This window comes from Melopsittacus undulatus, chromosome 1 (assembly GCF_012275295.1).
Source record: "Melopsittacus undulatus isolate bMelUnd1 chromosome 1, bMelUnd1.mat.Z, whole genome shotgun sequence".
In the NCBI taxonomy this organism is placed as follows: domain Eukaryota; kingdom Metazoa; phylum Chordata; class Aves; order Psittaciformes; family Psittaculidae; genus Melopsittacus; species Melopsittacus undulatus.
Genome location: NC_047527.1, coordinates 109,435,483 through 109,579,661, shown reverse-complemented (window position 1 = coordinate 109,579,661; position 144,179 = coordinate 109,435,483). Strand labels below are relative to the sequence as shown.

At 37.4% G+C, this 144,179-nt stretch overlaps 2 protein-coding genes across 7 annotated transcripts; one reads left to right on the top strand and one right to left on the bottom strand.

Moving 5' to 3' along the window:
* Positions 1-43,163: 43,163 nt before the first annotated feature.
* On the top strand, positions 43,164-72,635 carry PITRM1 (pitrilysin metallopeptidase 1). The gene is made up of 27 exons (XM_005153025.3): positions 43,164-43,286; positions 43,675-43,777; positions 44,615-44,721; positions 45,673-45,824; positions 46,246-46,360; positions 46,447-46,543; positions 46,942-47,102; positions 48,426-48,552; positions 49,253-49,341; positions 49,896-50,024; positions 51,811-51,924; positions 52,325-52,421; positions 57,197-57,331; positions 59,401-59,539; positions 60,661-60,777; positions 61,736-61,868; positions 62,561-62,681; positions 63,520-63,596; positions 63,905-64,070; positions 64,191-64,291; positions 65,276-65,396; positions 66,185-66,256; positions 67,550-67,662; positions 68,195-68,320; positions 69,519-69,664; positions 71,498-71,600; positions 72,154-72,635. Exons 1-27 carry the CDS (start codon positions 43,240-43,242, stop codon positions 72,245-72,247), a joined length of 3,102 nt encoding a protein of 1,033 aa, XP_005153082.2. The 5' UTR covers positions 43,164-43,239; the 3' UTR covers positions 72,248-72,635.
* Positions 72,636-73,304: 669 nt separating this feature from the next.
* On the bottom strand, positions 73,305-118,302 carry PFKP (phosphofructokinase, platelet). 6 transcript variants are annotated; one of them, XM_034074557.1, is made up of 24 exons: positions 118,172-118,302; positions 117,804-118,008; positions 108,725-108,798; positions 102,000-102,077; positions 100,411-100,600; positions 97,725-97,890; positions 96,916-96,960; positions 96,707-96,815; positions 96,179-96,274; positions 94,917-95,009; positions 94,421-94,546; positions 93,736-93,800; positions 92,968-93,037; positions 90,361-90,507; positions 89,653-89,723; positions 89,152-89,239; positions 87,873-88,025; positions 78,263-78,427; positions 77,113-77,174; positions 76,004-76,115; positions 75,157-75,256; positions 74,842-74,847; positions 74,419-74,524; positions 73,305-73,846 (listed from the first exon to the last, which is right to left on the bottom strand). In XM_034074557.1, the coding sequence occupies exons 2-24, from the start codon at positions 117,886-117,888 to the stop codon at positions 73,693-73,695; spliced, it is 2,361 nt and encodes a 786-aa protein (XP_033930448.1). In that variant the 5' UTR covers positions 117,889-118,008; positions 118,172-118,302; the 3' UTR covers positions 73,305-73,692. The 6 variants fall into 6 exon arrangements, with proteins under 6 accessions (XP_033930448.1, XP_033930453.1, XP_005153080.1 ...); XM_034074562.1 differs by lacking the exon at positions 118,172-118,302 and adding an exon at positions 118,137-118,155; XM_005153023.3 differs by lacking the exon at positions 118,172-118,302 and having other exon boundaries at positions 117,804-118,130.
* Between the last annotated feature and the right edge of the window lie 25,877 nt (positions 118,303-144,179).

The following is a 144,179-nucleotide window of genomic DNA, read 5'->3' as shown; positions in this document are numbered from 1 at the left end:
CAAACTCTTTCTTGGTGCTTCAGTACATGTCAGAAACTGAATGAGTATATAATAACTGTCCTTCCACCTATATGAGAAAGGTCCCAGTGTCCCAAATCAGGAATTTTCCGGATTTTAAGAAATCATAATCTTGCTTTTAAACATCTGTGCTCTGTTTTCACAACAGGGGTGTTGTTATCATTCTGTACTTCAATTTCAAATTTTTTGTTGTTTTTACTTATGGCTATCCCCTTATGCTGTAAATCTCCTTAGCTGAAAGACACATACATAGCTACCACCTTCAGTCTAAAATGTTGTAATTCATTTATAACCCATTGCTTTGTTTGGATTACACAAGGAATAGGTTTTTTTTACAAAGAAGCTGGCAGAAGATTCTGGATAAAATTTAATTCCTTTGAGGAAATCAAAGGCAACCAATCTTCTGTAGCAAAGCCTTATGGAGAGACACGTTAAGAACTTCTCAGCCAAGCACAGCTCTGCAGAGCTTCCAGTTCAGAATTTGCTTTATGGGCTCAAATATTTTTCATATTTGCTTCCAAAAAATCACATGGATTTGCTCTAGATTACCTGTCCCATGTTGTGCCTTTTTCAAGCAAGCAGTTCTTTTTGGCCTTTGAAACATCAAAGTCAACAGAATTACATACATGAGAAATAGGACTGCATACAGGGTTTCTGAGGCACAGTAATGTAATCTGAGCTGCACTTCCCTCTTAACAGGATTTATATGTTTTATCTAAAGAGAAAAATCAGCACAGGATAGTCTCAGAGCTGAAGAACTGCCTTGGCCCTCAGGAACAAAAAGTCCAAAAATTGCTATTTTATAGGAGCTCTCTGTGAAGTTGTACACAGGGTGAGTATTTTAAGAGGTATTAGTCAGCTAATGCCAAATTAGGCATTTCGTGAATTTTAAAAAGCTCTCTCCTGTTAACTTTCCATGTAAGTACCTGCTCTGCTGGATTAGGCCTTTTATGTCTCATAATTAAAACAAGGACAATAAAATTTATGGTAAAAAAAGCTTATTAACAATACTATTAACTGAAAGAGACTTTCAAAGTTCACAGACTAAAAGAGTTAAGGGGAATTTATATAGGCTCTCACTGCTCTCAATTGTTTGTGGAATTTTCATAATACTTCTCCCCAAAAGCCAGTCTTTGGTAATGGGGGTGGGTGGTGGTGTTACCTCACACACATATTTCTCACTGTGATATACACTGTAAAATTCAGTCAACCCTTGTCACATGATTTGGCAAATGCATTAACTGACACGACAGCAGATTAAGATCATTAATAAAATCCACTGCACAACCAGCCTTCCAATGAGGATGTGCCCTATGGTAATGGGGAAACTGTCAGCAGTAACTGAAAAGGAACAGCAAATCTACAAAAGGAAACTCATAACCATCTACCCTACATAGCCTGAAGTAATGACCTAACTAAAATGATTTAACTAAATAATGCAATGTTTAACTTTCCTTAGTAAAAAGAGGAAAGCAGAAAGGATAAGGATTTAAATTTAGAAAGCTTGCTCAAGGGAAAATGATTGTTTGCTATTGCTATTTATTCTTTATTCTTAGTATTACCTATGGGATTGGTAATTTGCCCTTAACACTTTTATCAAATCACACATCAAACTCTTTTATTTGGAGGAAGAAACAAGTAAAGTTGGGACAGGAATACAGAACTCTTTATTTTTCTATTTGTTTTACTAAGAGCATGGTCCTTTCATGCTATGTACACAGTGAGAATAGATATTTCATTTTCTATCAGACAAATGGAAATGGAAAGATGGAACCAATGTGACAACATTAGTTTCTGTCAGGGGCATTTAATGGATATCAGGCTAAGAAAAGTTTTAAAGAGAGTTTTGAAAGAAGAAAGGAGGTTGAAATAGAGAGAAGGAAACACAGAGTTTTATTGGCCACACAGCCCTTATTACATTAGCATGAGAAAGCCTGGACTGCAAAAGTTTGAGCAACCAAAATAACATCATTGGGACCCTTCATAAAAATTAAGCTTATATTATGTAGCAGATACTGCACACAGATGTCTTCGTGTATGTAATCACCTTCCTTGGTATAAATTAATGTTTGATGAATAAGGGATACTCGATCAACAGTAAAATGGACATAATCTCAGTGGTTGTTATCATGGAATACCAGAGAATGTGGTAGTATGAAATAAGGAAGGAGAAAGGACGAAAAGGAGCTGGGACAAAAAATTTTTCAGATCCCGGTTTTCAGACATAAGTCAACAGTGCTTTGCCATTGACCTTAGCAAATATCAAATCAGGATGAAGAGTGAGGAGGGGTGGGGGAGGAGTCAGCTGGCCTCTTGCTCAGAATAATATCGATTTCTATGGGGGGAGGTTTGGGGCTTTTTTACAACCATTATAGTACCAGAGTCAGGCAGGGTGAAGGGACATAAGTAAAACAAGCAGTTATTCACACTGATACTTTATTAAATCTTCTGTCTTCATTGATCTCCAGTTTCCTGCAATGAAGGACAGCTCTGTGATATGCAGAAAGCTCCGTGTGCTGAGGTTGTTAACCTTCTGCAGTCACCCAAAATGGGGAAATGACTAAGCAAGGCAACTGGTCTTCTCAGAAATTATAAATGTCACTCTTTAATGTGCATAAAGAATTTATTTCTTTACCTTATTTTGCCTTTCATGATCCATTTTTGCAGTGAGTGATACTGATTTTTTTTGGAAAGCAAAAGACTCCAGGGAGAGAGATGTAACAGTAAGAAAAACTGCAGATAAGCCTGTGAGTCACATTTTCTGTTGATCTAAATCACTGTCATTCCAGCTGCTTTTATCAGAGATACCATGATTTACACAGGGTGAGGAACTTGCCCTGTATTTCCAGGAATTAACAAACAATGGATGATTCAGATTTTTTCATTATAGTTCTTATGTTATAGCTCTATTCTATTTTCTTAGGAGGAGGAGTATGGATTTATGTATAGTCTGTATATTGCTACATGGTTATCATTAATTGTCTTCTGGTACATGATGTATCTCTCATTAATAGATGAACTTCCAAGCTGTAAATGTCAAGTTAAATTGATTGGCCAGCTGGTACTTTGGAGATACAGTATTTCTCTAAAGTATCCAAAGCTTGAAGTGGGGGAGGGGAATAATTTTGTTTTAACCAGAATTCAGTATTACTTAGTGCAAAGAGGACTGATAACAGAATGAATCTGATTTACACATCCAGGTTATGCAAAAGAAAAAGAAGCAGTTTTCCTTTAATTGTAGATTCTGACTTGCAAAGCATTTCCTCTCCTTCTCCCTCCCAGTACACACACAGCAGTAGATGCACCTCTGGTTTACTTTCCCCTCTTCTATAAAAAATGCATGATCTGAAGGAGTAGCAGGCAGGCTGCCATCTGCCGGCTGCTGCTGCTCCACAGAATAATCTCATTAGCCAAGGCAATTGCATTAACCTGAGAGAAGTGTGCTGTGCGGTGACATTGATTCAGGCATTTCAGAGGTTACTACTGCAAATCAAAGTACGTTCGGAAAAACAGAACAATAAATCAAAATGATCAAAATCTAATCTGATACAGTCTTTAGGATATGCCACTCTTCACACTGCAATTCCTTGTCAGACTTACAGCAGTCTCAGTGATCCCGATCAAAGAACTTTGGTTTACGTGCAGGAAAACAGAGGTCTAAACCTGATACCTTGTGCCCCTAGCAGGAATCCTAAAAACTGTTTCTTCTTTTTATTTAGAAGCTGGGAGGAGAAGTGATGGGGGCAGGAGAGAGGCTGGATTTCTGAAATTCTTTCTTTGTGAATCAGCAGATAATGCTTCTGGGGCTGGGAATGTTTCCTCTTGGACTGACTCCATCTCCTTTTTTGGTCCGCAAACCCTTGAGGTTAATGGTTGGGGTTGAAGAAGTTGAAGCACATGGTAGTGCTTTGAATATGAAAAGAGGAATTTGCACAATATGGGTGCATTAGTCATTTGCAGTTCACTAATTATCTGTTTTATGTTAATGCTAATGCTCCATGTAAGTAAAGTAAATTAACACGATAACATAAGAGAAGCAATTAATGGAATATTTAACATTTGTAGCTATAATAAAAGTGATTCAATTCTACACACAGAGAAAGAGTCTATTTAGGTCTCTGAAATAAATGAGGAGCCTGGTGAAACCTTGCTGCTCTAAGTAACACCAAGGACAGACTCACATGACATAATATTGTTGCCATAGTAACAGGGATGTGCACCAGCGGAATCATGCCCATATATCATTAATTTAGTGCTCTGCTAAACACAAAATAATACCTCTCCTAATTATATTGTGCCTTTGATTCTTAAGAATGTAATACTACTATTACCTATAGTCAACAGTATGAAATTTGAGGTGCGATGGCTATCGGAACATATAACTTTACCAGAACACAGGGTTTGTTGTACACTGTCTTGAATACAAAAGAAAGAAAAAAGGAAGAAGAAGGAATTTAAAAAAAAAAAAAATAATATTTCACATCCACAAGTCCCCTATTCCACAAGTCTCCCCTAATTCTCCTAAATATGCCACTGAGGAAGCTTATTGGCTGTGTGCCATTTGGCAACATTCTTCTCTACAGTCTTCATGAGGCTCTGTGATATCAGCCACTTCCCAAATCTTGGAAGCTCAGCTTGATTTAGAACCGCATCTGGTGCTTTTGGGGAGCACCGTTGATATCAGCAATCACACTTGCACATGCACAACTTCCCAAATATCACATCCATACCCAGAATACTCATAGTAGCAGCCAAAAAAAAGGGAAGGGAAAAAACCCACCACAGCACAAAAAGCTGTAACTAAATTTATTGATGAGAAAATGCTGATGTTGGTGAATCCACAGCATGATTTGAAATGCTAGTAAAGTTATTAAGTCACCTTAGAAGAAATCACCCTGCAGACCAATGTTAAAGAAAGGCTATTTTTATGACAATGAGTGTTTCATTCAGGTAATGAATAGTTTCCAGAAGATCCACGAGTTCCAGGAGCTTGCAGGATCTCTAGCTGCTTTCAGTACTGTAACCTTACCTCTGTCACTCACTCTCATTCAGTCAGGTATTTCAGTGCATGCAGTGGAAACACACCATGTGGTCTTGCTGAAAGCAAAAGCACAATTCATCTCCATCAACACGTCAGTGTGAAAATGCCTTCCTGATCTGGAGTCACATTGGTTTATTTTCCTATACTTTGATTCCTCAAGCACATCATACTGCTTCTTTCTAAGTGGGTTTGCATGATCAGCTCATTTTCAATCTTAGCTTCCTTCTGGTTTGCAGAAGAAGGCTGGAGAACTGTGCTGAATGACAGGGTAATTTCACAACTTGTTTCTTTGGGTGGAAGGGAAACCTCTGAGAACCTTCAGCTATCTTTTCTTACTCTCCAATCTGGCTGACCCATTCTGCAAGAGAGCAGTTGGATGCATGTTTCCCTGCGGCCATCTCCTGATTTTCCCCAAGATAAATGTATTTACATTATTTTTTATTTTCTGCTTCTTCCACTAGGAAAGGAGGAAGGATTTCCCACACACACACTCTTAATTTCAAGATCGTAATCTTGGAAAAAAAAAAAAAACAAAAAAAAAACCAAAAAAAACCCCTAGATTTTATTTCAATATTCTTTTCTAATCTGAATTCAGTTTTTAGCCTCAGTTAAATGCATGGATCTCCTGAGGTGAGGACATAATAACCAGCATATTCCTTATATGTATTCAAGTTCTATTTTTAGAGCATTTTAAACTTGTAGGGGATTTTTTTTTCTTTTTTCCTGAAAAGACATTGTAATTTGTATGCAGTTTTTGCTAGTTATTATTCTGGGGGACATTTTTCTTCAAACGATGATTACAGTCCTAACAAGGTTCAACGCTTCCCATCACTTTGCAGGCGGAGCGCAGATTCCGAGGAGCACACTGCCACCAAGCGGAACGGTTCTGTAGGTCCCGCACCCTCTATTAACGGTGCTGCCCGGGTGCTTTAGTCCCTGCTGCTATGCTGTGCGGGCTTTTGTATATGCAAAACAACAGAAAAAGGTCGCATAAAGGCTGAAGAAAGCCAGCAGGCAAGCCCGGGGACTATCTGTTCCTGTTGTTATCTCTAGGCAACATAAAGCATCACCTCTATCTGTTTGGAAAATACGTTCTTTTATAAGGGAACTCATGTCATTCACTGCACTGCAAATAAACTCTATATGCATGAATGGATAGGAGACTATCTCTAGATCTCTAAATGAAAGTCCACTGCAGGCAAATGTTAAATAGAATTTAATGTACTGTAATTCCCACTTTCAATGTCTACTTCTATTGTGTATAGAAACAGCATGTGACAAAGTAACACCTTTTGCTTTCATCCTATTTTAAATTTGATTAGTCCAGCTTTTATATTATTGAGGCATAGCAGGCACCTGATTTTTAATATGATAGTTAAAGGGAAATTACTCCTACCAGCAGCCTTAAGTAGCACTTACTTCTAGCTCTGCTTCTTTCAAACAGAAGCCTTCCTACAGATGTGGGATTACAAGATGGATTTGCCTAAAATAACTTCTGATTTAATAAATCATCCAGAAGAATCATCATCATCAAGATTAGGACACTGTACTTTGAGCTACACTTTCCAATAATTGTCTAGTTTCAATGTTGTCAATAGATACACTTGGTTCTTTTGTCTAAGTATCTGGTTGCCTATTTCTTGAGTTGGATCTCTGCTATTCTGGGCAAGGGGAGAGGGCAGGGACAGGCTGTCCAAATTTATAGGTTGTGCGAGCCTCTGCCCAGCTCTTAGCAGAAGACAGATTTGCTTTCTTTGATCCCCAAAGAGTACAGAGCTGCAATGCTCAGTGTTCAACAGTGCTCCCCAAACACTCTAAAATCTCCTTAAAGTGCTCAGCCAGACTATAAGAATCTTTGTGTCCAACCCCTCATAAAGTATCCTCTGGGGACCACTTTTTCCTTCTTTGAAGCCCATTCATACTTTAAGGATGGAAAAGAGAAACATTGGTATGACGGATTATCTGTCCTTTGTTGGCCTATGCTGTGGTCCTTTGGATATAACCTGAACAACAGAGCACAGGGTCGCTCTGTATCTTCTGGAGTCTGTTAGGTGCAATACCTGCAGAGCAAGTAAGAAATTCAGGCACTACTTATATATAGGGCAATATATTGCAAATAGAACAGAACAGAATGCTACAGACTGTTTTTCATGTTTTAGAAGTGCTTTATAAAATAGTGGTTAATAATGGTGTTTATTGTGATTGTTTAGGCAAATGTGACAGCACTAAGCTCTTACCAACAGCTCAGCCATAACATGGAGAAGCTGAACATATTATTTCCTGGAAGAACAAGGCTAGACAAAATTAAGAGAGACAAACGGACAAGTAACATAAATTTGAAAAATCTCCAAATTATGCCATCTTGCATAAGTTTTACCTTGTTGTGTGCCACAGTCAAAGTTCTTTCAATACACAGCAAGATCCCAATGATCACTAGGTAAAGATACGCTTTACCCTGAAGTCAGAAGTAGCTCCTGCATCTTATGTACCAAAACACTAAACTCAAAAGACATGAGGAGTTAACAGTGGCTTTCCACCATCTCTTTGAAACATCACAGTCATCTGGGAGTGGGGGTTGTGCTAGGTTAATGGAGAAAGTATGTGTCCCTGAGCATTTTGTTGCTGGACAGAAGCAAATTTATCATCTGTGCTGCTGCTAACTAGGCAACATTTCCATACAGAGAATCCCCAGGTGGAGCCTGGAAGTGCCTGGAAGAGAGATTCACCAAACGAACTTCAGAGCAGACACTGGAGGACATCGTCATTCTCTTGCAAATATTTCTGTCAACAGAAAGAAAAGCTTTATTTTTCAAACTGCATACCCTCTACAAATTACTCCCTCAACTGTAATTAGGAACATGCCCCCAAGTATAAATAAAACACTGTAAAAAGCAAAATTTCACCCTGAAGTTTGACAGGGGCACTTTGTGAGAGCCCGATAAAGTTTCTCTGTACTTAAACTGAAAAATGAATCAGATCCACGCGAATTCTGACTTACTGTAACAAATTAGCCATTGGGACCTGAAGGTTTCCTATCTTAACCAACTGAATCATGCCACCATATCCATTCCATACAAAAATTACCTGTGCATCTCTATTCAAAACATAAGGTAGATAATTTTCTTTTATTTCACTCCACCTTCTGTGACACTTTTGCATCCTTCTATACATAACACCTCTCAACTGTATTAAAAACAGTATCACTGACTCAGGACAGACTATGTATTTCTGTTCTGTTGTGAAACACGATGGCACTACATGAATGCCTCTTGATGGCTGTGGTTCCCAGATATTCTTTCTAGGCCAGTTCCAGCATTCTGTAAAGTTGGAGGAAGTCCTTCCTTTGATTTCAGTGGGAGTTGCATGAGGTCCTGAATTTAAAAATTACGAAAGCAGCTGGAATTTGAGACAAGCCCTTAGATTGAAATCTACAGACGTCTGGGATAACTTACAACTACGGTGTCTGAGAAAGGGTAACATGGGCTTTTATTGAATAGAATTTCCCCTAGGAACTTATAGTGAATTACTGAAATAAGACATATGGGTTTGAACAGCTTTACATCCAGCATTTCATATTCTGAATGTTTCCGGCTTTCAAATAAAACAATGTGACATTAAACAGACATGATGTCTTTTACTGAAGGGTCTTACAGTGCTTTAGAAGCAGCAATTAAGCTTGCAAGGTATTTAAGTGGTGCTGCAGATGGTCACTAAGGCACAAAGACATTTCCAAGGTCACTCAATAAATCAGTGACAGCAACAGAGCTAAATCCCAGGCATCCCACTTGCCCCACTGCTCAAAACACTACAGCCAAATGCCAGGCCAGCCTGTGCCTCTGCTCTGTGCTCTCACTGTTCCATGCATTTCTTTTCCTTTTTCTTTCTTGGAGGTTTTTGTGAGCTTTGGGTGCTTGAAGCAGGCAAGCTAATCTGCTGATGTAAATTGGCCGGGTTTGATTGACTTCCGTGCACTGTATCATGTGCAAGAGCGGCATTTGCATTTAGCTTTGATATCAAATGATGTGAAGTATGACAGCTTGATGTATTTGGCTGTCATCATCCTTGGGCCCTGCAGGTCTAATTTAAAAGACATTGTCACTGACTTCATTGGAGCTATGACAGTTAAAACCAGCTGAGGATCCAACCCAGAAATCTCCTAAAACCTACAAAAATACAGAAGAATCTAGAATTTGATACAAGAATGACTGATTTATCACAAATCATATTTGGGCACTTTACACATTCAACAGGTTGTTTATTTAACTTCAGTTAAAGATTTGGTATGCAAATAATAAACAAGTGGATTGCTTCCTTTAGTATGATACAAATACACAAACAAACAGAAATTGAGACTCACTGACTTCAAAGAAGCCAGGAGTCAATAACTATTCAGTACTACATATTTCATTTTGCACAGTGGAAAAACCCTGAAACACATCTCATAATGCCCTGCTATAAAACAATTTTCCTTATCCATAATAAATGTTTAGTTAAGACCATGAGAGAATCTTTGTAAGGGGGAAACTGAGGCTGAGAGCTGATGACCTTACCTCTGGCCTCAAAACAGGTCAGTAGCAGAGCAGGGTTTAGACTTTTAACATTCCTCAAATCCCCATCCTGTACTCACTCCTCCAGAGCTCAGGCTCCTAATTTAGGAGGCATGTATTTAGTGACACACTGTCACAACAAGTCATCATTTTTCAGAGAGAGATAATGTGATTGGAATTTACGAGTACCAAAGCCTTTGCCATGTTTGATCATCAGCATAAAACTCTGTCTGCCTCCTACTGCCAGATTTCTTTAAACTTGGAACTTTTCCACTAAGTATAATTGCACAGACTAGTAAGTCACCATTTCCTAGGTCAGCTCATCTGAGGCACTGACTAAACCCTCATCCACCTTCGACTTACAAAGAAGAAAGGGAACGCCTGAATTTATTACAATCATTACTCAGACATACATGTTTGCCTTTAAAATGAAACCTAAACCATTTAAAGATTTCTGGAAAAAAAAATAAAATCGGAAAAATTATTGCCTTTCATATGCATTTAAAAGCTATAAAAATATCTTTTTATTTCTGACTCATGACCGATATACAACATTTGGCCATATTCTGAAGTGCAAGAGAGATTGTCTGGATGGTAACCAAATGTTATCTCATTCTTTGACTATTTTAAAATATTCATTAAGGTGAACCTGAGCTTGTAAAATGGAATAATTATTTTAGTACTACTATCATAATTTATAACATGGCCACTGCATGCTGATGAGTAAGAAATAGTCTCATTGCTATAAAATACCTGAAGAAAACCACAGTAACTTGGAATTGGCTCATTTCAATGAGAACTTATAGGACAGTCTGGAATAAACCAGAAGGCATATGTGACAGTTATATAAAAAACATTCCCCTGTTGAAGATTTATACTCTATTAAAGGCACAGTTATGTTGTTAGCTCCTCATTCAGGGAAAAAAAGGGTGAGTTCTTCCACTCCAAAGCCCCTTGACCTCATTGTGATAAAAAAAATGTTTCATGTTAAAAGCCATAAACATCTTTTAACTAGTTTGCTGCTAAGTACATCTGAGCCTCCAGCATCTATAGCTGTAAGGCAGCAGACTGCTGTTAAATCTGAGGGTACATGTATGGTTAAAAACTGAAAGATTTTTTCACTAGACCAGCATTATCTTTATGCTTATTATCATTTTACTTGAAATGCATTATCACATTTGTAGACATGGTAAGTTTTCCCAGAACAGGCATGTTTTCTGAAACTGAACACCCCCTTTAATTCTCCCTTTTCATTCAGGTTGTTGATTCTAGATGCTGTGGGAAAGGAATCTGTGCAATGATTTGAGCAAGCACCCAGCACCCATGTAAACATTTATCCTCCTACAAAGGCCGATGCTATTTTTTTTACAAACATTTCCATCTCTTTTATGTTTCTTGGTGCTAGGTTATTCAGTCCCATTTGCTTTTTTCCCATTTTCTCTTAGGCTGCAGTCACTTCTTTTTTGTAGTCAGCAGTTTCATTTGATTTGTAGGACTAACACTCTTAGTGCTTGGGGTATCATGCTTGGATTTAGATTTCACAAAATATATTCTGCGTTAGGCTTATTTTATTGTCTCTGGTACAGAATTTCACCCAGCCTTACAGGACATTATCTGCTGAAGCACCACAGCTCCACATGTGAACTCTATCTGGAGAGTTTATCTCCAACAATTTTGGTTAAACAAGGAGTTAATTTATTTGAATGATGAAGGGAAGCTCTCTGGTTAAATCTCAGGAACTGAACTGAGAGGCTTAGCAAGGATTCTGCTTATGTTTAGGAATACATTAGTGTGGGAGGAATGAAAGGTTTGAAAACTAATTTTGTTATTTGTAAGAAATATGTCCCTCTGTAGCACAACCATCCTTTTAGAAGTCAATGAGGCTTTTGCTAGATTCTCAAGTTGAATTGTTGAATTGGGTCTATTTGGTACGTACCAATGACTTTTCAAAATCAAAAAAAGCAAGAAAAATCATGAACACAGAGTACTGATGAAAGGTTTTAAATAGTAATTAGTCTATGTATAATGACAAACCTGCACTTGTTTGTTTGCAGGTTAGTCAAACAGGGGAGTAATAAATGACAACTAATCCATACCTATATTGTGAATCATGACCAGCTGTGTGTTTGAAGAACCTTACTATGTACTAGTTGATAATGGAGATTTTTCACCATGTCATGATAAATGTGGTGCTTGTTTACCATCCCTGCTGCCTTTCACTCTATATTGACTTCACTCTACTGGAAGCAAATTTGCATCTGGCACATGGATAACAATGAATGGTCATTAAACCTTAATTATCATCTGAATCTTAATTATCATCTGTTTGTAATAAACACTCAGGGACAAGGCAGTGCCTGTAGACCAGGACATGCCAATATTTCAAGTCTGAAGACATTGCTTAAATTAACAAGTGGTGAAAGTAGGAAAGACAAGACAAGGCAAGGGAAGGGAAAGCAAGGCAAGGCAAGGCAATTGGTAATTCAGTATTTGCTAAAAAGGGGTGGACAAAGAGGAAGAGACCAGTGTGGAGAAGAGGCAAATTTAGAAGTGATTCGTGAGCTTCTGAAAGTATCTTCATCTCTTGTTCAAAAGCTTAAAGAAAATTCTGGACAATAAAGCAAGAAAATGCTTAGAAATGTTGTACTGCTTTAGGCAAAAGTTACGAATTACTGTTTTGGAAATGGTGCTTGCTCCTGGTGAAGAATAGCTGACAGTAAGCACTTCCCAAAGATGTGTGTCAAAAAGGGCAGTGAGTACAGGAGTAGACTCAGACTGAAAAGCTAGGCCTTATGTCCTCTACTTGTCAGTACCCATCCTATTTGTGTCCAAGGTAGATGCTTACATCTAGTCAGATGAATCCTATCCAAAGTGCTCACTGTATGCAAGCCAAGTGTGTGAGGCACAAGCACAGCAGTCAGTCAAACATCCAGAGGAAACAGGAATACTGCCAGAGCTTGTATAGTATAGACTGTCCATTTAAAATGTCATCTAAGTCTTAATGCTGATAAGAGAAGGAAATAATTCATCTGTTAATTAAAATGAATAGGATCTGACTAATCCCTCTGCACTTCTTTGCAAATCCAAACCTCCATTTTCTCCCACTGTTAAATGTTTATCATTTTATAAATCTATAAGCCATTTTTCTTGATTTTATTTTTTTAACCCACAGAGGCTAAATTTTTTTTTACTTGCTTATGTCCTTGAAAATGCATGATTCGTGATCTGTGATCTGTGATCAGAATATTTCTGTGAGTTGCTCCAGTTTAAGCTCTACATTTCACTCGTCCTCCTTCAAGGTGCCTAAGAAAACCTATCCTTCTGCTGCCCACAAGTCCTCATGATTTCAGCTGCACCACAAGACTCATGATTATGAATCAGTTTATATCAGCTAGAATCACCTCCCTGGCAACAGAGATGAGTGGGGGCTCAGCTCCTAATTCACTACCTACCCAGGTCCTCTGTGGTGAGTAACAATAATTAGGTGTAGAGGTATGTCTCTCAGATTCTGTACCTGCCTGTAGTCTCAGCCCATAAATTATATAAAACTTTAAAATTCTATACTAAGATCCTCCGAGGAACACAAGGAAGCACTTTGAATATCAATACTATAAGGAAAGCACATTTCTTTTTGTAGGAACATCAGCCTTATTGGCAGCCCTTTCCCAGGGAATCACCAAAAGTAGGTGGCCATGTAACATAACAAGAAACATCATAATACCCGCCAGACAGAGTTCAGAGACATGACAAATAAAGATTTTTTTTAAACTCCTGGAATGAAGCTTATTACATTTTTCAGAATTTATATTATCATTCACTATTGTAAATGGGAATATTCTTGGAAACTATATAAACATTCAGCTACTTTTTAATCTTCCTCAGTCTTCAGCCTTAGCAGCGTTCTTTGCAAGATGTTTTAATATTTATTGCTCTGTACAGCAATATATTAATCTATTTTGAGTTTACCACCTTTTAATTTCATAAAAGTCCCCATATTCTTGTGTTATGAGACAGGGAGAACTGATGCTCCTGATCTACCTCTTCTATACTGTTTATTATTTAGCATATTTTTATCACATTCCCTTATTTGTCTTTTTTATCCCAGTGTTTTCAGTTTCTGTTATGAGTTTCTCCACAGCTCTATTCATTGTATACATGAAAATGAAAAATGGAATAATTTAAAAATACTTAAATCAGATAAAATTGTTGAAGCTTACAAAAAAAATAAAATAAAATAAAATCACATCACAAACTTTTGTGTTTGTGAGTTTGATTTTTAAAAAAAATCAAAACACACCTAAACTCTTCTGTGAGACCAAAGACATAAAATATTAGTAACAAAATATATCCTTTGGACAAAGGCCCCAGTAAAGAAAATTAATAAGTTAATACAGAAATACTATTGATGTTATCTACATAAATATAGTTAAGAATACAAAACTACTTACATGCACAGATCTAAATATATACATGTACACATGTGCATACTTTTGACTTACCTGCGAGCACTATGAGTCCTATGGACATAGGTCAATGAAATAGTTGAGTTAGAATTATGGCTACAAAGATTTGCCAGTTCATGCTATGCCTCAGCATGTTCAGACACTGAAACTGATTTGTCAGATTGTTTTAACAGAATATACATTAATATGGCAGAATTCTAGATAAAATAAAATGTTCATGATACCGTATACAAAGCAATATGGTTCCTATAAACCTGTTATGTTAGCAGAGAAATTAAGGATGGGTCTTACACCAGCTTCTGAACCTCGTCTTGCAAATATCACAAATAAATAACTTTAATCAAATTCATTTATCTTGGCTATGTTAGCTTTCTCTTCTTTAATATAGACCCCTGCTTCATTTGATTTATTGCAATCATTTCCCTCTAAATCACAACTCAAGACACCTTTTCCAGCTGAAATACATAAATATTCTAGTTTCCTGCAAGTAACACCTTATATATTTATTCGTTTTTTTACTCTGTAGTTGTCCTTTTACTTTATAAATGACAGTGAATGCATTGTATTTGAACAGTAAAACTGTAATTCAGTCTAGAATCTCAGCTTCTGTACAAAACATGGATTATAATATTGTTTACAGTGACAGCACAATCCTTGGCTGCATTAATGTCTTAAATCACCAGTAGCTTCCATCTGTCTGTATTTGATCAACACACACACACACAAAATGAAAGCCAAGATACAACAAGCATTTGCTGAAACTTTTTATGAACATGTCCAGTTTATTTTACACTTCAAATAGATAGAAGCAAAATGGGGCAAAACGTAATCTCACAGGAGTTAATCTCAGTTTCAATTACCATTTAGCAGCACACTCCATGTCAGACCATCCACTGTGCTGCACCAACTTCTTATTTGCTGAAGAAGAAATGAGCTCAGGAACCACCATGAGTACACAGCCTGGCATTGATTGTGGTGTTTCCACACTACCCTAGGAGAGTTCAGGAGGAACAAAGCTCCCTTAAAGAAGACAAGTGAAGACTGTATTTGCATTTATTCACCATCTTGTCCAAACCAAAGGACAGATCAATGGCTTCTGTCTGTCCCTGCTGACTTCTGAGTCATTTGGGCATCCCCTCTTTGACCGGCGTGAACACTCCTGTAAACTACTGAAGTCAGGGCATCACTTCCCAGAGAAGTAAAAATATTTTCTCTTCTGCCCTGTTCACCTGCACTACAGTAAGCACAGTCAGATTAGTTAGCAGTATCTATTTAGCATCTCTTCAGGCAGTAAATCAGTACAATAGCTTTGACTGGGAAAAAAGACATACATGATTTTTTCATGCTCAATGGCAGTGGAAATAGAGCCAATTTCTTAAAACTGCTAGCAAAGAATAGTGGAAAACCAGTACCCTTCTGCATTCCAGTGGAACTTCCTTGACATATATAGCTCATTTTCCAAAGTGTGATGTAATGTATACTGAGTTTTGCTCCATAATTACAGGAGAGCTAAAAAGCAAGAGTGCTGACAGAAAAAAAAAAAAAAACCAAAAAGTTAGTACTATATGAATTCTGAAGATTTCCAATTAAGTCTTGAAATTTTTCCTTTCCATTACAGAACAGAAACTCACAATTCTGGCATTTTTTTTTTGGCAGCTGTGCAAATTTCATTCTCCATTTAAACAACTGAATAGGGTTTAAGTTTGTTTTAAAATATTACTGTAGGAAATTCTTGTTTTTGAAAGTTCTTTAAAATGGAAAACACCCTAAAAGTGATGACTTCTGTAGTTTCAGGTTGGGTTTTTTTAAAAAAAAAAAAAACAAAAATGTCAAGTCTAGCTCTGGAGATAGGAAGACTTATTTACCCCTTACAGACAGCAGTGGTCGTATTATCAAAATGAAATGCAATTTTTCAAGTATGCTTTTGCATCATGTCAACTTTGATGGACATGAATTCTTGAAACTACAGGTCTAGCCTGTATTTATCTCATCTGTTGTTCTTATAAGGCCAAATACTTCTGCTTGTGCAAGAAAGTAAGTTGTTTGTGTACAAAGAAACAGTTTATGCACATCCTACAAATATCAGTTTTCTCTCAAAGCCAGGTTGTGTCAGTATAATTCAGTATGAGAGAAGCTGAAGATAGTCAGACATATCACTGCTTACAGATTTGGGGATGGCAAATTCAAGCTATGTTTGGATCCAGTGCCAGCTGCAACAGTGTAGTGGAAAGCCTATTGTTTTTTATATGACATAATGGAGAAAGCTTGACTAAAAAGCAGGACTTGTGTAGCCATTTCAAGTACATTTTTTCACATGAATGATCTGCATTAGAATTGCTTTGTAGCAAGGAGTTAACTCTAATTTAACTCACCCACTCCCTTCCATAGACACTCAGCAGAACAATTGTCTGAAGGTCTGCTGGAAGCTCAGGGTCTGATCCAAAGCCCATTGAAGTCAGGAGGCTGTTGGATCCCAGAACAGAATGAATCATCCATCCTGCAGCATTTTCACACTTACAAGTTTCCTCAGTTGGTATCAACTGATCAAGACAAGTAACCAAATATTTATCACACATAACTCCACCCAGCCTGACCTCCCAGTTGCATAACATGTCTGTGATGTGTAAAGGAAATGCTAAAGCTGAGAAGATATTCAAATTCAGGTTTCCACTAACTCCGAGCTAAAACTGCTGGCAACAGTTATAATAAAATCTGATGAGATGTCACTCTGCCTACAATGAGGAAAGAAAAGCTGTGGTTCTACGCAATGATCTGTCTGAAAGAAAGTAAACAAACATTGAAACCACACATTTAGGAGGCTGCACCAAAGACTGACTTGGTAATTAAAAGAAATCTCTCAGTTCAACAAATTATATCACTTTGAGCTTTGTTGTCAGCTGTTAAAACTCCTAAGAGGGACATTTTTAACCATGAATTTTAGTGCCTTCTGCAAGTAGCATGGCTGGGTGCACAGGAGAGCAAAGTACAAGGGCACACAAGCAGTATCAGAGCTGCCTACCTCTGATGCCCTGCTCTCTCTTGACCAGGGCAGACAGATGACCATTAAAGATGAGAGCCTCCATGCCTGTCCTACTCCTGGTCTGTCTGTCTGCTGACATTGCCAGAGGGTCGTTTTTAGATAGAGACAAAAGTGCATCACAAATGCATAAACATGTCAAAATGAGACTGTTTAAAACTCTGTTTTATTACACTGGAGCTTGCAGCAGTGATTAGGAATGAATGATGAGTCTGGGTTTCAGGTTTGAGGATGGCCAAGTTTTCATTAATTTACATCATTTTTGGCCTTGGCTATTCATTCATTGTTATGTTTTTAAACTTTTTTGCTGGCACAGGCCTTATTGATCCCCATCCAACTACCCATCTCAAAATAGGTTTACCTCATGCTTTTCAAGAGAGGTTTTATTAGCATTGTCTAGTGGTGAGAGGAAAGTTGAAAGAGCCACATTTCGCTTTTAGTCAGAAAATGCCATGCCGCTGATGTATTAAAAACCACTGCAGTGAGTCAATGGAACAAAAAGGGAGGGAAATAAGAAATAATAGCGATAAAAATAAGAAATTAAAGAGGAGATTCTTCCATAATTAATAGATTATAGAACTTTTCACTGTTAATATAAATTCAGTTCAGATGGTACCTTTGTGTTCTTGACCTTCTTATTCTGCGCATGAAATAATTTTTTATTATTAGCTCTTCCATCATATCTTTATAGAAATGCTTTCTGTCACAGACCCATCTTACTCTGTGTCCTGTGTGAAACACTTGTTCTAGGTTTTGAATGGATTATGACATTATCCATTCCAGGCTTTTGGTCTAACCTGTCGTAGAGTTACTCAGGGTATTTAGCAGAAAAGTGGCTTATGGACATAGATGTGACATTCTTGCAGCCCTTCCAGTAGGAAACACAGTCATAGCTGACTATATTTTCAACAGTAAACTGCACAAGCCATGTTCCTGTGGTGCCTCTACACACTGCCTGCCAGTTGCCCTTCCTATCTGCTAGCTCAGGTAAAGAATTATGCAGGCACTCTATTATATAGTCCCCAGTGAAGCAACCTGTTTATTTACCCAGGCTGGGTGGCAGTGCCCTCCAGGTGGTTAGGAGTTATGGGTCCTATTCTGCCAGTCTTCCTGGAAGGTATTTTCCCAGAGTGCTATGCCTCTGAAGTTTTCCCCTGCTCCTTGCCTGGATTCTATTTAAGGTAATAGCTGGAAATCTTGTTTTGTCACAGAGGAGAGCCAGTTATTCTCCAGAGTCCATAAAAATGACATATTCTGTGTTACAAAATACAGACAGGGAGTCCAGCTATGGAGGAAAATGGGAAAAAGAGATTCCAGAAACCCTGTTAAATACTCTCTCTTCATTGGCAGATGAAGTTTAATGCCTAACATCCAAACAAAACCAAACAGACATATTTTCACTTGGGAATGTCAAGAATTTCTGTTTAGAAACTTATTATTCTGAGGAAAATTTCTACTATAATAATTGCCAAAAATCAGAAAAGAGGAAAAAAAGCTGAACTGCAGGAACTTCCCAGAAGAAGAAAGATCTAATTTTCATTTTGTTCTAATTTCAAAGTTCACAATTAAATCTCAAGAGATTCCTATCTGACATAAAAGTCTCCACAAAGTCTTGCTGCAGGATGATGTATCATTGGATTTTAACTGGTTACAATAAGCAAAAATAGCTGACAAACTCGAAGAGCTTTGTAACAGAAACAGATTTTTTTTTCATTGTAGGTTGAGAACATTATTGAAGAAAGCAAGTAAATGCATTTAGCATTTCAATTCATATTCAGAAAAACACTTAAGTAGTGCTTAGCTTTCATCAGGGCCAAGCACAAGTGTTAAGTTAAATTTGGTTAATATGCTTTCCTGAATAGAGATAATTTTCTGCATCAGGTTGTTAATGAACAAATGGTAAGCAAGGCTTTTTTTTTTCCATCCACATACAAATGCATCATGGTAATTCCAGACTAGCAAGTAATAAAACTATACTGTGAGAAATACCTTACTACAAAAAACTACTATGAAATGTTATATAAAAATAACAGATTGTTCCACATTTTATTTCTCCAAATGATCTCATTTAAATGTAAATTTTAACTAAGTTATGCTTCCCTTGGTGGTATTACTGTTTAAACTAATTGCTGGCTGTTGAAACTCAAAATCGTGTGCATGCAGCTGTGAATAATGAATTTCTATCATCTCACTAAAAAGCACAGGTTTTTCTTTCCTGATATCACTTCATGGTATTATCAGAGCTAGCTTTTATATCAAATGAAGTTCAAGACAGGTAACATAAGAAATCTTAAAACTAGATTTTGTAAGAGATTAGGTAGATTTCTATTGAGGGAAACATCAATAAGCTTGCACAATTTACCAAAAAGGCATTGTAAGATCATTTACTTCTCTCGGCATGAAAATTACCTGTTGCATACCTTTGCTGCTTTGCTTTTGATTTCTGTATACATTTTTATCTCTTATTGTAGCAGTTTATTTTTGGTAAAATTTACAATATGCAGACTAGAATGAGCTCTACAGATAATGGATAAATGGTATTATTTTCCCATACCTCATGACTGTAATTTTTTTTCTTACAGACACCCTTCAATTTGTATTTGGGAATGCTGCATGCTCATTGCCTTGTTCAGATCCCCAGGTCTGTTTGTGTCTTACAGGCATGCCCATGTGCAAAGACCAAGATTTGCCCAAGACGAATACACATGTAAACACACTCTTTTTTGTAGTGTCCTCGGTTCAGCAGTAGCAGTCATGTTTTCTCCTTCTTGGTAGCTGGTACAGTGCTGTGTTTTGACTTTCGGGCTGGGAACGGTTGCTGATAGCAAGTATGTTTTGAGTTACTGCTCAAATGTTTGGTTTGTCCAAGGATTTTCTGAGTCGCATGCTCTGCCAGGGAGGAGGGGAGGCCAGGAGGAAGAAGAGACAGGACACCTGACCCAGGCTAGCCAAAGAGGTATTCCATACCATAGCACGCCATGCACAGGATGTAACCAGGAGTTACCTGGAAGGGCTGGGTCTCTGGGGGTTGGAGGAGGTATCGGTCAGTGCTCAGTCGGGCAGGGTGGGGTGTGTTATGGGTCAGTGGCTGGTGAGATGTATTCTCTTCACTTGTTATTGGCTTTATCATTATTACTATTATTAGTGGTAGCAGCAGTGATTTGTGTTATACCTTAGTTATTAAACTGTTCTTATCTCAACCCGTAGGGGATAAATACTTTGGATTCTCCTTCCTAACTCTCCGGGATTTGGGGGACCAAGGTGGGGAGTGAGTGAATGAGCTGTTCTTGGTTTTAAACCACAACATGTAGTTATGCAGAACTGTGTATGTTCTACCCATCCCCAGGGCTTAGTTTTTTTCTCCCAGGGAGCTACTCAGCCATTCAGCAGCTATAGTTTATGCCTCCTCTTCTCTCTTCCTCCTTAGTCACCTATATCATCAAATAAGCATGGCCTCAACCCAATATCAGATACAGCTTTACCTGTTCACTACACACCAGTGCATGAGATTAACTGATGCCTAGTGTGCTACTACAGGGGAAAGCATAAATACACATGGTGCAAAATATTTCCCCCAGGCAGTCTGAATGGATCAGGCAGAGATGGGGCTAAGCACACTGGAGAATATGGGGTATAGCACAGTGATTTTTTCCCAAAAGAGAATGGCATCTATTACCCGTATGTAGAGTTGCCTGGACAGGCTGTATAGTTGTAGCAGTTTGGCTCCACTCTTGAGATCCAAAGTATAGGTTTTCAGCCCATAATTACCTCTCTGTATACCAAAAGCACACTGCCATCTAGGATGACCTTGGAAGCTCTGCTGAACATCTGTACAGGAAGCTGATTACCCCTTTTCTGCCTTCCTGTCCTTTCCTTTTTACGGTGTATCTGAAACCTGCCATGATCTTCCACTCCTCTAAGCTTAGAAAATTTGCCAGCAGTCTTCTTGGTTCTGGTATTTGGCTCTTCTGCCCTCTTCTCTCCTTTGCTTATAAGTCAATAGAGCAGGAAAGAAGCTGTAGGTCCAGCACTAATTCTTGAAGTGTTTTAATATTGCACATTAGAAAGAAAAAAAGAATCACAATCAATAAATTATTTGATGTAGGTATGATGCAGGCAGGGACTGGCAGGCGACATAATCTCTTTGAAATTTATGGTTTCACAACACGGGTAACGTTAGAAAATTTTTATTCTGTATCGAGATAACATATTCGCAAAATTTGGGGAAAAAAACCTAATAGGAGTGCTGTGAGCATAAAATTTAATCTTGTGAAATGTTTAGATAGCATGTTCACAAAAAAATACCCATAAATGCTGATATGGAAACTTAAGACAGATAAAGGTTCAACAACAGTGCCATAAGAATAACTTTGGCTAGTTCCAAGAAATAGGAGATTTTGCTAAAAAACCTTGTTTCTTGAAAAAAAAAAACCAGGTGAACTGACTGGAACCCAAGGTACACTTTATCTGCATTATTTAAACGCAAGACTACTTAAAAACACAGTATTCCCTTATGAATCTCTTGCTAGTAAAGCTGAAATGTTTAACTTTGTCCAGTTTCAATTTTTCTGCCAATGCTACAAAATAAATTCATTCATTTGTTCTGCTGCCACTTTGCTTTAAATTAAGTTTCCAAATATTCATTTAACTTAAAATAGCAGCTGATGATGATCAGCCCAGAGGTGGGAACTTTAATGATTTAGGAAACCAGCAACCAGGCAGAATGTTTCAACTTTGATTACCAGTTAAAACCTAATCAAAGCATAACCTCTCATGGGGTGGTTATGAAATTCACTGACAGCTAGCACTTCATTCCTTGAACAGGAAACCATTTTTAACTGGTAGTTACTAGCTGACTTGTTGGCAATCTAAGGAGAACAAGTTAAGATTTAAGAGGTTTAAAAATTGAATCTGTTCCAAGTGTCAAAGAGTGCAGGAAGTCCTTCTGCTGCTGTAGATGGCAGGTTCAGCTCCCTAGCTGGAATCGCTGGGAGTCCTACAACTTCTCATATGGGCTTCAGTTCACAAGTTAAGCCTAACTAACTTTTCTCTGTAGTGGCTCTGGAACTGTTCATAGAATCATAGAATAGTTCATGTTGGAAAGGATCTTAAAGATCACCTGGTAGCAAAGTCCTATCACATGCAGGGATGCCTTCCACTAGACAGGGTGCTCAAAGCCCCATCCAACCTGGCCTTGAACACTTCCAGGGATGGGACAGCCACAGCTTCTCTGGGTAGTCTGTGCCAGCACCTCACCACCCTCATAACAAAAATGTTTTTCCTAATCTCTAATGCAAATCTCCCCTCTGTCAATTTAAAGCAATTCCACCTTGTCCTATCACTACACGCCCTTGTAAAAAGTCCCTCTCCAGATCTCCTGTAGGTCCCTTTAGGCACTGGAAGCTGCTCTAAGATCTCCCTGGAACCTTCTCTTCAACTCTTATCCTGTCTTCACAGGAAAGGTGCTCCAGCCCTGTAGTCATCTCCATGGCCCTCCTCTGGACTCAGTCCAACAGGTCTGCACCTTTCTTGTGTTTGGGACCTGAGAGCTGAAAGCTGAGACCTGAAAGCAGTACTGCAAGTGAGCTCTCACAAGAGCAGAGTAGAGGGGCAAGACTGTCACCTCCTTCAGCCTGCTGGCCACATTTCTTTTGATACAAAATGTGCAGGTGCACATTCCTGGGTCATGCTGAGCTTCTTGTGAACCAACACCCCTGAGTCCTTCTCCTCAGGGCTACTCTCAATCTGTTCTCTGCTCACCCTGTAGTTGTGCTTGGGGTTGTCCTCATCCAGGTGTGGCACCTTGTGTCTGGCCCTTTGCTGAACTTCATGAGGTTCACACAGGTCCACCTCTCCAGCATGTCAAGGTCCTTCTGGATGTCATTCCTTCCCTCCATCATATCAAATGCAACACACAGCTTGGTGTTGGTGAATTTTCTGAAGGGGCACTCAATGCCTGCACCCTCCCAACACTCCAATCGCAGAAGCCACCCCACTACATCTCTAATCACAGTGCTGCAAGCATGTGCGTATCTCTTAACTCCTCTTGTTCACTCCCCATGCTACCTGCATTGTCAAAGAGGCAAGTTGAGCCCCAGTGAAGCCAACTTACTTTCTGGAGTAGCTGGATTTACTTTGTGCTGCACTTCAGGTGCTCTCCTGCTGACCTGTGATCCCTCTTCAGGCTCTCAGCACCTATTGCTGGCACTGGCATCAAAGTGGTAATAGTGGGACGGATTGAAGTTCCCCTCCCCTGGGTACCTTTAGTTTGAAGCCCTTTTCGCCAGCTTGTCAAGCCTATCACTATTAATGACAATAGTGTCATTACTTTATCGCTGAAATTCATTAGCTGGCTGTAGGTATGTTTTAAGGCTTCTGCACATAGTGCAGGAAATAATAAAGGAAAGCACTAACACATAGTAAAGAAATTGATCCTCCTTCAAATGGTATAAGCTTTACGGCTGCCAGACTTAACACACTTAATACACTCGGAGATAGCCAAATTATTCTGCAGTAGTTACCAGGTCACCATGTAGCATGAGCAAACTTCAAGTACTGCATGCTTCCTTGTGTAAGTTCATGATCCCCCCACATTTAGAGAAAAAAAAGGATAGTGTTCTGCAATAACATTTGGAAAATGCTGATTTCTCATAGTTACCACTGGAACATAAAATGCGATCATTGTAATCAATAAAGTTACATTTAATTTAAAGAATGATCCTCTGCTCAAAACAAATGGGAGCACTTCAATAACCATGTGTTTTTCTCTGTTTTCTAGTCTCCTAAAACAAATGGAAATTACATGAAAGTATATCACAAGATATAATAACAGCTCAGAAATGAAAAGATAACATAAAACTATGGTTGACCACAGCCATTATATTTTCCAGATTGCATAACGCGGTTGCAGCATAACTTATTTTACTTACCTTAAATCAGGGTTAAGGCAGTTTACACTGAAATTCTGTTAATGCTAACTGAGAAGATACCCTTGAATCTTGGGTAGCTCGGGACAAATCTAAATGAGATTTTTCTTTTATTTATTCTCATTCTTTGGAACTGAAATCATAGAATTCTGACAGAAAACATGGTCCATCTCTTTGTCAGAGGAGAATGAAAGCATTTGTCACTTTGCAATATTGTCCCCATCGAATCAGATTTATCAGGAGGGTCAGTAATTGTTATATTATAAAATTAGAAAAAGAATGTAGAAAATCTCTTGAACAACATAAAGCAGGATCTGTACTGGGGAAACTGTAAACCTCACCCCTCCTTTTGAAGAGTTGCTTGAAAGCTTTCCATAAATTCTAGCTGAGTATCTTTTTATTTGCTTTCACGGATTGCCTATGCAGCTATGGAACATTAGTTAAATTGAACCAATATAGATATATCATTTTGTATTATTGAAGGCAATTTTCTTTAATTAGCATAATAAGAGGAAAATTACATATCTTAGTAAGGGCCACTTGTGTCATTTCCCTGTGTATGCAGGTCTTTCCAGCTGATTGTTTTCAATCAACCTAGAAAGCACTATGAACAAAGCTGCTGGAGTGTAGCAGCCTTACTTCCAACATTATTCATTTTATACATGACATTTTCGAACATGGTTTCTGAGATCTAGACCACATGAAAGGATTTCCTTTGACTGTTTCAAAAAGTTTGCGGTCTATCTGTTCACTTACAGTCATCATGGAAAGCCTTATGCGAGGACTGTGTTTTTAGTGGTTTGGATTTTTTTCCCTTTTCTGTCTTGTGAGTGAAGATGAAAGAACCTAATTACTTTAGGATTAAACTTCTTTATATGAAGGACATTTCACTCTGACTTTGAACATTAATATCGCTAGAAAACACAGAGACAATAATTCTCATTTACCATGCAGGTTTAGATGACGCAACGCACTGAATGAATGGATGTAAAGCTATAATTATATACATACAGCTTGTCAGAAAGTAAAAGGAATGTTATAATAGCCACTAATTAAGTTTTACAGCGTGAGTAAAGTTGGTTAGGTATTTCGAATTATGAGAAGGTAAAGAACCATACTTCCGAACTGTGAAAAACAGTGATATGAGCACTCTTCCCCCCCAGAGAGATCACTCTAAAAGCAGATAAACTTGTATTTGAAACTTGGCCTGTCACTAATGACTAGTGAACATGTTCTTTGAAGCACTGCAGAAGATTTGGTTTCCAAATAATACAGACAAGTAGCATCTATGGAGACATAGCTCTGAACTTTTAAAAATGTGTCATCATATATGCATGTTAAAAGTAAACCTAAGGATCTGTCATTGAAAGTGTCTTTTAGCAGCACTGCTTTCCATTTATTATGGAGGCTTTTTTTCACTTTTAAGATAAAACTTAATTTTTGTAAAGAATGAGGAGGGAACAATTCAAAGAATTTTTTTTTAAATATTCCAGAAATTGCCAAATGTAAGGTTTTTCATAAGACTTTATAAAAAACAGTGATACTTTTTTATTTTTGTTTTTCCTTTCTTTTGTGTAGATGAAAATGTTACATTCCCCAAACAATTACAGTAGAAAATAAAGGAAGTTTTGACTGATACATTTTTTATGTATATCCACTATTCAGCTGCCATGATTCACAAGCTTACAATAGCAGAAAACTAGGGCATGCACACTAAGACAAGTAGCTAAACTCTATCTTTGGCTAAATGTTCTCATGTAGCTAAATCACAATTACTCACCTAGAAGCCAGCATGGTAATTACCTCCAGTGAGCAGCACCCAGCTTCACCAGAAATCTTATGAAGACACTGGAGGAATGCTGACTGAAAAGAAAAATATTAAAATCTGGCTTGCAGTATGCAATGTATGTACCACAGTCTGCATTCATTTTGAGGCATCTAAATTAGACAAAATCTAAAAGGAAGTTCTATTTATGCCACAAAGTATTGCCCAGTGCTACTGAGAAAAACACTCATCTGCATTTTAAAATTACCTTCATACAAAAAGCCAGACTGTAATTTTAAAAACAAAACCAAAAAATCCCACCCAAATCCTATTGACAGATAGTTTTTACAGTTGAAGTTTTATTCTGTTCAAGTCAAATTTTCTAATCTCCCAATCCTTTTTAGATTTTGTGATCCTTTTTGCTTTCACATGAAGGACATCACTCATTGGGAGTGGGATCATCAATTTTCCACATTTCAAATAATCCATTTTCTTCTTGGTGTAAAAATATGCAGGATTATTACTGCTTTGCCTTGTACCAAAGCAGTCACAACATAAAGCCCAGTATACCATGTATCAACCATACCTCTTACGTGCCTGTAATTCTGAGGTATAATGTTTACATTGCAGCTCACAAGCCTTTGAGTCAAATCTTCCTGTTATTCATTACCTGGCTTTCCATTCTTTCCAGTACATGTGCAAGATTGTAGCATTTGAGGAGACAAGTTATTTGCTTTCTGTAATAACCAATACCAACATCCCCTCCAGGATGCATCCCTCTCGAGTAAGAGACTTACAAGCAACACATAAATATCACTTTATGCTCCATTAATTAGCATTTCTTTTGCAATGACCAAAGGCAAGGTCACAGGGAGCTGGAAAGAAGCAGTTTTTGTGTACTTGTGCAAATTCAGCACCCATGCCTCTCTGAATTTTGCTTTTTGCCTAGAATTTTTAAAAGGGAATTATCCACAAAAAGCTTCTCTGGCTTTGATTCTCCATTTGGATTACCTGCAATTGCTTGCAAGCACTTAGATGCAAATAAGCACCATTTCCTTTCAAGATCAAAGATTTATTGGTTGTCAGATTTTATCTCTGACAATCACAACTCTATATGCACAAGCCTAACGCTGTATGCTCATACATTCAGAGTCCCCCGTTCACTGTGTTAAACAGAAAGTAGGTCATTGCCACATAGTAAGTGAATGAGCATAACAGTATAAGAAATCTATAATTCTCTCTTGAGGGTTGAACAGGGAAGCAGGGAAAGAGATTGGATTAATTCTACTGAAACAGTGTGGTTGGTCATTATTCTTTATGTGGATCAATATGAATTGAGTCTGAGCAATTCCAAAACATACTGTTACTTTCCAGAATGCAGAGAGCTATTTTGGTGCTGTGCTTAAACTGTAATAGTTACATTTGTCAGATTATCCATTATACCTCATATCTCCATAAAAATTCTCAGTGCTGTGACATACTTGTGGAATCATTTTGGATACATTTACTTTGAGGTGAGATAATATAGCTGGACCTATTTGGGGTAATTTTTTAATGATCAACCATTCCTTAAAAAAATTACTGAGGATAATTTGGTTGTAATTATCCCTAACCATCTTGGTTAGCTTGAAAATTAATTTACTAATCTGAGAACATCAGAATATAACAGGATTAGAGCTTCAAATATCGGATGCTACCTTATTACTACTAACAAAATAGTTACTACTCCGGTTTTTCTCCCTCTTCAAATTATGCAGCCTGCTGTTTTAGCAGCAAAATTCTTACAGATGCTTAAGATGTACAAAATCCCAGCTGCCCCTTGGGAATATGTTTTGTGGTGCTGCTAAGGTCTCCTGATCTGATCCTGTAAAGTGCTGAACTTCTAGAATCATTCTTTCTTCTAAGAACTAGGAATTTTGCTGGTGTAAACTTACTGGAATGAGGAGAAAGACTTAAATGGATCTATAATTTGAATCAGCTAAATTTTTGCCACCACTTTCATGATTTCAGGAGCTGCAGTCTTTCAACACCACATTGCAGGATGGAGCCCTGAGGAATAAAAGTTTAAAATCCCCTTACAGCCTCTATCATAAGGACTATGTGCTCAGAATGTATATTCACAAAAGTGTTTAGAGCGGCATAATATATGCTGTGCAAATGTCCTTCGTCCTTTTGACATTGACACAGATTGCCTCAACTCGTTACAGAATTCTTCCTGCTTATAGCCAAATTCTTTTTCATTATCTTCACTGTATCTAATGATAGTGGGTGCAATGTGCAGTTGTTTGGACCAAAGAAGTGTGCTTATATGCATCCCCAGTAAATGGGAATGAAAAAAGGATGTCCAGAAGCAAAGGACTCCAAAAAAGATAAGTAGGGCACTGAAAAGTCATCTTTTTGAAGGGTGTGTGTAAGGAGATTATTGTAATAAACTTTATATGAAGATAAAGCACTTGACCTTTATCTTCACTGCAGCATTTAAAGGATGGGGGAAGTGTTTTGGTTTTTAATTCAAAAGACTCTTGTACTTATAATGTGTAAAAAAGCATCTATTTTTAGTGTTAGCTGTATCAAGAAAGCAGACCCTATTTTCTCATGTAATGTTTAGTAGACACTGCTGCTCAGTAGATGTCAGTCAAAATGAGTGAAAAGAGTTATGAACAGTGGCTAAAAATCCTTTCTTCTCTCATTTCTTCAGATTTTAGCCTCTTTTGTCTTGAGATGTCATAATTTCATTGTATCACCAGTTGCCATAGAGTTTTCAGGATGGACAAGAGCTGAATGCACATAAAGGAAGAACAAATGACTAAACGAATGAAATAAAAAACCACTTTTTTCCTTTTTCAAGATTACTATTAAATGAGATTTTTGTTCCTGAGAAAATAAATGCACTGGATTAAGTTAATGCAATGATGACATTGTGACACAAAAATGCAAGGTCATTATTCATTTATTACACCCCACTGAGTCACAGAATTCAGAGAACATCCACTATCTCACAGTGTATTACCTAAGGTCCTTGATCCTGTTAACATGCATTTAGAACGTGGAAGTAATTTCATGTGACTGTAATGGAAAAACTGGCATGCTTAAAGTTAAGAAGCTGTACTAGCCTTTGTGCAATGGAAAGCCCTATACACAAGGGTGATACAAATCATAGAATCAACTAGGTTGGAAAAGACCTGTAAGATCCTCAAGTCCAGCCATTACCCAGGACTGCAAAGTCCACCACTGAACCATGTCACTGAGGGCCTCATCCACACAGTTTTTGAACATTTCCAGGGACTGTGATTCCATCACTGCCCTGAGCAGCCTGTTCCAATGCCTGAACACCCTCTTGGTGAATAGATTTTTCCTACTATCCAGTCTAAACCTCCCCTGGCACATCTTAAGGCCATTTCCTTTAGTCCTATCACTTGTTACCTGGGAGAAAAGACCAGCCACCTTCTCGCTCCATCCTCCTTTCAGGTAGTCATAGAGAGCAATAAAGTCTCCCCCAAGCCTCCTTTTCTCCTGAGTAAACAACCCCAGTTTCCTCAGCTGCACAGAAATTAACCCAGATTTCTGTATGCTAGCTATTGAGAAATAAATATTAAGTTTACTTCTGCTGGAAATGATACCTTAATTTGACCTTGTGGATATCATTATGTAACAGGAACATAAAACAATATGTTAAATTTGTAAGCTGAAACCCTTTATAGTCTTATACACTTCCTCAATGTGTTTGCAGGGAGTGCAAACATGCAAAACCCCTATGCACCAGGGTTAGGTAAGTGACTAAACATGGATTTGGGATTAGGATTTTCCAGACAAGTTAGATCACTTCTCTGCAGCACTGTCTTCAAACCTAAGTGACTAAATGATTTAAATGCCTGAATCTTACTGTCTTTTCCTTCGATCTCCTAAAAATCCTAGCAGAGCACTGAAACTTGGTTCCCATTAAAATCAATAACAAACAACTCATTTGATTCCAACAATCAATATTTCACCTGGGATGTCTAACTTTACACACTCCAGAATAAGCATTCCCTAGCAGCTTGTTTCTTCACCCACTAATGATTTAATTTAGAGCTAAACCAAGCCACTAGAGGTGAAATTGACTTCAATCCAGTATAAGGTGAGTGACCTTTAAAGAAAATGATCATATGGTGACAATAAGATGTGAAGAAAATAACCCAAATAAACCCCACACATCTGTGCAAGGAGGGTGCAGTGGGTTTATTATCCTTTCAATGGGCAGAAGCCAGTATTGCTGATCTGTGCTGCCACCCTGTGTCATTTAGCACTCTGCCTTGTGCTTTCAGTATTTTCTGTGCAGCTCAAACTCCCTTATAATATTTGCCCTTTTTCCATGTCCTTTGTATTGGACTTTGTCCACAAGAAACACCCCATACTAGATTTCCATTCAGTGAGTGGGATGTATATTCCAATTGGACACCTTTTGCATCAGCTTGTGTCCAAATACCAGTGTACCTCAACAGCTAAAAAACAAAAGCTCTCATTATACCGAAGTCAAACTGATATTTATTTACCACTAGGACAGACATCGTTGCATGCTAATTGTCAAATAGGTTATGTCCTGATTTAATTGGAAAACCACAATTGAAAATGATGGATAATGTTTTCATTACATTTAGTTCAAGGCATTGCTTAATCATACTTACAGTTCATGATGGGGAAATATTTTAATTGGATTTCACTTGGCCAGTCTGGGGACAAAGACTGTCCTTTCATTTTCACGGGAAGTTCTTCAGGCAAGAAGATTTTGATCTTTAACCTGGCACTTAAACACAACTACAATTAATAAATACATATTTTGCATATATATATGTATATGTTTAGGTGTAAATTACAGCTTTCAGTTCTGTGCAGATGTGCAAAAGCCTGAATTGGCATGGGAAAACTTAGCTGGCTGTTGCCTCACAGGGCAATTAGTGTTTCCCTCTGTTGAAGGTGCAAAGGGCAGAAACATTCATTCCCTTCAACCACAATGTTCTGATTCTTTAAGAAAATGTAGAGAATCCTACAATCTATTTGCTACAGTTATCTGTCAGCTCAATCACATGGTGTTCTCTCCCTTGCCAGGCAGGAAGAGTTTTAATTAAAGAATTACTTTTTTTGCACTGGGCAGTATTCACCAATCAGCAAGTGCCCAAACTTTTTTGCTTACAGGTGAAGTTGAGAGGCCTCCTCTGTCTTCTGGTTTATTCTCCCCTTCAGTTCTGTAACATCCAGAAAGGTTTACAGAGCCTCCACAGTCTGGGCTTTGGCTCTTCAGGCTGTTTCTCATAATTCAGTCATCATCCTTCTGAATTAGCTCTTTCCCACACTGCTGAGTAGGGCATTTCCCATAGGTCCTGTCTCCTTTAGAGAAATATTCACTAGATACCCATCTTTGCATCACATTTCACAAAACTAAATTAAGAGATTTTTAGCTGGTACACAAAACCAAGCTCACAGACTGAAGACTACTAGCTAATTGTTAATTAATGAATGTTGTCTTTGGTCACACACTGTTTTTTTTCTGCAGTGCTGTTTAGTGTAGAGAATGGATACTACACCGTAAACTGGTATCCTAGTAATCTTCAGCACACCCAGCATTGTGATTTTGCTGACTGTGTGCTATTTAAAGCCATAAGGGTACATAGATGTTTCATCTCTTCACAGGCCTTTGCATGCTATCCTTCATGGTCATAGTTCAGTTTTTCACAAATGCTCATTAACTCTAGGCATGTCTGTACCAAGCAGTGCAGTGCTGGACAGGCTAGTCACAAAACTAGAAGCACTAGAAATGCATCAGTGTCACACTGCATCTTGCCTCAGGGAGATGTTTTTTCCATGGTATGAGGATCACACTATTTCTGTAAATCAAACTAGTATCTCTGCATAGGAATGTTGTTCATCCATGCCAAACCATTGGAAGATAACAGAGGAATCTGGAACACAGTATTGTCTTGTATCACAAAAACACAGCCTTATCTTTGCTAAATGTGAAAAAGAAAATATTGTTCTTCCTATTTTAGGAAAAAGACTATCCACTTTTGTTCCTACTTTGAAATATCTTCAACTTGATTCTTCAGAGCAACCAGCTTTTTTTATGGAACTTTATAGTTCCTTTTGGCTCTGTTTGCAAACCCAATAGATTTTGCTTTCAGTTTCAAGTTAAAATAATATCGTTTCAAAGTTCTGCCATGGCATGGCCAGTTTTGTAGAACGGTAAACAATAAAAACCCAGCCTAGACCACATATTCTGAATTTCACATGATTTTGGTGAATACACACACCTCAGCTCAGATCATTAAAAAGCAATTTTTAACTGCACTCAGTTTCCAGAGAAGATGTGGCATTGTAGAAGTGAGTAGCACTAGAGGTGTTTTATCTTTTGCTGCAGTGTCAGATTTTAGCTGTAGATTATAACCCCATCTACCTAAGGAGCTCCATGTGTTTGGCTTGTCTCACTGCTGTGTCAACAGAAAGCTCCTTTTGGCCAATCACAATAATGTGATCTGAGTGGCAGAAGAAAGGAAGCTAAAACCAGCGGTGTGACCAGCAAGAAAGCAAGGGTTAAGATGAAGCTTTGCCGTAAGAAAGGGAGGTAATTTCAGTTTTCAATGAGACAAACGTAAAAGAAATACCGTAACACGGGACAAAAGGCTTCCAGGAGGTTTTAAGATACAACAGGGAGCACTCGCCCTCTAGAGGATTAGTGACCAGCAGCCAGCTCCTCTCCTTCAACCCCGCAGATCCTTTACTGCGCTTGGTAGTACCCTGGCATCGGCCCCGCTGTGCTCCACGGGCTGTGCAGGAGCCAGAGAGGAGGAGGCTACACACCACGCGCTTTCCCAGAAGCTGTCACGGGAAAGACTACTACCGGTCTAAACACTGAAGCTGTCTGGAAGATGATTCAGAGTTTCTGGAGCTATAAACCTGCAGACTGTGACTTTCCTGGAACAAATCAGAGCAGGTGTCATTTCCCAATACCATTTCTTGAGGAACAACTCTGCCATACTCAATTAAACTGATGTTATCACCCTTTCCATTCCACAGCCTCAGCTTCTCACTTCTTCTCTTGCCCTTTCTCTGCCCAGATTTAACTTCCCCACAGGCTGCACAAGTCTCCGCCAGCTGTCTGATGCACTCTGTAGTCTTCCTTCTACCTTCTCTACAGTGTCAAAAGGCATGGAAGATGTGGGAGATTTTTAACTTTCCACTAATTCAACACCCACCATCATGCACAGCTAAAATTCTCCACTGCCAATATCAGTTCTATAAAAACTGAGCCATTAATAGGTATGAAGAATGCAAAACTTGCCATCTGAAGAATGCATTGGGTATAATAAAACCTATATTTGGTCATGGAGGACAAAATATTTTTTGGTAGTTCCAAAGTCAGTAGTCTAAAACTGTATTCCTGATATCCTTTAAGCAAGGCTAAGTAGACCATTTAAGAGAAAACTCTAAAATATGCATGGTATGTAACAGCACTTTGGAAGCAGTTTGTACGTTTATTTTTGAAATATGTGTAAAGACAACCAGGGTTCTCAGTGTGAATTTTAAGGCTCAGTTGAATTTTAATTGCTTACTAACAACATTATGTAATTCTCCAATTAATCTTCTCCCAAAACAAGCTTACCAATGAGATATTATTCCAAAGCCCATTTGTGTAAAAGTGTTATTTTTGAAAATGAGAATGTATTTGATTTCCTACCTGGAGCTCATATCTTCTATTTTGAACATTTTAAGCAGGGTCAGAAAATGTACCTGCCCAGTTTTGTAAATAAATGCAGCCCTCCTTGTGATTTAATTATATCAAGCCTCCTTCTGAGAATTGTCAATGTACCAGAAGAAGGTGTAAGGCCAACATTAAAAAGTATAATCTGTCATTGCAAACTGGATGTATTCTTTGCATGTTTAGTATTATATTTAAATTGCTTGAACATTTATGATAAATACATGGGTACTTGGTATATTGCATAGCACACAGGTAAATATTCTATCTTAGCCAAACACAGTTATCTGAAGGCAAAATATGTGTTGGGTAAGTTCTATTATCAATAAATAAATTATTGAAAGAAATGTACCTGTAAGCAGGGGCATGTGCATTCAATGATTTGTGCATGTACAGTGATTTTTCTAATGAGTGATGTTGTATCTAACATTCAGGGTATACATTATTCCGTTTATTGAAAGCTTTGTTGGTTCTGTTTTGAATGGCAAACTGCATGTGCTTGAGTTATCACAATAGGAAAGCTTATCATAACAATGGCACACAAACTGCAAGAGGACAAAAGCTTTGGCTCATAGCAGAGCTTATGTATGGCAGGGTTAGACATTGTCTCATCCAAATATAATTGAACCCTAAGTTATGTTTAAGAGTTGAATAAGTCAAAATTAATATCATGTTCACTTTTATGCTCAGTTGTTGCTCTGGGCATACAGTCTACTGACACCACTTACATGCTGCCTGGTCTTAATTTTTTATTAAGTATTCATTTTACAGGTCAAATTGGAAAATGGTATTTGATGCTCCAGAAACAGTGTCTCTAAGATTTGCCAGGTACAGAAATGTCAGCTATATAGTATAGGTAAAATGAAAAATGCTATACATATTTTATTGTCTGTAAGTGTCGGAGATTCTAAGGATTCAATAGTCATAGCTACACATTTTGAATTAAAGTTTTCCAATTTCTCTTTCATTCCCTTTTGTCCTCGCCTCACAACAACGTGCTGGGATCTTTCTATTTGTGACTATGTACCTCATAGTCATAGCACAGTTCTGTTCTGGGTATGATTTCCCTAGATAAAATGAAAGAACAAGCCTACATGCGAAACCTGGTTGTACTGATCCTGTTTGCAGAGTGGTCCTTGATTTGATCAGTGATTTTCACATCCTCTTCATTCTCCATTTGTTTGTGAAAGATGTGAAATGACCTTTCAAACAGATAAAACAGCTGAGTGACATATTCATTACACACAACTATAGGTGAAAGACATATTATTTCAGTTTGGGTTTTTGGTTTGTTTTTTAACAATGCAGGAGACAGAAGCTACAATGCTAATTTCATAAGTTCTTTTTACACTGTTTTTGTGATTATTTTGGTAAAAATAAAAGCAATCTTCTGAGAATTTGCTGGTCTTGTGACCCCTCAATTAGCTTGCCAAGAAAGCTAATTTATTTTCCTTTTTTAAAGTCAAAATGTATAAAACCACCACAGGGGACTAAGAGGTCTTTGCTCAAACAAGATCCATTTGTTCAGAAAATGCATTTAATCAAAATAAATATTTCTGAAAATTACCTTGTTTTGAAATTTATAATGAAGGATTAAGATAAATAGATATTTGATTTTTAAATACATACAAATAAATTTGCATAGCTGTGAAAAGTGTGCCAGTCTTACAGGAACACTGGAAATTTCACCCATATATGCCAACACATAGGTGCTATGTGATTCTGACAAAGCAATAAATATTATTCCTGAGTCCTAATGATTCATTAATCTAATTCCATTAACTTAGCTCTAAATTAGATAATGATAGCAATCTTAAACAGTGATTTCTTTAAGAAACTGTGAAACTAAGAGACTTGGTGATCTGATGACTGAAGTAGAGATTATAGTGATGCAGAAGTCACTATTAACCTCAGCAATGCCAGGGTTTCTTTTTTAAGTCAGTGGCAGAATTAAAAGATTCCTGGAGTCATGACATACAGTATTCAGTTTTAATAACTACTAAAGCCATCAAAAATAATAACTTGATTCTTTTTCATATTATTGGTACAGGCAGACATTCAACATTCAGCTTCTGCAGTAGGTTGCCTTCAATTATTAAGCAGTAAAAGGTGGCAGCTCTTTATCAGGAAGAGAGATGAAAGAGAATACTTTCCTTTAATACAAGAAGAAGAGACATGTTGCTGAACATAATGAACTGTATACTATGTGGAGTAAATCATAATGGGCTTTTTATTTGGGTTACATGTGGAAGATGAAACAAACATGTTCATACATTCCAGAGACATCTTTTCAAAACTTCAAACCATCTCATTTCATTCACTTCAGATAATATTTTACATCTGACAAGGCATGAGATCATTCAGCAGATTAGGTCACATTGCCTATTTGAAGACTTTATGGATTATTCAAAGGAGAGAGACTTACATGTCCTGAAAACTGTAAGTGAAATGTGCATGATAAAAACCCTGGGTCAAGTCTGTAGCCTTTCTTAGGTAAATCTCCCAGTGACACATAGCAGAAAACCACTGCTGCAGGAGTAAGAGCTGCATGTACCCTGGCTGAAATGCTGCCCAAGCTGCATTTCAGCCATCAGCAGGCATGCTTTTCTGCTTTTCTGGGAATGCAGAGAGGTGGCAATGGTAGTTGTGTGCCTCCCCTTTCAGGTGGCTATCATTATAGCTACTGACAAGAAGAAAGCACCATAAAGAAGAGTTGGGGCAACACTTCACTGGTGTTTGCTTCATTAAATGCTATTTACTTCAGTATGACTGACTACACCATATGTAATTAAACAGAAATTGTCTGACCCATGAGATTTAAAGATTAACTGAAAACACAGTTGCTCAGAAAATTAAAAAAAATATGCACTGTCTTCAACATTTCTGAACTGTTTTGACTCTGAATTTTCAGAACAATGACCTGTATTTTAAAGTTCAACTTCAGTGGTACCAAATGATGGTATGAAATACAGACATTTAACATTCATGTCTAGAATGTGATTATAAGAGTTGGCCATCTGCAGCACCATGTAGACATTAAAAGTGGAAGATACAGATGGTTTCTGCTTAGCATTTTTTTGCAATAATAAAGTGTAAGTCAAGTGCTGCATTTTAAACAGCTGTCTAAGAGCCAGTACACAATCTGAAACCAAGTACAACTTAAAATATAGCACTTCTTTGCTTTTCACAGAATCAGTCAGCAAAACGGAGAATGTTTTGATTACTTTAACTTGATATCATTTAATACATCTTGGTTTTCTAAGAAAATTGGACTTGCAGCTCATGCTTTTTCTGTCTATCATTTAGTTCCCCTCTCCTCCACCAACTGACTAATTGCAATGGAGCCTGACGAGAGCAGAAGTCCCAGGGATATTAAATTCCATGTTTTGTTAAAAGAGACAGATGAGCAGTAGAAAAACTTAAGTGCTCAGATGAGGGAAAAGCAGAAGAGCCCATCCATTATATGTTCAGTTTGCTGAGCAATCTATCCACACATCACTCCAAATCAGCTACAGCATATGATTGCCCAGGTGGCCCATATGGTGCCCAGGTGGCAAAGAAGGCCAAGAGCATCCTGGCTTGTATCAGAAATAGTGTGGCCAGCAGGACTAGGGAAGTGTTTGTGTCCCTGTATTGGGCACTGGTGAGGCTGCACCTCTAGTATTGGTGTTCAGTATTGGGCCCCTCACTACAAGAAAGACATTGAGGTGCTGGAAGGTATCCAAAGAAGGGCAACAAAGCTGGTGAAGGCTCTTATGCACAAATCTCACGAGGAATGGCTAAAGGAACTGGGATTGTTTAGTCAGGAGAAAAGAAGGCTTGGAGGAAATATTATTGCTCTCTACAACTACCTGAAAGGAGGATGGAGCAAGGTGAGGGTTGGTCTATTCTCAAAGTAAAAAGTGATAGAACAAGATGAAATGGACTCAAGCCACACCATGGGAGGTTTAGATTTGGATATTAGGAAAAAATCCTTCACCAAAAGGGTTGTCAGGCATTGGAACAGGCTTCCCATGGAAGCTGGTGGTGTCACCATCCCTGAAGGTATTTGAAAGATGTGTATATGTGTCCCTTAGGTATATGATTTAGTGGTGGACTTGGCAGAGGTGGGTTAATGGTTACTCAGGGATCTTAAACGTCTTTTCCAACCTAGATGATTCTATGATTTTACACTACTAGCACAAGCAATGCACAATCATAGTAGGGATGAGAAGGTCATGAGGGCATTGCAATATGGGGACAGACAATGGGGAATTGCTTAACTTCAAGGATTCAGATAAAGAAGGCTGAAGATTAGTAAGGAATTGCTCCTCTAGCTATTGAAGTACAGACCCTGGCTACACCAATCTCTGATGGTTTAGATCACATAAATATTAATTCACTCTCAGGCTCTCTTTTCTAAGGCTCTCTTTTGGAGTGAATAACATAGTCCTGAAAAAAAAATCTATTGAAATTATGGAGATAGTTTGCTTAAAGGCCTCTTCTAAAAGGCAACGGGAACAAGACTTCACTGGGTTAGGCTACCACCACCTGACCAACCCTGGGACTTAATCCTGGGGCTTTACAACTCAGATTTCTTTAAGAACCTTTCCCCACACATGGAGGGATGCTGCCCAGTTTCACATTATAAAATCACTACCCTGGTAAGCTGTGTTGGAGCTCTCTCACTACTTCACGTAATTTAAACTGAAATTCTGCTCAGCTGTATCACAGGACCACACAGGGACCAGAGGAGATCAAAGGTCTCTGAAGTGCAGACCAAAGGTCCTCCAACATGTAGACATTAATTTTCATGAACCTTCTCTGGCTTTGCAGTTAGAAGATGCTTTTTATCATGGGGATGCCTGCTACCCTGACACTTAAGTATGCTAAAAAATGCAAGAAATCTGAGGGTTAAATATTTTTTCTCTCCCTTCCCTCTTTCCCCTAAGTGGAAGGTAAGAGATAAAAAGAAAAAATTCTTTCCAGTATGTGGCAGCTGAAATGTAAACAGATGCAGAGCAATTTTCCAGCTACTCCAGGCAGCATCATACATGGAAAAAAACCACTTCTTCTCAAAATGCATTTCACTTGTACTAAACTAAGGCATACATTTCATGTTTTTTCCATTACTGCAGCTTCATAGGATCTAGCATGAGGTTTTTTTCAGATACAGGCAGTGAGCTCAGTTAAATGAAATCTTTAACTCTACATAAACTCCACAACTACTTTATGCAAATGTTGTTCTTCCCACACACAAAGTATGTATAGGCCTATATCTATGCTATACGTGTGTCTTCACTGTTAAGGACTTAATAAAGGCTCTCTGTCAACAGGGTGACAGAAGCAAGACTGTTGTTAAGAGCTATATGAGAGACCACATCTGTACAGCATTAATCTCTATTCTGGCTTGTCTCACTTTGGTGCAACAAAGAAGTTAAGAAATGAAATATAATCCAACTAAGGCTAGAAGAAAATTCACAAAATGTGGATCACTCTGCAGTATCAATAACTTGTTTATCTTCTTGATGTTGTGGGCTGTAGTTTATTAATGGGTCTGAGCCAACAACAGTGGAATTTCTCACGAGTGAGGTTTTTGTTTTCCTTCTGTTGGAAAAAAATGGACTCTGATGCAAGTAACATCACTAAGCAGGTAACATCACTAATGGTTTAAGTGGAGATATTCCCAAACTGTTTGTAAAAGGATGAATTAAAAGACTGATAAGAATATGTAAGGATGCAGCTGAGAATTTCTGGGTATTATAAACAAGCAGCAAAGGCAGATCTTTCCAAACTTAATCACCTTAAAAGAGAGTTATAAACTTTTAAGCCATACTCTATGGAATAAAATGCTTCCACTTTGTTAATTCACTGTTTTTGTTATTCCTGAGATTCATACTCCTTCAGCTGTCATTGTTAACAGAAACTTGCGAAAGTAGGAAGGAAGCAGAAAAACAGCAGTACAGCCTTCTGTCTCTGCCTCTTACTCACAATCTTCTCTGGAAGAAAACATGGACAGAGTAAATTAGGGTATGTGCTGAGACCTATGAAAACTTTCTCTCCATGTGGCTTTGTAAAATACCTATTCCAGTGCCTCACTGCATGTCGGCTGATACCCTTGGTGCACACCTTTGGCTTGCTAATATTTTGTTATTGATAAGAATACATTTAAAAATACAAATGAACATGAATAATTCTGGAAACAAAGCTGTTACACAAGAAAAAGAAATAGTAGTGTTTAGTGATGTGATGATACAGCTGAAGCTGGGGTTGGGTTCTCATCCTCTCAATGACCTTACTTCTTACCAGATCCTCTCTCAGGAAGATGATGGGTGGCAGTTGCAGGGACAAGAGAAGGGGTGGCATCAGGGATGTGGAAGTTCATTCTTCTCAACTCACAGGCTGCCCCACCACTGTCATCAACTCCCTTTAGAGTCTTTACTCATGGCCTTCAAAAAATTGGTTGACAGGCCCTATTTTGTCCACTGACAGCATGATTTCTGATATACCAACTGTACTCCCTTTAAATTTCTATCTTTCAGTAGAGCTTGAGCACAGCATTTTTCTTTTATCTTTTGCTGACTTTCAGAAGGAGGTTTATGTTGTTTGTGACAACACATAGCACAGGGCTGTGCAGAAAATCACTGGTCTCTCCCCTCTCAGGGTAAAACAATCACAGAGGAAATAATTTTTATTAACATTAGCTCTGGGAAAACCCTAGCAGAAAGGTGTAGGCACAGCCTATGCTCCATGCAGGGAAAATAATCGAGATCATGCTTGGTACGGGGCACCACAGAAAACACAATTTTCCAGCTGTAACATCTACTAAGCATGTTTCAGAGATTTTACCTTGGAAAAATTTGGGCCTTTTCCATGAAGATAAGACACACTTGACGAGTGGGAGGGACCAGCCTCTGTGGCAGATGATAAAGACTGAAGCTTCTTAGCTAAACACAAAATATCATTTTCATCCCTGAAGAGTGTTAGCTTATTTTTTTTTAAGGAAACAGCTTGTGCAGGCATGGGACTCCTTAGCTCAAATATTTAATTTAGATAAACTTGTGATTGAAAACAAAATCTTTTAAAGGAAAGTAACACTAAGCAAAGACATATCCCTAGTCAAACACTGAGCATTAAACTGTCATCTCATTTGCACCAGTGGAAAAGCTCTTTGGAGTAACTGCAGTTATGTGGAATTTGTCACTATATTACCGCAAGCAAAATCTGGTTATGGTAATACAAACAGTTTTATGTGATTTATCAAGACAAGTTGACCTAGATGACCTTATGCCTGTTATGCTTCTACATGGCAGTGAGTTTTTTTCTGAATTATATTTTTCTTCAGATGCAAAAGACATGTTTATAAAATCTATAGATATGCACACATGTGTGGGCCTGTACATTCACGAAGAATATGGTGTACTAATCTTACTTTACCAGTGCAGCAGTAATCCTATACAGCAAGAAAACAAAGAAAAAATAATACAACAGATCATTGTCTGTTCCATTTCCTAGAAGAAAAGCTCTGATGTACAAAATACATCAAAGACAATAGCAAGAGGAAGAAAGAAAAAAAGAAAATAAAGTTGTCTGAGGGGCAGTATAAAAGACTTACATTTAAGTTTCAGAATGATGTTTGACGTATTTTGAACCCCTGTCTGCTCAGATTGGTTAAGTTTGTGAAAGGTTGCCCGTCAAATGCTATGTCAGCAATATGAAAACAGACAGCTAGTAAATCATCCTTCCAATATAAACATCAACTAAAAATAAATAAATGTCTGCAGCAGAATGCCAGCCTGATGTTCCATTAAGATGAATGTTATAAACCATGAAGAAAACTAAATATTGATGACAAGAAATCTGTAAAAAGAGATGGAAGATTATGGTCAAATAAAGAAAATGTTAGTAAAACTAGGGAACTGAACAGTCAACAGAAAAAACTGTACAGCCTTTTAACATAAAAATTGCTGCATGCTAACTCTGTTGTGACTAATAATAAACTGTAAGTATATGAAATATTTAGAAATATTAAAAAAAATAATTGTACAGTGTAAACTCATGTTTCTATATGAGACGTGATTCTTTTCATGTGTTTATTCTTTTGAGAACATTGTTGATCATTTTGCTTATGTCACTGTCTTTGGCTTGAAAATATGTAGAAGCTTCCATCAGGACTGGTTCTTCCTGGTGTTAGAAACATACACTTTCTGGAAAAATGCCTAAACCTATACTAAAAAGAAACATATACCAGAAGCAGCTCCTATCAAAGTGGTGTAACTTGGATCTAACCTGAAACAAATGCAGAAAAAAGGGACAAATCCCACAAAAGGTGAAATGGTAGAAGGCATGCAGAAAATCAGGTATAATGAAAATAAAGAGTAAATTGCATTTGCCAATACACAGCATCTAAGCTTTACATGAGAGCTCCTGGATTTCTTCACTACCCTTAAAAAGAATGAGAAAGGTATGTAATTAAGATGGATGTCAGGTTCTGTAGGTTAATGCACAACATCCAGACTTTAACAACAGCAAGTTATCGGCTTTTTTATTTAATTTAAAAATTAATGAAATAGGGAAATTACACGGAAAACACAAACGAGAAAAACAGAGGACATGAATGGTGCTGGAGAGACCAGAGTCACGCAGCTACTGGGGCGATAGATGAGGATGTGCTTTAGGAGAGTGTGCCTGGCAGGCAGGGCAGGGAGGGCAGAGGTCATAGAGGAGGCCAAGTTAGGCAAAGATGATAAAATCCATTACGTGACAGATGACAGCAGCAGTGGGAGGCAAACAACTGCATGCCAGACAGTGAAGAGAGGGAAGAGGTCAGATGGTAGAGACAAAAATTCCTGGGATACTTTAAATTCCTATTTTTTTTTTTCAGTTAACATCATAGCCATAGAACTGGAGACAAGCTGCATAGGATGTGCTGATCACCTGCTGCTCAACCTGGTTTTGTTTAAAATCCTACCTAGCCTCTTCTTTTGGCATCAAGCTTCTTAAATCTAAATAGATAAGCAGGCTCTCATATTCAGGAATGAGGGACTGGTAGTTTGGTGGCTGCACTTCACAGATGCTGGGAAACCTCATGGATGTGCAATATAAAATCAGTTATCAAGTTACTACCTAAAAATCGTATGAGTTTGCAAAATGGAAGGAATAAAAGCCTAGGCATGTACCAGCACGTTCCTGGTAGGTACAAGGACATCCTGTGAATCTTCACTGAGGTCCTTGTCATGACACTGACTGGGAGAAGTACATCTGTGCCTCTGCTAGTTTATCTAACCCGTGCTGTGCCTGCACCTCCCTGGCCTTGTGCAGCTGATAAAGGCTCTGCATACACAGACACAATTGCAGGATTAAAGCCTGGTTTATCTTCCCACTTACTCCAGTTTACTTTACTTATTTCCCTCACAAAATCTTTGTATAAACATACTAAGATGCAGTAGCAAGAGACAGACACGGAGAGATACAGCCCTTGAAACGTGTATCTGAATTGTCACGTTCGGGTTGAGCACCGCAAGCCACCATCGGCTCACAGCAGAGTCCCCAACTGCGGCCCACCCGGGGTGACCCTGCCTCGGGCCTTCTCCTGCGACGGCTGCCGCAGCACGGGGCGGACCGCGGCCGGCCGGGCGGGCGGAGCCTCTCTCCGCCGCCAATGCAGGCAGGGGCCGCGGCGCCTGCGCTGGTCCGGCTGTGCGGCCCGTCCAGTCCCAGTGAGGCGCCGAGCCATGTGGAGCCGCTACCGGGCGGCCGGGGTGCTGCTGAGCCGCGGCCGGTAAGGACGGGGAGGGAGATGGGGAGAGCGGGTGGAGTCTCCGTGAGCCGTTTCTGGGCCTGGCCCTGCCGACCCCCTCGCCGCCGCCCTGGGCTCGCCGCGGCCCTGGGCGCGCTTCGCGCTGCAGCCGGCTCCTTCGCCCTCAGCCCAAGGACGGGGAGCGACCGTGTCCCTGGCAGGGAGCAGAGGCGCCGTGTGGGTGCTGGGCGCCCCGGCTCCCCAGGGCGGCTCCTCGCTGCGGGCCGGTGGGACTCCGGGCCGGGAGGCAGCGTGTTCCTAGCTGGTGCTGCTTCTGTCCCCCTGCGCCGCGGTTAGGGCCGGTGTCTCGTTCGGTGTCGTAGCACCGGTGGTGGGAGCGTGTTTGTCTGAAAGGGAAGTGTTCCTTCAGGTCTTCGAATCGGAAGTCGTGGAGATGGAGGAGCGTTTCCGCTAATGAACGAGCGCTTCAGTACCGGGTGGGCGAGCAAATCCATGGATTCACTGTAGAGCAGGTGAGCATCGACTTCCGCTTGTGCCTCTGAAGTGTTTGTACATAGGTGAATGTTCCCGTGTTTGAAAAGTGCCTAAATGAGGCTAGGAGCTACACACTAAATATTGGCATAGATGCTTTGGGTGGTCAGTTGAAAAAACATAGTCATTACTTGTAGTTGTCTCTGCAACCACATCCTTTAGGTAACATTAACGCATGCTCCTGTACAGATTTAGCTCTGTTCTAAAGTGAATAACACACTCCAGGAGCTTGTGTGTCAGCCACAGATGCTGAGCATTTGGTGTGGTCTTCCAAAAGCCCTAACAGGTGACAGGACTCCACTGTGTGCTGCTTGGTGAAATATATTCAACTAATATTTTATCTCCTAAGATGCTTTTAATACCTCTGTTAAGAACCTGCAGTGGGAATAATATGTCAGATTACTTTCTGAAAGTAACAAGCAGAAGCAGAGTAGAGGTAATTTGCAAAAAGTGGTTGCTAGTGACAGAGCTAGTGGTAGCACTGGGTTCATTGATACTTCTTTGGTTGCCCTAGCCACTGGCATTTGAATATATGCCTTTTATTGTTTTTTTGATTGAATTGTTCTTGTCTACATATCTATACCAGAAGAATATAGTTCTGTGGTTATAGGCTTACTTTTGTCAGTTCTTAAAATTGTATTTTTTTCATTTACATACTTATTTTTTTCTCCCACATACCACAGAAACAAAGAATTTATGTAACACTGTACATGGCAGTACTGTATACAGGAGATGAAACTGATCATTGCTTTATCATGCATGATTTATTTGACCTAGTTGCAGTCACACTGTAATGCAGATGTTTTCTTCCAATGCAGGTGACGGCTGTTCCTGAGCTGTTTCTCACTGCAGTGAAGCTTAGTCATGACAGAACAGGAGCCAGGTATTTACATGTGGCCCGGGAGGACTCCAATAATCTGTTCAGGTAAAACATTAATACATGTTTAGCAAATTTCATCTTGTTATCACCTTATAATTTCTAAATTGGAATCCAGCCTCGTATCTGGATTTTTCTGTGATAACAGAAGATAGTTCTTCCTTTGTGGGACTTGCTTAGAGTTTTTCACATTGAACAGGTGTCATGAGATCTGTTGTTTAGTCTGCTGCTCAAAACAGGGTCAGTACTTAATTCAGATGTGGTTCCTCAGACATTTATCCAGGTGGACCTTGAAGACTTCCAAAAACTGAGATAATGCAAACTTTCTGGTCAATCCATTCCCAATGTTTGACTGTCGATATGGTGGGATGTTTTTGTCTGTACTGTGGAGTTGGAACCTCCCTTTCTTCAATTTATGAACGTTGTCTCTTGCCCCTTCCATCAAGCATACCAGTGCAAAGAACCTGACTTCATCATCACCCTGTAGGCATTGGGAGGCAGCTATGCAGTCCCTTGATGCCTTTCCTTCTCCAGGTTAAATGAGCCCAATGTCCTCAGCCTCTTCTTGCAGGGCATGTCTCCAGCTCTACACTAAACTACTTCAAATTTCTTATAATTTCTTCTGCATGTGAGCAGAAGAAATTGATGAGCAGAAAACTGGACTTTCTGATAAACTGACTAATAGGTACAAGATGTAGACCAGTTCTTTTTTCCCTAACCTTCCATGAAGTCATTTTTCTGAGCCGTTTGGGTAAAAGCAATGTGTTTAGTTAGTTGCTGAAAACTTTTGTATTACCACCATAAAAAGAAGTGCATAGGTTGTACACCCTCTGGAAGTGGTGGCTGAGTACTCAAGAATCTTAAGAACTCTGCATCCTCCTTGATGTCATGTTAGCTGCTAGAAGGTGACAATGTTCCTATAAGTCACAGCTGCAGATAGGTGGGTTGACTTCCCATCAGAAATAACTACATTCTCTTCTGTGCTCTCTTGTCTTGCAGTGTACAGTTCAGAACCACTCCAATGGACAGCACTGGGGTCCCGCATATTCTCGAGCACACTGTGTTATGTGGTTCTCAGAAGTATCCTTGCAGAGATCCGTTCTTTAAAATGTTAAACAGGTCACTGTCCACTTTTATGAATGCATTCACAGGTGAGCCAAGAGTAAATAATGCCACTTAAAGTGCAAGAGGTTTTATTGCACTAGAACTGTCTGTTGGCTCTCTTCAATTGAAGAGCCATTATTATTAAGTGTAAATGTTGTGAGATATTACAAAACTAACAAAGGAAGGCAGCGAAATAGTTCTTGCTAATTTGGCACGTACAAGGTCCTAGTAGAGCTGGATCTGTATAGTATACAACAATGCATTTAATTATATATGGTGAAAGCGAAGCTTTCATGGCAAAATAATTGCAGTGTTAAACTTCTGTGTATTTCTCAGCAAAAATGTTTTATTTAGTCAGATTTTTCTCTTCCAGTTACTCATATGACTGAGAAATAAAAAAATAAATGAGGGCAAAATGCATCTTAGGCTTTCTGAAATTCTGATCTTTTTACATTTATTTCTATGCAGCTAGTGATTACACACTCTATCCGTTTTCAACACAAAATCCTAAGGATTTTCAGAATCTCCTGTCAGTGTACTTGGATGCAGCTTTCTTTCCGTGTTTGCGGCAACTAGATTTCTGGTAAGATGTGGGCAACTTGAGGTGTATGCAAGCTTTATATTTAAAAAGAAGAAGAATTCCCAACACTTCCTGTTATTTTTTTTTAGGCAAGAAGGGTGGAGATTAGAGCATGAGAACCCAGCTGATCCTCAGACACCTCTAGTCTTCAAAGGAGTTGTTTTTAATGAAATGAAAGGGGCATTTGTAAGTTTTGTGAATGTTTGATTTGAGATCTTGTACATGGTGAAGTGGTTTAAGCTGCAGGTTATCAATGGCGTTATTTCACTGGAGAGTTACATTCCTCCTTTATGAAATTTAAGTCCTCAGTAAAGTTAATAATCTGTTACATGGTCATTCTTAACGTTAGACTGTCAGAAGTTTGTTTACGTAGAAAAGAGCACCTCGTTAATGGATTTCATTGTAGAATTTTCTTTTAAATTGAAAACATAGCTAGTTTTATTCAAGTATGTGGAAACACAGAACAAAATACTCATAGGGGGGTTCTTGTCTTAAGTTACAGCTCTGAGGTCTTATTATTGAGCACTTTTTATTTTTAAAATGTTTTGATGACTTTTACTAAAATGTGGTATTTTTGTCTTAAGACAGATAATGAGAGGATATTTGCACAGCACCTGCAGAATAAAATCCTTCCTGATCACACATATGGTGTAATATCTGGTGGAGATCCATTATGTATTCCCGATCTTACATGGGAGCAGCTTAAACAGTTCCATGCCACACATTATCATCCAAGCAATTCCAGGTATCTGAAATTTGTGACTAATATTTTAGGTAATGTACTGTGTTAGCACTCTGTATGTTTATGAGGGGAAAACCAGCAATACAAACCAGGGGAAAACCAGCAATACAAAACCAGCAATCCATTCACTTGGCCAGCTACTTAAGTGGCCTATGCCCTACAGCAGCTAGGACAGCACTGAAGCAAAGAATTGCTCTAAGAAGAGCAATAAGGGGTGGATTGGGGGCATGCAGCAGAGAGGGCTTTCTAGAGTGCATTTTCCTGCTTGATTATGAAGATCTGTCTGGGAGATTTTTGTATGCAGATGTTTTACCTTGAACTCATGGGTTGTGGGGGAAATGGAGTGAGCATTCTAAAAAATATTTGGCAATAATGTTAGGGAATTATGATACACTTAGTATAGATGAGTCTAGGGATTCCTGCCCTCCTTGAAGTCAACACAGATTAAGTTATAAAAAGGTGATCCAAATGAATGTCTTCTCATTTGCTTCTGAATCACTTATTACTGTACCAGGTTCTAAATAGTGGATATTCATTTAAGTCAGATATTAATTCTGTTTGTACTAATAAGATATTTAAGCTAAAAGTCAATTTGAAAGTGATATGCAGGAAAATCTGTAGTACTGTTGTTTCTTCTCTGCCAAATTGGTGGTTGGTCTTAGTCTGATGAATTCACTTATGGAACATCAACTTGTGTCATGATGATGAATTTCCACCCTTTCTTTTTCTCATCCCAAGTATTCTACTTTACCTGTGTTTAGATTTTAATGGGGAAGTAAGATTCACCTGGGACATAGAGTCGTAGAATAGTTAGGGTTGGAAAGGACCTTAAGATCATCTAGTTCCAACCCCCCTCCCATGGGCATGGACACCTCACACTAAACCATACCTCATAGTCACATTTAATCCAGTGGAAATCGTCAGTGTTTCTTGCAGGCATGGGAATATGCGTAGTAGACTGACCCACAGAGCCCAGGCATGTTTTATAGATCAGTCAAGATGCAGATCATCATGTAATTTATACATGATGTATGAGGACTACAGTAATTTTGTCTTCTAAAACTTAAGAAAAAAACCCCAAAACTGGGATTCTGGCTTCAATTATTAATATTTTTTTTCTTGGAAGATTATATATTGCTGCAACTAAACAAATTCTAGCTTTTTTGTGGATCTAGCTCGTAAAACAGAAGCTGGAAAATGTGTTATTTACTGGGAGATCTGTGATAAACTGGTAGATCTTTAATGTAGGAGAATATAAGAAAAACTGTTACTGTAAATTTCATGAAAAATCAATTACTTAATGCCAATTTTTCATCTGAAATGCAGATTTTTCACTTACGGTAATTTTCCACTGGAGCAACATTTGAAACAAATACACGAGGAAGCATTGATAAAATTTGATAGAATTGAGTCAAATACTGACATCCCGAAACAGAAACTCTGGGAAAAGCCGGTAAGTAAAGATAAAAAAGAAATAAAAGAAAGTGATACACATTCAATCTTGAAGTTGCACAACATGGATATAACAGGTTAATATTTTAGCTGAGGCTACTGGTGTTACTTCTTTGTTTAGAAGTGTGTTTGTGTGTAAATGAACCAAGGCATTTTTAGGTTTGATTATAACAGCGGAAAATTGCACTTTACCTTCGGGTTTCAGTAATGTAATGATTGTGTGCAGTTGTTTATTTTTCTTACTTACAGTTTTCAAGTCCCTCATCATTTGAAGCTCTGAAGCTTTTATTAATGGAAAGCGTTTAGTGCTGCTGATACTGATAGAAATATTGGCACTTAATGTCAGAAAATATGCCTTCTAGTGGTACCTAAGCTCTCAAACATTGGTATAAAAAACACTTTTTTCCATTCTTTTCCTCCCCCCCCCCGCCACTTTCCTCCATGGCTTGTCCAGAAGTGTAATAATTTCTTTGAAACCCAGCTCAGAGTGTTAGTTACAGCCAGATTTTCTTGAGCCTCTCATCTATTCTCCATCTGTAAAATTGAGATACCAGTCATCTTTTTTAGGATATTCTGTTAGTGCATTTAATCATGAATATTGAACTTAGTCATGAATATCTGTATGCGAGCAGTCTTTTTTTTTTTTTGTAACTTCTGCTCTGAATTCAGTCTGTGTCAAATGTATTTATTATACTTTACAGAGAGAACACAGTGTAACATGTGGCTTAGATTCATTTGCTGCAGATCCTTCCAAACAAACAACTGTCAGTGTGAGCTACTTGTTGACAGAGTAAGTGTATCAAAATGAAATTCTGAATCAAAGGCTCATTTTAGAACTTTAGGGAAGATGCACCTTGTTTCATGTTCTCCAGCCCCCTTCATAAATGTCATCTTTAAGGTAAATAATGCCATGGGAAAGCCAGACACATCCTGCTTTAGTAAATGAAAGTTTAATTGGTAAGCAGAAATTTTCCTGTCTTTTTCTTTGGCAGATGAATATAAGGAAAGTCAGCTGTAAATTGCAGAATTGTTCTGTGGATTAGGCTATTGGGAGCAATGGCTTCCTGTCTTTCAGTTTCCTGCCATGTGCAAGCTTTTCCATATGACCCAACTGCTATCTTTACCCTTGCAGCCTAATTCGACTTGCTTTACTTCTAGTTACAAGTGAAAGATGCAGAACTTACTTCCCCAAGGTTTGGTGCAGTGTTTATAACTGACAGTTACTTCTGCCTTGCACTCTCTGCCTTGTTTTGTAGAAATAACTCTTTTGAAATGAACTCAGTGATGCTGGGTGTCACATATTCATAGTTTGATGCTTTTTAAGAGCTATTAATTTTTCTTCAGTATTACAGACACTTTTGAAACATTCACGCTAAGCCTTTTGTCTTCACTGTTGGTTGATGGGCCGAATTCTCCTTTTTACAAAGCCTTAATTGAGTCTGGTGTTGGTACAGATTTTTCTCCTGATGTTGGGTAAGTGTCACCATTTCTATTTCATCACTATAAGCAGTATTAGGAAAGTAAAAAACTAGTATTACAGTGTGAGAAGTCATCTCTCGTACAGTCAATTTATGCTGGAATAATATTTAAATGTTAAAACATCCTGAGAGTTTCTATTGCTGATATATAAAGCATTCTCAAGTGTAATTTTTGGCTTGTCAAAATAATTTGATAGAAGCTAAGTTAGTTTAAACGAAGTTGTACTGTTTAAAGCTTATGAACAAGAAAAATGTGTAGATAAGAACATGGTATACATTCAGTGCCCTAATTTGCTTGGGGTTTTTGTCTTGGCCATTTGGTACTACTTAGAAGAGTTTGCTAGCTCTTCTCTGTACTGTGTTACCTTTGCTTTTTTTGCTTTAATTCTGTGATTTTATAGTAGGGTTGGCACAAATGTGCTTTTGTGCAATTAGGTGCCATTCATTTGCCATCACCTTGGTGCAAAAGGGTATTTCTGCCAGCACTTATTCAAGCTGTAGCTCTTGCAGCCAGTCTTCTAAGCAAGCTTTGGACTGCAGACTAAGAATGGGTAGATTGTCTTCACCTAACTACACACTCAGCTGCTCATTGTAGCTTGCTTTTACCATCAGCATAAAGCAAGCAGTGCTTTCAGGGTGTGATTCATCTGATTTTTTACTTCATGGTGACAAAAATAATGCCTTTGTCTCCACTGTCTTATGTGTTTGGTTGAGAAACCTTAATGTACTCATCTATGGTTTTAATGTCATACTCTGCCTGGCTTGAACTGTCTCTGCGTGAAGTCATGGGCTTCTTGCAAGTCCTGTGTCATGCATGACTGTGCCATTCAGGCATCTTGTCTACTGCCATACTCTGTAAAGTTATCTGTCCTTAGACAGTGAAGTAGTGGTTTGGTTGTGTTTTGTCAGCTGAGCCTCTTCCAGGTTGACTACAATGATATGGGGTTGAACTGTATAGTGAGTTGGCTTTAATTTGCCTTAGTGACTGTGCTGATGGATCAGTGTAGAAGAATAAGTGTGAGTCCAGAGGTCAGTGTTCAAGAATCCAACACCTGAGTCTGCGATTGAATTCTTTCTGTGTTTTAAGACATGGAATAGTGGGTGTTTAGAGTTTAGATAAAATTAGCTGTCCCAGCCAAAACCAGGACAGTGCTTTTTGTTTGTTGGCTTTGGTTCAAACTACTAGGTGTTTTGTATTTGCGCAAGTGTCCATTTGTCTCTGTAAAGATGAGCTCTTAGGATTAACTATGCTGACAGCTTAGACAAAATTATATTTACTTCTGTGGGTTTAAGTACTACTGAAAAATAATTGCAAATAACATAGAACACTTAATCCACCTTTACCACTTACTTTACAAGCACTGCTTTAAAAGTACCATTCCACTCAGCTGCTTAAGTAATATGTATGTATGGCATCACAGGCAGCTAAAATTTTCACCTTTAAAACAGAGATGTTTTTTATCTGAAAGTACTTACGTATGGATGGCAAGATGAACAGAAAAGACCAGCTTTTCTTCCATAACTGTTTTTCTTTCTCTAATATCATATGCTGTATGTTTTCTTAACAGTGGCTGCTACTACTGAAACTGAATAAAAACAAAAATGCTTTTAAGTTCCATTTCTTGCCTCTTTGGTAATTATTTTTCATTCTGTCTAGCTTTTAAAATGCTGCGTGTGTGTATGTGAAAATGATGGGTGTTTTCCCTTTCTGTTGCCTTTGTTAGCAGGTTTAATGCTTAAGTTGTAGTACTTCTCTCTGAGTTGAATATGCTTTATTCTAGGTTTAATGGCTCAACAAGAGAAGCTTATTTCAGTGTGGGTCTACAGGGTATTGCTGAAAGAGACATTGATACTGTGAAGCAGATAATTGCCAGAACAGTTGATGATGTTATTGTGTGAGTAATATTAAAGTTTTGAGAATAGAATTAGTTCTTTCCTACAGTTTTTTACAACTGGATAGTTATAATGATATACAGGCATATATATAATAGCATACCTTAAAAATTTAGTTATATTAAAATAAATGCACCACCGTTCAATACTCTCAAAACTTGCATCTGCCACTTCCTCTATTGTAGCATATTCATCAGTATAACCTTCAGTTTAATGATGTTAGTGCAGTTTCACTAAATGACACAGCATAATAAGATTATTTCATATCAATTCTAATTCAGTGTGGAAGGCATTATGTTGTAATGCTTTCTTTATTGATGTTATAATTTATTTTCATAACTTCACTTAAATTGATTAGTGTGAATGTATATGATTTCCTTCTCTCATCACCCCTTCCCAAAGGAAAGGATTTGAGGAAGATAGGATTGAAGCTCTACTTCACAAAATTGAAATCCAGCTGAAGCATCAGTCTACAAGTTTTGGACTTGCCCTGACATCTGTAAGTCCATATGTGTGCCTGTGTGAAGTGTTTTTTTAGGAATGGATAAGAAATCTACTGTCTATGTCTTTAAAAAATAGGGGGTTATTTTGTACCTTTATACTTAAGGGCTTTTTCTTTGTCATCTCAGGTATATCTTTCTTTCTTCTATTCAGTAGCCTTTAAGCTATCACTGGATTCCACACTATATGACTTAAGCAGGCAGTGAACCTGTTTTGTTTGCCTGAATAGTAGCTTTAATTGCAGAAGTACTGATTACTTCTGCAGGAGGCATGCCATACTGGCTCTTGTAACTATGTGCTTTGGCTAGATGTCTGTGTATTTTTAAAAATCAAATAGAAGGCCTGTATTTTTCTATGGAATTTAGGGTTGTATTGTTGTAATTTAATTTCATGATTCACAAGTGAAAATACACTAATTCAGTTCTTGGCCTCAAATTTTTAGACCAAAGCTCTACCAAAATTTGAGACAAAGCTGTTACAGAAAACATGTTCCACAGCAGAATGGGGTGTCTTTGTAAGTCTGCAAGTCATTGGTAAATTTGGGAGTGAGTTAACTGCAGTATTTGCAGTCAGTTTGGAAATGGGGGCTTCCTGCTGCCACTTGTTCTCCAGCCTCCTCTGTTTTTTTTTCTGCTCTACAGCAACTTCAGTTGCTTAGCAGCTCATTTGCTTTCTGTCTCTCAAGTGCTCAGCATCTTCAGCATAAACAGGAGTTCATTCCTTTGCTTCTTTACCTAATTTTGTATGCTGGAGTCCTGGATTAATGTGAGATTTACAAATGAGAGAGCACAACCAAGAGTTGTTTCAAATCAGATTGCCATACAGTGAAACAGACAGATTGTGGATATTTAATTGCCTGTCATGTTTCATAGTAGGATCTGGTAAAATGTGTCTCACTTTGGTAGCCAGCACTTCCTAGCATGTTTTCAGATTGTGCGAGTTACTGTGACTGATGAAATATTTACACATATATTTTACCTTTCAACATTTTTAAGTTCTGGAGTTGTTTCAATTATTAGGACTTAATTCTGCAATGGAAAGCTCTTAAACCATTGTTGCTTTTAAAGACCAGTCATGCAGCATTTGGTGATAATGTTCCCATAGAGGAGGGTTATACTTCAGTTTGCTTCCTTGAAGTCATGTTTTAGAAGCTGACCTTGAAAAGGGCCTGAAAGGTACCTAATTATAACTAATAATGGAATCACAGCATATTTTGGGTTTGAAGGAACCTTTAAAGATCTTCTGGTTCCAACCTCCCTACCATGCGCATGGCCATCTTCCACTAGATGCCATCCAACCTGGCCTTGAATGTTTTCAGTGATGGGGCATTCACAGCTTCTCAGAGCAACCTTTTCCAGTGTCTTACCACCCTCATTATGAAGAATTTTTTCCTTATGTCTAATCCAAATCTACCCTCTTTCAGTTTAAAACTGTTGCAGCTTGTCTTGTGACTACAGGCCGTGGTTAAAAGTTTGTCTTTCTTAAAAGCCCCCTTCATATATTGAAAGGCTGCAATAAGGTCTCCCCTGAGCCTTTTTCTTCTTCAGGCTCAACAACTCCAATTGTTTCAGCCTGTCTTCACAGGAGAGGTTCTTCAGCCCTCTGATCATTTTAGTGGCCCTCCTCTGGATCTGCTCTAACAGGTCAATGTCTGTCTTGTACTGTGGGCCCCAGAGCAGGATGCAGTATTTCAGGTGGGGTCTCATAAGAGTGGAGTAAAGGAGAATCTCTTCTCTCAGTTTGCAGACCACGCTTCTGCTGCAGCCCAGGATAAGATTAGCTTTCTGGGCTGCAAACACACACGGGGGCCTCATATCCGGTTTTTCATCTACCAATATCCCCAAGCCCTTCTCTGCAGGGCTACTTTCAAACCATCCATCACCCAGCTTGTACTGATTACTGGTCATTGCCCCAGCCCAGGTGTAGAGATGCTACCAGATTAGTGGGGCACTGTTTGCCTTTTATGAAGCCATATTGGGTATCACAGATGACAGCCTGTGTAATTTTAAATGTCATGTGGTAAAAATTCTCTTCCATGCTGTATTCCAGTTCTGTGCAAGCTTTAAAATTACGACTTTTCTGTGTGTGATTTATTGATTTAAGACACAACACCATAGGTGAACCATTGGCTGAAAGGTGGGGCTGAGAATCTTAGTAAATGTGATGATATCTGACTAGTGGTAAGTTGCTAGGGGTGTTCTCCAGGGCTCAATTTTAAGGTCAGCTCTTTTCAGTGTTTTTATCAATGACCTGGACACAGGAGTTGCATATACACTAAATACATTTGCTGTTGATACTAAATTAGGAGGAACTGTTGATTCCCTCAAGAGTAAAGAGGCCTTACAGAGAGATCTTGATAGATCACAATGCTGGGCAATCACAAATTGTATGAAATTCAGTAAGGACAAATGTGGATTCTGCACCTGGGATGGTGTAATCTTGGACATACATATAGACTGGGGGGTTAAGGTGGAGTGCAGACTTTCAGAAAGGGCCTGGAAGCATTCAAAATCAGGTTGGAAGGGGCTCTGAACAACCTGATCTAGTTGAAGGTGGCCCTGCTCATTGTAGGTGGACTGGACTAAGTGACCTTTAAAGTTCCATTCCAACCCAGACTACTCTATCATTCTATGATCAAAGGGATCTGGCTTTTTTGTTGATGGTAAGTTCAGTATGAGTCACATGAAGGCGGAAAGGACCAGCCATATGCTGGGGTGCGTTAATGGCAGTATAGTTAACTGGTAGAAATAAGTGATTGTCCCACACTCAGCATTGGTGTGTTATCACCTTGAGTACTGTGTGCAATATTGGGCTCCACAATACAAGCATGTAACAGTATCAGAACACGACCAAAAGAGGGCAGCAAAGATGCCGAAATGACTAGAGGGAATGTCTTACATGGAGCTGCTGAGGATACTAGGTTTGTTCAGCTTAGAAAAGAGGAAACTGAGGGATGACCTCGTTACTGTCTATAACTCCCTCATGATGGGAAGTGGAGCAAGGCATATTGTAGTATTCTGTCTGGTGTCCAGTAATAATAGGACAGGAGGAAATGGCTTCAAGCTGCATCAGGGAAGTACAGAGTGGATATTAGAAGAGTTCTTCATAGAGAGGGTGGGGAAGGACTGGAACAAGCTCCTCAGGGGTACTGGTTTGGGCTGGGATAGAGCTAAATCTCTTCATAATAGCTTGTATGAGGGTATGTTTAGGATTTGTGTTAAAAACACTGCTGATTACACAGGGTGACTGCTGCTGAGCAGCAATTAAACAGAGCCAAGGCCTTTTCGGCCACTCACCCCACCAGTGAGGAGGCTGAGGGTGCACAAGGAGTTGTGAGGGGACACAACAAGGACAACTGACTCAAGGTATATCGCATTCTATTTGACATAGTGCTCAGCAGTAAAGGTGGGGGGAAGGAGGAGGAAAGGGGAGGATGTTCATGGTGATGGTGTTTGTCTTCCCAAGTAAATGTTACACTTGATGGAGCCCTGCTCCACTGGAGATACCTGAACACAGAAAATGGTGATTGCATTCCTTTCTTTGCTTTGCTTGTATTTGTGACTTTGCTTTACCTATTAAACTGTCTTTATCTCAACCCACAAGTTTTCTCACTTTTACCCTTTTGCTTCTTCCCTGTGTCCTGTGGTGAGTGGAGGGAGTAAGCAGCTGTGTGGGGCTGAGCTGTTGGCTGGGGTTAAGCCATGACACCAAGAAAGTGGTCATTGCCCTAAGCCTGTCAGCATTCAATTAAAATTTGAGCAGTGCTCTTATATACATGGTTAAGCTTTTAGGTTACTGAGAGCAAGAGCTGGGTTGTTATAATGACCCCATGGAAGCCTCAAATGAGGTGACTTTTATTTTAAAAGGATTAACTTGAGTGTATTCTAAAATTTAACTATTCTTTCAAACACATTAGGGAATCTCCACAGAATAGATAATAATAGATATTACTTTAAAAGTCTGGAAGGCTTGTGATACCAGCTTGTAACTAAAGCAGTAAGGTGGTTTTGACAGTGCAGATGCATTTGTTTTCTATATGCTTTTAAGGGCTTTTCTCTTTCATATGTCTTGGAACTTTTTATTTTGCCTTCATTCATTTTTACTGCATTCATATGGGATAGAAATGGAGAAGGTTTTGATAACTTGCCCTGTGATGTGTTTGAATAACTTTCAACAGCAACTTGAGCAAACGTAATGGTCTCAAACTAAAGAATAAAACTAGAATAAAAATCCTTCCGAAAGAAATATCCTGGGGATATTTCTGGTTATTTAGTGTCTTCTTTCTCCAAAGTCCCAGGTATTACATTTTTGAGTTACCTTATTATAAATCATTTCGTCTGATACAATTAATGGATAGACTGTAAAATTTATGTACTGCTTTGTCTCCACCACCTGTTTCTTTTCTTCTTTTTTCTTGGGCTGAAAAATGAATTCATTATAAATGGGAAGGAGGAAAGAATATTATGATCGATTTCCAGAATACAGATATACACATGCAAGCATAGGGAAGAAGGAAAAGAAAAAAAGAAGGTGGTTTGGTATGATAAAATTAGAGGATTGAATAGGGGACAGATGATGATGAAGTATAGTCCTTTAATCTGAACAAAGATTTCAGTTGCTTTTTCTTTTTTTTTCTCTCCAGATATACAGAACTACTCATTATATGTCTGCTAGTCAAATATAAATGATAAGGTGATTTTGGAACACAGATTTTGTCAGTTATAGAAATGCAGATGGATTGTCCTACTTGCCTAATTAAACTTTCCTATTCAGTATATAGCCTCCTGCTGGAATCAAGATGGGGATCCAGTGGAGCTTCTGAGGATTGCAGATAAAGTCTCTCGGTTCAGGCAGTGCCTTAAAAAAAATCCCACATTTCTTCAGGAAAAAGTTAAAGCATATTTTAAGGTAGGCAAACTTATAGGTAAGTGTCTTTGCTATTAATTTTTAAATCACTGTTTAACTTTAAAAATTAAACTCAAGGATAATTCTTATAACCATATTGCATATTTTGAGATGTAGATGAAGAGCAATACTTTTAATGAGATATGTTAACTTTAAATGGTTGAAGTGGAAAAAATTGTCTGGTTGGACATTTGAAAATATACATGTTAGAACACTGATAAAACACCAGTGTTTTACTGAAATGGGAAGCCAGATGCTACATGACTGTTTCCTAATGAGAAGCTCAGATGTGAACAGAGAGTTACAGACCTAGTTATGTTTCTTGGTATTGGCAAGGCAAGGTGTATCTCTTTTTCATCATTCTAGTGCTTGTCATGTTCACTGAGCTGCTGTCTGAACTGTGTTGTCAGTGCCAGTTGCTTTCTGCTCGTTCTCCTTTTTTTCCCTCCTACATACGTTCTTGAGGAAATAGAAATGGTGAAGGCATTATAACATTGAATAGTCCTGAAGACCTGAAATAGCTAATGTCGGAAAGAAAAAATCTAATGATAACAATGCAAAAGTGATGGGTTTTTTTTGGTGGTGGTTTGGTTTTGGGTTTTACCCCCTCCCCCCCCCTTTTTTTTTCCCCTGGTGGTTGAGATGTTTTTTGGTACTTTTTGTTGATTTATTTTGTGTTTGCCTTTCCTTTTATGGTTTTGTTGGGGTTTTTTTCCCCTTTTTTTGGTTTGTTTTTTGTTGGTGTTTGTTGTCTTTTTTTTTTCCCTTTGGCCATTACCCCCCCTCAGTCAAATGGAAGCTGTTCTGAAGGGCAGATCTGTTATAAGTGACTGCCAACCTGATTTAATAGTGAGTGGGTACTAGTTCTCCTATACTCAGACAAGAGGCAATGGCATCAATTTAAATCTGTTTTCATAGAGGCATTATTAGTGTCTGAAAGTAGTAGAGAGCTGTTAAGGTTTGGGATTTTGTAGGGAAGAAACACAGGTGCAGTATTTTTGAGAATGTCCTTTACTGTGCAATTCTGACAAGGGAGCTAATGCAAAAACCTGACTGGGTAGTAAGCAGTGAGAATAGTTGGATGTTGTTACATCAGAAGATTACACTCTGTGTACATTGTACCTGGAGATAAATAAAGCAGGAAGGCTGAGAGTGAGGGAGAGAATGCTGTTCATGCTGTCCATGCTGTCCATTTTATTATGCTTGGATATTTTTGAATTTCCCTCTTCAACTCCATAGTCAATCAGGTTTCCATAGTGTTTGCACATAAGCATAGGAGAGATATTCATAAACAGAGTCTGGATACATTGTACCGAAGTAATATCAGTGTCTGTCACTGACAGATGTTGCTGTTTGACTCCTATTTCAAAATGGGCAGTTTCCAAGGTCACTGTCATTTGACTGGCCTCCCAGTATTATATAAAATGGAAACTGCTTAAATTGTTATTAAAGTTAATAAATATAAAAGTTAAATGTTATTAAAATTCCACAGTCCGGTATAAACAAAGAGAAATTCAACAGCAGTCGGGACACTTTCATAATGCAGGGAGTTCTCTGGCAGTAAGACTGATGTAAAGCATTTCTGAGCAGGATGAGGCATGCACATTTTGCATCATATGGAATCTCTGCTCACTCAAGCTTGGGCAGGTTTAAAGAGGTGTTTAATGCAACCCTCCTGCATTTAACCAGATTCCCCATCTTAGAACATTCTCCAGATAAAACTTGGGGCATGCTTCTCTGTTGTGTTATGTACGGTTGTTCAACTTTGATTTAATTAAACTAATGAGTACTGTGTGCTGTTGAGGGATTCTGACTCTATACTAAAACTTCACAGAAGGGTGTTCATGCTTGTTCTTGTGGTGAGCTGTCTCTCTTCCCCACCCTTGCAGCAGCTGTTCTGTATGAAATGAAGAGTTCAGGTTGCCTGTTTGTGATACTTTTGATAATATGCAAGCCAAATGATGCACAAGACTGCTTTTTATCTGTTGCTGCTGAAGCAACAGTCTGAGGCAAAACAGGAGGCAGTTGCCCGCAACATTAATAATGCTTTGTCTTGTGATACATTTCTGCAGGATAATCCACATAGATTGACTCTGACAATGAGTCCAGAGGAAAATTACCATGATAAACAAGCAAAAATGGAAGCAGAAAAGCTGGAAAAAAAGGTCAATGCTCTTTCTGAAGAAGAAAAAACACAAGTCTTTGAAAAAGGTTAATGTGCTTTTTCATATTTTAATTTGGGTAACTGCTTAAAATCACAGCCAGTTCTTTTAGCTGTTCTGTAGAATATCTCCAGTTTTCAGGCACAGTCCAGGATTTGCTTTGAAAGGGGTGGTATTTTTTCTTGGAAGTTTGTGTATATGTGTTATGGGGCTATGCAGTCAGTATTTACACTGCAGTGTGTGATTGGTATGTTTCGTTTAAATATGCAAAACCAGAATGATCGATGTCTCCACTAGTGTAGAAGAAAGGAAATTCTTTCAAAATATTGATCTGCTTATTCTTTCCCATTTTAACTTGCACTAAACACAAGATTATTTCCACCATTTACCTTGAAACTGTTATTTGTTTTTGAGCATACGAGATCTGCCCTATACTTCTACAAAATTCCTATACTGTAGTTTTATTTCTTGTTTTCTCTACTTAAAAAGCCATTGGTGGGTTGTTTAACTTATTCTAGGCAATAACTTCAGCTTGGACACCTTGAGTAGTCATCTAGTTTTGTGAGAACAGTGATCTGATCATGGAAATCCTCCAAAATAATGGCGTTAATCTTCTGAAGTCTTCTGAATCTTTGTTACCAGGCAAGGGATAGGTGAGCAGAAAATCAGATGAGTCTTACTTAAGAAGATAAATTAAAGAGTACTTAGAGGTAGCCGGCTAAAAACTGAAAGGCCGAAATATAAAATTAAAGACAATTTAGCTGCATCAGTGTACTGACAGAGCACCTGAGTAAGAACTGGGAGGAATGGATTAGGAAGGAGCTTCTCACCTGCAAATTCTGGGGTTGCCTGGGCTGGTGTTCGCAGAGCTGGGTGACAGAACAGGCTGGCAGATGTCACTTCTTCAAAGTCTAAATTGCATGTTACTGCAAACAGGATATGAAGGGCACATTGGAAAAAGAATTTACAAAGACAAGAGTGAGTGTCCTGTTTGTTGTTGTGATGTGATAATCTGCAGAATTTGTTTTAGTAAAATATTTGGAAGAATTGATAGAAAATTCTAAACTTCAAACTCTTGTGTTTTTTCTGATCTGCATTTCTGCAGTAGGCTTTGACAGCCCTTTCACTAAAAGCTGAAAATGACAAACTGGTATTCTGTCTCCTTACTAGGTTTGGAATTAATTGCTCTTCAGAGCAAACCTCAAGATACATCTTGTCTCCCAGCCCTGAAAGTGTCCGACATTGAACCCAAAATCCCATTCACCGTGCTGGAGACCACACTTGTAGGTTGGTGTAACCACTGTTTCATCCTCAAAAGAGCAACACTGTTGGGTTGTTGCCCAGCTTTTCCTTTTGCACTTTGCAAAGCGTGTGTACTCAGTTTGTTGTGCATAGTTACGGTCCATTTCCTGTAATCTGGCAGTAGGCTTCTGATGCCAGCAAGCTCCCTGCTTCCTGCCCTGGCCCACGGGTGGAGGATCCTCTGGGTGGCATGCTCCACCGCTCTTGAGCAATCTCCCATCTTACCATAGACTTATTTGGTGTGCAGCACTGCTGGCAGCTTGCACATGGAGCCTTTATTACTGCTCTCCCTGCCTACCCATTTCTTACAGAATACAATGTACAGGAGCTATAGGAAAAAAATAAATTGTCATTCTTCATAACTGCAGTCCCAGGTTCTCCCTGCTTTGCTGGTGGCTACCCTATGGATTGATAGGAAACAAGAAATTGTGGATCTCAGTTTTTTTACAGTTCTGTCAGTATCTTGCAGGTAATACCGTTCTATAGTGTATTTCTAGCATTTTCCTGCAAAACTTGCCAGCAAGTGTCAAGTATTGTATAATTTTGATGCCAAAAATGACTTGCTTTTGTGAAAATGCTGAGTGTGTATTCTATTGCCATAACTTAGAGAAAATGTACAGTGTAGGAACCTGCTTTCCTCAACCTTTCACATGATGATGGCAAAAACTAAGGGAGAAAAATTCACTTTGAGTGTTACCTCTAAAATGTGACCTCTGACAACAGGCTCCTCTCTTCAAATTGTCCAGGTATGTATTACCTTACCATGGACAGAAACAACAACAACCCAACAACCCCCTTCAGTGCAGCTTTCAGTGCAATGGGAAATGCCAACAGAAAATAACTCTTAATGGGAAGATCTTGTTAGAAATTGTTTTGCTTTTATGTGTTTATAGTAGGAAGCTGTTGCTTGATCTTTGCTTTTGTTTTTTTTCCTTATCCCCAGCTGATGAAACTCCTGTCCAGTACTGTGCTCAGCCAACCAATGGGGTGGTTTATTTCAGAGCTGTTTCCAGCTTGAACACACTTCCTGAGGAGCTCAAACCATATGTGCCGCTCTTCTGCAACGTCATTACGAAGTGAGAGGTTTACTTTCTCAGAAGCTGAAGCAACAGGCTGTATTACAGCTTACTGAAATAATATGGGTTTTAAGAATTTCAACATCTGTCCTTGGTGTACAAGGGAAGTGCTGATAAGTTGGTGTCCTGCAGAAACAGTAATGTTCCCTCTTCCCTGCAGAGTTGCCAGCTCCTTCCCCTTCTTCATCAGTCTCTGCATCGCTTTGTTCCTCCATATCAACATAAGCATTCTCTGAACAGATTGGAAAAATCCATAGAAGTGAAAAACAGCCTAGCAAAAATTAAGGTTTTCACCTGGATAGATTTTTAGTCTAATTTTACCATGTACTCACAGAAACACTGACCCTATCAGAGTGGCAAGAGTGGCATAGAGCAGACCAGATGACCCAGGCTGGAGGAATCTGTTCTTTTTATTGGTGATAACAGTTTATGTGATGTTTTTAATTTTCCATGTAGATGTTGGCAGCAAGCCTGTACATAAAGCACACTTTTTAATACACCATTTTGATGCTTTAATTGAAGAGCTTGGCGTGAAGCTTTTATAAGTTGTAAACTATTATGATTGCTTGATAATGCCTCAGTTGTTTAGTTGTTCAATTAGCATGGGCCGAAACAGTCTACTTCGCAAATGCCATATGGATTCGGGTTTTGTTATACACTGGAAATGGAAGTAAATCTCTTGTTTTTCACAGGATGGGATGTGGAGCCCTTGATTACAGGGAACAAGCCCAGAAAATAGAACTAAAAACAGGTGGGATGTCTGTCAGCCCACATATCATTCCAGATGATTCACACCTGGATGTGTATGAACAGGTAAATTAATCATAAATGTCAAGATGTTGCACTTGCAATAACAGCTCTATAGTTAACTGTCAGTCAGGGCTTCCAGGTGGAGGGTTAGCTAATATGCATTGGAAACCCTGTATGAAAGGAATTGGAAAAGTGCATAAAAGGACTGGTGCCTTTTTGTGTAAGGTTTAAATTGGACCATTACAGTGATTTCATATTTTGGCGTAGGGCGAGTGCTTGATGTGGTTATCCATTTTAAGGCAGTGCTTCACTAGCATCTGTCACCATGTTTCTGAGTGCTGCAAAAAAATGTGGAAGCAGAAGGTAGAGAACAGAATGGTATGGTGTTATACATAGAGAGGGCTATTAACGTGTTTATGTCACTGCTGATGTGATTCAGAAACATGGAATGTTTGCAAGGTCATTAGATCTTAGAATTGGACATAACAGGCCTAGCAGTATTTCTTAAGGGTTGTCTCAGACTTGCTGGGAGTCTGCTGCTGTGGCCTGCTGCTCATGGATCCCAGAGCTGGGTGAGGGGGACTGTTTTGCAGAAAGGTGCATCCCCAGAACAATTTGATTTGTGCCTTATGTGAAAAATAAGAAATTCTGTTTATAACCTGCTCCTTTCTGTTGAGGAGGGGGAAGTGACAAGCTTGCTTTGTGTGAAGAACAATTACATTTAATGTCTGCTCTGATTTTAGTAGCACAGCGTGCCTTAAAGTGGTTTTGTGATGTGTAGCACTAGGTTGGCATCCTTGTATCACTTTAATTTAAAAGTTACTGTGCATTTCACAGGCCATTGCTTTAGTTGTGTTGTGTGAAGGGTTTTTTTTGTGTTTTGTTTTTATTTTTTCCTTAGGGTGTGCTCTTTTCATCCCTGTGCTTGGATAGAAATCTGCCAGACATGATGCATTTATGGAGTGAAATATTTAACAAGTACAGTATATGGGGCTTCATTTGTTTGTGTTTTTGCATCTGTTTTGGGGTTCTCTCTTTCCCTCTTCCCCCAACCATTCTCCTCTTAGAGATCCTACTTTGGGATTTCTTTTTATAGCTATATCTTTAGTGGCTCTCAGTTTCTAAACCTAAGTATTCCATCATTTGCATGACTGTATAGTGGATTAAATGGACAACCAATAGTTTAAAAGCTCTTTGTTGAACTTGGGTGATGGATGATTGAGTATTATAAATTCCATTGGTATGCTTTTGCATGAGATCCAGAGACCGCTTCTACTCTTTTCCAGCCCCCGATTTGAGGAGGAAGAGCATTTCAGAGTGCTGGTAAAGAAGACTGCCCAGGAGCTGTCAAATGGGATTCCAGACTCTGGGCATTTATATGCCTCTATTAGAGCCAGTAAAAACCTTACACCTTCTGGAGAACTGCAAGAAATGTTCAGTGGGATGGATCAGGTAAAGAGAGTGTGCCTTCAGCAAGGCCCAAATCCTCAACTTCGGAATTACAGTGCTTGGTTTTATCATTTCTTCTATTTGGCTTTATCTGAAGTTGTCCTGCCTTCTCTTCTTGCACAGGTGAAGCTAATGAAGAGAATAGCAGAAATGTCTGATATTAAACCAATACTACGCAAGCTACCACGCATTAAGAAGTATTTACTAAATAGTGACAACATTAGGTGAGTTCCAGCTAAAAAAGAAAAGGGACATTTTGGTTAAATAGAGGTCATGGCTTGTGAATGTGGATTTTGTGCTTCATGGAATACTGGGGTTTTGTGAAACAGGTCATCTGTGGGGAGAAATACAGAAGTGTTACTAGTTTAAATTCTCCTTATTTACAAAGTAGTAGCTGTGGCTTATTTCGTTCAATTTTTAACAGGTGTGAGAAACTTAAGGCAAATTTTATGTGTACCTGTTGTACCAAAAGTGTGCAAATGGCCTTTTCTGGGATTTTATGGAAATACTCAAAATTGTCCCCTCCCCCCCACCTTTTTTTTTTTCTTTACACGTGCTCATTGGACAAATGTGGACAGATCATATTGTGACATGAGCATACAGTTTGATTTGGTTTTTTTTTCATTTTATTTTGGGCTTTTTTTCCCTCCCAGAAGGAAAACAGTGACATTCTGGAATCTGCTTCTTGGAAAAAGTATGTGGGCACTTTAAGGTGTTTAATGTCCAATGAATAAGTTACAAAAATAGGTGTTTTTGAAGTGATACAAACTGGAAAGCGTTGTTTCACAAAGCGTGAAATGGTGAATGGAATAATGGAAATACTGTTCAAAATCGTAGTAGGGCTGCCTGTAAAATGAGAATAGAGAGAGCATTAGTTTCTTTGTGAGACATCGGTATTTTGCAAAACTAATGTAGTCCAGCCCTGTGCACAGAAGTGGTTTGACAGCTGCTGATAAACTTCAATTTCAAAGATGTTTTTGGGCAAGCAACAGAAAAGCAATTGGACTGTGACTTTTTTTTTTTGGCACATCAAATACCGGATTATGAATATATTGGGTTTTTTTTTCTGTGGCAGTGGTTATCAGTGAGCACAGATCTAACTTTCTGATGATTTCATAGAAAATGTTTAAAAAAAAGGGGTGTAAATGATAAAGGAGAGCCTGAAAAAACAAAAACGTATTTAAAAACTTTGTGTGTGTTTTTAACAGATGTTCAGTGAATGCAGCACCTCAGCAAATACCAGAAGCAGCTAAAGAAGTAGAGAAATTTATAAAGGGTATAGCTAGAAGTAAAAAGGAAAGAAAACCTGTTCGTCCCCATGTGATTGAGGTAAGACATTACTTCATTTGTGACTAGGACACCAAATACAGTTGACTTGGTGTTGTGTAAAGACACTTATGCAATCAGGCAAAGATGTTTTAACTCGGACAGTATGTCCGTACAAAGATGTCTGAAGAAATTGGCAAGAGCCAGCTCTGTGCTAAGCTGCTGTGTGTTTTGCCACGGGTGCTGTCTTCACCTCCATGAAGTAGACAATAGTAATCCTGTAGTCAAGCCTTACCCTGAGGTCACTGCTTTTGTGTGGGATATGGGAAAAGAAATTCTTCCTTTCTCGGTTGCATAAAACTGCAGTTTCTTTTTTAGCTGAACTTCACTTGAAATGTTGGCCAAAAAGAAGTGGGGCATGACGTGCAGCTCTTCAGTTATGTAGAATTTGTTTTGTTATTTGGGTGTTCAGCACATTTGGCACAAAATGCTAAATTCAACAATGTTGACAAAGGATCTGCTCTGTCAATAGGCAGATCTGTCTTAATGTCTGATGAGGCTGCGTAAGCTCTCAGTTCCCTACCCGTGAGCAAAATGATAGCATGAAACTACCCTGTACTCATTTAATCTTCATGGTGTCTTTTGGTGCCAAATTGCTCTCTAAAGGTAATTTATTTGGCATTTGCTTAGAAGTTAAAATATGAAGAAGTAATTGAGTAGCTTGCTGATGTTTGTGAAGATACAGTCTGATGATAGTTTCAAAGAGCTTTAAGTGGTAGGGGTTGCATTTGTATTATTCTTGGTCTAAATTGTTAAATCGTCTTTTAATATGAGGGCTGGATCTCTTGCAGAAATCATCAGAAGTTACACCTGTGGGAAGGGAAATGCTTACTGGTTTACAGATCACAAGGAAGCTAGTTAATGTAAGTGCATTGTTGGTTGGGGATATTGGCATTACAGGGCTGTTATTGATACTAAGCTGTTATGTCTTAAGTTGTTACAGATTCATTTACTGTTTAGAACCACACCGCTGAAACATAAGGTGTCATTCAGTTCCACCCTCTGAATTGTTTCCTTAAACTAGCCATTGAACTTCTTAATCCCTGTGTCTTTTTGTTGTCTTCTCTTTGGTTCTGATGTGAAGATCTTTTAGCTAACTCCACATCTGTGCCTGCAGGCAAATACTCGCTTGTGCTGTCTCTTGTAGGTGATGCTTAATTTATTTTTTGCCTGGTTTGTTTCAGAACCAGGCTGGTGTGGTGTCATTCATAGTTAGTCTTTTCCTTCCTCTCTTCCCATAATGATTCTGAATGTCAGTGACACCTACCAGAAGAGCATCAGTGACAATAAAGTAAAAAAGAAAATCTGTATTTGGCTACAGGAGATAAAAAGACCTTTGCATACCCTGAGTCCTCCTTTGAGAAGAAGGCAGAGTGCTCAGCCCATGGTTTTGCTTGCTGACCAGTGACAGATACGCTGCTCTGCTTGGCCCAACCAGCCAGAGTTGTGTTAGAGGCTGGGGAACAGGTCTCAAGTTAGGAAAACCTTGGGGGTATTGAAATGGGGTGGTAGTAGCTACTGGAAGTGTATAATGCTCTGCTCATGCTTAAGTACGCACACAAGCTGGTGTATGTGTGAAAGAGGCAAAGAAGTGAGTGCTACAGAGGCCTAGAGACATGAAGAGGACTGCAGGTTTTGATGTGTAAGGAAGAATTGAGTTTATTGCAGGGGACGTTTGAGCAGAAATTCATGCTGCTGCTGCTGTTCATAAGTAGTTTGTATTTTTTTTGTGGGTTTCAGATTCCTAATCTGTTTTCAATATCTAAAATTGAGTAATGTACTGAAATATGATGTGGTGACCATCTACATATGTGGACATGGAAGTGGAGAGTTAGGAAGACTTGTTTCAATCAAAGTAAAGACACAGTAGCCAGTCAAAACTCTTTGGTAATATTAGAAGATCTGCACAACTGAGCAGGGATGGGTAGCTGATGTGTATGGTGTCCACATGCATTAGTTTCCAAGGCAGTTCTGTGTACTGGACTGCTGATGTGGGCACAAGTGAGATGTCACTGGTTGCAGTGTAGGTCAAGTGGCAGCTTTAGCAGCTGTGTGTCTCTGTGTTTGGCAGAATTTTGTAGTTCCAGAAAAGTCTCGAGTTCTCAAATGGATAAATCATCTCACCACTCTGTGACACAAATGCATTTTTCTTTTAGGATCCTACTTTCAAACCATGTCAGATGAAGACCCATTTTGTACTTCCCTTCCCAGTGAACTATGTTGGGGAATGCATTCGTACCGTTCCCTACACAGCTGCAGACTATGCAAGGTAAGAACAGAACCAGCAAGGAGCTTCTGTGTGTGTTTCACAGCACAGAACAAAATGGAGAGTGTTAGGTTGACCACAGAAAATGGAGTGTCAAGAGAAAACACTTTGCAGTGCATTTGTTACAAAATCTTAATGGAGCAACCTTTGTGTGGCCTGGTCCAGAAATGCCCGGTTTTTAGTAAATGTTGAGATTAAATAATGAGGGGATACTGTTCCCTGACTTTGGAATAGAATGCCCTGTCTACTTGGATGCATCTGAGTTGGCAGTCCTACTGCATGTAACAAGGTTTAGGAAGCTGCTCTTGTATTTCGTTAAAGTGAAATGCATGGAAATAGTGAAGGAATGTTCCAAAGCAGTGCTACTCTTAGAACAATGTCACATTATTCAGCTGCTATTAAATATTGAGTGTTGTTATCATTACTGTTGTAGGTTACAAGAAGCAAAACATTGCAAATGGGGATCTTTGTGAAAGCTGAGAGCTGTTGTCCAGTTCATTTAACATCTTTGCTGTTGATGTTTCTCTCATTACAGCCTTCGAATTCTTGCACGATTGATGACAGCAAAATTCTTACATAGAGAAATCAGAGAGAAGGGAGGGGCTTATGGTGGAGGTGCTAAACTTAGTCACAATGGCATATTCACTTTCTACTCCTACAGGTAACAGTGCGTTCATTCTTTCCTGTTCATATCTGAGGGGACCACTGACTGCACTTGCATGGGTCTTATTTTTGACTTGGTGGTAGCTCTCTTTCAAGACCAAGTGCAGTAAAAGGAATGATACAGCAAGAAAATGATTCAGTGCTAATGATGTTAAGATTAATTGCTTAAGGTATATAATGAACCCCTCCTTACTTTCTCTGGTTTGTGTCCTTGGGAAAACTTACCTCTGCTGGTAGCAACTGTTATGTTTCTATACTTAGGTGTTTGCTGTCCCATTACGAGGTTATATAAAACTGAGTTTCACTTGCTGCTTCCTGGGTTGAGGAGGTCCTGAAAAAGGGAATTCAAGACTACTCTAAATTTGAGACAAATTTAGAATAATGTTGGTCCCTAATGACCTGAGCCTGAAAATACACACCTTCCTTTGGTAACTGGCTGGAATCATCAGAGGTTCAGCAGAAAGCATGGCTGGTGATAAGCTTAGAACTGCTTTCTCCTTTTTTTTTTTTCCTCTTTTTTTTGCCACTCTAGAACAGTTACTTTTCATTGGTCTTACCAAAGCCCTTTGGGATGAAATTTGAATTGGAGGTATTGAAGACTAGTTGATCCCCACTAAAAATATGGCTACAGTCCTGGCTTAAATAATTTTCCTATGACAAAGACAGCCTAGCACAGCACTTGGTTGGATTTCTACCTAAAACTTGAGCAGCTTTGCCTCTCTGTGGAGCTTCAGCATGGTAGAACTTGTCCTGGTTAGTATTTCAGTAGCTGTTAACCTGTTGCACCTGTTTTACAGAGAGCAAAAGCAGGTGTGGCAGGAAAAGTAACTTAGAGAAGATAGGGCATATCATAAATATGACTGTTGTTGATATTAGTGGCAGTTATGCTTATGAAGCTGTTGAAACAAAATGATAGCACATGGTAAACAGTGCTTGTTTACCAGCTTTTTTAATGCTAGTTCTTTGCACATTGCCTTGGAACTGAACTTGCTACGTTTGTGTATCAAAAATTTAAAAATGCCTGGTTTATAACATTTGTTTCTTAAAAAAAAACCTTTTCTTGTACATAAGAAATAAGTTTATCATTTGGTTTAATCCCCATCCATGTATGTATGTATGATGTGCAGTAACTATGAATGAAATGAGAACAAATCAGTTTTTAATTTAATTAATTTTAATTTTTTTCCTCTTCTAAGAGACCCAAATTCCTTGTCCACCTTGAAAACATTTGAAAAAGCAGTTGAATGGGCCAAATCTGGAGAATTCACACAGCAAGATATCGATGAAGCGAAGCTAGCAGTGTTTGCTGCTGTAGATGCACCAGTAGCTCCTTCAGATAAAGGTACATTCTCATCAGCCCCCCAGCCCTGTCAATGTTTTGGTTTTATTTAAGGTTAAAGGGAAGAAAATAGTTTGCTAAACTGTATGATAGGGTAGGATTTGTACTTGGCAGATGTAAGACAATTGCAGTTTCAACGATTCAAACAAAGCAGTCAGTTCCCATTGTTTCTTTTCAGAAACACCACATGCGTTCAGGCTCTGTTGAAGTATTTGTATTCATGTGGCTCCTTAATGTCAGGTGAATACAGCTACAGCTGGGTGTAGATTAAGGAAACAACGCAAGGCTTGGAAACAGCATTGAATGCAAGCAAATAAAAGGCAATATTGATTTTTCTGATTTGGAAACACTAAAGGATTATTTTCTTGACACAAGTGCACCTCTTGAAGATTGATGTCACTGACCTTTTGTGCATTCTTTTTGTGAAGGAGCTAAAGCCTAAAAGTCTGTCTGCTGTGGTGGAGGGTGTTACCCTCTTTATGCATCTGTGTACTTCTGTTGGCTTGGTAGTATCTTCTCATCTTTTCAGTTTGCTCACACTGCTTTGCTTTCCTCACTTTTTCCTCCTTCCCTCCCTCCCCTATTCTCAGCTTAATTTCAGTTCAAAACTTGCTGAGTTAGAATACATTAATTTTCTATACATAAAGGAATTGCAAGGTTAAAATTAGCATTATTTAATGTGTACTTGTATTAACACTAACTTATTAAAAAAGAAAACTTAAAATGAACCTGACATTCACTTGATGGAACATGGTTTTTGTCTGGGCAGTTGAAAAAGTAACTACTTTTAGGTGCCTATGGGTGAAATGCATGTGGAATGCTGGCATTTGTGAGAGCAGTGATTTGCAGTCTTTGATGTTTGAATAAGCATCATGACAGAGCTATAGCAAATTTAGGGAAACACAGAAAAGAAGGTTGTTCAGCAGGCCTGGAAACTGTTGCAGAGAAAAATACCTGTGCCCTTCTGCTACTGTTATTTGTGAGGACTTGAACAGCCCTATATAGCCTAGAACCCAGCCCTGCCTGGGGCCAGAGGTGGGGCTAGTAGCCAGATGTCCTCCTAAGCCACTGTTTTTTACCCTACGGTTATTTGCTTCACAGAAAGCTTTGCTGAGATTGTTTTGGAGTTCTCTGTTTGTTCAAGAGCCTATAATATTAATAGTCATAGTAAAATACCATAGGCAAGTATTCCAAAAAAAGCATTTAAAGCATTAGGATGCCGATTTCTGTGTGTAGTACAGACGATCAAATCTTTGTGTCGCACATATAATTGATTGCAAATCTTAGAGGAGCTTGTTACAAGCCACAGTAAAGATACTTCATGAAATACTTAGAAAGTATTGAAACTTTTGAAGAAAGAGAATTTAAGGAATTACTCTGGAGATTTAGGTACACAAAAATACCAAGTGCTTCTAGATTCCTTATGGTATCATTCTGACATGGGACCTACATAAGATCTATGTTTATCTGGGCTGGCAGCTCAGCAATAGGGAAGTTGGAATTAGATGATCTTTAAGGTCCATTCCAACCCAAACTATTCTATGATTCTGTATTTATGTTTTCTGGACCACCCTTACATTCAGATTTTTGACAAATTAAATTGCCAAAATAGAGTATGAATCTTTTTTTCTTTTTTTTTTTCCCTAAATAGGAGAAACTGACTACCCAGTTCTAACCTTTTTGATTTACATTTAGATACTGCTTCAGAACAATGGCCCGATGGAGGGCCTATTCTTCCCTTCTAGAACATGTACTGGTCTTAGTTTCCACTAAGGTGTCACTGAGGTTATTCAGAGCACCAGTGCCGTTCTTGAGTTTGTTTTGTTTATTCCTTAGGAATGGATCATTTCTTATATGGGATTTCGGATGAAAAGAAGCAGTCCCACAGGGAGCAACTTTTTGCTGTCAACAGTGATAACCTGGTTGATGTATCAAACAAGTAAGTCTGCTCAGTTCAGGAAAATGTTGAAAACCAGAACTAAAGCATAATCCAAAGAAGAAAAGCGTTTGTGAAAGTTGTCATAGACTTCTAGGATCTCTTTGCTTGGCCTTTCATACCACTTCCACTATTTGCTTTTACAATATAGAGAGAGATGTTAATTATGCCCTGCTTATGGCATTCTAGCAGATGGAGCTCCCTCCTACATTCTGACTTTGTAGGTGATTGTTTTGCTGCGAAAGGTCCAGAAACTGCCTGGAGAGTTCCCTCGGACATCAGCTCCTGGCTGTATAAGCTGCTGCTTCTGGGCCCATAACATTTTGTGCTTCTTTAGACTTGCAAATTCCACTATGGCAGAATACCAGGGTAAGGAGATAGTTAGGGCTGTGCTTTAGGGGACCATTATATCATAATGACTGGGAAAACAACCCTGTAAATCCAAAAGGTGCTGTGAAGGCAGATGGGTGCTTTTACTGAGGTGGGAGTATTTTTTTACTCTGTGGCAAAGTTAGGGATAACTGAATGCAGCACCTTGTTTGTTTTTTTCTTACAGGTACCTTGCAGCTGGGAAGAGCACTCGTGGTCAAGCTGTGCTTGGCCCAGAGAATTCAGATATCACCAAAGATCCCTCCTGGGTCAAACGATGAATTGCGGATGAACATCCAAGCTAGTAACAAGCCAGTCTCTGCGACTGTCTCATTAGGCTTTTCAGTAACTGTTAACAGCGCTATGGTCCAACCTGAACACTCACTGCTGCTTTTAACAGTGGCCAAAAAACCAGTTAGAAACTGTCCTTCTTGAAATAAGTATGTGAAAAATGTTCTAACCATCCAGTGTTTGAGAGCAAGTATTGTACATGCTGTATGGCAATGACAGACCTTAATGTTTTATTGAAGACTCACTCTCCCAGTTGCATATGAATACTATATAAATTAAATATTTTTGTACATGTAAACCTCTAGAGCTCTAAATGGTGTTTGTTTGAAATCATGCTTGCTGTTGGATATATAAAGAATTATGTCTCTCATACTGACAGATTTTATTCTTTGGTGTGATAATTCCAGCTTCCTTTGCATAAACCACCTACAGCCAGGCACCCTGTACGTGACAGTACATTCCACCTTGCATCACACTGAGAGTGTAGTGAATGGCAGGGTAGTGGGCACATCACGAATGAATTAGTGTATTTTAAGTTCTGTTTATCTTGCCAATTTGGACAGCATTTTGATATGACACTGTCTAGTGCTTAAATTTTGTGAAAGTCTAGTTAACAGATAAGCTTGTTACAGATGCTTAACAGATACAAATGCTTGTTACAAATACTTGCTTTGTTACAAATGCTTAACAGATAAGCATTTCTGTTGTTTTTCATCAGTGTGTTTTTTTTAATAGTCTTGTAAAAGCTGAGAGGAAGAAATCATGAAACAAAGACCACAGTTACACCCTCATGGATCTCATATTTTTAAAGCTTGCTTCCCACCACTGCTTCCCCTTAAAAAAAGTTTTAAGCCTATATAAGAAGAAACGATTCTGAGTTCCAAGTCCAATTCTGAAGCAACACAACCAGCATTTGGTATTGTGACTGCTTCCTGCATCAATAGGGCAGGTGCTTTTTAATGTCACTGGAGCACATAGTGGATACTTCATGAAGCATTATTCCCCCAGCTGTCTAAAAGCAAGTGAATACAATTCCTGACACATCGCTCATGATGTTTGCAGCAGAATTTTATTTCACTTCAGATACATTAAGCACATCCTGTAACTCAACACAAAGCTAGCCATCTACACCTATTTTTGGGTGTAAGTACTCTGAATCAAAGTGCAGGAGATGAGTAACTTACAGAGTGCATAGAACGGTGCTGCACTTGCTTTTAAAGGGTAGTATCAGTAACTGGTGCTTATCCATTAGATGTTAGGGTTTGTTTCAAACGTAACACAAATACAGGACGAAATCTCTGTGTGACATCTGAACATCTCATTTCACATAAAGTGCTGGTACAATAATTTAAATGTTACAAAACAAAGCTGTAATGATTCTAAAGCATTGTTACTCACAATGTGCATCTATTACAATAATCTAGAAGTGATGCCTTTAGATAGCTCCGGTTTCTGCCTCCTTTGGGCTGTGCATAGCAACATGCTCCAGCTGGCCTGAGTCTGAGACATCATAACTAGTCTTGTACTTGGCCAGGATTTTCATCAGTGGTCGCAGCTTCAGCCACCATTGCTCCTTGGGAATCCTGTGTCTGTGTGAGAGGTGTGATGGGGAAAAAACATCAGGTGATCTACTTAGTGGCCAAGACAAACACACTGGACAATACGAACAGTAATGACATTCCTTATAAACAGGATCTGATATATTTATTGTCCCAAAATGGAGAGAAATAAGGTCAGAATACTGAAGGAATGAAGAGATTTTACTGGAAGATGTCCTATATAGGTAAGCGTAATACCAAATTTGGCACAAAAATGCTGCCCCACTAAAGGGTACCAGAAGTAATTCTAGGCATTAGAATTTATGAGAGAGTTTTAGTAAAGAATTGTAAGAAAGTTACTTAAAAGAACAGAGGAATCCCAGAGTTCATAACAAGAAACTTCCAAGTATAAAGAGGATGAAAAGAAAGCACAATGAGAGGAGTCATTAGAAAAGACAAGTGAACAATCAAAGTGAATTGCTGGCTGAATGTAGGCCACAGACAAAAGTGGAGTGAAAGGGCCAGCAAATGCTGTGTGTCAGCAGTGTGGAAAAGTTGTTGGTTTGATGTGGTGAAAGGAAGCCTGTGCAGAGATGTTTAAAATGGAAGTAGCGTATACATACACAAAGTCTGTTTCAGTCTTAAGCTCAGCCACAGGTTGGAAAACGAGGTTGCGTCTACGCATTCCCAGCAAACAGACTGAGTCATCAGTGTTGGCAAATACTTTTCCTAAAAAGAATGAAATAATTCAGGATCTTTCCTACTCACTTGTAAGGTCAAATGCTATGCCATTTTTTCTGCAATTAATCTGAATAGGAAGCTTAACAGTAGCTTAATTCCAATGACTGAACATTTAATGCAGTGATAAAATATCAATTAGTACTTTAATGGGGTTAGGAGATCTTCATTTTTTTTTAGTTTAGCTTTGGTGATTAGCAATGAAAATTGTGTGACTAAGCAATAATAAGACTGAATTTTAACATTCAGTTTTAAATTAGATTTTAGTAAACAGTGATTCACGAAAATGTCCAAAGAAGACATATTACCTTTTTCTGTCTCCCATGTAGCCACCATGAAACAAAAAGGAAGAACAGATGTAACTATATAACCACCAACTCCTTCATGCAATGAAAACTGCAATCATACTAGCATTTTCTTAAAGAAAGACAAGAAAACAGCTCTCTGAATTACTGAATTCACTTGAGGAAGCACAGTAAGCCACTACTGAACAATAAAAACATAATCAAGAGGGAAGAAGTATGTTGACTAATAAACTAATACACATTCATATGTTTGCAAAGTAGTAGTCTTACATACTGATATCAAAGACAGTAAAAGAGAGAGCATCAAATATTCTTCACCTTTCCGGTAGGTTTCTTTCAGTTTTTTGGAGATCCACTGCATAGCTTTTGCAGATATTTTTGTCCCAAAGTTTCTATCAAATGGAGAAGGCGCCCCACCCTGTGTGAAAATTGAGTGCAGGTTAGTTTAGTTATTGAACCAGTCTTGGTTTGATTTGTATTTTTTTGGCTGCTTTCACTCCAAGCATTACAGCAGCCTTTATAGTGTTCTGGGAACAGAAGTGGTTGTTTTCAGCTTCGGGGTTGGTTTGTTATACAAAGTCTGATTTTGTTCATTCCCAATGCAGCAGATGGGACTGAAATCATGTGAAGTAGTTACAAATAGATCTAAACAGATTGCTTGACTAATACTCGTCTTGACCTTCAAAACAAACCTCGCTAAATTTTATGCAGAGTGCCAACCTCAGCATTGAATCATCTAAAAATACGAGTAAGGGGAATTACATATAACTTGAAATGACTTAAAATGAAACTGTTGTTTCACTACTAGTACTTAAGACATTTGGCTCTACATGTTATTTTTCACTCTACATTAGTCTTAATGATTAGTGTAGCCAAATTAGAAGCTTACTATTTGCCCACTGTCAAGCAGTATGGTGAGACAGAGGTACAAGGAGTACCTTCCTATTGTCTGTTCTACAAGAACAATCCATCTGCAAGTATTTTCTTTCAACCTAATGCCTTTTTTCCTAGAAGTTTAAGAAGAAATTACTAACAAATACTTACAAGTTACCTACAAAAATCCACACTTTTTTCTCCTTTAATCCTGAGTCAGACTTACTTGAAATGCTTGAACAGTGTATGCTCTTTGTTCATACACGTCTGTAATTTAAAGGTAATTTTTTACCTGCTGCATGTGGCCCAATACATTTTTTCGACAGTCAAACACTCCTTTTCCTTCTTCAGAATACAGCTGATAAATGAAGTCAGTTGTGTAGTTCTCATTGCAGTTCTCATTTCTGTAACAGTTAAGGCCAGATACAGTTAACAAATTTACTAGCAAGTAGTGGATGTCTTTACAGCTACTGAATGACAGATGTCTTCCTGTTTTCTGGATACCAGTAATCATGGCTTGGATATTTTCATCTAGTGACATATGTTCATTTCCATGTAACATGCTCCTGATTTTGAAATCTGCATTACTTTTACTAAGTTGTAATGGCAGTAATTGACATCACTTGGAATCCATCACTGAATTAAGGTAGTGAAAAATAATAATTTTAGGTCTGACAAGTTCATTATGCAGAGAGAAAAAATGCATTAAAGTGAAAAGTCATCAGTATCCAATGTCATCATTTTGCCCTTGATAGAAGCATGAATAATGAATAGTAACTTAAGGTTATTCCTTAACGATACCGGAAACATAGGGTATTTTTTCAACCTAACCATACAATTAATAGAACATGAACAAATACAATGATATCCCCATACCACTTACAGTGGTATTCCTCTTTTAGCCCTTTGCTGTTTAGCAGACTGAAATGCTCAAGAGAGAAGCTACAGTCTGATTCAGGCTGCCTAAGGTGTAATTTTAAACATACTCATCAACATGTTTTGATTTTTGAAAGCTATTTTATTCTGTGGCTACTTCCTAAAACCCACACGATTTTTATAGTGAAGGCCATACTACATGGGTACACATGTATGCTAGTTTTTACATTATCTTTAGTAAGAAAGTATCTAGTATAAATGACAAAGCCAATGAGAAAACACGATAAAATGTTAAGATTATAAGCAAATATATTTACATAGAAAGAAGAAAGTTTTGGACTTCAGTTTCCAAACAGCTCCCAGAATTACCTTCTGCAGCAACAGCTTTACTAAAATCTCATGCTAAAGAAATAATCAAGGAATACAGACTCAGACTGTGTTTGCAAGTGGACCAGCAGCCTACCTGGCTGGAAGTGTTCTGCATCACTGATGATTTTCATCACTATGAAAACTACTTTTACTTACCTCAGCACTAGACCACGTTGAATACTAGTTTTCATTTTTTCCGTCAAGTGTTCCACATTAGCCTAGAAACAACAGTAGAATTTTTGATAAGCCATACAGAATGATAAAATTACTTTAATGAGCCTACATCTCCTGAGAGCCTCTGTAAAGAATTCCACATCAAGTATTTCGTTCAAATAGTCAATATGTTTTTGGAGACCCAGGATAATCTACTGTGTATGGCTATTCATCTTGGGTTAAAACTAACTTCTACATCACGACTAAATGATGTGAATCACAACACAAAGTTGGTTTTGTATGCTATACTGGTACAATGCTGAGCTGAGTAACCTCAACATAAATAAAAATACAGAAACTGCCAAAAAAAATCACAGCTTGCCCTTACTCCCAGTCCTTGTAAAAGTTACTGGATCGTGACATACTTCTATGCTGGTACTCCCCTATGATATCAAGAGTACACGTCACTGAGAAAAGTGTGGGAAGGAATTAGGATTCATTTCACATCTCTTTTCATTACAGGAAATTTCACATTTCTCTTTCTTTTAGGAAATTTTTACCTTTTTAGCTTTGCATTTGCTGATGACCACAGGTAGTTCTGTATCTGTTTACACCCTAATATGTAATCCTCAAAGCCTTAAAGATCTTTATTTTATTAACCCCCTTCAGACATGCTTTGAATGGTTGTGTTATCAAAGTCAGTACCTAATACACCTTATATACTGCTCAGTTCCTGACCTGAAAAGCCTTCAACGAATAGCCACAGTGAACTGAGGCAATATCGCAGTATTCTTCCTCTCCTCCATTTGCTTTTTATGGGTTTGTTTTTTCTTTAAAAAACCTGCCCAAGTCTCTTCATTTATATGTAAATTGGATTTTCATCAGAACAAAAATGAAACAGCCTAGTAATACGGCTAATACAATGATTTTGTCATTTAACTGAACCTGAAGCCAAGGGTAAGTGGGTACATGTTCTTGTACATAATATGGCATAAGAACTGGTGCTATATCAAAGTGCTAACAAGCACAGCTTTTAAATACAATCTAAACTTACTTTTGTTACATGAGCTATCTACTTCAAATACACACATTATGCTATATAACAACTTTAGGTTCTACATAAAAATGAGAAAATATCTCTAATGCTGTATACCTGGAGTTCTCGAATATCAAACTGTTCTTCAAAGATATATGCAGCATCAGCTCCTGCCGCAAGGGCCCCCATATTAGCCAGATAACCACAGTAACCACCCATGGTCTCAATGATGAATACACGACGCTTGGTACCACTGGCTGACTGCTTGATGCGATCACACGTCTAGGCAAAGACAAGCTACTGTAAGTTTAAATAAAAAAAACTGAATTTTTATGGTTTTAATTTTCATGCAACTTTCCATCACTTACTGGTAAAAGAATCTAAAGCATTTATAAAAATATTTTTAAAATACCATACCCCATTAAACTATAACAATTACCAAATAAATAATTACCTTATAAATCATACACGGAACAGTCAAAGTAAAATGCTTTGCTACTATCAACTCTTATTTTTTTGCTTCCTGGAAATACTAAACCAGGAATTAACTTTGGTTTGTGTGTGGAATTAAGAGTTGTGATAGTCTTCTAACACAGATACAAATAGATAAAATGGAGCTTTTAAATCAATTCTGGTATGATTTATCTTCTTTACCTTATTCGTTACTGAAGAGTTTATTTTCTCTTAGTATTGATTTTAAAACTCACTGAAATTCCAACCATACTTGAGGTACAATTTCATAAACTAAAGATCTGAGCACATATTGTCCTATTGTTTCCTTTGCAATAATGATATCCACATAAATACCATTCTTTCAAGCACTAATGGCACATTTTTAAATACTTTATTTTTTTATTTGTAGATACAAACATACTATAAAAAGACTGCAAACTCCACTTGCATCTGACTGTGATCACCAAAAAGAATGTTCTCTACAAAGAGTCTGTTGCTTACATGCCACCAATTAACACCAATACTTATTAGAGCTAAGAGACTTAGAAAATAACAGAGAAAATCTCCAGTGTGGCAGGGCATAGGAAACTAAGAAAAACACAAAAACCTAGGAACTAGATTGCTATGCATCTCCAGGTTTTCATAATAACCAAAAAGCTACCTGACCAACTCACTTCTTGGAATGAATTTTTCTACCATTCAAAGTTAAAGTAATCAGATAACTTATCTTCCTTTCACAAAGCAAATAAGAGAAACAAAATAGACTCCCCTTTTTGTCTTAAAAATAGATAAATAGGTTATACCACACTTGGTGACAAAAAAGAATAGTGTGAAACTGATGTACTGTCCCTAAACCAGTCCTGCTTAGTAAAAACAAGAAATAAAACAAGAAATACCTGTGAAGTCCATTATCTTGAAACCTGCATTATGATAGTTAAAAAATCCCCATGCTTTACTGATTTTCTGAGTAACTGCTGATGCTGTAATTGTTTGACCATTTCTGTTTCACGGATACTTACACCAGAACCTTCAATTCAGCTAACTGAAAATAATACTTCAAGTTGAAATTAAGATCATGCACAATACAGCTTTTAAAATATATCTAACAAACTACAGAATAATGAATTGATAGGAAAATGTAAAATAATAGAAAACTAGAACTTCTAACGTAGAAACATTTAATGCATGGAAGGACTAAAATCAATGTATGTATTTATTTGGGTCCAGCTACCAAAAGATACATGTAATTTCATTTATGCATATTTATATATTTGCATATGTGCATGTTATGCATATACATATATACACAAATATATACATATACATTTTGAAAATGTCAGTTTCTTTTACTTGGAGTTTACAATGACCTCAAGCACTTCACTTTCCCCTTCCAGATGTGGCTTCATAGGAATTATTGTAGAATACTGGCTTCTGGCATATGGTAAACAGTAATAAATTTATTGAAATCCACTACTTTTAATAGTGGCAGGTGCAACACTGAACCAATTTTAACTCATTTTTTAAACTAACTCCTTGGAACTGGATGGATACAATGTGTTTAGCCTATATTATAAAAAAAAAATAGCTTTAGACACTGAAGAAATAAATGCACATGCATCTCCCTCATTTTGAGAGACCAGAACTATTTGTAAACTCCAAGCTTTCTAAAAAAGCTTGGCAGCTGCTGGTAGTAAAATAAAATTTTCTGCCTTTTGAGAAGCTCCAAGTTCTAAGCAAGGATATAAGTAATTAGTTGTGTTGGGACAACCTACTTTAGATTCATTGAGGAGGATTTCTATCCATGGCTATACAAGATACATAGTAGAAACTTTCTACTATTCTTACTTTCTCAGAATGACTGTGATGAAAACACCAAAATACAAAAATGGCACATATTGATTTTAAAGAATCACTAATTCATACTGAACTCCACAGGCAGCAAAGGCCAAAGCTCAAGTGCCTGATGCAGATTTCTGAAGTTTGAACATAAAGGCACAGTGAATCTTTGGAGGACTCTTTGGAATTCCAATGCTTCTGAGCTTTCACAGGAACTGATACAGCTTCATGAAAAAAATGTGATATACAAAACTTCACCAACTGAACAGTGTGGTATTGTTAGCATAAACGTTCTAACCATAGTGAAATACAATAGATACCATTTTTTATTTTAGTTTTACTGACAGCATTACTGAAAGATGTACAAATTGCAATTAAAATAATACAACCAGTGAAGTAAGAGGAAGCAGCAATATATTTTCCCATTATGTCTTCATGCTTTCTCTTTTATAGGCAGATCACTATTAGAAGTGGTATCAGTCACAATTAACTGACTTAACCTACTTCTATAAATGTCAGCCTGAGGGGGGAGCAGCTAATAGAGTGGTGAAAGTAACTGGGTCCTGCCTATAAATGTACTGCCACAGCTCACCCACACTACACCATAAGTCATCCTCACCCCAGGGAAGACTAGGACAGAAAGTAATCCACCACAGCTCTTTCAATTATTTCCTGGGCCACCTTCATTCCATATAAATAAATAACACAGTATCAGAGCAGGAACACAAACCTGCATTTCTCAAATCCCTGGACTTCTAACTTTCTTGGTCAACTACTTCAAAGTTAGTTAGACAGACAGATGCTGTTCAGAAGCCTGGAGCTGTTCAGCAGTTTATTCTCTTGTCTGCATTATACCTCAACTCGGTTCTCTTTCCAGTGGCTCCAGCAGACTCAATAGGATAGTGAAGAAAAGGAGTTCATACAGCAGTTTCACCCAAGGGAAAAAGCTGTGGCAGACTAAAACTAGAAAACTGATTTTTCTGACTGAAATGGAAAACTCATTCATAGCAAGCTCTGGCCTTACACTGTTCAGTTACAGTGACATCAGTGACAGCCTTAACTGCTTATACTATGCATGCATTTACATACACTTAATACATGTTAAGCCTAATGCAGTCTATGGGATTATTCACGTGCTTAGTGTTAACCATGTACTTAAAATGCTTTACTCCACCAGACTAACTGGAATGTGGCATTTATTTACCAAAAATGTCCTTTGTTCTTTCACCTGAATAATGCTGAGGAGATACATAAAATAAAAACCAAATCAAAGCAAGTAAACTATTTTATTCTCAGTAAATCAAATGCCCTAAGCACTAATGCAGCAATCCTGGATACCAAAACAGACTTCCCAGAAGTCAAACATACAACATAATGAATTTATGAGGATAATCTTTAATTAGCTTTCAAAAATTTAACTATAAACTGTAAGGAAAGCCCCAGTAACTGAATTATTTTAGAAAACTAGACATTTCAAGGTGGTTACGTATCCTCATATTACGCATTTTATTGTCTTTTAAAACTTTTTTAATTGACCTTTAAAAAGATATGCAGTCTTACCTCCACAATAGCATTCAAGGAAGTGTCAGCACCAATGCTAAAGTCTGTGCCTGGCACATTGTTGCTAATAGTAGCAGGCAACACACAGATAGGTACGCAAAACTCCTCAAAGCGGGAACGTGCCTCATGTAGCTGCAGACAACTTTCATAGGCCTGAAGCAGTGGTACAAGTGTGAGTGATACATTCCTTGTCTTTGGATTGCTCTGCTAATGACTCCTTGTATGTGATGGTACATTTGGCTGTCCATTGGCCCAAGTAAATACAATTGGTAAGATTATTTGGGGGTGGATATCCTGTACGTACCACAACAGTGCACTGGGGTTGCATTGGCACAATGCTCTTTGAAGAAATGCAGAAGATTAGTGCAAGCTAACACAGAGTGAATGTGAAGTGTGCACAGCATAGACATCTGAAGCAGTTGGGCAGAAAAGGGCAGCATAAAGGTAGACTGGAAATCATCCCACAAGAAACCACTTAAAGAAACAAAGCCTGATACGTGTTAAGGAGATTAGAAAGTTGACTAGTAAAACACCTACAGTTTGAAGTAAATGCTTAAAGAAAGCTGCTTTTTAAATAAACTATGTTATCCTACAAAGTCAAGATACACATCTATTTCTTCTAAGAAAAAGGAAATGAAATTTTGCCTGTGCCTTCCAGGATTCTGTTAACATCAAATACCTGCCTCTAGGCACACAGACTGAACATTGGCCCAGAAAAATGAAGGAACGGGCACATGGATAAGTTAATAAAGTTTTTGAGTATAGTTCAAGGATTCTTTCAAAAGCACAGCTGTAGGTCCTTGGAAAGATTCCAAACACTCAAAATAAATCATCATGGGATAAGGATTAAGTGTTCTTAATAGACATCAAAATAATACTTAAAGGCTGAGATTCTGCAGCTGTTCTAAGTCAGTAAATATATTTTTAAGTTACATTATTCCAATTCTTTCCAATGTAAGCTAATCAGCATCTCTCACGATGTGTGGCAATTTTTTAAACTGCCTAGGTAATGACTCTCCACAAGAAAGCCTGATTACACAGTATGTTACATTTTTCTTTACCTCTTTCTCCCAGAAAGGACTGATGTTCACATCTTTTCAATTTCTCAAATCAGTTCAGAGAATCAAACTATTGCAGAAAAAGGTTAGATGGCTATCAAGCCGTCTCCACAAATATCTATTCAGTGCCTGATTTAAGCAATAACTTAGGAGAAAATTATGGGGAAAAATTCACCTGTGAGAGTTCTGTTCTCTAGGTTTTTGCTGTAGCTCAAGCAGACCCTGTTCAGTGAGGGACAAGACATATATGGCAGTAGGTGCATAACTGCAAACTGACTTCCTAAAGTGTATCTTTACTCATGTATTTCAAAGTGCAACCTACAGTTTAAGGTCAGTGATAGAATTCATTTTCAGAAGCCCAAACACAGTCTAGAACACTGCACTTTCAGACCTGTAGCTCTGAGAAGCACTATAGTCAGAAGAGCCACAGATGGATTTTTCTTTTTCGAGTGGATGAGGCTTCATTGAGAAAATTTCAGTAACTGCCCAGCTCAACTTAGCTCAGGCTGCTCTGAATTTTTACTTCTACTAAAAAATAAAGATATATAATGTGTCACAGCGGTCTGGTAAAACCACAAGGTTTCCTGGAGATCTGCAAAACATTAGTTTCCCTAAAAAGTTTTATATTGAGACTTTTTGGGAAACCAAGCTGAAGAGAGGTTTAGAGCAATAACTAACATAATTGGTTAGTCTGCATTTATAATATCTTAAAATGCAGTTATGATATGTTTTACTTGCATTAAATATTGCCATTTTATTTGATGCAAGTGATTTCAGCAAACATATCAAAAGACTGTACCTTCACCAAGCATGAGCATTAGATGATTATAATGCAACATCTTCACATCACTGCAGCAAAATATGATAATACTTTCAATAAAGGGTCAGAATAATTATAAAGGCTAAACAGTTAATGGGAGGTTTTAATAACTGCTTTACAACTATTTTTTTTCTTAAGTACTACAGTAAGATTATAGAGGGATGTTTATTATGTCAATAAAATGTTTTAACCACTTCACACCCTTTTATTGTATGTGTTATTAAAAAGGTATTGTCATAACTAAGGATGCTTTTAAAAAAATACACATAATCAAGCAAAGACTGTGGTTTGTTGACTTCATGTTGGTATCAATGCAAATAGCCACTGAAAGGGATGGATTTACTGCCCTAGCTCCACAGCAGCTGTTGCTAGGACTGAAGTGGATGGGTGAAAATTTAACCGGTTAGCTACCTTAGCCAGAGTGATTTTCAGCTTCCTAGCTGAGATTAATGTGAAGCCATAAATGCTAGTACCAGCACTGGGAGCATACAAGAGTGTTTTCCAAGGGAAACGCATGGAGTCAGATGGCACTAAGGCAATCTGACTGTAGCTGTCTTCACTCCTCAGTGGCTGTTTGCTATTCTTTTTCTTACAAAACCAACTGACCAACCTGTACCCCCTTCTCTTTGATGAAAGGAGAAGACAGATTGTCAAAGAAACACATTAGTGAATTTTAACCTCTTCTTCAGGCTAATTTTTATTTTTTAATATCTCCCATTTACTTCTAAATCTCCTTAATCAAATACATATTCTTCCATACCTTGTTCTGTTTTTTTTTCTTTTTCCATCAGTTAACACTAAGTCCATCAGCAGGCTTTGGAAAGGATGAAAACTTAACTTGAAACCAATATCTTTCCACATTCCATACCTGAAAGAGTCTAACTTTTTATTCATTCTGCTTAATTATGGAGTAGGTGTCTGCTTTTTGGTTTTACCTGCAAAATGTATTGCTAATGCCTCTTTCTGAACAAGTAATCTATTTAATTTAAAAACAAAATTTCTATCCTTCATGGTTACATAGGAAAAAAACTAACACTTGTTTGTTGTCACATTCCAGAGGTCCCCTATCTGAGATAATATTCTACTAATTTCATGAACAACATGGAGTTGAGAACATAGGTATTTTTATTATGGTACTTATTTTACTGATTCTTCCTTTTCAACAGAAATCTCAAAGCTCACGTTCTTATCCTTCAGTTCTGAACAACTTAATGTGTATATCTAGATATACAAGCCTTATGCATACCCTTTCCAGGTACAGAAACATTCAGCTTTCTCCAGGTATTTTAAATTGGAGTTTTCATTGACAATTGTTCTCAATAACATTCTGAAAAGTCAAAAATACAGCGTTATCATAAATTTAGAACACTATTCAAAAGACAGACCAAATTCTACTATTCTACTGCTTAAAAGCTTACATTTTAAAGCAAAAATGGAAAAAAAAATGAACATTTCAAGAGATTCACAAATATGTTATAGAGTCTAAATTCTAATTACTAAGAAATGTTCCTTCCACTATCTACGAATTAGGGAAAAGAACACTCCTATCTAATCTCTCATTTGGAAGTTATGCATCTCTTGGTCTGTTTTTTATTGTTTTGTTTTGTTTTTGGTTTTTTTATTTAATGCAGATGCAGCATCTTAACACATTTTATCTGCAAATGTCTCGAGGTACCATTTACAGAGTTCACAAGTTTCAATCAACCTAACACTGACAACTGTCTAGTAATGCCTAACATTAAGAAGGGCTCATTACCCAGCAGAAATGTACTTACCTTACTAAAAGTTGCCAACAATACAGAAGAACAATACCACAGAAAAACTAAGTGTGATGACATTTGGTGTTCATAAGAGGTATTAATCTGAGAGTGTTGGAAACTATGATGCATTTATTGACCTAACAGAAGCAATAGGAAGAAAAATGCTATAAATTAAATAACAGATACTTATGTTCCATCTGCTACTTTAATTTATCACTAGCATTGTAGGACTTATACTGAGTCTACTAGTCACATTTAATAGGGTCATCATCACTACTGAACCTGATCTGAAAATGTGACACGGGAATGAAAGGATGTATTTTCATTATCAGTTTTAGTGAATCACGTTCAATCAATCAGAGCAGAAAAGTGAAAAGATACCAAGCAGAAATGTTTCCCCAACACAAGACTGTTCCTTCCCCACAAAAAAAATAATTTAATTTTCCATTGGATTGAATCTAAATCTGGCAAAGCCATTACACTTCTCACTTATTTTAGAGAAGAATCTAGAGAAAATAAAATGCAAAACCAAGAGAGAAGCTATTAGTAATAATAAAAAAAGAAATAAAATAAAAATAATGTAATTCTGAGTTTTCAACTACTGCATTGAAAATCTGGAGAAAATGACTTTTCATTATGCAATGAACGCAAATGATACTTAGAAACCTAAACATAAAGCAAAACACAGCAGCAAAAAGAGAGACTGGCTGACTATGAAACATCCTCTCTACATGAAATAACCTATAAAAGGAAGTCAGTTAGGTAAACAAAGCTTATAAAGAAAAGAAAAGAAGAAAAGTAGGTGTTATGCACAATCATTTTACTCACCTTAATTTGTGATCATTTTAGAGAGATATTTTTATTTACCAGAACTGGAAACAATATCACCATTTATAACCTAAGTTGTCTATAAGCAATGTGTTCAAGGTAAATTTGAGTTAGTTTAGCTATTGTCTTGTTCAAGGCAATAGTTAAAGAAACTGAGATTTCCTAACTGAAGGGTTTATTTTGCTAAAGATAAAAATATTTATGTTGGCCCATTACAAAAAACAAACAACAAAACAGGTGAAAATTATGTTAGTGCTTTTGAAGTTAACCGCATTTGAGGATCAATCAATTTTATGAAAACAATATTGTAATTTTCAAAATCAACTTGAAAGTCTTTTGCTGTTTTACATAAGCACTCTGCGCGTGATTTTTCACTTTTTAAAATGTAGCTCACTCTGTACAATCAGTGAAAAGTTCTACATTCTGGCTCCAACATGACTGAAAACAAAAATTAGAAAGTGAAACTTGTAATATAATATAGTAATTCACTGTAATTCACTAAGATATGAGATAATTCTATTTTGTTTTTGGAAGTGAAACTGTAAATTAAATTTTGAAGATGAATGCTGTATTAGTTCTTTGCTGTGTTTTAAATAAACTATGGGCACTCTACAACTGTATCTGCAATATGTATGTGTCTGCAGATTACGCTGAAAAAAAATGAAGAGCTACTGTTTCACAGACAAAATTATGTCGTAGTATAGAGTTGCTCTTCTTAGCAGTGGATTAATGCTTCTCCAAGTGATCCAGATGAACTCTGTGCATGCCTGACATCTTAATTTGTATGGTGTTCTGAAAATGCTTTCTGTTCAACTCAGTTTTGTATTAATAAATCCATTTTTAATATATAGCATATTATTGGATGTGATTTTTTTTATAAAATACTTCATATGTCTCAACCCTTCTTGGTAAATCTGTTATTAGTGGAATACATATAATACCAATTATTACAGAACAGCGAATCTTACACTTCTAGAAGAATAAATATGTTACACAAATAAGGATCTGCTGAACAGAACTTTCACACAGTATTTGTTACAGCTAGATATACTGATACTCTGCATACAAGTGGGATTTTTCCTCTACAGTGCCTCGAATGATCACCAAGTCTTAGCTTTAGGTTTCTTTCTTCCATATAAAATAGATACATGCCATCTCATTTTGTAGTTTAGAAATGTACAGATCACATCTGAAACCTGTAGTTTCAGAGGAAACTGAATGGAAACGTATGGGATCCTAAACGTTCTCTTTTTTTAAGAGGTATCATGAATGTGGCTCTATCAAGTAACTGTATAATTTTCCAAATTATATTTCCGAAGTTCTGGTACATAAAAATATCCAGTTCTAGTCAATTTAGACAGTTTTAACCAGAACTGCTTTGTTAGTAAGCGCACACACCAGAATAGACTTACATCAGTTATAGTGTTCAGAGCAGTATCTGCACCAATGCTGAAATCTGAACCCGGTACATTGTTGGATACAGTTGCAGGAACCATAACCATTGGAACACAGAATTCGTCATATTTCTCTCGGGCAGCTGACAATTCCAGAAGTCCAAGGTATGCCTGTTGGGCACAGGCATTGGGTGAAAAATTAGGATGAATAAAACAAATGCAAAATTGGTGTGAAAAAATGGAAAGGGCCACAGGAGGAGCCATTTCTACCACAGCATACTTCAGCACGTCAAAGCATTAAGGAACTAAATCTAACACACACACACAAAAAAAGAAAGCATTAAGAACAGGTACACTTTTAAAAACAAACAATAAACAGAACTTTCATTTTCACAGGAATATATAATTCAGACATAACAAAGTGTTTTGTACAACATAAACAACTGCAAACTAGCTCCCCAATCTTCTGGTACTGTTACTGCTCATTTGAAATCTTAGTATTCCTGAACTGGGACCTTTCCTAACAGGTTGGAAGGAATGGATGATTCATTCCTTACCAAAAGCAATAAGCATGTCTTCTCTGGGAAGAGTTGCAAAATACTTTCCTGAATCAAGGTTTAAAAAAAATTATTATTTTGATAACAGGAAATAAACGTGAAATATGGAAAAAGAGAAAATACTTCTCTAGACCAACTACAGATTTTGAAATGCACTTTGACACAAAGCAGCTTAAATAAAGAACTGCAGTGCAGTTACTGCTAAAGTTCAGGAACTTCTATATGTTCTAAGTATTGATACAGTATAAATTGTACCTTGGCACTACTGAAGTAATATATATATATTTATTAATAAAAAATATTAGCACTGAATCACAGAACCATTTGGGTTAGAAGAGAAGCTCATCTAGTTTCAACTCCCCTGCCATGGGCAGGGACACCTTCCACAGGACCAGGTTGCTCCAAGCCTTGCCCAATCTGGCCTTGAAGCATTTCCAAGGATGGGGCATTCACAGCTTCTCCACGCAACCTGTTCTGGTGCCTCAACACTATCAGGCTGTATTACCTTTTTTATTCACTTAGCACATCCTGTTTTGCAGTTACTGGCCACTGTCTTGAATGCCAATTTTTATCAGAATCTGTGATTAACAATACTTTTGCTCCTGAACACTACTTGTGCTGTATATAAAAAATTAATTATAACCAAATACATTTTACATGAAGATTGGGTAAAAATTAAAATGTAAATGATTCATTTTGTTAGTAGTTCTACTCAAATATAATTAGACATTTCAGTGTACCTCAAATCCACCAATAACCATAAGGGCGTTAATGTTGTTAGTGCGCATCTGGTCAGCAATCTTCTCCAAATATTTTGCAGGAAGAGTACTAAAAATTATTAAACCAGAAGAAAAATAAAAACAATGTACAGACTCTGCAGCAGAACTAATTACTAAGCTAAAACAGAGCAGGCAATGCAGTATTTTTTGTTTTATGTATTTGTCCACACAAATAATTCTTCCTGAAAACCAGTAAGGGATCATGTCAACTATAAAGAAAAGAGTTTGCAATCCTTTTAAGTGTAAGGACCCCACGAATTTTTCGAGGTCCTAACTGCCATTTTCATTCTCTCTTCAGGGCTTGTACAGTACTATAAAGATATCCAAGTTGGAAAGTAACAATTTAAAGAAAAATAAAAAACCTGAGCACTTAAAACATCCTGTGCAAGGAGTATGGAATCATATGGTGGATATATAAAGTACTAGAATTCATCATATCAATTGGCAAAACACTGATGTTACCGTTTTGTACCAAGAATTGATCCTCCTTGACCAGTCCAGCCTCCAACATCTCCCCAGCTGATTTCCTTTATCTTTGAATAAAAGTAAAAAAGGAGATTCTGTTAAGTAATTACACAACTACTTCTGACATGCAGCAAACATTTAATGTAAAACTGTTGGAACAAGTTTTGGGCTCAAAAAGCACCAAAACTGAAATTGGCAAATAAAAAAAATTGTGTCTTGTATCCAGTTTCTCCTCAGTACACCAGCTGATGCTTAAGACAGGGAAACAGAAGAATCTAACTCACCTGGGGAAGAAAAAAAAAATAACTTCCTCCTTCAACAAGTACTACTGCAGAGTTTCTTATAGCAAAGGAACTACACAGGTGCACATTCTGTACTCATTGTACAGAACTGGCGATTCATCTGTTACTATTCTGTGGAAAACGTGCCATATGCTAAATGCTGACCAAAATTTAAAGCTAGGATTCATCTGCACTAATTCCGTAGCTCTGCATCATGCGATCAGCAAAACCTAAGGCGTACGAACCTATAGACTTCAATAGTTGAGAAATACAGTTACAATCTGGATGTTATATATCCTTAGGAAATAACTTACAGAATTGCTTCTCACAATGGTTAAGACAGAACATACCTTCTAAGAACATCAACAAAGGTGGTGGTGTGAGATTGGATACACACTATGCCAGGCACACATGTCATACTGACCTTCCCTCTAGCAAAACCTTCAAATCCATCAATGACAGCAAACATTTTATGGCCTTCAGTTATGCCAACTCTCACAGCAGCCCTCACTGCAGCATTCATTCCAGCTGCAGGGGCACCAACATTTAAAACTGCCACATTAAAATTAGTCTGCAAGAAAAAAAAACCCAACAAACATTCAATAAGCACTTCAATTTCTACAACAGTTAATGTGTCCATCATACATAGTTACATAGGTGCTAAATATTAGAATACAGGAAAGGAAATTTTGAAGCCTAATCCAAAACTTTAAGTAGAAGATACATACACATACTTGTCCATTTGCAGACTATCACATAGAAACAAAGAGTTTGTGGGTTCTTTTTAAAAAGAGTATTTGGTTTTAAGTAAGATTTTATCACATTTTCATTTGGTTTGTAGGTTAGGTTATTCGGGTTTTTATATTCTAGCTCTGGTAGGTTCAAGAAACACAAATTACCCTATAATATTTATAGAATAGCTAGGGTTGGAAAGAACCTTAAGATCATCCAGTTCCAACCCCCCTGCCATGGGCAGGGACACCTCACACTAAACCATGTCACCCAAGGCTCTGTCCAGCCTGGCCTTGAACACCACCAGGGACGGAGCATTCACAGCTTCCTTGGGCAACCCATTCCAGTACCTCACCACCCTAACAGTAAAGAAATTCCTCATATCCAATCTAAATTTAGCCTTTTTGAGTTTTAACCCATTATTCCTTGTCCTATCACTATAGTCCCTAGTGAAGTGTCCCTCACCAGCATCCCTATAGCCCCCCTTCGGATACTGGAAGGCTGCTATGAGGTCTCCAAGCAGCCTTCTCTTCTCCAGGCTGAACAGACCCAAATTTCTCAGCCTATCTTCATATGGGAGGTGCTCCAGTCCCCTGATCATCCTCGTTGCCCTCCTCTGGACTTGTTCCAACAGTTCCATGTCCTTTTTATGTTGAGGGCACTAGAACTGCACACAATACTCCAGGTGAGGTCTCACGAGAGCAGAGTAGAGGGGCAGGATCACCTCCTTTGACCTGCTGGTCACGATCCTTTTGATGCAGCCCAGGATACAGTTGGCTTTCTGGGCTGTGAGAGCACATTGCTGGCTCATGTCCGTTTTCTCAACCAGCACCCCCAAGTCCTTCTCTGCAGGGTGCTCTGAATCTATTCTCTCCCCAGCCTGTAGCTGTGCCTGGGATTGCTCCGATTGGGTATTCAACCAGATTCATGTTATCAAACAGTAGCTTTTTGCAAAACTACCCAGAACAGGCAAGAGCAGAAACCAATTTTAGCACCAGAGCATTTCAGTGTGGATCATCAGTACCATGCAAAGCAGAACAGATAACTTTTAAATTAAAGTATCAGCCAGGACTTTAGAGCAGCTGACAATACAGTAGTAAAAGGGAGCACTCAATGTGTTTCTTAATATCATGTTTTTGGATTATAATAGGTTTTTAATGCTTTCCCTAAGAACCCAAAGTAACTGCTTATATACTGTGTCTCCCCAAGTTTAATGAGCATCCCCAAGTAAGGAACTAATTGACTCTAACAGAAAAGTCTGAGATATCAAATATACATTTGTAATTTAAAACAGAGACAACGTAAAAGAGAAGGATGTATTAAAAACATAACATGAAATAATAAATATTTTGATATATAATGTGTATTCCCTACTTATGTATTTAGCTCCCATTTATATTGCTTTGCTATTAACTGTACTGTAAGTAAAACAACTACATCTAAATGGATGTAAGCATTAAAGACTAAACACCACAAGTAGCCAAAATCATACAATCCTTCTACAAAACACTATTAAAAACTTCTGTCTTTTTACAACAGACCCAACTCTAAAATCACAACAGTTCCCAGTTTTCAAATTAAGAACATTTTATACTGATAAATCCTGTATCATTCAGATCATGGATTCTTTCCCAGAGGAAAAAAAAAAACATCAATACTTGTATGAAGAAGAAAAAAAAATATAGCAGAAAGATTATTCATGAATGTTCACTGGAAGGGTATACAAACCAAGAGTGCTACTGTGTGTAAAATGGTAATAAGCATCTTTGGATTAAATTTTAATTGAAAAACATGAAATGCAGATCTTCTGTATATGAAGTATTCCATGAAATAGAAAGCTTATTTCCATGTAAATCACAGCCCACTATCTTAGATTAAGAAACAGTCAGCCAGCATAATTTAATACAATACTGGCATTAGTGTTGATTTACAACAGATAAAAATATAATCCATTACCAAAAAATGAAAATGGCACTGCAATGCATTAATATTGTTTTATTTTTACAGCACTGAATTTAATACTGAGAGCAAAATACAAGTAAAGAATTAAAACTGTACATGACTGACCTTTGGGAAAGTTTTGCCCCTCTGTAGGAATTTAGGAAACAGAATTTAAATGACTGCAAATTGCACAAGCAAAATGCAAGAAAATTTCAACATCCTAAGCTTATACACAAATTCATCATGCTATGTCATAGGATTGAAGAGCTAATTAAGGCAGTATGATGGGGAGAGAAGAAGAAAAATGTTATTTGTTATGATATCCCCAAAGCACTGTACACTCAAAAAAAATCCTTACCTTTGGAAGCTCGGCATCTGGCCTTTTGTGCGACAGCAATTTGTAGGTGTTAAGGTTGTTTTCAAAGCTCCTAAATAAATCAATCAATGGATGAATCAAAATTAAGAAAATAGTAATTTTTTTCAACTCAGTTATTTTTAAGAAATGCTTTATAACAGGTATGTAACATTAGCACCAAAGACAAATGCAAACCATAAAAACTGGAAATGAACACACTGGAAAATACCCAATCCTGTAAGACAGTGAGAAAATACAAAATAGTAAGAAAGCATAAAATAACTATATAGCTGGCCAGTATATTTATAGATCAGCAATAAAGCATTTTATTACCAAATTACTTGAAACACAAAAGACTCTGTTGACACATAAGTGCAGAATGTCTCCCTCCAACATCACTGTTGGAAAACTACCAGCTACTTATAAATAAGTGCATGGGATTGGCCTCAAAATCTTGGACAGACAAATGGTTGCTACCAGTCAGCTCATACAACACACAGTTCTTTTCTTTATGATTAGTTAGCCTAGTACCAGTCTGCCTGACTAGTCTAACATAGTACTGAACTAATTTTCTTCGCTTTATATGTTTTTATGGAGATAAGAATTTTAGTTATTCTATTTCAACAACTCTTCTTCTGTATTCTCTATTATTCTTAAATACATAAAAGCATATGGATATTAAATTCAAAATAAAATGCCAAGCGCCAGCAGAACAGCAAAGCAATTCAGCTTTTCTAGAGTAAATAAACCAATACAAGTTATTGGCCATACCTTCCACGAAGCCTAACAGCCTCAACAAATCTTCCCTCATCCATGGCTTTCTGGACTTCTTGAGTCTTGAAAAAACAAGTGGATTACTCAGTGTGTTTAAAAAACATAGGAAGTTGATTATTTAATATATTCCAGTAAATAGATAATTTTGAAATAACTTTCTAAAGGGAAAAAATAAATACTGACATTTCATAAACTTATGAACTACCTTTTATCATAGCATAAACTATAGAGGACAGGAGAAGAACAAAGGAGAAGCAGACACCTAAAGCCTCCCTGGGAAGAAAAATAAAAACCAATGTATTTATTTTTGTGTTTTATATTTTTCAGTTTAAGCTGAACAGTTTTAGTACAGAAACCTAACCGTCACTTATGACATGTAAATGGATGCAAGCATCTGAATGATTTGCTATGGCAATAAAAAGAGAAGATCTGAGATAAAATTTTAAAAGAAAGGAAATAAAAAACAAAACAAACAAAAAAAAACAACCCCAACATATTTGTTTGTTGGTAGTCTGCAAGTAAATAACATATAGAAAATAGACATGAATTTCATTATTCCCACATATGGGAAAGTGTTGCACATATTCCCATCAGTGTTTTAATGACAATAGACAATTATTGTACACAGTGGTCTGTTGTAGTTAATGAATAACTGTAAACTGGCTTTTTGCCAGAAACTCACCATCTGCACACACTCCATCAAAGGCAGACGAACGGCCTGGTTTCCAGACAGGGACACAACACAGGCAGGGGTAGCTGGAGTCGCTTCTAAAAGGGCGAGCACAGCTTCCACACCCATACGACTTGCCTGAAAATACATAATGTTTGAGTTTTCAAGTGCTTGAAAGGACAAGGCTTCCAATCACAGAACTTGTCATGATTTCATTGTAAATCCAACTGAAACCACTTATTCTTTGGTAGGTGAAAATGTCGCAGGCTGTTTAATGCCCTTAAATACAGACAGTTGTTCTTGAAGCTTTGCTATTTAATCTTAATATAGATTCCTTTGCATGAAATGCTTCACTATTCTGAATTTGAGCTATCCAAACAGTTAACGCAATATAGTAATTGGATTTGTCAAGTTTATCAACTGAAGAACCACCCCATCCCCAAATAAATAACCCAAATGTAGTTGCACCATGTGGTGTGTCATGAGTAAGTATTTTAGGTTTACTCACCAAAATTCTGTCAAATGCTGAAGGGGTTCCACCTCTTTGCACATGACCCAAGATAGTTACTCGTGTGTCAAAACCAAGCCGCTGAACTACAAGCTGCAAAGAATTTCAAAATACAGTGGGTTTATCATCATTATTTCATATATGCATGCTTTAGCATTACTTTGCTTTATGCGATATTGGAATAATAAAATTCTACATATACTATACGTGTGTCAACAGTAAATGAAAATACTATAAAAGTTAAGCTTCTAAGTTCTAAGCTTCTAAGTTGAGCTTCTTAAAGTTAACTAGGAAGTTAACTTCAAGAAGTTATAGTTTATTCCTAACCTAGAACTAACTCCAGGTTTAGTTTCCAAGGAACATTTTATTTAATAATGGCAGAACAGTGGCTTAGATTACCATGCTTTAACTACGGTTACAATGGCTCCATTATGCACAGTCCTCAGCCTTATAAAAACAGGTCTAAGTATTATAATTAGAATACTTGAAAGAATTGCAATTACAGTGTGTGATTAACTCCATGTTTCATCTGTGTGTAAGATTACACATCCCAAAAGACTGACTAAAACTTTAGTGGATGATTTAACCTCAATTGACAAGACCTTTAAAACTTGCAGTAAAAATTATAAACTGACAGCTACGGAAAACAAAACTTCGTAGTCACAGGACAGATAAACCCCCAGTGAAATCAAAATGACATAGATCCTTCTTGCCAATTACTAGTTTGCAACATCTTTTCTTAAAGGACCCTTTCTATGAAAAGGAGAATAATTTCAGCTCAAAAGCTTTTCTTAATCTGAAATGCCACTGAAATTCTTGGCAAAGCAACCATTTAGAAAAAAGTGGCAAGACTCTGCCCAAGGTAGACAGTATTATTTCACTGTGACACTGACCATTAACACTATTTTACAAAAAACATAAAGTAATATAGGATTATAATTACTGATCTGAGGTGATTTCAGACTATCAGTTAAGGCACTCATGAAATAGGTGTTTTGGACTGTTGCCTTACATTATAAAGAGAAAAGGTTCTAATTAATTGAAATCATTAACAGAGAAAAAGTTCTAAAGCCACTAAAATAACTCTCCTTTAAGTGGGATATGGGTTCAGATAAAAAAGCATAAATATAAAATGCAACCAACAAACTATGTGATAAGCTACTTCACAGGAACAGACTTACTTTACAGAAATGTTATAAACAGTAACAAGCTCCATCATAAGAACAAGACAAAAAGTGTATCACAGGGTTGTTGACACTTACATCCTTAACCTTCTCTGACGTTATAGGCTTGTTATGGCAATCAATAGCTCCTTCAGCTACAATAATAATATTTAACCTTTTCTTTCGTGCACGATTCTGTAATAAAAACAAAAGAACCTCCATATAATTAAACCACTGAAATTTACAGCACAGTTTTATAATCAATTGCTATACACTAAGCTGCTGGGATTTGAAGAAATATTTCTTCTATTTGGTCACCTCAGAGTTTTCACACATTTTATCTTCATATAACTCTTTTCACTGATGAAGTGAAATTTCTTATATCAAATTGAGGAAAGGTACACATGCTGTTTTATAGGAACAGTTTTATGTAATCCCTAGAGTAGATCATATAATTCTTCAAAACAATCACAGAATGAAGGAAAAGAACTGCTAAAGGTCAAATAGTATCATCTGTGACACCAGAAGCAAAGACTTCCTGAAAGTCCTGATCACATTTTCAAATCATCATTTTCAAACAAACATCTGCAAAAATGTCATGAAATCCCAAATATAGTAATGGATTACCTCTGAAAGCTTAACACACATTGTATCTTCCCATCCTTCTTCTGGTGGATATTCAGGAATAAATACCCAATCTGCACCACAGGCTAAGGCACTAACAAGAGCTAGATACCTAATAAAACATGACAGATTATTAGACATCTATATTTCAGATCTCTCGTATTTCATAATTGTATCTGTATGAGACACAAACTGTTGAAGATAATACATACCCACAGTGTCTCCCCATAACCTCCAGAACAAATGTCCTCTGATGGCTGTAAAATTAAGAAAACAAATGAACTGTAATACTGCAATTCAAAAGTTCAGTCCAAAATCTTGAAAGCAGAACCTGTTATCAAGAAACACCCTGTGTTTACCAAACTTACCAAACACAGAACTCATTAGCAAAACAGATGGTCACATTAAACAATGTATTTAAAATTATGCGTATTCAAACACCTAATTCATTTTCCTGACTATCTGATTCTAAAACACATAAGAACATTTAGGAGAGAAGAGGTGAACATTTACTAGCAATGTAAATGATGCCGACCCGTAGTTAAAAACTGTAATGATTATACCTGTATTATTCCTCCCTCTCCCCCCAAAAATTAAAAAATATATATGTGTATACATATAAATCATGTAATTGCTTCAATTTTACCTAGGGAAAGCTTACATACAAACAGGTGCTACTTTGCACTATTAAAGGTGTGTCTTTATTTTCTCTAAAAACATCTTAAAAAAACAAAGCCTGCCCCTAAAGCTTATGAAACCTCTACAACCAGATGCTTGAAGTGCTGCTACAACAGGAAAGACAGAAAAGCAGTTACTAAGAAAAAAAGAAACCAAGACATTTGAAAGATACAGCTAAAAGAGCCATTATTTCCACTCTAGAAATATTACAAATGCTAGTCACCTAACTTCTATTTAAGATTAAATTTTATCCACCAACTATTGTACAGCAATAAGATACTTAAGATATGAAGCATAAACCATTGTATATTTGTTACAGTTTTCTATAATATGAATGATTTACCTTTGAGCAGTGGTCATGATGGCATCCACAACTTCAATGATTCTGTGCAAGGCTGAGTCAGTACCTATGGTCATATCAGTACCACAGAAGTCATTGTCTATGGATCCAACCATTCCCACAATGTTAAGGTAAGCATACTTCTTAACAGCCTCTTCATCAATCTTTCCTGTAAAGTATCCAGAGAAAGAACTGTGAGATTATTATTAAAACAAACAAAATCCCAACAAGAAACAAAAAAAACCACAAAACTTTTAGACATATTGCTTGGATGCTCTACTTTTGTAAATTAAACATATCCAAACATAATTTTATGTTTGGATATTTTAGGTAACAAGGTTAGTCAAAACTACAAACAGAAGCCAATTAAACAACCAAACAAAAGAATCCCGCATAGAACTCCTTACAGTAAGGAAGGAAACAAGAGCTTTTCAGTCCATTTCAAAATGTCAGCAGATTATCAAGTTTTGCAACCAACCTTAAAATTGATAGTTTGGACTTAAACAATAGCATTCAAATTGTAGTCTCAGTGTATGACAGGTAATAAAGTAAAAGGATACAAACTGGATGTGATTATGGGCATTGGTAAACAATCAAAACCCAGCATTAAACTTTTGAAGACATCTCTTCTGCAACACTGAAAGGCTCTGATTTCATGATTAATAAGCAAATACAATAGAAAAGCTCGTCTTCTAAGGCTTAGTCACTCAAGACATCAGTGAAAATGCTGAATCATCCAAGAGATTTAAAGGATCTCAAGGATGAAATATCTTAGCTGCTTAAGTGCTTAAAACTACCTTAGTATCTGTAGATGGGATGGTAGTAAATATAATGCTGATACTTTAAAATGAGATTCAAGAACTATATTGGTGTGTTTAATGTCTATACTACAGAAAATAACAGAAAACACAATGAAAAAAATATAACTTATGTCCATAAAGATATATGCAGCATTCTGAAGAATAATCAAAATGTTTTCTATGAATGTATACCATGCATTACAAACCTTTTCTAGAGTTCCAAAGGTGACTTAATAATCACATGAATAAGGGATATCTGGTAGACATATTCTACTTAGGTTTCCAAAAAGCCATTGACAACATCTGTCACCAAAGGATTTTGAGGAAACTAAGTAGCTACAGCATAAGAGAGAAGGCTTTTGATAGAATAAAAAATATGAAAGAGGGTAAAAGATAACAGAGTAGTAGCAAATGCAAGTTCTTGTATCTGAGAAAGGTAACCAATGGAGTTCTACAGGGTTCTGTGCTGTTCAATATACTCAGCAATAACCTAGAAAAGGGAATGAGCAGTAAGGTGCCAAAGTTTACTGATCAAACAGAATTATTTGCATTCTAAAGGTATGGTGTGTCTGAGAAGAAATGAAGAAGACTGGCAAGACACAGTGAGCACTAAATATCAGATGGAATTCACTGTAGACAAATGTAAACTAATGCACATGAAAAATGCACCCTAACAGCACAAACAAAATGCTATTTTCAGCATAATAATATAATAATGCTGTTCTCATTAATAAATCAGCTTCAATGCTCAATAGCAGTCAAAAAATCAAAATATTAGAAAATATTAGGAAAAGAACAGAGAACAAAACAAAGATCATTATACTACTGTGTAGATCCATGGTTTGCCCTCATCTTGAATACTGGGTGCAGTTGTGGTCCTCCCCACCTCAAAAAGGACATGGTAGAACTGGAAAAGGTTCAGAGAAGGGCAACAAAGATGATCAAAGGTATAGAACTTACATATAAGGAACAACTAAGCAAACTAGGACTTCCATCTAGAAAAAGAGATGCTGAAGGGAAAATAAGACAGCTGTAAAGTCTCAAGTGGCATGCAGAAAGGAATCTGGATTGATCATCACTGTTTGCTCTAGCACAAAAATTATAGGACATCAAATTATATTAGAAGCCAGAAGGATCAAAATAAACAGGAGAAGATTCTTCAAAATCTTCATCATTCAATGAAGTTGAACTCCTTGTCACACAATGTTTTCAGCAACAATCTGTATGCTTTCAGGGAGACTGTATACATTCATGGAAGAGAAATTCATTAAGGACTGCTAACACCATCTGGTTCAGGAAGTTCCGAAGACAGAAATGGATGGAACCTATCAAGAGTATTTATAAATTATGAGTAACATATAGCATCAATACAGCATTATTTATGCTTGTCCTATTCTTTTACTCTTCCCTATATATGCTCTTGGATGCTATCAAAGACAACTGCTAGGTGGGGTGCACTTTTACCAACAGCCATTTACATTCTGATCTTAAACAGTGTCATACAGTCAGGGATCATAGTATAATAACAACCACGTGTGTGGCCATTTGAAGAAAAGGAACTACCATCTCAGTTTGGATATGAGGGCAAAAGGCTTTTCAAGCAGAACGTTCAAAGTTCAGACCCTGAAAATGATTCATAATGAAGGGGAAAAAAAGCCATACAGACTGTTGCCCAGTAACTTATTTGGCCTTTTTGAACCTTTATGGTATGTAAGAGAGGATGTACAGAAATAAAAACTATTGCTTTATGAAGAACCATGTAATTTCCTAGAATGTATGCATCTGATTTTGAGTTTAAGATCTGGATATAGTTTTCATATGTATAGTTAAGGTATATAACTTCCTTGAAAATTGGACTAGAATTCTATAGTATCTAAATGCAAACTTACCTTTCTGTGCCAGTTCTTCTAGAAGCCCACTCCACTCTTCACGGAACAGATTGGCACCAGTTAAGCTACCATCTCCACCAATAACACAAAGATTGGTGATTCCTCTCTGAACCAAGTTGTAGGCTGCCTGCAGGCGGCCCTCCCGGGTACGAAAGGATTTGCAGCGTGCACTACCAATAACTGTACCTCCCTAGAAAAAGGAAGTATAACAGTCTTAATTTATAATCCAGTATTTTAATGTTTTCAAGATGTATTAATGATGCATGGTTTATTTTGCAGCATAACCTCAATCTTCAATTTTAAAGTGAGTAAAAAGTAAAGAAAATCAAAGAATTATCAAACCTGTGGGAAATTATGTTCTCAGGAGCAGATATACACATCAGAGAAAAGGGAGAAAACACTTAAAATTGACTGATAGAGAGCTACTGTTGAAGGAAAATGATAAATTATTTGAGATTCATTTCAGTAGCATGCTAATAAATGATCTAATTGTTACTTACACGCAATAACAGTAAAAGTGATATGATACTAAGTAGTTAAGTGTTAGGTGAATTTGCTTCAAAGTGGGACATTTTTCCAAAAACTATTATAAGATATATGACCAATACCAGAAAAGGCATATCCTTATCAAAATTAGCATCTGTCATTCCACAGTGTTGTGGGAAGAACTGCATCAATATTTAGTACCTTACAGATCAGAGTAATGCTAAATTTCCTGGTTTCTTAATTATCTGCTGTAGTTTTTAATGTGATTAAAGGAATTTCTCCCCAAAATAAAGTTTTATTTTCAAAAAAGACTGAATCACCCTATCACTGAAAATTGCTGAGCACCTTGCTGAAAATAAGTTATTTACACATCTTCTACATTTATGTTGTTCAAACAAGTCTCAAGAAAAGTCTATTTTTCCCTTATTTTTCTCTCTGCTAACTGCTTTATGTTTATTTTACTAGCTTCACAGAAAGCTCCAAAGAAACCCACACTTCACCTGGAGGTAGATTTCAGAAAGCCTGGTAAGCAGTAAGACCTCTTTGCCAAACATTGCATCTGCTCTGAAAGAGGTAACAATATTACCATGCTAAGGTAAAATGTAAGGATAGTCAAATGGCCACCTTGCAGAACACTGTAATATGAATGCACTAAGTCACTGGTATTATCTGAACTCTGGAAAACTGTACTGTTACTACATGCATTACAAATCTAAATCCACTTAACACAGAAAGCCAACAGGGTTTCGTAATACAACACTTGCCTTACAAAACAGCTGTTTCATACTTTGGCCCTATAATGTCTTTTTTATTAAATACAAGCTTGTCAGTATGGCTTCAGGAGACTAATGACATGAACTGTTGAACATCTAGCACAAAGGTTTTCAAGATTATTTCTGTGCACCAAATAAAAGACCATATAAAGCTCTTTAGAAAGTGTCAAATATCCACACTGTAGAACTCAGGCTCTGCCTAAAAGTGGTATGTGCTGGTCATTCAGTTATCACAGAATTCAAATCCATAATTACAGTGGTTGCCTGGATCTAAAATTTTGGTTCCCTGTTGTAAGAGCAAGGGTTTGGGTCCTATCCCCTAACACTTACCACTTGCAAGATACTTGAAACACTTTCCCATGAAACTTCTACAATATTATCACCTCCATCAACCATTCCCTGGTAACCCTGAAAGAGAAAAAGTATTTCAGAAGTCTGATTTGAAAAATTGTGTAACATTTCCACTGCAGTAATACCCACCTTGTATATTTTAATGCAATTTTAAGTAATTAACCCCACTGACTAAAAAATTACTCAATTTAAATGCAATAATATTCAAGCAGGGAAGCCAAACCCTCTTCCTAAATGATTGTTTCCGAAGAAAACTTGAAGTTAATATTTTGCACAGATAACACTTTATGAACTAGAATGACATTGGATTTCTCCTTTCTTGTGAATAAACAATCATTTCTGAAAAACTACAAAGATGGAAGAACTTTGAAAAGTATTATAAAATGTGCTTCCTAAAAACATGACTTCAGCCTGAGGTCACAATCTTAGGAAAAATTTATATATGTAACACTTTGCACACTTTTCCCCCCCAAGGTAGGTATAAGCAAAACAAAATAAAGTGCAGCAACTAAATATTTTTCATAAATGAAGAAGAAATCAGGTCACATGATTTTTCTTTTTTTTCAATGCAGTTACACAACAGATCACTGACAGAAATTTAGTAGAAAAACACAATTTTAGTGATGCATTTAAGAACACCTCAATACCTTATCTCAAATAGTCTTCAGAAACCAATGCATGCTGCAACATGGAAAGAACTACACTTAGCTGAAAGAAGGAAAACTATCCAGTGAGCAGCTGAGGGGCTTTGTTATGCCTGACTTTATTAACCCTCTGCATAAATACCAGCAGAATGATACTAACAATTACTGATTCTTTTCCATTAGGCAGTACTGTAAACACTGATTCAAAAAAAAAGAAAATATGGCCAAGTTCTAACCTGTAAAAACCCAAGTGACAGAGAAACCAGAATAAAACTGGAGTTACCATTCAACTGTTTGACATTTATTTAAATCCAAACGGAAATAACCCAACATGTGAGGTTAAAGAAAACAAACAAGAAACCACTAAAGAAAAATAAACATTACGAAGTTTATGTCTCCATTTTTAGATTATGTGTACACACAGGTAATAATGCTGAGGAACGGTTAGTTAACCTTCATTCAGTTCTTGCAAGACTGTACATATTTAGTTTCAGGGTTCTCAAGAATATATCAGGTGGAACTAGGAACGGAAGGGAGTTTAGAAGACAGAAAAACTAACTTTGGCACCATCCAGAGTATATGTAAATTTTATCCATTAAACAGTAACTTGGGAATGTACTAAGCCTACACTGGCTTAAAAAGCCATACGTATTGAACGAAAACTGTACCATACTTGGAGTCCCCCACTAGAATGATAACATCAGATTATAATGTGGACTCGGGGAATGTACGAGTTATTCAAATTAAGCTTTTTAGGATTCTAGTACAGATTTCAAAGGGAAAGCATTAAAGTTTCTGCTCAGGGAGACTTGACTAATTACATACAAGATGATCAAGTAATAGTAAAGACACACCTAGATGGAAAATGACCTGTCTCTAATTTCTGTCATTTGATAAATCTTTTAGTATTTTGTATGCTCTTGAGATAACTTTGATATGAACCTAATGTATACAGAATCTTGTATACTGGGTACACACAATGACTTCAAGCCAAGACATTTGCATAATTCCTTCAAAATTAAAGTTATAGAAAAGAGAACACTTGATCTGCATATCAGTCAACAAAATAAAATAATTTTCTCAGATAAAGTGTAGATCTTCAGAGAGAAACACTTCAGTGGATCCAACTGTACTTGATGAACATTAATAAATTACCAAGTTCACTTATCACAGCTTTGCTGTTTTGCTGGAGTTTTTTAAAGCAAAGTATCCAGTATTCCCTATATCACTCAGCTATGAATTGAAAACTTTTTCTACTGGTGCTCCTATTAGCAACTACGATAACACAAACATTCATAGGCAACAAATCCTGAAAAAACAGCATGATGTTGCATTCTAACTCAGTTTGTAACACTAGCCATAGTAAGCTACACTATAAGCTGACAAAAACATATGTAGCTCACATATTTGCTCCAGCCATTCACCTTTCATTCACAAGAAAATGCGTCCAAGAAAGCATTATATACAGGAAATATACAAATAATTACCTACATATCATGAGACTCATAGATGAAAATTTCTAATTCATATTTTATTAACAAGCCTAACAACAAGGAAAAGCAAATGGATAAAATACTACTTGAAACTGGTTATAGGATTACTTTATATACTTTATAGCTAGGCTAAGGACAACCTATAACCATCTCCTGCACCACACATCTTAAAAACAGAAAGAACTCATGCATTTTGGTCAGGAGTCCACATTGGTTCTACTTTCTCTGTGAAGAGAAGGGAGACTAGGGGGTATATTAACAATGCCTTTCATAACAAGGTAAGGACAGGGAGCCTTTGGAACAGGCCTTATCCATTTTAACTGTTACATTAGCTTTCCCCAACATTTCTGTTTTCCAAGTAGTGTATGTCAACTAAATATGTACAACGTATGTAGCTAGAATTTCCACACTGTTCTTTTATACCATTAAGAGAGACAAAAGCCATAGAGTTAGAACAGCTATGTGGGGTTAGTGTTGGGAAAGATTACTAATTATAATGGAAGTATTAACAACTATCACAATTTCCATTTATCGTTTTTAGTTATTTAAATACTGATGCTAACTTGAGGACTGGGCAATCCATTCTAAAGGTGGAATTTAACTTGAAATATTTTATCAAATAGGTCAACACTAACACTTGTCTGGCAACTGAAAATTACTGGCAGATATGAAAACACATCTTAATAAAAAGAGGATGTGAACTTGTCAATTTACATTCTAAAAATAGCAGTGTGGATACTAAGACACAAAAATTATGGGGCCAGAATTGAAGAAAGTAAACTGTCCAAAATACAGCAAGCACTGTATGTGAGGATCAACTCCATTTTATGCTTATTCCTTCCTCTACCCAAATCTGAATATTTGAAAGATGAAGAAGAGGAAATCTCTGCAGGTCGCATGTTCACAGGGTACATACATATATACACCGTATATATGTATACTCTCTGAGAGAGAGTGGCAAAGACAGCAAACCTTGCTTCCAGGTTTAATGCTCAAGCTTTCCAAGAATAATCCGCCTTCTGGTATGATATATGTGGGATATTTGGGGTTTTAACAGTTAAGTTTACTTACTGAGCTTTTTTAGCTATTGCTTGACAACATAAATACCAGCATCACTGAGTGCACAAACCACCACATAAAAGATGAAGTTTTCCTCACAGACATTCATGACTGCTGTACCATTGCATTTCCGATGCTGGCCTCTTGAGAAAAAGACTCTTAATCAAGATGAAGAATCTAAAAGTTCCATAGCTTGGTAGTTAGAGAATGCAGCCACTGGGAACTATGTGCTTCAATCCTGGAAAAAGTGAGGGGTATAAATACTTAAGACTACAGTTTCTAAAATTAACTGCCATAAAAGAGAGGTGTCACTTTTTGTTTTCATTCTCAATTAAAAATAAAAAATAAAAACACCAAGTCACTTCTGCTACTGAAAAAAATTAAACTAACCTCCTAGCGCAGCCTGGTATTTTACATGTACTTCCACCTCTTAGATATGCACAGCATGAGTGAAATTAAGTCCGTAGATATTCAAATTTTAATTCAGATTGAGAAAGATTTGAGGAATACTATGCTGTGATGCTAGTTAGTCACGGTGACTACAAACTGTTTATATACTGAAAGATGAAAGCATGATTAAAATTGAAACAAGAGCAAGAGTAAGCACTGTTTCCACAAATAAATAACAAAATTTTCAAATCTGCAAATTTTGCTGAATTGAGTTCTTTTCAATTTTATAATTTTTAATTTATATAGAAGTATAGTTTTTATATAAACTATATAAATTGTATACAACTATAATGATTTATAGTGTTTATATAAATGTTTTTATCCTTTTAATTTTGACATGTGGCTTTGTTTTGTTTTTCTTTTGGGAATCAAAGTATTGCTCAATTCCAATTTCTGACCATTTCTTTCTCCAGACTTTGGTAAACCCACCTTATAAAAGGCAATAAAATTACATATATCTAGTTTATTGCAAATTACTATTTATTTATCTTGGTACTCTCTTATTACAAAACAAAGCAAAATGGATTTAGGAAACAAAATAAAAATAGATTTATTATTTTATTTAGAATATGGAGCTAGTTTTAGCCACAGCTGTAGAAGACAGACGGGTTTACAGTACAAAAAAATGACAGAGAAAGTTACAGGAGAAAAAGAGCATATGACAACTACAGGAAAGTAAGTTTGAAAAGGCTGAGACCCTTAACTCCATTTTTGGCTCCAAAAATACAAAATTTTTCACCTTTCAGATGTTGCCACTTCAAGATTTTTCTTCACTTTTCCAAAGCAGCTTCAATGTAAGTATCACACGCGTCTACTTAAACCGCCTACTGATAATGTAGGCTAAAAATATACTATTCTCATTGCTTAGCACACTGAAGTTGCATTTCATAAACTGTAATTTAGAAGAACCTTACAGAAAGTATTAAATAACTTCAAGTATATACAAAAATATATCTCTTTATACATCATGGAAAACCTTGTAATAAGGATCACTGGTGGTAAGTCTTACCCTAAGATTTTTACCTTCCTCTACACTTGTCACCTGCATCTCAAAGTGCTGAAATAAAAGTTGTTTCATTTCAAAACTTGCAAGTGTTTCTCTGAAGTACTTATGTGTATTCTGAAAGAAAAATTACTTCATATTTTAATTAACACAAAGTCAGAGAGAAAAAAACTTAGCATGCAGTACTTCCTGCGACAAAACTAAATGGACTAATCTAGGGGCAAAGATCCCTTTCAGAGCTATTACTCATACTTACAGTGAAATGTGCATTTTTCTCACAGACTACACTGTTATAATGAAGAATGACAACACATACTGGAAACTCAGAACTCCAACATTTACTTGATTTTTACAACCCACTTTCCTTCTCAAATACAGCAGAAAAAGTTGTGAATGCTCCATCCCTAGAGGTGTTCAAGGCCAGGTTGGGCAGAGCCTTAGGTGATATGGTTTAGTGTGAGGTGTCCCAGCCCATGGCAGGGGGGTTGGAACGTGATGATCTTAAGGTCCTTCCCAACCCTAACTGTGCTACGATTCTGTGATTCTAAGTACCTGTGACTTCACACTGGCAAACCCTAGCATTTAACAAAGGAACACGGTAACTTAAACACTGAAAGTTCAGAAAACAGAAATATCTAGATTTCTCTGGGAATTTATCACTGAATACACTCTGTGATAGAAAAGTTTTTAAAAGCTGACAAAAGTAAACATACAGTAAAATGAACTACAAATACTGTAATTCTTAACTTAAACATCATTTAAAAAACAAACAAACCTGTCCTTTAGAGACAGCCAAAAACCCATTCTTTCAACAAAAGTATCTGACCCATTTCAACAAGCCTGCGAAACAGCTGAACATTGAAGAAACCCTAGAGACTGGCCACATAATTAGTACACACTAAGTATTCAGAGCTACTTGCTGCGGCACTGTAGTACAAAAGAATTTTGGAGCACAGCACTCTGCTTATTTGCATTTCAATTTACTTTGCACCTCTTTAGTAAAGGAACTATAGGAATAAGCAGACACTGAAAGAAAATGAATAAATTGTCTTTTAAAGGTGAATTGTGTATTTTGCATGCTCAAAACTAAACCCTAGTACCTCCCTAGCATTTATATGAATTCCAGTACTCTGTATTTTTATAGTAAATATTAAAATTGCATTTTGGCAGGAATATCGCCTACCATGTTTTGCCCAATATTGAATGCTTATTATGATTAGTAATCACTTCAAGCTTCTAAGGAATTGTATGGGAATTACATTCTGAACAGAATGACTTCCTGCTCCATTACTTGCTGTATTGTTTAATCTGCAATTTTTACAAAACTTGAAAGTCTCCCTCATGTGGAAGTCTAACTATAACTTAGTCTTCCAGCAAGACATATATTCATACATTATTTTGGCATTTTCATTAAATTAATCTCATTTCTTCTTATCAAGTAATTGTTACAGAAATTAACAGTCTTCATGCACATACAGTAATAAGCTTCGGCCACAAAATTTGGGTGCAGGTTTTTTGGTGTGGTCTTTTTTGTTTGTTGTTGGAGTTTTTTCAGTTACAACTTTCTAACTAAAATTCAGGAAAGATGGCAGCAGTCTGACAGTACTCTTGGTTTTGATCAAGTTGTGTAATTTATGAAACAAGGATGATGGCACATCCTTACCTAGGAAAATATACTGGTGGAAAGTCAGAGGGCTAGGAATTAGAAGTTCAACTAGATTTCAGAAGGTATTTATAAAGTCCATCTAACAAGTACACACGTACACAGCTCACTGCTGGGTAACAACCACCTCTGGTTTTCTCAGTATTTCCAAGCTTCTAGTGGCATGTGAAGAACTCCATTTATCTAAAAAACTGCTTTTAAATGAAATAGTTCTAGCATATACCTCATGCTAATTACTTTCTACAAAAATAAAAAAATGAAATAAAACAGGGATATGATTAAATTACATGTACAAAATTTTTTATTTTATACTATTGATTTTCCACAAGGTTCCCACAAAAACTCAAGTATAGTCATTAGACAAATAAAGAATGAATAAAACAGAAACTAACCTCATAAACAAAATACACTTTGGCTTTTACATAGATCCCCATACGTACTACTGCGCGCACAGCAGCATTCATACCTAGGAAGGAAAAAAAAAAGCAAAATCGCATTATTACACGTTACCAGGGTTCATTTGAGGGTTGTGTGGTTCTTTTGTATACCATAAATTTTCAATGTCCTTAAAATAAAATTGAAGATTGAATTCATTCCTAGAGACAATTATCAGCACCTATCAAAACAGAAATTTGCTTAATGACAGTGCAATCAGACCATGAAGAGTGCAGAACTATTTGTTTTGTTACAATAATTATGTGAATGCCAGTATGTATGTTAATCAGACATTAAATTGCTGCCAATTGTAAAACAGCATTGTAAAAGTAACAGCTACCAAACCAGAAAGAGAAAATAAATTTATTTCACAATAATGACAGGTTTTCTATCTAAAATTTAAAATGTTCAACAAGTTAAAATTCAGCTTCTTCAAAGGAGAATTTATACTGAAACGGTTCTTTTTTCTAGGTTTTCCAAAGTAACACAGGTGCATATACAGTATTTTGTAGGGAGCACAGACAAAACTGACATAGGTGCTCATTTAACAAGACAGAAGTAGCAGCAAGCTACTAAAACAAGAAATGCTGCATGGACTTATTTGACAGAAAGTACCTAAATGCCACTTCCCAGAAGTGCAAGCTCAAATGGGAATTCCCTGCTTACAGACATATGGCATTAAACTTCTGTAAAATCTTCCATTTAAGTCCAGTGCTTGAACACTTAATCCTCTGAGCAACAATGGAAGTTCTACTGGTCCCCCCTCCATGGGTCAAATGAATCTGTGTTACAACCCATCCCTTTCAATATTGTATTACTTTACTCATTATTCAGGAAGTTTTCAAAAGTAATAAATTAATTTCTTCCATACCACTTAAAAATACACAGGAGATTATGAAAAGAATGAGGACAGACAGTAGTTGAGCTACACCAAAAGAAACAGCCTTGGCACATGAGTTGAAAAGGGATGCCAGAAACATGACAATCCAACATATTAGGCACCAATTCTCCAAATCCGTTGCACTTAACAGTAAAGTAGTGGGTCAGCTTTGCTGTTCAACATAGGTGTTAAGTGTTCACCTATCTGGAGATGTTAAGTCTGTAACTACGATATATAAACCCACAGCACAGTAAGCCATAAAGATCGATTCCTACAATATCTACCATTATTAGAAAAAATACTGAGCTATAAAAGTTCATCTGTCTGAATAAAGAATGAGTCTGAGGTTTACTCAAAGATTTATTATTTTGGGAAAATAACAAAGAGTCCCTGAAGTTGCGCAATGCAAAAGATGAGATTGAATTCTGTAAAATCAGAAGTCGCTTTGCTGTTTGTATAGACGTCACTTAATATTAAAATCACGACTAACAGTGTTTTCACATCAGCAAATAACAGCTAGAATTCTCTGAGAAAGAGTCAGCCTTGTGGCAGAGCTGGAAAGTTTTCAAATGCCAAGAGAGCTAAAAGCATAGCATTGGACAATGAACTAGATGATGCCAAGTTAAAACAGAAAATCTCATCTCACCTGACAGGCCGTACTGAAAAGAAAACATGCCGAGTCTCAGATCAAAACAAACCTATTACACAGAGTGAATTTATCTCCTCAGCAAAACAGTTTTTGTAACAAAATGAACACCCTCACCTCTCACACACGATGCTCCCTGCAAAGTCCTTTAACTTTATAAAACTGACAATTCTTCACTGTACTGCCATTTTCCTCAAACACAAGACATAAGCACAAGCTACTCCCATCAACAAAGGCCACAGCTTGCTTCCATTAATGCACAACATGTGCAAGAGATTTGTTGGGTTGGTTTTTTTTTTAGGGGTACGGTCGGTAGGAAGGTGTTTTGGTAGTTTACTGCTTGGGTTTCACTTGGATTTTTATTTTGGTTTGGGGTTGTTTTGGTTTTTTGTATGTTTTTTTTGGGGGGGGGCATTGTCATTTGCGGAAGGAGTTTTTTTTACAGATAAGAAAAATATTTTATATTACCTATTTGACTGCAGAGTTCTCAAAAAGCGGCTAATGAACATTTAGCTGTTCATAAATGAATATTTTCTGAAAGGAAAAAGTACTATTAAGATCTGCCCTTTTGAAAGCCTTCTGCTCTTGAAGTTCAACTCTCCTGTCTGGCATCTGAGAATAAACACCAAGACTGTTCCAGGTTTGTACCATATGTTCAGTTATAATGACTCCAGTGTCTTGTTCAGCAGTAGTCTCTGTATTCCAAGTATCTAATTAGAATAAAGAAAAAGCATCTATGATCCAAAGAGATTAAAGCAGAATAGCTTTGTCAGCAAAAACAAGTACTTAAGAAAACAGGAAGACACTAAACATCCATGTCTACCAACATATGTACTTGTCTTTTATTTGTTCTTGCTCACATTTCCACTTTACTGGCCACGTATCCAACCTTTTTATCTTTAGCATGCAACTCTCAGTTATTTTAAAGGGTAGCTATTCTGCTCTAATCACAAATTCTCCAGATCTGCCATACCTTTGTTATGCATAAATTAGCCTGCAATGGCTGATTTTGCTCGACATTCATATTTCTTCCAGAGTAAATGAAAGCATTTATTTCTCAAAATGACAAATCCATTATTTTTTTCCATATGAATATATTCATAATACAGACACATTTTCTTAGTGAATACATTCCAGTTCCCATGTATCTTACATGAAGAATTGGTAAAATTTGTAATTTACCTGCTGCAAAAAAGGGCAAAAGCTCAGGAAACAAAAGAAGCACACATCAGAGTGCAACTTATCAGTAGCAGCACTGTAACTTTATCAGCTTATGCAACATACATTTTTATTTGTCAATGTATATTTTACCTCTTTATACAGAAAAATTACTTGAGTGTCTACTGACAAGTTCCTAAAGAAGTGGCTTACATTTCAGAATGTCTGAGGACTGAAGAATGGTATCATCTGATATTTACAAAACACAGAGCACTGAAGTTCTAGATTTCTGTATGTTGGCTACCTAAATCTGAATACACTGCTTGCAGTGATTCAAATATGCGAATACAGAAAATTTCATTAAGTCTCTGTAGAACTTATCTAACAAAATATTGTTATATTTGATTATTTGTGGAGTCTTACATTTCATGGTTATTATGGTAATTCACCAATACTATTGTAATTATATGCTTATTACTGAAAAAGAGATTTACTGGGTTAACCATGGATTTAGTCCTGAATAATAAATATAGCTTGATAAACACAGGATTAGAATAGCAGCTTCAAAAGAAAGCCACGAGTAAAACCAGTATTTTTTTACAAATGTAAGAATTATTTAAAATCTTCCAGAATTACCACTTGCTTTTGCATTAAAGCCTTTGGCAGCAGAAAAAAATTTATTTTGCTCTTTTGTACTCAGCAAAGATTAACTAAACTGCAACTACCAACATGGCTTTATACAATGTCTGAATTAAAGAGTTGATTTACTGTCCTTGGTATTGTCTACTGAATTGCCTTCAAAAGCAATCACTTAACAGCAGAGCTATAAACAACACTGCAGAAATCTGAATTATTTTAAAGGCACTCCCTTCCCCAAAAAGAGTATTGCTCTCCCGCACCTACATCCTGTTCCACATACATATGCGCCACCACAACAGAGGACATGCTACACTATTTTGTGTTGAAGCCAAGTTTGACTCACTTTAGTCAGCTAGACAGACCTTTAAATAACTGCAATACTAACCATATAACAGAAAAATCAAAACTATGCATCTTGGACAAGCATCAAGAAACACTTAAGTACCACCAGTTTTAAAAAGAAACATTGGCTTTAACGCATGTGAATGATTTAGTACATACGTTGAAGTGCTATCCGGAATAAAGACCCAGACTATACCTCATAGCAGCCTTCCAGAATTTGAAGGGGGCCTACAGGGATGCTGGTGAGGGACTCTTCATTAGGGACTGTAGTGACAGGACAAGGGGTAACAGGTTGAAACTTAAACAGCAGAGGTTTAGATTGGATATAAGGAAGAAATTGTTTACTGTTAGGGTGGTGAGGTACTGGAATGGGTTGTCCAGGGAGGTTGTGAATGCTGCAGCCCTGGCAGTGCTCAAGGCCAGGTTGGATGAAGCCTTGGGTGATATGGTTTAGTGTGAGGTGTCCCTGCCCATGGCAGGGGGGTTGGAGCTAGATGATCTTAAGGTCCTTTCCAACCCTAACTATTCTATGTTCTATTACTATTTAGCAAAACACACAAACTAAGGAAAATGTCTAAACATTAATAACTAGAAAGACTTCATTCAAGTATGCAAATAGATATATCACTAATTTTGTACAAGCCTATAATCATCAAAAGGAAATATAAGAAGCAGTCAAACACAAGAACAAATAATTAAGAAAACAATTTGGGGTTTGTTTCAATTTGGGTTTAATTTGCTTTTAATTACCTAACATTTTATTGCATATAATGATTCTAGATATCTGAAGAAAATATAATTTTTCTATGCAGTAACACTGTACAAGATCAGAGCATTCTTCTGAATATATATAATAAAATTACATATCTACATACCTAGCTACACATGTATTTCCTCCTTCAAGATACAAATAAATCTTGAGATTCGTTTCAACCATAGAATCTACTAACTATAGAAGCACTTCTTCCAAAACATTAAATTAATTAAAATAGCTACACTTATCCATTAACATCTACATTCCTCAATTCTACATACAAATTATAATACTATATATACGAACACACATGTATATGCATTTTATATAGATGTCTATACGAACACACATTCTTATCTGGAAAATGTGCCTTTAGAATTCAAAACTCCTTGACACTATCTTCAAATGACATAAGTTAAATAAACTCTGCAGTTTGAATGGCATAAAAAGAGTGGGGTTTTTTTTTTTGCCCATTTATTTTATGTCCAATTTCTCTGTCCATTGGCAGTTTCTTTTTCCATCATTTGCTAGCAAGACAAGATCAGTACACCTCCACTACTATATTAAATGTCTTGTCATGTTCCTCAGAAGTCTGTAATGCTTCAAGAGAAGTACCCATAGCTCTTTGCTTCCACAGTCACAGAATCATAGAATAGTTAGGGTTGGAAAGGACCTTAAGATCATCTAGTTCCAACCCCCCTGCTATGGGCAGGCACATCTCACTCGTGGTCTGTGGTACTCTAAAACATGGACTACAAGGGGCTATAGGCTTCTTTTTAGCTGTTTCTAAGCTCAATACTTGCTCCAGGAGTGGAGTTCTATTATCTGTTCAATAGCAAGATTTCTTGATCCAATGTAAATTTTCAGGACAAGAGTACACTACTATATTAAATATGCCTCGAAATGTTGGGAAGCCTTTAATGCTTCAAACTTAGAGATATATAAACCTTTACTTCAACAGTCATGGTCTATGGTATCCCAGACCATTACCACACAATCCACAGGTCCTTTATGCTGTCTTCCAGAACACTAAATCTTTGAGTTTATCTCAAAAGTAACATGGTCAACATACAAAGACAGTAATCTTGAGCCAGTAAATTGGGCAGTAGCTCAAAGTAGCCACAAGCACACCACTCCTCAATAGCACAATCACCTGTTGGCAGCAGTTTTCAGATGACACTGCTCCTGCTGCTGAGCCATACCTATCACAGTCCTAGAACAAGCAGTATGATCAGAGGTGAAATGAAAACAAAAGTGACCCACAACAGCAAAAATTGTCTGTGGCAGCCACTGGTAACCCACACAAAATACACCCAGTGTACTTCATGACCAGAAGCAGACTATGGCCAGAGTCCCACACACTGAGAGCAGAAGCATAACACATTTATTACTCTACCTTTCTGAGCTGCAGCCACTACAATTTAGAAATAGTTCAGAAACTGAACCCATAAATCTTGAGAATCAATTGTCAGCTTCTTTTACCTCTCAAGGTACTGTGATTATGGTGAAAAATACTTGGTTTAGTTCACAATTTAAGAGGTGGCTAGCTGAAGTGTTGGACTGACAAGCTTAGTATTTACATATGTTAAGTGTATAAAATGCAAATCTTTTTTTCCAGTTAAATAAGTCGGTAATAATTTCTTTAACTCAACCAAACAAAAGAATATACCTATTTAAAATACAGTGACTAAACCATAATAGCTTCAGTATAACATATAGACATTCTACAGTCTTTAATATTCCACAGGTAGTGAAAAGGAAAAACAAAAAAACCCTTTCAAAGAAATACCACAGATGTCAGGAAGTAATTTAAAACATAACCTGTCCTATAAATAGAAGTACTTGTGTAATTTACATAATGCTACTTCTAAATTATTAGTAAGTACAGTAACAGCAAAGGAATCACCTTTATTTCAAAATAGATTCAAGCATATTTTTCTGGGTTGAGATTTGCAGCCAAATCCAAGGCACCTGTTCATGTGAAAAATCACGTGTTTACTGAAACACTAATAAGCGCTCTTTCCACTCAATTTCCTGTGAGCTTAGTTTGCATTACAGATATTCAGAGAATTTCTAGTGTCTAACTAAAAGAAAAGCAGCCCCAACAAAAAAAAAAAAAAAAAGAAACCCCACACCCACCCCCTCCAAAAAAACACAGGAGACTGGAACTTTTTTTTATTAGTAGTACTTTTTTGCCTACTTTCAGTATTGGTAGTTTTGCCTCACCTACAATCTGCTTGAACAATGATAGCAACATAGGCCCTTCTGCTTGTACTTCAGAACTTCACTTCTCTTGAACATGTGCCCTTTATAAGGCACATGACCTTGACAGGGTATGACTCACCCTGTCCCTTGTTTAACTCCTAACCTAGCGTGCAAACAGACTTGATGTGCATTTTACACATCTACATTGTTACCAAGATCATAAGGGTTATGAACCTCAATTGTGTTGCATGATTCAGTTGAAATTATCCAGGTTTTGTTGTTTTGGCTTTTTTCTTTTTTTCCTTGTTCTAAGTCAAGACAACACCACTGCCTGCAAAACAAGGTGGAAGGCATCCAGTTCTTACTTTGGTCTTTGTGACAACCTCACTCCTCAGAACAACTTTCACAAGCTGTTACATTTTATGCCTCCACCTAAATGTGCCCCAGCAGCATCTGCCAGAAAATAAAATCTGTGTGTCACCCATGGATTCTGCAAGTCCTTTAAATGCTTTAATTCATGTAGTGCAGATTAATACTTTATAAAAAGAGATACATCTGCTGCTGCATTATATAATCTCCAGCCATGCAGAAGTAAGTTGCAGGGTTCAGTCTCTTGCTGAACATGCTACTGCTACTTCAGGCAAAGCTCTGTCTCACTTTAAAATTAAAATGGCGATTTGGGGACCAGACGACTAATTCAGAAATGACTTGATTCATGGTTCCTCCTAGAATCGTTTAGCAGTGGAACTGATGATACTGTGGATAAAACTCAAGTGTAAACCCACTGAGGAGCAAAAGAGAAGCCATTTAGAGGCATCAATTTGATTTTTCTCCATAAGTGTAGCGTTTTCCTCTCCGATTGCTACTAAATCCTTTCCACCCCTGATTAGTTTCAGATAATCTCAGGTAAACCCCGGGGCTCCCCGTTATTCCGGCGGTCAGGGGGAGGGAGGATGCTTCTCCCAGCCCAGATGACGCAAGGAGGCGGAATCTGCAGCGACTCGCGGTGGATCACGTACACACCGGCGGTGGGGAGGGAGCGCGGAGACACTGGTCCATACAGGCTTACACCACCCGCATGGACGCGCTGGGAAGCGAGGGGAGGAGAGGAGGCTGCCTGCGCCCGGGAAAGCGGGTAGAACACCTTAGCCGCGGATGCGGGCTGGTCTCTGCATGTCCCCGCGTAGAAAGCTGGGAAAACTGGTCATTAACTACCGAGCCCAGACAAAAGAGTAAAGAGAGGCTTCCCCATGTCCCCATTGTGTTCACAAACACGACTAAGAGTGCCGTTTCTTATTTAAGTGAATGTACTTTCGAGACACTCTCGGCAAAAAAAAACTAAAAAGAAAAATCGTCATTTAAGGAAACGAGCTAAAAGCAATCATCACTAAGCAACTCTCCTGGTAAAAGCAGAGCAAAAGTCCTCTCAAATAGCATGGAGTACCGCATATCTGAAACCTTAATTAACTGAAACTTCAAGCTATTAGCATATATGAGCTTTTCTGGCAGAAAAGGGGAAATGAAAGTGTAAGAAAACGACTTTATGACCAAGTATATCGGGATCAAGCCTCTTTCCCTCTTTAACGTCTATAGGTCTTTTGTGCGTCTTGTCCTGTAGCAAGCACTGCCTCTATGCGTAAAGAGATTTAAGGAGGTGAAGCACGTTTCCAACAGCCTCCTACGGGGTTAGGGTGTACACTACCAACTGAGCGTTCTAAATCACTGTTAAGAACATAAGTGTTCTGGTGCCAACACGAAGTGAAAAGCAGATGAGGCGAGGGCTGGCACGGCCCCAGCAGCGCAGCCAGCCTCCCACCGCCGTGCAGGGCAGCACGGCCTCCTCCCGCTCGCACCAGCCGCCCTCTCTCCCTCCTCTCCCTCCATCTCACGAGGAGTGAAGACATTTTGGTTGTAAAAGTTATCGGACGGCTTCTACCTTCTCCCCTACAAGGCACGCGCAGAGGAAACGTGTGAGAGAGGAAGGATGAGGGTATGGTCGCAGCTCAGGCGCCCAGGCAACACAGAAGTAATTTATCTCTTAAATGCTCTTAGTAAAAGAGACAGTTGAAGGGCCAGCACGGCAAGAAGAACCCGAGGATCACGGCAATCTCCTGTGTCCCACTCCCAGACGCCCTCTCCATCTACCACCCCCACGTGCCCCTACCGGCGTGGCTTCCCGCCGCAGCCACGCCAAAGCAAGCCCATGCTTCCTACTCCCTTGTCTCAGGTGCTGCTACCCCCACCGGCTCCTTCCCCAGCCACCCTCACACCATCCCCGAGGGGCTCCTCAGCCTGCCTTTCCGCTGCCCCCATTCCCCACAGTGTCCATGGTTTCTTCCCCCTCCCCCCTATCTTCTGCCTCTCCTTCCGCGGCTCCTTCCCCTCCTCCCCGCGAACAGCGTGAGCAGCTACCTTGGGCATCACCGCCGCTGGTCAGCACCCCTATGGCCTTCCCGGTGCCCGAGAGGTTCTCGAAGAACTTCGGTTGATGATCCATGGCGCTGCGGTGGCGGCACCGGCGGGCGAGACGGAGCGCGGTCGCTGAGGGAGCCCCTAGCCGCGGGGGTCTGCCCTGCTAACCCGGCGTGCGCACTCCACCGGATCGAGTATCAAGCCTCTGCAGGAAGAGAAGCCGAGAAAAAACGGTGTAGGTGCGTGTTTACAGACAGGTATCCGAGGGGAGAGGGCGGCAGTGAGAAATAGACCGGGACAGGGAGGGAAGATGGTGAGAGACTCAGCCCTCACATCGCAGCCAGCCACCCGCCTCCTCCCCGCCGTACCCGCAGCCGCTTCCTCTCCCCGCTCCCGCTGACAGCCCAGTCCGACACCGCCCTCCGACACCCCTTCGGGGAGCGGCGGCTGACGGGCGGGCCTGGCCGCCAATGGGAGGGCGAGCTGCAGCGCCGAGCGGCGGCCTTTGCGGCGGGCGGGGCCGTGCAGTTACGGTCTGAGGGTGCTGGCAGGTGGGGGGGGGGGGGTAAAGCGTGGCTGACGGAGCGGTGGAGGGCGGGGCTGCAGGTGGGGGGGGGGGGGTCCCTACGGCGCTCCTCCTCCGGCGGCGCCCGAGGCGGGGGCGATGCAGGAATATGGCTGGCGCCTGGGCTGGCGGTAGTGGAGGGGAGTGTTGTGAGCCAGAGTTAGTTCATCCCCTCTGTCGTGATTGGGGAGTACCGCGTGTCTTTGTTGAGCGTGTGGGCTGCCCGTTCTGCTGGAGCTCTGCGGCGGACAGAGCTCTGCCGGGGCCGCCGTGAGTGCCCCGCCGGGGTGAGGCTGTGTCTGCCCTGCGCCGGCCGGGAACGCCTGACCCGCCGCAGCCCGGCTGTCCTTTGTGAGCCTTGCCGCAGGCGGGCGGGTGGGGGTGCCCGGCTCCGCCTGGGGCTCTAGAGGGAAATTGCTTTTGGTGTGTAGGCTACGGCTGCCCGACTGCTCTGAGGCGGCCTGGCCTGCCTGCTCTGCCATGCTCAGCTGTTGCTCTGCAGTGAGCGAGGGACACAATGAATGCACCATGAGCGAAAAGAGCTACTTCTGCCTTTGCCTGGCAGGGTTTGTGTCACCGGGTCTGCTCCACGTATGTCTTTGTCAGGCAGGGAAACCGAAAGGCCTAGATCTCTGTTCATTCCCTTTTTGGCCTCCTCATCCTTAAAACTGTAGCAGACGTTCAGTTGCCAGTAGGAAAATAAGTTGCCTTCTGTAAGTACTTACAGCTTGGAGACAAAGGTTGAGTCTAAGGGAGCAACAGAAACAAAACAGTTGGGAGAGATTAGATAGGAATCCCAGTCCTTCTGCCTTCCTTTTCGTTCTGTTGTACACTGATTCTTTTTCTTGGGGAGTGCTTAGTACAGGCAGAGAAAGGCTCTCTTAAACTCTGTATTGTAACATCATGTTGGAGTACAATGGAATAATTCTGTTGATCATAGCAATGTATGTCATCACAGAAACAGCTTAAGACTCTGATTTTCTCCAATTTAAGCAAGTAAAGCCATATTATCCTATATGCTTTGTGGTACTTAGTATAGGTAAAAGTATTTGCAGAATCAGGGGCTGAGTTACTTGCCCAAAATTATAAAGCAAGTCAGGGAGAGAGTCAGGAACAGCAGCAAAATGCTTATTCACGTTTTATATTTTAATTGCCGTAATAATTACTGTTGTTACTCAACATCTTCATCACATCTTAGACTTAGCTCACACTGTAAAAATATACATGGTCATCCTGTCAACTTTCACACAGTCACATGCAGAAGTACAGTCAGTTGAGTAGTTCAGTTGAAACTACTCACAGATAAATGTTTGAAGAAACCATACCTGCAAATAGATATATATACCTATTATGTGGGCAGCTCACATTTGCAAATGTACTCAGAGGCTAAAATGAATGTAAGATTTGATGACAGAAAAGACATGTTGCCAAATAGTTTCCATACCATGAGCAACAGTGATTCTACAGGGGAATTTACTGTATTCTTTCCTGACTAAAGAACATTCTGAGTCATAGATTATAATAAAGGTGAACTTGTATTATAGAAATGTGTAAACCCCAATAACGGCTTACTCTCCTTAAAGGGTTCTGGTTTGAATTAGAATCACATTAGTTTCTTGGAGAGTAGCTCTGCAAAAGGTAAATTAAGGTCTTTGAGTGATTTGTGACTTTATCCAAAGCCTGTAAAATCAGTAGGAAAGTCTTTAGTTATTATAAAATATTGTGAATACTTTAAGATCATGGACCAATGATAGTTTGTCATTTGAGCAACTCTTTGAGGAAGCTTTGAATTAGTTCTGGTAGGTTTAGTGCAGATACTTTATACTTTTTTAGAATTGGCTTACCTTGTTTTATTCACTGCAGGTAAAACATTCACACTTTGTAGGTAGACCTGTCCCTCTTGCTTTCAAATACAGCCTTGATGCTAAGGAACTATTATTTTCTGAAAGTATTTCCCTTAAATTGCCTTTTGGGGCATTATGAACTTACGAGTAATGGGTTTTTTTTTTTCCCACCCTTGTGTAACTAGGAAGCTGCTTATGATTTCATTGTTTTCATAATTTATGCAGCTACTACATTGTTCTTCAACAGATCTGTCAGGAAAGAATTCTATTTTGTCTGTGTCAAGCTATTAAAGTAGAGGTGGGAGGAGAGAAAGAGATGTGGAACTATTTGTTCCTGAGGCTGTCTAGGTATATTTAAATCTATTCCAGCAACACAATTGCCTATAAGCTTAAAATGAGTGACTGCTTGGCTTGAGTACTGAAGATTGTTGGGGTAAACAGTCATATTTAACCTTGTGGGATATGGTTGCAATGCAGCTAGGTACACCTGTATAAATCATACTGACACTAAGAGAATAGGCTCTTTTGAGATATGCAAACTGATAATAAATATCCAAATAAAACCTCAGCAGGTAATTTGCACACTACATTAAGTGTTTTAATTGTCCTCTTACTGTAATACTAAATAGAATCAGTTTACATTGGATAGGGAGAGGACAGGTGGGTTTTGACTGTTCCGTGATACTGACTATTGCAGATGCTTTGCTGCATTCTTTTCCCATTGCTCATTTGTTCCCTGCCAGCTAGATCTACTCTATCTGCTGATCTTATATCTTATCACTACCTAAGAAATCCTGATTGACCCTTTAAATATACTTTGGATTGCTACTCACCTTAACTTTCTGTGCCAACATCATTACACATGCTGCCTTTGAACTAAAGAACATTCATATCCTAGATGTAGTACCACAGATGCATCCAGTACTTCATTTAGCACAGCATCTTCCATTGAAATTAAGTTTAATTAGGAAGAACAAGTCATGTTCAGAAAGAATGAAGTTACTGTATGAGTAACAGAGTCGAATGAATGGATTTCCAGCCAAATAAAACTATTTTCTTCAGCTAGACCTTTCTTTCATATGTGGATTCCCTGATATCTAGTAGTATGTGAGCCCACACTTCAGGTTTGTCTGAGGCACTTGTAGAGCTGTCTCTTCTGCCCAGCTGCCTATTTTTCTTGAGACTTATGAATCATAAAGACAATTAACTTTTGCGTGTTTGACTTCTTAATATCATTAAAAAACAGGCAGAGAACAGAGAATGAGATGGATTTATAGAAATCCCAGCATTTTAAAATGAAACAAGCTAGTCATGGAATGCAAAGATTAGCATGAGAAGAAGGAAAGAAGAAGTCATTGAGATATCATTTCTGGGCAGATGGTGACAGTGATTTCTTGAAGAGAACTGTCTGCTCTCTTACATTAATACTACAATATTCCATGTCCCTACATGCTGCATATAAACTCTTCTACTACATAGTCTCTTTGCTATTTGTTTTCACGCTTCAGTTGTGACATTCTAACAGTATAAATTTTGTAGTACAAAGGCTGAATTCAGTGGTTTTTGCTTTTTAATTTCTCTCTTGCATAATGACAGTATTAGTGACACTAACATACACAAGGCTTTCTTTACATTAGAAATTTAAGGTGTAAATGAGAGGAAATCTAGAACTAGTGTGATACAAAAGGTATAGGAAAGTCTCCAAGAGATTCAAACGACTTGTTCTTGGAGTTGGTTGAGAAAGGAAGGTAGATGAAAGCAATGGAAAGATAACTCAGTTGTGAGAAGAATAGTGAAGTCTTTTAATAAATATTCAAATAAGATTTTCTAATGTATTTTTCCTGGTTTTGTCTCTGGTTTATACTGATTTTTTTTAGAGAGAGAACATCAATTAACATAGCAGTGTCATATCAGTGGTCTATGAGTATGCCCATTTTACACAGGGATAAAAATACTAACATAGTGTAACAAGTGTAAGCCATTTACACTGTCAAGGTTAGCACAAGACATGGGAGAGGGAAAAACTGTCAACCCTAAAGGATGTTTTATTATTTCCAGTGGGGGATGATAATGTAAAGTATCACCATATTCATCATGAAAGAAAATCACGTATTCAACATCAGCTACAACTTTTTCTTGAATGTCAAATGGCTGTTGCTTTGAATTTGCCTGACTTCAATTGAGAGTTTAGGTACAAATCCAAGGCATTGAGGAAATTCCTACTAAAATCAAATGGCAAGATTTTTAATGGTACTTGAATCAGGTCTTCTACAAAAGAAAAGCACAAATATACTGTCTCTGTTTACTTAATTATAACTCTACCTTATTAAAAAAAAAACAACACGTAATTGAGAAGTATTTTTCCAGAAGTTATTTCCTCCACACAGTTTCCATCTCAGAATCTAAATGTAATACCTGATAAAACAATAGCAAATTAATTCCTAGCTAATATATTTTGAGTGAGAATGTAACTTGAAATGCAATAAGTATTATTCAGCTCATACTAGTTTTGAAGCCTCCAAGTTTTTATGGAAAGTATTCTAGAAAAATAGCTATATGGAAAAAGGGTCAGTGTGGTCTTTAGGCTTGTTAGTTGTTTCTTCCTTGATAAATTCATGTGTGTTTTCTTAAATGACACATACTAAAATTTCTAACTTGTGTTCAGCAGGGTCATTGTGTGGCATTGTTCAGTGCCACTGTCAAACAGGTATTATTACCATGCTATATATTTCAAGGTTATCTGACTTTCAAAGTTTGATTCTTGGGAAAAAAAAAAAAAAGTTCTAAGCCCCTAAAAATACATCTTTATATGGTTTGACATATTCTGAAGACCACTTCTTAATTTAGGACCATGCTTTTCTTGTGTTATTGTGAAAGATATATTGTGTCAGATACACTAGGTTTGGAAGAAAGTGAGCCATGCTAGTCATGCATGTATTATAATTGCTCAGAGTTTAAAAAAAATCTCAGAAAGAGAAAAAGGCACTTCATGCAAAGGATGCACTGTGCTCATTAAATGATCAATGTAACATACAATTGACTAAGTTTTCTCTTCTGATTTGGGGGAGAAGAATATTTAAGTCTTTCTTTCTCACCTAGAAAACTTCCACAGTGAGCCATCATTTGGCCCCACAGGATAATGTGTAAGCTTGCTGTACTATGAGCCACAAAGGGTATATGTCTGCTTGGGAAGTGGGTAGGGTAAATGTACATATTCATAGTCTTCATTAAAAGGGTATTAGACTAATCATGGTATAAGCAGAATGCTGTACTTCTGCAGTGTTCTCAAGTAGTGCAAATGATCTTAAGATACAAAGATTTCTTACTATTTATGTGATGTGCATTATGTTTATCTGCTCTAATGCTTAATGTAAAAATATTAACAATAACCTTAGAACATTGTCTAGAATGCAGAACTTCTTATAGATGAGTGCCCTAGCTACATGATTATTAGATTATATTATCCTTTATACAGTACTTCCTGATTAATGAATTCTTGTAACAGCTTCAGTACGAGCATTGGAGTGTCCTTATCCTGAAAAACAGGATAGGGCAGATCATGGAGGAAGGCTTTAATGTACTTGAGCAAAACTGATCTCCGGAGCATCACTTTCTGGTCATATGCTGTAATTGTTAGGCCATATTATAGAAAAGGTGAGCACTATGTAATTTTACATGGAAGTCACTTCTGTTGGAAGAATGGATGATAATAGGGAGTTCTCTGAAGATTATTCCTCAGGAGAGTTTGGTTGGAATAACGCTTAGTCTTTTGTTTCTGGAAAGGCATGAATGCGGGACACATAACTAAGTGCTTAGGTGGAGTGTGGCCAAATGGACAGTTTGGCCTGAAGCTGTCTCTGATATCTTCCCTCAGCAGAATTCATGGAAATAACTGCAAGGGGAAAAAAAATCTGAGAGAATTAGGGAAGATAAAGAAGAATTTACATGACTTGTGTAATTTAGGCTTGCTTAAGGAAAGAGCAAGTTCTTTCCCTCTTTTATAACCTTGGGGATCATTTTTATGTGGAAAAGAAAAACAACCAAAAAACACAGAAATGTTTTTCTACCTAAAATTATATACCCTCAATTATACTTCACGAAGTAGTACTAGTAGTAATGATGTAATCTAATCTAATTCAGTTGGTTTGTTAAGTGTAGCTTCATTTCTAAATTAAGCTCTGATGTTCTACAGACATGACAATGGTTGTTCCCTTTCACAAAGACTTGAATTTTATAATTCCAAATTAACATAGTAGATAATTAAGGTAATATAAATAAAATTACACAGTTACTGATATGATGAATTAAAAATGCAGTCAGTCCTCCCAAATATTTTTATATGCAGCAGGTCCCATGATGCTGGAAAATTTTAGTTTATCTAAAATTAAACTAATTGAAACTGTGATTTTGTGTGTCTACATGTTTGATGATGCAAGAGAGTTCAACAAGTGAATTTGGTCTCTGTTGTATTGTAAATAGTGAACTTCCTTCTTGCTGTATGTTTTTGCCTAAGTTATAGTATTTATATTGCTTTAATTAGCACTGATAAACAATGGACTTGACATATATTTATCTTGAGATTCTTTTCCCTTTGAGGACAGATTTCATTCTTTGTAATAGAGGTTATGCGTATTTTTCTTTGCAGTTTTGTGTCCTGCCTGCAAATGGAAGAAGGTTCTAGCAGTGTTTAAAATAAGCTGGGTGGTTGTGGAGACTTCAGGCAGCCATTAGTGATAAATTTACTCAGATGGAATGATATACAACCGTGCTTTTTATTGTTGCTGCTATGACCTTAGTACTTCAAATGCTCTTATTACTCAGTTTGGTATCTTACTATTGGATTGAAAGATGATTCAGTATTCGAAATGCCTGAACCTAATGAAGGCATTAATTTGGGGGATTGTGAGGTGGTAGGGAAGCATAACTGGTGAAAATGAAATGTATTCCAGAATCTGAAGAGCATCTTTGTCTCCTCCATAAACTATCTGGGGAGAACACTGCCACAAAGTTGTCTTTCTACAGGACAGAGGAGACTAAAAGAGCAATTTTGGCAGTAAAGCAGACAGTGGGGCCATCATTAGAGCTTGTGTGTTAGCAGCCAGCAGTTTCTGAGAGAGGTTACAAGTACTTACAGAAAGCAATAAAGTTTGGTACAAATAATTTGCACTTCAAGAAGCAGTATTCACCTTTGATTTTTTTTGTTTGTTTTTGGTTGTGGTTTCTTTTTTTTATTTTGTTTTATTCTGTTATGGTATCGTAAATAATATTTAACAGCAAAGATTGTTTCTTCAGGTGGACATACTTACTTTTATTTACACTGTTTCCTGATCAGTCAATACTTGTTATTTCCTAGTATACACTTATTCTCTCACTTTCTCCCCACTCCAGCCGTCCTTTTCTTTCTTTCCTTTATTTTCCTACAATCTTTTTTACTTTGCTCCTCCTTGCTTTCACTGCTTGTAACTTCTTTCCCACCTCTTTCTTAATACTGAAGTTAAGAAGAATGTCAGGATTTTTTTTTCACTCCTGTTGATAGTTCCAGTGTAGTAGTTGACAGGTAAACATTTCATATTCTTGTTTCTAAATATTTTTTATGACTCTGATTTGAGGTCATAACTGATGATGAAAAATATGTAATGTTTCTATTTGTGGAATAAGGAAAAATGGCCTTTACTAGCAGAGTCATTTTAATTTGCAAGAAGCCAATCTCGATGCCTTATGAAATGCTGTCTGGTTTCTTCCTGTTAAGGGATTCAATAATATCTGCTCATTTCTCCTTGTCTGTGAAATTTTAATAGCAGAGATGTATTTAATATTGATTTCTTGTAAGAATGCATTTGTGCACATTTTTTGCCAACTGTGACACCAGAAATAGCATTTATCTCACATACCATAGCAAAAAAAACCCCAAAAACCTGTACTTGCATTGGAATTCCTTGGAATTCTGATAAACAAAAATTCATTTATTTGATTGTTTATAGAAGTGGCCTTATAACTCATTTTATGATGTATTTGAATAACACAATTAGAATCATTATGTGAAAATAGTCAGTATATTGTGAATAAATTGAATGGTGATTGTTTTGATCAGACATAGATAGAGCATGTTTAATGTTGATAGTCAATTATATTCGGCTAATCATTTACCTTTCAGGAAGGCAGTGTTCCTTATATATTGAATGCCTCTATTTGCTGCTGAGACTGAATGCCTCACACAATATCTTGTCTTTAAAATGAATGTCTCACAACACTGCTTGCATGAGTGTTATGGTATAGCTGTCTTCAACTTTTTTTCACGGGGAACTGACTTGTTCCCTTGTGTCCCATGGTAGTATGTGACTGTATTTTCAGATATTTTATAGCATCTTGCATGGAAGGGAAGAGTGACAGTTACAGGATAAAAACGCATGAAAATTATGTGCATGGTTAGACTGCCAGCTGATTTGCAGCAGCTCTGAAAGTATTTTTAAGAAAGAATCAATGTAGTTTTAAAATCATGAGGTCCTGAGAAGAAACTCTTGCTGTGCAACCAGCATGGTGAGTAGGATGAGTCAGTGCAAGATTTTGATTAATGAGCAAACAGGGAGCACTTCATGGTTTGAAGACAGTCAAACCCATGGAGTACCTAAATGTCTAGGAAAAAGAAAAAGAAAGGTTCTCCATGACTTCTTTGCCTCAGTCTTCACTGACAAGTGCTCTAAGCCACACCACTCAAGTCTTGGAAGGCAATGGGTGTAAACTGGAGCATAGGAGGTTCCATGTGAACATCAGGAAGAACTTCTTTACTGTGAGAGTGACAGAGCACTGGAACAGGTTGCCCAGGGCGGTTGTGGAGTCTCCTACGTTGGAGATATTCAAGGCCCACCTGGACAAGTTCCTGTGTGATGTACTCTAGGTTACCTTGCTCTTGCAGGGGGGTTGGACTAGATGATCTTTCGAGGTCCCTTCCAACCCTTGGGATTCTGTGATTCTGTGACTGAAGACCTTAGGCCCATGTAGTAGAGGATCAAGTTTGAGGCCATCTTAGGAACCTGAATGTGCACTTAAATAGGGGAAGTTCAGGTTAGATATCAGGAAGCAGCTTTTTACTGTGAGGGTGGTGAGGCACTGAAACACATTGCCCAAAGAAGTGGTAAATGCTCCATCCCTGGCAGTGTTCAAGACCAGGTTGGACAGAGCTTTGGGTGACATGGTCTAGGGGTAAGCGTCCCTGCCCATGGCAAGGGGGTTGGACCTAGATGAACTTAAAGTCCTTTCTGACTGTAACCATTCTATGATTCTGTGATTCTAAGAATCATTAGAAGCATGAGGAAGCCAAAAATCACTGGAATTGCAGTCATTTTCTTTTTAATTCTTAGGACCAGAATTTTCTCCTAAGCCTCGCAGGTGGACGAGATGCCACAGTCTGTGCTGCTGTAGATAATGTCATCAAGTTGTAGGATGTTTCTAGGGAGTCAGGGCAGTAATGAAAATTAAACAAGATAACTTGTAGAGTAGGTCTGACAGTAGTCAGCTGATCTGGAGCAGCAGCCCCTCACATTAACCTCAAGCAGCTGTCAGTCAGCAAACACTTGGACAAAGTGTAATAGATGTGTCTGTAACAACAAAGAGATAACATGGGCATTGGAGGATGAAAGAGCTGAGCACATGTACAGCACAGGGATCATGTTATGGGGGGAAATTAGTACTCTGTTCCTTCATAATGGAACTAATTCAGTTTTACAACCATTGCAGTTCACATGGTCATGTTCACAGTGCAGGCTCATGTGTGGGTTATGGCTTCCAAGTTAAACTTCATTTGCATGAGATAACAGTTATCTGAAAGTTATAAAATGTTTCTTATTTACTTTTTCTCTGTGCCACTCATGGTGAAAGTGCAGTTTATTAACTTCATAGAAGTTTGAGGTAGAAATGGTTGGATAGACCATTTGTCTGATGCCAAAATATGAAATTATTTTCCATTCTTTATCTTCTAGTAATTTAGTTTTTCATTATAAAGCATAACTGTTAAAACAGGCTGATAGTAATCCTTATTTCCACAGTTACTGTTACTTTGAGATGTGTGTAAATAGTAACACTGTTGTTACCAGTGCTAATTTAGGGATGATGGGCTTCTTTTTTTTTTTTTTTTTTAAGGTTCTGTATTACTGACATTTATTCTTGAATCTAATGCTATAAAATAATTCATATTCCTCTGGAAGATTCAGCTGTCTTCAGTTGTAATTCCTCTCATTAAGACTGCTCGGTATTGTAAGCAATATTTTTAGTAACAAATGTGCCAGTATACAGTGCTACCAGTGCTTATTAGATACCATGTGGGTGTTTAAAGGTGTTTTTCTATTTAGGGTCTTCTCTGTATAATGAAATGCAGAGGGGTTTGTTTGGTTTGTTGCTGGTTTGTCTGTGTAGTTTTCATCTGGATAATCAAACTGAAATCTCAGAATTTTCATGGATGCTTGTGGAAACCTGGCAGCATGGCATTGTGGAAACAGTCGTATTTTCACACATGACAGTGAGGTAGCCTTGTAACTGCAGTGCAAATGTGTGGTATGAGATCTGACTGGAAAATTGTTAGACTGGCATAGGTTCATAATCCCATAACTTGATGAATGTACTGAGCATATCAGTTACACTACTTGATTTCACACTTTTTAGCCTGAACACAAAATTTGGAGAGCTGTATCTTTGATATCTATTTTATAAAAAATGTCCCATTTTTTTTGCAAAACAAATAAACACAAACATCTTTACATGCTCTCTTGCATTGTTTTTATTAAGGCTAAAGTTATTCTAGTAGTTTAGAAAAAATATCCTGAAAAAAATAAGTTAAGCAATTTATATTTTTAAATAAGAACTGCATGTATACTACTTTTAATTTTTAGAAAAATAAGATAATTTATCTTGACATGATAGTAGATCCTCAAAGTATTATGGAAGCTAACTTTGCTAATGTGCTGCTCTTCTTTTGAAAGAGTAGTTTTCAATTCTTTGAAGTATCTCTCTTGACTGTGCGTGGATCTCTTGCCAAGTGCAGTGATCATTTGACTGTGAGGAAAAGATTATTAAGAAGTGTTTATTAGATGATTTGTAAAAAAATTACATCCAATATTATGGCAAGCAAAATGTGAATTGAGAACAAGTATGTAAGGATTTACTCAAAGAAACTGAAGACAAAATGAAAAATACTTTCGTGAAATCTAGTTAAGATTGAAATGTTCTTCGATATATAGAATGAGCATTGCTTTCCAAACAAAACAGGTGTCATCAGCTGCATGGCTAATCCTGACCCATGTGATGTAAAGTGTTTCTAAAAAGATGCAGACTCCTATGGGGTTTAGTGCTGAATTTGAAATAAATGTTTTTTTAAAAGCCTGTGATGATGCATTGACCTTGAAATGGATGTGGGCCGAAAGATTTTGTGTGAGTGAAAATACATAGTGCTTGGTAATGTGGCACAATCCCACAGATTCGTAGAGCTTTGATCAGCAGTGGGACTGCTTATATAGAAAGCTCTTCTATGTCTTTAAAATTCATTAAAGTTAGCTGGAAGTAAAAATATGACCTACTTACCTTGGCCACAAATTTATCCATTTTTTTGAAGCAGTCTTCCACTATGGATTTATGGATAATGTTAAGTCTGGGCTTCAGCTGTTATTTTAGCAGAAAATAAAAGAAAATGTTAGCTTGAGCAGTGACAAGTGAATAGTAGTTCAGCATGAGTCAGTAAAACAGTAACCTCTGATAGGCTTGGGCATGACTGAGAGCATTGTAACACTTCTGTCACATGTAAGCCTCCTGAATATGTTAATGTTAAAGGTAGTGTAGCACACACTTGCTATGTCTACAAAGAGATCAGGAAATGAATATATGGATGTTCAAAGGAAGGCAATGCCTATGGATTTTTTTTGTTTTGTGACAAAGTTTCTGCAGACCTAATATTTTCCTGAAGTGTTTTTCATACAATTTACATGTAGCTCTTCCTTGTCTTGACAGAGGACATAAGTAGTTTAAAAAACATATGAAATTGTTATTTGGTGAGAATATTTAGTTCTGTGTACAACTAGTGTAGTTTAAGGACAAGCAAGTTAAATACTGGCTTAGTCACATTTTTAGGCATCACATCTCAAAATAAGTTCAAATTTACATGTGTGAATTTGAAAGTGCCTGTATCATAGGAGTAAGTAAAACTTAGGTACAACTGTTCTGTAAAAAAAAAAAAAATTAGCAAAAGTTGCCTGTACTTACTTGCATGCAGATGTTTTAGGTTCCCTTATTTGAAAATGTAGTCTTTAAAGCATTTTCAGCTTACGTATCAGTTTTGTTCACTATGAATACCTGACTTGAATATCATACAGTATATAAAAAACCCCTATACTTACACAAGTCTTGAGCTGAGAATGATCTTCATATATTCTTCTTAGAAAAATGTTCTTATTTTGAAAAGGAGTTTCTGTTCTCTTGAAAAACTCAGCAATTTCATGCACTATGTGAACAATGGCTGCATTATCATAATTAACCTGTGATGACAAAACAAAAGTGCAAATTTGTTTTCTGAAGTTTGCACTGAAGTTTCAGTTAATGGTACATTTTTAAACTGCCTGGGTATAGCTATTATAATTTTCACCACTTTCTTGCAGTCTTCTAAATTTTTTTTGTACAAAGTTATAGAAAGTAACATGCATTGCGAAGATGGTATTTATTTGAAAATCAGGAATTATGTATGTGATTTCCAGTTGCAATTTTTGCTTTCATAAAGTAGACCCCAATTTTGTAATGTAAATAGATCTTGCATTTTTGGACTGCACTGATGTTCTTGGATATATACGGTGTATGAGGAATAGTCAATAAGAGGCCAGAAGTCAAAAGGAGATCTTTTGAATTCAAATCCAAGACAATAAATAGACTGAGTGTGCAGCTCTTTCCTTACAAGCATAGCACATATATGATGAAAAAGAGCTCCCTCTGTCTTAGAGAAGATGGAAATACAAGGGAGACTCGTAGTGCTGTCTCCTGGTTGCATTTTAGATGCTCTGTTGAAGAGATGAGCTAGAAGTGGGCTGAATGAGTTGCTTTGATGCAGTAGCACACCCTCAACCCAGCACCTCCTTCTTTTGTGGCATTACAGACCCAGACTGAAGGTGAATTGTGCACATAAGGTGCATGCATGGGCTGAATAGCACATAATTATCCCTGCACTAGTTCTAAGGAGTCTGCTTCTGACTGAAACTGAAGTTGGCATACCATTCTCGTACTTTCCAGGCTACGAGACTGATCCCATGTACTTTTCCATTTTAAACAGCAGGACTAACAAAAAAGTATCTAACCTCTTCCATGTAAATGTGTTCTCTTAACTTAAATAATAGGAAAAGCAAGAAGTGTCAATTTTCGTATGTAACCTCTCAGGGAAAAAAAAATTAGAATGAAAAGTCAACAGCCAGATTTTTCATTTAAACCTGTAATTTAGTATGTAATATTATATTCTAGTGTAAATTCTTGTGACAAGGTGCATAACCTATTTGAGGCAGAGCTGTTACGATGAGCTAATGTCAAGTAAGTATCATTTTCTACTTACTGCTTTTAGCATCTCCTTGGGGAAACACAAATCTTCGTTGCTTACTTCCTTACAATCCAAAGAAAAGCCTTGTTTATTCTTAAACAAAACAGTGGAGATATTTTAAGCATATGAAAAAACAGGTTTATTATAGAAAAAATTCATAGAAGAGTTCACTTATTCAGTTGGTATCTTAACAAAGAAATGTATGAATGAGCACAACAACACAAGGCATGATATATCTCATGAGATTGTGCGAAGAAGATTCATTTGCATATATATTCCCAAACCTATCTAAAATGCAAGAAACAGCTGCTAGTTACCTATTTCACCTTTTCTCAAATGCTCTAGGGGAATCAGTCTGTAAAGTGCTGGGGAAAGGGTAGGAGGTCACAAAAGAAGCCAAATTGAGAAAGAAACGTGCTTTTCGTATAGCTGGTTTCCAAAAACATCTTCAAAGAGTATTTGTCCCATAAACTTTGTGCCAGTGGATACTCTTTTCTTGGAGTGGGATTATGTCATGGTAAAGTAAATTAATGTGCTATGGTTTCAGTCTGATGCCAATTATCAGGAATCCCAGCTGACTGTGTACTCTAAAATACATGACTTCTGCGTGTGGGAAGATACAGAGATGCCATATATACATCAGGATGAGTTTGAATTAAGAAAAAAGTAAATTTAAGACTTTTGGCTTTTTAGAAAAGGAACATCTGGCTCATAACTTTTTAATAATAATAATAATAAAAGGAAATATCAGTCAGTTATTACACATTTGAGAATTATTACACATTTGAGAATTCCAAGTATCCAAACTGAAGACAGATTGAAAATGGCATCTATAGATTGTGACAATATTTTGCACACTGACATACCAGTTCCTCAAAGTCCTTTAAAAGCTCACTCCACTGCACGCTTTCAAAGCACTGATGACTGTTGCGTTGGCGATTGCCAAGGGATGTAGCAATAAAGCAGACAGTTAGCAGGAAGAAGGAGTTCCTGGGGCAATACATTGTCTTGATCTGCTCTGGAATAAGAAGACAGAAGGCTTAATAGTATCAGGATGGTTTTACAGTTTTGTAAAGTCACACAAGCATAGCTGAGCATTTGCTCCTGCTTGCTCACTTTTAATCTGTATTTACTGGTATGCTATGAGAGGCTTAATGAGTTTAGATTTTATAGTAGAACATTTGAAATTTAAAAATGTTTATCCAATGTATAAAGAGAAAAAAATTATAAGAAAACCTTTTTTATACTATTCATATAATATGTAAATGATTTCATGTGTTTTTCAAAAATTCTGTTCTGATTTTCTGAAATATTATTTCTATATGGATAAAAAAATGCCATGTCTAGAAAACTGGCATTATTTGCTATAGTAGATTTGACTAAATGTAAACTATTGCCTGAAAATAATTAATAAAAAACCATATTATTCCCCTCCAATAGTTTGTTGTGCAGTAATGTCTGTAACCTTGTTACCTGTAACTTACAACATTATTTAAAGCTGTTGCTTCTAAATGTAAGATTATATTTTACTCAGATTTTGTTTTCATAGAACTCATTTGGCATTACAGAAGTAAAGTAAAAAGGAAAAATGAAATAACTAAATTAATATAATTCAGAAAAATCGGCAGTAAATTCAAAGAAGCCTACCTTGTGGGTAATATCAGCTCCTGATGTGCTCTTCTGGAGGGCTCATGGGGTACCAACATGCCAGCTACCTCAGTCCCTTTTAAATGCTCTTCTCCCACTTTTAAAATTGTCTGACCACCTCCTCTCACCAGATGATGCAGAGTGAAACTTCCTTCTTTCAGTATTCCATCTCTTCAGGTATGATGATTTCCAGCCAACAGAGAGGTTATATGTAGGTGGCGTAGAGGCCACATTTTAAAGTTTTTATTTAAATAAATAAAAACTAGATTGCTGAAGTCTGTAGTCTGTAGAACAACATGTTAATGTTTATGTTACTTGATTTTCCAACACATTTATAGTTAACAGTTTGTAAGAATTCAGGTACGGGTGATAAAATATAAAACACCCTGTTCTTGAAATGAAGAAATGTCTTCTGTATTTACATCCGAATGTAGAATTTCAGATAACTTACTCCATGTGGGTTATACTTGTGTAAATAATATTGAACATAATAGTAAAAAAGTTTAACTGTACTCATTCTATGTGACCATCTAACTTGATAGCCTGCATTATATTTACTTTCAGATATAAAATGCAAACTCACATGTACACACATATACATACATGTCACAAACATACATTTCTATATATATATTAATTCCCCAAGTTACAGCAAGTACTATGAAGTGATCAGCATAAGTAAGTTTATTGTTGACTGTTAGATGTATTGAAGAGAATTAATTTACAAGAGAGCTAATCCCTACCAAATTAGAAAATGTCTGAATAATTATATTATATTTTCATTAAACTTTCTCCCTGGGGCTTTTAAATACTATTAAAACTCAAAGCAACTCTAGCATCCAACTGTACTGTTCTTGTTATTGCATACCTGTCTGAGCCCCTTCAACTTACTGCCTAAAGTTTCTATGTGATAGTTTGTCCTGTGGACAGGATTTTGTGATAGGTTTTTAAAGGTGGATTGTTAGAGTTTTTTAGATGGATTGCCTTGTAGTTTTAAAAGTCCTTAGATATCCAACATCCAACTTCTGGAAGGCTCATTGAGATCATATTTGTATCTTTCATCTGTAACATTTTGTCATTTTCTCCTTTTACAGAATAGTGCCCATCCTTAATAAGTTTACTTTACTAATGCTAGTAGATGTCTATTCTCTATATGCCATTCATAACACTTCAGGATTTGTAATAAGAAACCTAACACCTGGAATTAAAGGGCAATTTTGGCCATTTTTCTGATAGTAAGTAGCTAGCTGAGTGTAGCAAGACAGGCCTCATTTTATCTTGTCTTGGAGATGTTTCATGAGCACCTTTTCAGCAGTGGATTTACTGTAAGGTACAGGCAGCCCCTAGGGAAGGGTAGGATTCGGGGTACTACTCTCTTAGCATAATGCCATGTGAGGACTGAATAAAGAACAGTGATATTAGGACAAAGAAGACATCAAAAACAGTACAGTGCTGGAAGCTAGAACATTTTAAACCACCCATTTTTAGTGTGGTCACACCTTTCAATGTAAGCTGCCTGGCTACCTAACTTGATGCTACGTACGTGAATCTGTAGGGATTCATTTACTTTCAGATTTGTTGACTTTTCAATACCTAACAAAAATAATAAAAGTGATAATTTACTGATTACTAATTTAAATTTCAAGAATTAAGTTTTACACCACTGAAGCTCTGTGCAGACCTCATTGTACATTTCTTGGTATTCAGTACAGAAAATTGTTTACTAGTTGGATACTTGGTTGCAATGAACAACCTTATAAAGGAGCAGCTCTGAAATTCTAAAATGGTGGATCCTGTTTGTAAGAGAAAATACTGGTTTCCCTGTGAGCTGAGTAACTTTGTAAAATGTTTTAAATAGGCTAGTTGGGGCTAAATATGTGTTACTCCTATGTACAGGAAACCATGCTGGTTATGTTTTAGGTTCTAACTTGGATGTTATGTATGTTAATATAAATATCTAAACAGTTGTACCCTAAATTCTTCATGTTATATTTAGTTTAAAGCTTGCTTTTGATTCAACATCAGTAAAAACTGGAAAATATGTTTTATATACTACATCTTCAGTGGGCTTTCTATAGGAAAAATTTAGAGAAGCATTTGGGGGAGAAGGAATGTTGCATGAAAATTGCCTATGCTTCTTGTGTTTGCATTTCTTCCTTTTCCCAGTGTGGCTTCTTGACAGTTCAAGACTAGGGAATAGAAGATGCACAATGATGTCTGTGTAGTATTTCATGACTAAATCGTAACTATTTTTTCTATAATTGTATACAATAAAATTAATTTGGACCACTTTGGAGAGAATATTCAAGGAAGGAGTGCAGTGGGGCTGCAGCTAAACCAAATCAGCTTTCAAAAGATGAAGATTTTTTTTATGTTATGTTCGCTAATGGAGGTTTTTCCTTAGAAGACTGATGAAATAACCATATTGTGAACCTGCAATTCACCTGTGTGAATGTTTGTAATCATTTGTCTTAACACAGGAATTCCAGCATGTTCTTTTGAAGAAAAAAGCAACAAGCAAATAAAGAGAGGAAGCAACACATTTTTTCTAGCTGTGTAAATAATCTTATTTGAATCTACAAATCTTTCAATACGAGATTTTTTAAATAAGTGTTTATCTTTAAAATCAGACTATTTTATGAGAAAAGCATAGGTACTACTTGTTTACTGTTAGTGGCAGGCTTTTCTTGGTCTTAAAAATGATTGACAAATGTCTGTAATTGAAAACTTGCCAGGTTTTTTTTTTTTTATTTTCATTCTGCTTAGCTTTCAGCATTAATCTTCACACTTCAGGATAATGTTGTCATTTCCTTTTGTGTGCTGGTGCACCATGATTTAGCAGGCTAGGCATCTGAAGCACTTTAGTTTTTTTTCTTTAATGTTTTCTCCCTCTCTTGTGGTTTTCCTTTTACAAGATGCTCAGCAGTGATGTGGTAAAACTTTTATAAGGCTGTGTTTCTAAACTAAAACATTTCCAAACAAACAAACCAAAAGACCTGCATAACAATTAGCTAAAGAAAAATATTTCATGGAGTGTTTATTGAACATTAAGAGCCATAGTTTGTGTTGTGTTTTGGCCCCTTTCTGCTGGTTTGCCAGAGGAAATAGCTCATTTTAATAAAGTGTAGTAATTGAATACTGTCAGTATCACTATACAATTATCCTTGTGCTAGAAGCTCCCGTTCTCTTTGGAACGGATGTGTGTGGGAGAGGTGTTTGTGCTCCACCCTGCCTTTTTCTTTTTTTTTGGTAGTTTTTTTGAAAAGGCACACCTCACTGTATGAAGTGTATCTGAAGAAAGTGAAAGGCACACCTGAAAGTAAGTCATTTCCTGAATTACTTTTTCCAGGAAAACCAGTCCAAAAAGCAGAAATTAAACATCTAACATCAGTGCTTTAGAATTCAGAGCTAGAGGCCTGTAAATGAAATGCACTGTAGCTGTCCACTTTCACTAGTTCGAGAAGGTGGATAGCAAGGAAATTATTAACTTTCATTTAGTTAGGTATGGTATAAATGTAGGTTATAACTCATCTTTAAGGCACCAAAAGCTTGGAAGACCTGGACATCCAGGCTTTTTACTTAGGTGTCTTTTGTGCAATCACTTTTTTTTTTGCTACTTTAATTCTTCTCTCTAGATGAATGTTCATAGGGAAATTTAGGACTGTTTTTAACAGAAGGCTTGCTGTCTGCAGAAAGCAATCTGAATATTGTTGCAGAATAAAGCAGAAAGATCTAGGTGAGAACGTGTTTTAGTTGCAGAGCCAGGAACAGCAAGCTCTCTGGAGACTCACCAATGTGAACTTTCTTGTCATAATCTAACCATTTGTACCATTCATAGGGAATACAGCTGCAGGGTGATGTAAACCATGGAAATGTTTACACCGTATACCTTTTCCTTTATTGTTTCAAGGTAGTTGTTCTGAAAATTCATTATAGCTTAGAATAAAAAATCCTAAAACTAAAATATTTACCGGGAAGGAGAGAGAATACCAGTATTTTGTGGCAGCTGTAGGTACCTGATGCCTAAATTCAGGCTGGTTAAAAAAAACAACTATTTAATTGTCTCACTTTTTAACTTTAATGAAATTTTGTAACATTATAATATTTTTGTTGCTATTAGGACATCAGATATATAAGAATACAGAGGGTGAATGGAGAAGTCCAGTGGTGATTTAATAATAACTTGCCATGTATGAGGGTTTAATTCTCTTTAATTTGGCCATAGTGAAGTTCTGAGTATGTGGCATCAGTAGGTGGTGGGAGTAGGTTATAGAGGGTGACAGTTATGAACAGTGTGTGAAGATGTCATTCTTCAGATCTCAAGTTAGGTGCCTTCATACTTCTAAGAAACTGAAGTAACCTCCCTGTATTTCAGAAATATCACAGAGGACTCATAACTTCCTGATTTCATTAGGGCCAGGTTTTCCAGAGTATTTAACACAGCTGTTTTGAGAGACACTCCTCTATAGTGGGGCCATTTTAAACATAACAGTATTTAGCTATAATTCTAAAAAATCACAGTCTCTGGTGCTCTTGGATTCTTGGATTCAACTTTTCTATATTTTGTATTAACATGCAAACTTTATAAGCTGATGAGAAGCATTATATTCAGTGTGTGTCAGAGCTGGAGGCTGGATTTGGTGATTTTAGAAGTTTGTTAGTTTGTTTTTTTTGTTTTTTTTAATAAGGTGTGAGCTAAAGTAAACATCCTTTGGAATGTTTTAACTCAGCCAGATTGAATTGTGATACAAAAGCCAGAAAACTACAGTAAAATAAAATCTGCCTCTTTCCTAGATGCTCTCATAACCACATCACCCCTAATTAAAATTGTACAAACTATTCAATTAGTTAAACATTGTGGTTGCACCTCAACCTTGTTTGAGAATGGCTAATCCTTACTGCTTTTGGTATCATTTCCTTCCATTCATTCCATTCCTTCATTCATTCAATTTCTTCCTATCATTTCTTTCCATTTAATGCTCACTGCTTTCTGTTCCTGAAGTTTATGCACATGTTTTGGAATTCTCACTCATTTCTTTCTGTGTACAATTTTCCATGCAATGACCTAGCTCTGTATGCCAGATATTTCTGAGTTCATGTTGGAAGGACTTTGTGGTTCATGTTTTTGGGAAATTAGTTAGCCTTAGAGTTCTGCTGTTCAGTAAAGTGTGACAGCTCATTATTTGAAATGTAAAACTAAGATCCAGATCAATTAACTAATTCCCATCAATTTCTCACTTATTTAAAGGTAAATTCATTTAAAATGTGAATGGATTTAGCCATGTACTTCAGTGTTGAAAATGTAAATGACTGACATCTACCTCGATACATGAAAAACCTATACTGCCGTGCATGAGGATAAAAATGATGGAAAACCACAGACAGAAACATGGGTGATGCCCTCAGTTTATAATGAACTATAACCTGGTAATTAAGGAAGGCTATGCTGACTGGGGATGAGCATAATAACCATCCAACTTGTGCTAACTAATGCTAATGTTAACTCTTGTGCCTGCCTCAACTGATTGCTGAGGCAGTTAGAGGCAATGTGAGAGATGGATATGCTTTCAGTTGAAGAATAAGTGTCATTTATTATCACATAAAGGAAAAGAGGCACTGCTTTTCTTCCCCAGACGTGCTTTAAAAACAGACTTTGTTGACTTCTCTAGGGAGCTGATCCATTTTATCTTTCCAAAGTAGGGCCGATCATTTTGTCTTCCCAAAATATTTTGCTTCCTTGAGTGTTTCAGATGTGGAATTGATTCCCTGCTTAAACATCAGATGCTGGGCAGGCTCAGTACAATACAGGAGAAGAATATTGAGTGGTTGGAATAAAGGAATGTAAAAAAGCTGAGATTCTGTTAAATTCAGGCATTTCTAAGGCTTCCAGAACTGAAGTTTTGAACATAATTGTATAATGCATGAATTAATTCATTTTAATCATATTAATTAAATCCTTTCTGGACTTGTTCCAAAATAGTCCTTTTTATGAAAACAGACATTACTGCCTACTGTTATAGCTACTTCCCCTGTCACTCCCCAACCCCAATATATCTATAATATACACCATAGTAGCTGGTAAATATGCATTAACATATAACTTGAAAAAACTTCATTATTAACAAGATACCACCCACCTGCAGGAAAATTTCATTACATGACTTCTGACATTTAAACAGTGAATGAAACTAGGAATGTCCAGGGGACTTTCAGCCTTTTAGAAACTGGTAGTTAATTACTAATTACTGCATTAAGAATCTTGAGGATTAAAAAGGAAAAGGAGGGAACCAGGAAGAATGGATAATACAATATAAAAAGAATATTTTTTTTCCAGTGAAAATTTAATGTCTTCAGTCCTGAAGTACATCAACAGAAATCAGGGGGTTTTTCATCTATAAAAATAGGGCAGAAGAGTATGGACACATCTGAAATGGGTTTTTTACAATTACTGCTGATTCTGTTTTGCTTTCTTGACTGCAGATTTGACAGACTAGCTGCGTGTGTGGTGCAACCAGATGCCTCATTTTTGCTGCCATACAGAGTAGTTGGAGGGCTCCAAAGACTGAGCAACATAATTTTGTTTTTTGGGAAAACTTCAGAAGTTTCATTTCTTTAAAAATTCATAGCAGGCCACACATATTTATGTAAAGCCCAGTGAATGAATCTTCATCCTAAATGTAGGAGACCTAAGGTCAGAACTCTCCTCTGCTTAACACAGCGCAGCCACATAATCCAGACGGTGCCAGCCCCATTTCTAATAAAATATTTTAGGCTCATGGCACTTGTGCGGTATGTTTAAATTAATGACTGATGCACAGAAGGCAAGTACCTTAGCATAAGACAAGAGATTTTTCACAATGTGGTAAGTGAACCTAGGAAGTTTGGGAATGGTTAATACAGGGTTGGACTACCTCCACCCATTGATTGTATAACAAGACTGAATTAAATTAAGGAGATTTTCATAAACATTAGTGTTATTAATCTTTTCCAGATTGCAAAAATTATAGAAGATATTTTTTAAATTACTACATATAGTAAGCACTCTGTTTCATTGCAGTCGTAGTACTGTAGGAAAGCTTAACTTCAGTGCAAAATGAATGGGAAGAGGAGGTAACAAATGTGGAGAGAATAAAGCCAGTTTATATTCAATTCAGAGAAATTCAGAAAAATAGGCATTTAGAAAAACTACATCATTTAGATTGTTAGTTCTAAGGAGCTTTGTCTTGACTTGCAGTAGCAATTACAATATTTGTTTTTTTTTAAACAGGGTGTTTATGGGAAAATACACCATTACAAAGGTATTTTATGACTGGCCTTAAAAATCTATACCTGACTTTTCACATAACCTAGAAACTTAAAAGTATGAAACTTTTATTTCTGAATAGAAAACACATAGCAAGTGTAATTTCAATTAGTTTAATTTTTTGCCATAAAGTTGTTCATGTTTTTTTAGAAGATACAATTTTCCCCAAATCCCAGATTATTTCAGAGCAGCATGAAGTAGTACATTTACCCACCTCTTAATCAAAGACAAAAATGAGAGATGTACTTTTTCATGCTTTCCTTTATCGAAATTCAGGAAGGTATCTTACATGGTGAATGCATAACTGTGAGATACTCTAGATAAATATCTAGATATTCTAAAGATATTCTAAACTGATCTGTATGTATATAAATATATATATGTATAAAAATATTACCAGAAGCTGGTAAGAAAACCAGTGAACAAGGTTGAAAAAGCTACCTTTTTAAAACAAACAAAGCCCCAAACTCAATTCCGAATAGAAAAACTTATGTTTGTGTAATAAATCAATCAGCTTTGCCAAGGTCTTCAAAAGTAGTGTCACTAGAGGGACAAGAATATACAATCTTCCTATACACAAATTTTCTTATGGGTTTAGATTGTTCCAGTTGCATAACAGACTTTATTTTTCACTGTGCAAAATCATAATGTTCAATTCCTAGCTTTCATTTCATTAGCATGGAATGGTTTCACTTTACTCTAAGCAGTGGATGAAAAATACTTTTCACCCTTCCTACAAGTTAGACCCCTCACTTTACAATAACCTGCAGAAGCTTTGTAATGCCCAACTCAGTTTTTGTTTTGTTTCATAGTTCTGTTTCATGAAATGGGCCATTGTTGTGTACTGCATTCCTGCCAATTCCAGATTGAGTTGATAGTTTTAACTCATTGAATTCCATTAGTGGGTTTCCTGACAATAAGTGGAACTTCTCTGATCATGATTTAAAAATGAGACTTGGGGAATTTTACAGCTACCCCACACTTTATGACTCTTTAAGATGAAGTCTGACACATTTACTTTCTATTCCTTCGCATGTACCCCTGGCCATTTCCTTGCTAAGTTCAGTAGGCAGGACTGCGCTTTGTAGCTTGGCAGAAAGGATAAAATGGTAATGTCATCTGAAAAAACTTGGCATATCTTTATTAAGCGCAGTTATTTTGTTTTATTAATCAAATTTACAATACAGTGAAGGTAAAAGGAACAGCAGAACTTGAATAAACCTTGAAAAAATGAAGCAAGCAATAACAAAAACATAAACAACACTTTAAATAGAAATATACAACAAATTCATATCAAATTAATTATGAAATCCATCACCAGTGATTTCTGCTCCTATCTGTTCCCTGTGACCCACCAGTAAGATATATAGTAGGTAAAATTTTTTTTATTCAATCATTTCATTGTCACTCACTTTCATCTGATTTGTATACCAGGAGTCTGTGAATTTTGAAACTCTGTTTCAAGTCTGGTAGGCCCGATTGGTCCTCCCTGAAAAGAAGCTTAGTCACCTGTCTAATAGTTCTTTAGGATTATTATTATGCCTACAAGACTGGATCTCACTGAAGATCATGAGGAGCTAAAGATCATCTTCCTCATTGTCAATCATAAGGAAGTTACTTTGTTTTCAAGTTTCTGTAAAGTGGGAGACAAGACAACCAGAGAGAAAAAAATGTGAAAAATACTTCTTCCCCAAGGGTCCTCAAGCAAGCAACGGTCTCTTAAAGCCCATGTTAATATGACATTCTTGCGGACATTCCAAATGTCAGTAGAAGGCCTCTGTATATCCCATGATATTTACAGATAACTTTTAATGTCAGTGTTTTTTCTTCAATAAATGAAGACAAATTCTAAATTATAAAATCAATGAAGAACTTTGTAAGCGTCTTATTCTGAAAACTGAAGGGTAAACTGTACCCTCATGGTGAATTAAAAGAGTAGTCTTAAACATGAACCAGCATGAACATGAACTCTTTAACATGAGCTGGCTTCAGTGTGTGCTGGCAGCCCAGAAAGGCAACTGTATCCTGGGCTACATCAAAAGCAGCGTGACCAGCAGGTCGAAGGAGGTGATCCTGCCCCTCTACTCTGCTCTCCTGAGACCTCACTTGGAATATTGTGTGCAGTTCTGGTGTCCTCAACATAAAAAGGACATGGAACTGTTGGAACAAGTCCAGAGGAGGGCCACAAGGATGATCAGGGGACTGGAGCACCTCCCATATGAAGACAGGCTGAGAAAGTTGGGGCTGTTCAGGCTGGAGAAGAGAAGGCTGTGTGGAGACCTCATAGCAGCCTTCCAGTATCTGAATGGGGCCTACAGGGATGCTGGAGAGGGACTCTTCATTAGGGACTGTAGTGACAGGACAAGGGGTAATGGGTTAAAACTCAAAAAGGGGAAGTTTAGATTGGATATAAGAAGGAAGTTCTTTACTGTAAGGGTGGTGAGGTACTGGAATGAGTTGCCCAAGACAGTTGTGAATGCTCCATCCCTGGCAGGTTGGACAGAGCCTTGGGTGACATGGTTTAGTGTGAGGTGACCCTGCCCATAGTAGGGGTTGGAATTGGATGATCTTAAGGTCATTTCCAACCCTAACTATTCTATGATTCTATGATTCAATGATTCTATGAATAAGTTACTGATGGATTATTGAAATATGATTAATCTCTATGAAGCATACTGGTCTAAAGTTCAGTCATGGGTTATTCCTTCATTAGGCAGTTATGCAAGCAATAGGAATGAATCTGTAGAACCAAACTAGTTGATTCTGAGTAGCGGAGATCTACACTATGCAAGTTTTGGAGGGATTAGTCCTGATTAGTCTCATTCTGTCAAATAATGAAAAAGATGTATTCAGCTGTGATTCTGGAATACTCCTTCTCAATGGAATTTAGTTCATATGTTGCAAGATGACTGTGTGATGCAGATGAAAGCATTGTCCCCGCTTAAGATCATGAGATTTGTTTTAGAAACATATTCCTGACCCAAAATACTAATATACTCTTACTCTGAGTTAGCCATCTAAGGTTTCTTTACCAATAGGTAGTGGAAAATAAGCAACTCCAAAATGTGATTTAATGGCATGTAGACACTGAGGATTGATGTCTTGATTTTTTTTTTTTTTGTTTATTGATATAGACAGAATCTACAATGAGTAGCTCAGGCTTAGATGTCTAACAGCTAAAATTGTAGCTTTGGGTTAGAATCCAACCTCTCTAATATGTAAGTGATATCGGTCTGCTTTAAGTGTTTTATTTAGTTGCTCAAAAAAGGATCACCTTAACAGTTAAAATAAATCTATTATTCTTAAATGAAACAGCATCATTTTCTTTGATCAGTACTAGCTGTCAGGTGTTTGAGGTTTTTAGCCAAACCCAGCTATTGGATGATTTGGCTAAAAACCTCTAATCTATTAGAATGGATCTGTTCAAAAGCTTAAGTGTCTTAAAGAAAGCATGGAGTGC

Bases quoted from the DNA above. Each gene is read 5' to 3' on its own strand.
- PITRM1 (XM_005153025.3), top strand. From the start codon at position 43,240: ATGTGGAGCCGCTACCGGGCGGCCGGGGTGCTGCTGAGCCGCGGCCG. The intron at 62,682-63,519 runs GTAAATTAATCA...TTTTTTCCTTAG, and splicing joins ACCTGGATGTGTATGAACAG to GGTGTGCTCTTTTCATCCCT. The intron at 68,321-69,518 runs GTAACAGTGCGT...TCCTCTTCTAAG, and splicing joins TTCACTTTCTACTCCTACAG to AGACCCAAATTCCTTGTCCA.
- PFKP (XM_034074557.1), bottom strand. From the start codon at position 117,888: ATGGATCATCAACCGAAGTTCTTCGAGAACCTCTCGGGCACCGGGAAG. The intron at 75,257-76,003 runs GTAAAAAATTAC...ATTTTCACACAG, and splicing joins TATTGGGCCACATGCAGCAG to GGTGGGGCGCCTTCTCCATT. The intron at 73,847-74,418 runs GTATGTATACGC...CCTCTCACACAG, and splicing joins AAGACTGAAACAGACTTTGT to ACACAGGATTCCCAAGGAGC.